This window comes from Hemitrygon akajei, chromosome 18 (assembly GCF_048418815.1).
Source record: "Hemitrygon akajei chromosome 18, sHemAka1.3, whole genome shotgun sequence".
NCBI lineage: Eukaryota > Metazoa > Chordata > Chondrichthyes > Myliobatiformes > Dasyatidae > Hemitrygon > Hemitrygon akajei.
The window spans coordinates 43,509,711-43,630,783 of NC_133141.1; the positions used below are offsets into that span (position 1 = coordinate 43,509,711).

The window sequence follows — 121,073 nt, forward strand, 5'->3', positions numbered from 1 at the left end:
CGCCTTCTCTTTCTCAAATTTCACAGTGAACTCAATCATGTTGTGATCACTGCCTCCTAAGGGTTCCTGCACTTCCATCTCTCTAATCTAAAGAGGTTGGACAAACTTGGGTTGTTTTGTTTGGAGCAGTGGAGGCTGAGGGGAGATCTGATAAAAGTTTGTAAGATTATGAGAGGCATGGTTAGAGTAGACAGGGAATATCTTTTTCCCGGGGTTGAAATGCCTATTACGATTGGCATTTAACGTGACAGGGACTAATCTAAGGAAAATTGAAGGATGTGGGTATTGTGTATGCAAAAGAGATTAGTTTAGTTGACTAATTTAATTGGTTTTCGCTCAATTTGCAGGCCGAATGGCCTGTTCTTGGGCTGTACTGTTCTATGTTCATTGCTTGACATATCCCTATATGTCTAATTCAGAATATCGGTTGTCTGCTCTTCCCTTCAATGCAAAGCTCACTTGATTTTTTTTAAAAACTGTATCCAATTCTCTTAATAACTCAATTCTCTCTCACATGGAACTTTAGACCTTCTGTCCGGAAACAGTTAAATTATCCAAAACAATCCCTAAATCCTTGGCCAATGTGGGACGTACATTTCAGTCACTCAGTTCCGCTATTGGCAGACCCCTTGCTGTGCGAACGTAGTCGGCGAGAGGTTGCTTCCAGAGTCAGCGAGAAAACATCCCGCACATTACCATATCTGGCGGCCGCTTTCGGTGTTGGGCTCACCATGAATTTGAAAGTTTTGTTCGCCGTCTTGGCGGTCGCTTTGGTAGCGATCATTGCTCTGAACTGGATCCTGCTGGTGGGGATTTCCAAGGCAAAAGATTGTGAGCAAGACAACTCTCGCGGTAAATTCAGCGAAATGTTGGAGCAGCGCCCGCAGAAAAAGATTTTTGCCGATCTCTTGCGCGAAGAGCTGATGCAGGTTGTGGAATACCTGAAGAAGCACTTGGGCGTGATCCTGGTGAATCGCACCAAGGCGCTGCCCTCCGATAACTTCATCTTCTCGATCGAATTACAGCTTCCCCGCAAAGAGGATGTCTTGATGTTTTTAGACCAGGGAGGGGATCCACCGGAGAGGCAAGCCAGAGCTGTGGTGTTTAGGGGGGCAGACAGTAAGCCCAGTATAAAGGAATACATAGTGGCACCTCTCCCCAACCCAACCCACCATATGGATGTCACTTCTAAATATTACAACAGCCTTCTCTTCAATTCAAGGCCACTAACTTTTCTAGGTAATAATCAGTTGAAGTTAGCGATAAACCTGGAGAAAGTTTCTAAAATTTTCAGGGAAAGTTACGGTTTGGACTGGAAGTCTGCGAAACCTTTCGATTCATCCCCTCGCGGGTTTGCATCTGGCGAGAGAGAAACTTGGCTCCCGTACACGAAAAATACGAGTGGGGCCTTCCTGCACCCCCTGGGGTTTGAGCTGTTGGTGGACCACAGCAGCGTCAATATCTCGGAGTGGAACGTGAAGAAAGTCTTTTACAACGGCCAGTACTTTGACAGCATCGATGAGCTTGTGAAGCAGTACAACAGGGGATCTGTGCAGAAGATTGACATCAAAGGAAAAGCTTCCAATCCAAACTATGCCTCATTGAAACCCCGTAAGAATTTTGAAATCTTCGGCCCTCTTCAATACGAGCCCCAGGGACAACGATACCACATTTTAGATAATCACGTTGAGTACTTTGATTGGGATTTTGCATTCCGGCACAGCTCCGTTCTAGGTTTACAACTGTTTGATATCCGATTCAAGAAGGAACGACTAGTTTATGAACTGAGTATCCAGGAATTGAGTGCCACATATGGAGGGGAGACACCAGCTTTAATGAGGACCAAGTTCTTGGACACTCATTATGGAATTGGGATGCATTCCAATGAGCTGGTGAAGGGCGTGGATTGTCCCTATACCGCGACATTTGTTGATACGTTACACTTCATGGACAGCGACGAACCGGTGTTGTTAAGGAACTCCATTTGTATTTTTGAACAAAATCGGGAAGTTCCCCTCAGGCGCCACTTCGAGAGTTGGTTCACTGTCTCCTCTTATGGGGGGTTGCTCGACAACGTGCTGATTATAAGATCAGTATCAAGCGTGGGAAACTATGATTATGTGTTTGACTTCGTGTTCCACAACAATGGAGTGATTGAAACCAAAGTGCATCCGACAGGGTATGCCCTAACGTCGTATATTTCGGGAGAAGCAACTAAATACGGCGCCAAACTTGAAGATAACGTTTTGGGCAATATTCATACTCACTTCGTACACTTCAAGGCTGACTTGGATATCGCGGGTAGGTTCCAGTGAGTTCTTGTGTGCTTTTTTTTAAAGTTAACTTTGCCTCCACTGTAAGAAATTATACCCGTGGACAGGACTATGCAATTTCCGTAATGTTGTTAAAACCTGTTCACTGCAAGGTTTATAATTCATTACCGATCAATTGTCACTAAATAATGGCGACAATATCACAAAAGCAATCAACTCGTCGATGTGTTATTTTTACATGAAATATTCACTTCGCCCAACTCAGAATGACGTTTCCGAACACCTGAAATAAATCCCTAATCGTGTACAAAATATTCACTCCACTTGGTGAATTCCCCAGCTACCTTCACCCACGTCCTTTCATAAAGGACTGTGCATGCTGGAACTTGTTATTTTTCTGCCTTTGATTGTTAGTATTCTCCCATGACTCACTCAGTATCCTTTATCAATTCACAAACACAAGGATCTGCAGATGCTGGAAATCCAGAGTAACACACACAAAATGCTGGAGGAACTCAGCAGGCCAGGCAGCATCTATGGAGGGGAAAAAACAGTCGCTGCTTTGGGCTGAAGCACTTCATCAGGACTGGAAAGAAAGGGGGAAGAAGCCAGAATAAGAAGGTGGGAGGAGGGGAAGGAGTACCAACTAGTAGGTGATAGGTGAAGTCTTGTGGATGGGAAGGTGGAGATGAAATGAGAAGCTGAGAGGTGACAAAGTAAAGGGCTGGAGAAGGAATATGATAGGAGAGGAGAGTGGACCATGGAAGACAAGGAAGGACAAGAGGCACCAGCAAGAGCGATAGGCAGTTGAAGAGAAGAGGTCAGAGGAGACCCAGAGTGGGGAATGGAAGAAGAAGGAGGGGGGATGGGGAAATATTACCAGACGTTAGAGAAATCGTTGTTCATGCCTCAGGTTGGAGGCTACCCAGACAAAATATGAAGTGTTGCTCATCCAACATGAGTCTGGCCTCATCATGGTGGTAGAGGAGGTCATTGATAGACTCTATCAATTCACTTCCTTAAGAGTCTATTACTTCCAACACAGCAGGCCACAGTGTGTGTCTTCTGCAAAATGCAAAGCAGTTATTCAGCTCAACCATTCTGACAACACTCCCATCCCACAACCTATGTCACATGAAATACAAAGGGAAATGGGAAACACCCCCACCTGCAATTTTCACCCCATCCCCCCCGACTTTGAAATATATCTGTAGTCTATCATTGTTCTCAAGCCTAAATCCTGAACTTCTATCCAACAGATTCGTTGGAGCACTTCAATAGGACCGTAGGATTGGGTCCAACAGGACTTAGGACGTAGCAATTTAATGAGATGGCTCACCACCATCTTGTAAAGTTTAGTCCTGGGTTGTCCAGAAATAGCTGCATCCAAACTTGAAATAAAAATGTTGCTAGATATTAAATCTTGAAAATACGGATTTCTGAGGGCATGCTCTGAGCACTTAAAGGTCGTATAGAAAAATTGCATTGATGTACATACTGTTTGTCCAAAATAAAGGTTCAAAGATCAAAGTAAATTTATTATCAAAGTACATGTATGTCACTGTATAGTACACTGATATTCATTTTCTTGTGGGCATTCACAGTAGATACAAAGAGACACAGCAGAATCAATGAAAATCTACATAAAAAGGCGGGCAAACAACCAATGTGCAAAAGATGACAAGTTGTGCAAATACAAAAAGAGAAACAATATAGTAATAAATAAACACAGAATACTGAGAAAATGAGTTGTAAAGTCCATGAAAGTGAGCCCATAGGTTGTGGAATCAGTTCAGTGCTGGGATGAGTGAAGTTATCCCCTCTGGTTCAGGAGCCTGATGGATGAAGGATAATAACTGTTCCTTAACATGGTGGTGTGTATCCTATGGCTGCTGCACCTCCTTCCTGATAGCAGCAGCAGTGAGAAGAGAGAATGGCCTGGATGGTGGGGGTCCCTGATGATGGACGCTGCTTTCTTGCGACAGTGCTCTTGTAGATATGCTCAATGATGGGGAGGGCTTTTACTGTGATGGACTGGGCTGTGTCCACTACTTTTTGTAGGCTGCAATGTAACCAATCAGAATGGAATTTGAGAAAAATCAGAAAAGTCAGTATACTCTCCTCTGTGCATCTATAGAAACTTGTTAAAGTTTTAGATAACATGCCAAATCTTTGCAAACTTAGAATCATGGTGATAGGAAAGTACAGCACAGAAACAGGTCATTTGGCCCATCTAGTCCATGCCGAGCCATTTAAACGACCCACTCCCATCGACCTGCACTGGGATCATAGCCCTCCATACCCCTACCATCCATGTATCTATCCACACTTCTCTTAAACGTTGAAATCAAGCTCACATACACTACTTGCACTGGCAGCTTATTCCACACTTTTTGAGTGAAGAAGTTTACCCTCATGTTCCCCTTAAACCTTTCACCTTTCACCATTAACCCATGACCTCTGGTCGTACTCCCACCCAACCTCAGTGGAAAAAGTCTACCTGCAATTACCCTATCTATACCCATCATAATTTTGTATACCTCTATCAAATCTGTCAATCCTCTACATATCAAGGAATAAAGCCCTAACCTAATCTTTCCATATAACTCAGGTCCTCCAGACCCGTTAACATCCTTGTAAAATTTCTCTGTAAATTTCTAAGTAAGTAGAGGTGCTGCTGTGCCTTTTTTGTAATGGCTAGACCCAGGAGAGATCCTCCGAAATGGTAACTTAGTGGAATTCTAAGACGTCCATTACTGACTCTCTCCACCTCTGATCCCCTGATGAGGACTGGCTCATGGACCTCCTGTTTCCTCCTCCTGCGAGGTTGTTGTTGTGGCAGCATTCAGGCAGATTTTTAATCTCCCTCCTGTATGCTGATTTGTTACCACCTTTGATTTGGTCAACAACAGTGGTATCGTCAGCAAACTTAAATATGGCTTTGGAGTTGTACTTTGCCTCACAGTCATAAGTATAAAGTGAGTAGAGCAGGGGGCTAAGCACACAGCCATTTGCCTCCTTTAGACATAATGTAACATGGGAGTGCTGCAACAACATTGAGTACTAGGTTAATTTAGTGCCCGTGGTTAGGTATCTTGACCACCAAACAAACAACAACACAGCAAATTTCATGATGTACGTCAGTCATAATAAACTTGATTCTGATTCACCAGGTGATGTTTGGTCCCTCCTGCCTTCTGAATCTCTAGAGCCCTGGTCTCCATGAAATAAGTAACCTCCTGTAACTTTACTGGAGCGCATACAGAGGAGAAAGTGAGTGAAAACGAATATTGTGTGTAAGTGTAAGGAGGCAAAGAGGAGAGAGAAAGACCAAAGAATAACCTGATGCCCTATAAGAACAAGATTGAGAAATTCAACAAACATGTACTTTATGCCTTGTCACATCTTCCTTCTCAAAAAGAATGGTATGAGATTTACACTAATCTTGCTGAAAAAGGTTCTTTTAGGAGAAGGTGTTTGGTTTTTTGGTACCAGCTTCCTTCAGTGACAGTGACAGAAAATGAAGAGGTTTAGCACAGAGGTGGGCATGTGGTTAAAAATTACCGAAAGGCAAATGTTATCTTGACTCTGAAAATATTGTTATGACACTGCTAAATTAATAAAATGCTAGAAATCATATTGAAGCATTTGGAAATTTAACTGAACCCCAAAGCAAAAGCACATGCTTCTAAACAAACCCAATGAATTATGGTGAAACAGAGTTCAGGTTACCGGCTGGAGATCCTTTATCACAACTGGTAAACAGAGATAAAACCGGTAAATTTAAGTTGTGGTGAAGGTGGTGAAAGGAGTGGAACAAAAGGGATATCCCATGAGAGCAACTCATGCCTCTTTCCAACTTATGTAGGTTGTCAGTATTCTTTTTATTTGTAAAGTTTGTCTCCTTTTGCACACTGGTTCCTGGTTGGCCTTTGTCTCTATATGTATAAATTTTCATAAAATTCTATGGTTTATTTTGCCAGTAAATGCCATCAAGAAAATGAATCCCAGATGGAGTAGACATGGAAAGGATATTTCTTATACTCGGGGAATCTTAAACCAGATAACGCAGCCTCAAAATACAAGGACATCCCCTTTAAAACAGAGATGAGGAGGAATTTCTTTAGCCAGAGGCAAAATGCGTGGAGCTCATTGCAATTGGCAGCTGTGGAAGCAAGTCATTGGGTATATTTAAATCGGAGATCGAGATTGATAGGTGTTTGCTGGGCCAGGATGTCAAAGGTTACAGGAGAAAGCAGGAAAATGGATTGAGAGGCAGAATAGATCAACCAAGGTGGAATGGTAGAGCAAACTAGTTGGGCCAAATGGTCTAATTCTTCTCCTATATCTTGTTGACCTATGAAAATTTTTTCAAAATGTATTTCCTAAAAGTTTTTGTGTCTCTCTGATCTTGAAGCATTAATGTCATTGTTGTTGAACATATAATGTGTCTCTGACAAAAGCGATTTCAAAATAGTGGGGGACCTTTCATCAGTGAATTTGCTTCTTCAGTGAAATTCCATTAAGTTGCATCTTCATGGAAACAATGGTTGAATTGTCACGAGCTGACATGGAATGGACCCAAATGCAGGACGCAGGCACTGAAGTACTAGGGGTAGGACAGGATGGGGATGTCATGGCATGTCAGGGGTAATGCAGGCGAGGCAGGATCCCAGAGGTCAAGTGAGGCAGGAGGATCCCAGAGGTCAAGTGAGGCAGGAGGATCCCAGAGTTCAGACGAGGCAGGAGGATCCCAGAGTTCGTGGCAGGGCAGGAGGATCCCAGAGTTCAGGCAGGGCAGGAGGATCCCAGAGTTCGTGGCAGGGCAGGAGGATCCCAGAGTTCGTGGCAGGGCAGGAGGATCCCAGAGTTCGTGGCAGGGCAGGAGGATCCCAGAGTTCAGGCGAGGCAGGAGGATCCCAGAGTTCAGGCAGGGCAGGAGGATCCCAGAGTTCAGGCGAGGCAGGAGGATCCCAGAGTTCAGGCGAGGCAGGAGGATCCCAGAGTTCAGGTGAGGCAGGAGGATCCCAGAGTTCAGGCGAGGCAGGAGGACCCCAGAGTTCAGGCGAGGCAGGAGGATCCCAGAGTTCAGGCGAGGCAGGACGATCCCAGAGTTCAGGCGAGGCAGGAGGATCCCAGAGTTCAGGCGAGGCAGGACGATCCCAGAGTTCAGGCGAGGCAGGACGATCCCAGAGTTCGTGGCAGGGCAGGAGGATCCCAGAGTTCAGGCGAGGCAGGAGGACCCCAGAGTTCAGGCGAGGCAGGACGATCCCAGAGTTCGTGGCAGGGCAGGAGGATCCCAGAGTTCGTGGCAGGGCAGGAGGATCCCAGAGTTCGTGGCAGGGCAGGAGGATCCCAGAGTTCAGGCAGGGCAGGAGGATCCCAGAGTTCGTGGCAGGGCAGGAGGATCCCAGAGTTCAGGCGAGGCAGGAGGATCCCAGAGTTCAGGCAGGGCAGGAGGATCCCAGAGTTCAGGTGAGGCAGGAGGATCCCAGAGTTCAGGCGAGGCAGGAGGATCCCAGAGTTCAGGCAGGGCAGGAGGATCCCAGAGTTCGTGGCAGGGCAGGAGGATCCCAGAGTTCAGGCGAGGCAGGAGGATCCCAGAGTTCAGGCGAGGCAGGAGGATCCCAGAGTTCAGGCGGGGCAGGAGGATCCCAGAGTTCGTGGCAGGGCAGGAGGATCCCAGAGTTCAGGCGAGGCAGGAGGATCCCAGAGTTCAGGCGAGGCAGGAGGATCCCAGGGTTCAGTCAGGGCAGGAGGATCCCAGAGTTCAGGCAGGGCAGGAGGATCCCAGAGTTCGTGGCAGGGCAGGAGGATCCCAGAGTTCAGGCGAGGCAGGAGGATCCCAGAGTTCAGGCAGGGCAGGAGGATCCCAGAGTTCGTGGCAGAACGGAGGATCCCAGAGTTTAGGCAGGGCAGGAGGATCCCAGAGTTCAGGCGAGGCAGGAGGATCCCAGAGTTCAGGCAGGGCAGGAGGATCCCAGAGTTCGTGGCAGGGCAGGAGGATCCCAGAGTTCAGGCGAGGCAGGAGGATCCCAGAGTTCAGGCAGGGCAGGAGGATCCCAGAGTTCGTGGCAGAACGGAGGATCCCAGAGTTCAGGCAGGGCAGGAGGATCCCAGAGTTCAGGCGAGGCAGGAGGATCCCAGAGTTCAGGCAGGGCAGGAGGATCCCAGAGTTCAGGCGAGGCAGGAGGATCCCAGAGTTCAGGCGAGGCAGGAGGATCCCAGAGTTCAGGTGAGTCAGGAGGATCCCAGAGTTCAGGCGAGGCAGGAGGATCCCAGAGTTCAGGCGAGGCAGGACGATCCCAGAGTTCGTGGCAGGGCAGGAGGATCCCAGAGTTCGTGGCAGGGCAGGAGGATCCCAGAGTTCAGGCGAGGCAGGAGGATCCCAGAGTTCGTGGCAGGGCAGGAGGATCCCAGAGTTCGTGGCAGGGCAGGAGGATCCCAGAGTTCAGGCGAGGCAGGAGGATCCCAGAGTTCAGGTGAGGCAGGAGGATCCCAGAGTTCAGGCGAGGCAGGAGGATCCCAGAGTTCAGGCGGGGCAGGAGGATCCCAGAGTTCGTGGCAGGGCAGGAGGATCCCAGAGTTCAGGCAGGACAGGAGGATCCCAGAGTTCGTGGCAGGGCAGGATGATCCCAGAGTTCAGGCGAGGCAGGACGATCCCAGAGTTCATGGCAGAACGGAGGATCCCAGAGTTCAGGCGAGGCAGGAGGATCCCAGAGTTCGTGGCAGGGCAGGAGGATCCCAGAGTTCAGGCGAGGCAGGACGATCCCAGAGTTCGTGGCAGAACGGAGGATCCCAGAGTTCAGGCGAGGCAGGAGGATCCCAGAGTTCGTTGCAGGGCAGGAGGATCCCAGAGTTCAGACGAGGCAGGAGGATCCCAGAGTTCGTGACAGGGCAGGAGGATCCCAGAGTTCAGGCGAGGCAGGAGGATCCCAGAGTTCGTGGCAGGGCAGGAGGATCCCAGAGTTCGTGGCAGGGCAGGAGGATCCCAGAGTTCAGGCGAGGCAGGAGGATCCCAGAGTTCAGGTGAGGCAGGAGGATCCCAGAGTTCAGGCGAGGCAGGAGGATCCCAGAGTTCAGGCGGGGCAGGAGGATCCCAGAGTTCGTGGCAGGGCAGGAGGATCCCAGAGTTCAGGCAGGACAGGAGGATCCCAGAGTTCGTGGCAGGGCAGGATGATCCCAGAGTTCAGGCGAGGCAGGACGATCCCAGAGTTCGTGGCAGAACGGAGGATCCCAGAGTTCAGGCGAGGCAGGAGGATCCCAGAGTTCGTGGCAGGGCAGGAGGATCCCAGAGTTCAGGCGAGGCAGGACGATCCCAGAGTTCGTGGCAGAACGGAGGATCCCAGAGTTCAGGCGAGGCAGGAGGATCCCAGAGTTCGTTGCAGGGCAGGAGGATCCCAGAGTTCAGACGAGGCAGGAGGATCCCAGAGTTCGTGACAGGGCAGGAGGATCCCAGAGTTCAGGCGAGGCAGGAGGATCCCAGAGTTCAGGCGAGGCAGGAGGATCCCAGAGTTCGTGGCAGGGCAGGAGGATCCCAGAGTTCAGGCGAGGCAGGAGGATCCCAGAGTTCAGACCAGGCAGGCAGGAGGATCCCAGAGTTCAGGCGAGGCAGGAGGATCCCAGAGTTCGTGGCAGGGCAGGAGGATCCCAGAGTTCGTGGCAGGGCAGGAGGATCCCAGAGTTCTAGCAGGGCAGGAGGATCCCAGAGTTCGTGACAGGGCAGGAGGATCCCAGAGTTCAGGCAGGGCAGGAGGATCCCAGAGTTCTAGCAGGGCAGGAGGATCCCAGAGTTCGTGGCAGGGCAGGAGGATCCCAGAGTTCGTGGCAGGGCAGGAGGATCCCAGAGTTCAGGCGAGGCAGGAGGATCCCAGAGTTCAGGCGAGGCAGGGAGATCCCAGAGTTCAGGCGAGGCAGGAGGATCCCAGAGTTCAGGCGAGGCAGGAGGATCCCAGAGTTCAGGTGAGGCAGGAGGATCCCAGAGTTCGTGGCAGGGCAGGAGGATCCCAGAGTTCGTGGCAGGGCAGGAGGATCACAGAGTTCAGGTGAGGCAGGAGGATCCCAGAGTTCAGGTGAGGCAGGAGGATCCCAGAGTTCAGACGAGGCAGGAGGATCCCAGAGTTCAGGCAGGGCAGGAGGATCCCAGAGTTCAGGCGAGGCAGGAGGATCCCAGAGTTCAGGCAGGGCAGGAGGATCCCAGAGTTCGTGGCAGGGCAGGAGGATCCCAGAGTTCAGGCGAGGCAGGAGGATCCCAGAGTTCGTGGCAGGGCAGGAGGATCCCAGAGTTCGTGGCTGGGCAGGAGGACCCCAGAGTTCGTGGCAGGGCAGGAGGATCCCAGAGGTCAAGTGAGGCAGGAGGATCCCAGAGTTCGTGGCAGGGCAGGAGGATCCCAGAGTTCAGGCGAGGCAGGAGGATCCCAGAGTTCAGGCAGGGCAGGAGGATCCCAGAGTTCGTGGCAGGGCAGGAGGATCCCAGAGTTCGTGGCAGGGCAGGAGGATCCCAGAGTTCGTGGCAGGGCAGGAGGATCCCAGAGTTCAGGCGAGGCAGGAGGATCCCAGAGTTCAGGCGGGGCAGGAGGATCCCAGAGTTCGTGGCAGGGCAGGAGGATCCCAGAGTTCAGGCGAGGCAGGAGGATCCCAGAGTTCAGGCGAGGCAGGAGGATCCCAGGGTTCAGTCAGGGCAGGAGGATCCCAGAGTTCAGGCAGGGCAGGAGGATCCCAGAGTTCGTGGCAGGGCAGGAGGATCCCAGAGTTCAGGCGAGGCAGGAGGATCCCAGAGTTCAGGCAGGGCAGGAGGATCCCAGAGTTCGTGGCAGAACGGAGGATCCCAGAGTTCAGGCAGGGCAGGAGGATCCCAGAGTTCAGGCGAGGCAGGAGGATCCCAGAGTTCAGGCAGGGCAGGAGGATCCCAGAGTTCGTGGCAGGGCAGGAGGATCCCAGAGTTCAGGCGAGGCAGGAGGATCCCAGAGTTCAGGCAGGGCAGGAGGATCCCAGAGTTCGTGGCAGAACGGAGGATCCCAGAGTTCAGGCAGGGCAGGAGGATCCCAGAGTTCAGGCGAGGCAGGAGGATCCCAGAGTTCAGGCAGGGCAGGAGGATCCCAGAGTTCAGGCGAGGCAGGAGGATCCCAGAGTTCAGGCGAGGCAGGAGGATCCCAGAGTTCAGGTGAGTCAGGAGGATCCCAGAGTTCAGGCGAGGCAGGAGGATCCCAGAGTTCAGGCGAGGCAGGACGATCCCAGAGTTCGTGGCAGGGCAGGAGGATCCCAGAGTTCGTGGCAGGGCAGGAGGATCCCAGAGTTCAGGCGAGGCAGGAGGATCCCAGAGTTCGTGGCAGGGCAGGAGGATCCCAGAGTTCGTGGCAGGGCAGGAGGATCCCAGAGTTCAGGCGAGGCAGGAGGATCCCAGAGTTCAGGTGAGGCAGGAGGATCCCAGAGTTCAGGCGAGGCAGGAGGATCCCAGAGTTCAGGCGGGGCAGGAGGATCCCAGAGTTCGTGGCAGGGCAGGAGGATCCCAGAGTTCAGGCAGGACAGGAGGATCCCAGAGTTCGTGGCAGGGCAGGATGATCCCAGAGTTCAGGCGAGGCAGGACGATCCCAGAGTTCGTGGCAGAACGGAGGATCCCAGAGTTCAGGCGAGGCAGGAGGATCCCAGAGTTCGTGGCAGGGCAGGAGGATCCCAGAGTTCAGGCGAGGCAGGACGATCCCAGAGTTCGTGGCAGAACGGAGGATCCCAGAGTTCAGGCGAGGCAGGAGGATCCCAGAGTTCGTTGCAGGGCAGGAGGATCCCAGAGTTCAGACGAGGCAGGAGGATCCCAGAGTTCGTGACAGGGCAGGAGGATCCCAGAGTTCAGGCGAGGCAGGAGGATCCCAGAGTTCGTGGCAGGGCAGGAGGATCCCAGAGTTCGTGGCAGGGCAGGAGGATCCCAGAGTTCAGGCGAGGCAGGAGGATCCCAGAGTTCAGGTGAGGCAGGAGGATCCCAGAGTTCAGGCGAGGCAGGAGGATCCCAGAGTTCAGGCGGGGCAGGAGGATCCCAGAGTTCGTGGCAGGGCAGGAGGATCCCAGAGTTCAGGCAGGACAGGAGGATCCCAGAGTTCGTGGCAGGGCAGGATGATCCCAGAGTTCAGGCGAGGCAGGACGATCCCAGAGTTCGTGGCAGAACGGAGGATCCCAGAGTTCAGGCGAGGCAGGAGGATCCCAGAGTTCGTGGCAGGGCAGGAGGATCCCAGAGTTCAGGCGAGGCAGGACGATCCCAGAGTTCGTGGCAGAACGGAGGATCCCAGAGTTCAGGCGAGGCAGGAGGATCCCAGAGTTCGTTGCAGGGCAGGAGGATCCCAGAGTTCAGACGAGGCAGGAGGATCCCAGAGTTCGTGACAGGGCAGGAGGATCCCAGAGTTCAGGCGAGGCAGGAGGATCCCAGAGTTCAGGCGAGGCAGGAGGATCCCAGAGTTCGTGGCAGGGCAGGAGGATCCCAGAGTTCAGGCGAGGCAGGAGGATCCCAGAGTTCAGACCAGGCAGGCAGGAGGATCCCAGAGTTCAGGCGAGGCAGGAGGATCCCAGAGTTCGTGGCAGGGCAGGAGGATCCCAGAGTTCGTGGCAGGGCAGGAGGATCCCATAGTTCTAGCAGGGCAGGAGGATCCCAGAGTTCGTGACAGGGCAGGAGGATCCCAGAGTTCAGGCAGGGCAGGAGGATCCCAGAGTTCTAGCAGGGCAGGAGGATCCCAGAGTTCGTGGCAGGGCAGGAGGATCCCAGAGTTCGTGGCAGGGCAGGAGGATCCCAGAGTTCAGGCGAGGCAGGAGGATCCCAGAGTTCAGGCGAGGCAGGGAGATCCCAGAGTTCAGGCGAGGCAGGAGGATCCCAGAGTTCAGGCGAGGCAGGAGGATCCCAGAGTTCAGGTGAGGCAGGAGGATCCCAGAGTTCGTGGCAGGGCAGGAGGATCCCAGAGTTCGTGTCAGGGCAGGAGGATCACAGAGTTCAGGTGAGGCAGGAGGATCCCAGAGTTCAGGTGAGGCAGGAGGATCCCAGAGTTCAGACGAGGCAGGAGGATCCCAGAGTTCAGGCAGGGCAGGAGGATCCCAGAGTTCAGGCGAGGCAGGAGGATCCCAGAGTTCAGGCAGGGCAGGAGGATCCCAGAGTTCGTGGCAGGGCAGGAGGATCCCAGAGTTCAGGCGAGGCAGGAGGATCCCAGAGTTCGTGGCAGGGCAGGAGGATCCCAGAGTTCGTGGCTGGGCAGGAGGACCCCAGAGTTCGTGGCAGGGCAGGAGGATCCCAGAGGTCAAGTGAGGCAGGAGGATCCCAGAGTTCGTGGCAGGGCAGGAGGATCCCAGAGTTCAGGCGAGGCAGGAGGATCCCAGAGTTCAGGCAGGGCAGGAGGATCCCAGAGTTCGTGGCAGGGCAGGAGGATCCCAGAGTTCGTGGCAGGGCAGGAGGATCCCAGAGTTCGTGGCAGGGCAGGAGGATCCCAGAGTTCAGGCGAGGCAGGAGGATCCCAGAGTTCGTGGCAGGGCAGGAGGATCCCAGAGTTCAGGCGAGGCAGGAGGATCCCAGAGTTCGTGGCAGGGCAGGAGGATCCCAGAGTTCGTGGCAGGGCAGGAGGATCCCAGAGTTCAGGCGAGGCAGGAGGATCCCAGAGTTCAGGCGAGGCAGGAGGATCCCAGAGTTCGTGGCAGGGCAGGAGGATCCCAGAGTTCAGGCGAGGCAGGAGGATCCCAGAGTTCAGGCAGGGCAGGAGGATCCCAGAGTTCAGACGAGGCAGGAGGATCCCAGAGTTCAGGCGAGGCAGGAGGATCCCAGAGTTCAGGCGAGGCAGGAGGATCCCAGAGTTCGTGGCAGGGCAGGAGGATCCCAGAGTTCGTGGCAGGGCAGGAGGATCCCAGAGTTCGTGGCAGGGCAGGAGGATCCCAGAGTTCAGGCGAGGCAGGAGGATCCCAGAGTTCGTGGCAGACAGGAGGATCCCAGAGTTCGTGGCAGGGCAGGAGGATCCCAGAGTTCGTGGCAGGGCAGGACGATCCCAGAGTTCAGGTGAGGCAGGAGGATCCCAGAGTTCAGGCAGGGCAGGAGGATCCCAGAGTTCGTGGCAGGGCAGGAGGATCCCAGAGTTCAGGCGAGGCAGGAGGATCCCAGAGTTCAGGCGAGGCAGGAGGATCCCAGAGTTCGTGGCAGGGCAGAAGGATCCCAGAGTTCGTGGCAGGGCAGGAGGATCCCAGAGTTCGTGGCAGGGCAGGAGGATCCCAGAGTTCAGGCAGGGCAGGAGGATCCCAGAGTTCAGGCGAGGCAGGAGGATCCCAGAGTTCAGGCGAGGCAGGAGGATCCCAGAGTTCAGGCAGGGCAGGAGGGTCCCAGAGTTCGTGACAGGGCAGGAGGATCCCAGAGTTCAGGCAGGGCAGGAGGATCCCAGAGTTCTAGCAGGGCAGGAGGATCCCAGAGTTCGTGGCAGGGCAGGAGGATCCCAGAGTTCGTGGCAGGGCAGGAGGATCCCAGAGTTCAGGCGAGGCAGGAGGATCCCAGAGTTCAGGCGAGGCAGGGAGATCCCAGAGTTCAGGCGAGGCAGGAGGATCCCAGAGTTCAGGCGAGTCAGGAGGATCCCAGAGTTCAGGTGAGGCAGGAGGATCCCAGAGTTCGTGGCAGGGCAGGAGGATCCCAGAGTTCGTGGCAGGGCAGGAGGATCACAGAGTTCAGGTGAGGCAGGAGGATCCCAGAGTTCAGGTGAGGCAGGAGGATCCCAGAGTTCAGACGAGGCAGGAGGATCCCAGAGTTCAGGCAGGGCAGGAGGATCCCAGAGTTCAGGCGAGGCAGGAGGATCCCAGAGTTCAGGCAGGGCAGGAGGATCCCAGAGTTCGTGGCAGGGCAGGAGGATCCCAGAGTTCAGGCGAGGCAGGAGGATCCCAGAGTTCGTGGCAGGGCAGGAGGATCCCAGAGTTCGTGGCTGGGCAGGAGGACCCCAGAGTTCGTGGCAGGGCAGGAGGATCCCAGAGGTCAAGTGAGGCAGGAGGATCCCAGAGTTCGTGGCAGGGCAGGAGGATCCCAGAGTTCAGGCGAGGCAGGAGGATCCCAGAGTTCGTGGCAGGGCAGGAGGATCCCAGAGTTCAGGCGAGGCAGGAGGATCCCAGAGTTCGTGGCAGGGCAGGAGGATCCCAGAGTTCGTGGCAGGGCAGGAGGATCCCAGAGTTCAGGCGAGGCAGGAGGATCCCAGAGTTCAGGCGAGGCAGGAGGATCCCAGAGTTCGTGGCAGGGCAGGAGGATCCCAGAGTTCAGGCGAGGCAGGAGGATCCCAGAGTTCAGGCAGGGCAGGAGGATCCCAGAGTTCAGACGAGGCAGGAGGATCCCAGAGTTCAGGCGAGGCAGGAGGATCCCAGAGTTCAGGCGAGGCAGGAGGATCCCAGAGTTCGTGGCAGGGCAGGAGGATCCCAGAGTTCGTGGCAGAGCAGGAGGATCCCAGAGTTCGTGGCAGGGCAGGAGGATCCCAGAGTTCAGGCGAGGCAGGAGGATCCCAGAGTTCGTGGCAGACAGGAGGATCCCAGAGTTCGTGGCAGGGCAGGAGGATCCCAGAGTTCGTGGCAGGGCAGGAGGATCCCAGAGTTCGTGGCAGGGCAGGACGATCCCAGAGTTCAGGTGAGGCAGGAGGATCCCAGAGTTCAGGCAGGGCAGGAGGATCCCAGAGTTCGTGGCAGGGCAGGAGGATCCCAGAGTTCAGACGAGGCAGAAGGATCCCAGAGTTCAGGTGAGGCAGGAGGATCCCAGAGTTCAGGTGAGGCAGGAGGATCCCAGAGTTCGTGGCAGGGCAGGAGGATCCCAGAGTTCAGGCGAGGCAGGAGGATCCCAGAGTTCAGGCGAGGCAGGAGGATCCCAGAGTTCGTGGCAGGGCAGAAGGATCCCAGAGTTCGTGGCAGGGCAGGAGGATCCCAGAGTTCGTGGCAGGGCAGGAGGATCCCAGAGTTCAGGCAGGGCAGGAGGATCCCAGAGTTCAGGCGAGGCAGGAGGATCCCAGAGTTCAGGCGAGGCAGGAGGATCCCAGAGTTCAGGCAGGGCAGGAGGGTCCCAGAGTTCAGGTGAGGCAGGAGGACCCCAGAGTTCAGGTGAGGCAGGAGGATCCCAGAGTTCAGGCGAGGCAGGAGGATCCCAGAGTTCGTGGAAGGGCAGGACGATCCCAGAGTTCGTGGCAGGGCAGGAGGATCCCAGAGTTCGTGGCAGGGCAGGAGGATCCCAGAGTTCGTGGCAGGGCAGGAGGATCCCAGAGTTCAGGTGAGGCAGGAGGATCCCAGAGTTCGTGGCAGGGCAGGAGGATCCCAGAGTTCAGGCAGGGCAGGAGGATCCCAGAGTTCGTGGCAGGGCAGGAGGATCCCAGAGTTCGTGGCAGGGCAGGAGGATCCCAGAGTTCAGGCAGGGCAGGAGGATCCCAGAGTTCAGGCGAGGCAGGAGGATCCCAGAGTTCAGGCGAGGCAGGAGGATCCCAGAGTTCAGGCAGGGCAGGAGGGTCCCAGAGTTCAGGTGAGGCAGGAGGACCCCAGAGTTCAGGTGAGGCAGGAGGATCCCAGAGTTCAGGCGAGGCAGGAGGATCCCAGAGTTCGTGGAAGGGCAGGACGATCCCAGAGTTCGTGGCAGGGCAGGAGGATCCCAGAGTTCGTGGCAGGGCAGGAGGATCCCAGAGTTCGTGGCAGGGCAGGAGGATCCCAGAGTTCAGGTGAGGCAGGAGGATCCCAGAGTTCAGGTGAGGCAGGAGGATCCCAGAGTTCAGGCAGGGCAGGAGGATCCCAGAGTTCAGGCGAGGCAGAAGGATCCCAGAGTTCAGGCGAGGCAGGAGGATCCCAGAGTTCGTGGCAGGGCAGAAGGATCCCAGAGTTCGTGGCAGGGCAGGACGATCCCAGAGTTCGTGGCAGGGCAGAAGGATCCCAGAGTTCGTGGCAGGGCAGGACGATCCCAGAGTTCGTGGCAGGGCAGGAGGATCCCAGAGTTCAGGCGAGGCAGAAGGATCCCAGAGTTCGTGGCAGGGCAGGACGATCCCAGAGTTCGTGGCAGGGCAGAAGGATCCCAGAGTTCGTGGCAGGGCAGGACGATCCCAGAGTTCGTGGCAGGGCAGAAGGATCCCAGAGTTCAGGCGAGGCAGGAGGATCCCAGAGTTCAGGCAGGGCAGGAGGATCCCAGAGTTCGTGGCAGGGCAGGACGATCCCAGAGTGCGTGGCAGGGCAGAAGGATCCCAGAGTTCGTGGCAGGGCAGGACGATCCCAGAGTTCGTGGCAGGGCAGAAGGATCCCAGAGTTCAGGCGAGGCAGGAGGATCCCAGAGTTCAGGCGAGGCAGGAGGATCCCAGAGTTCAGGCAGGGCAGGAGGATCCCCTGGGGCGGGTACTTAACTCCTGGGCAGGGCCGCCTCCCAGGCAGGAACACGGAGGCACGGGCAACACGCGGAACCCTGGGCAGGTGCAGGCACAACCAGTAGAGAGCAATGAGTGGAAAGGGTCGGAGTCCTCAGGGCGGGCAGCATGGATCCTGAGCAGGGCCGCCTCCCAGGCGGAGACACGGAGGCCTGGGCAAGGCGCGGACATCTGGGCAGGTGCGGGGCACAACCCATCAGAGGTGAGGGGTAGGAAGGGAACAGAGTCCCTCTGCCGGGCAACAGCAGATGGCCTGGCTTGCCCGACGGAGGCGAGGGGCAGGAAAGGAAAGAACCACCCGTAGGGTAACAGCCACGGCCTGGCTTACCCGACGGGGGCAAGGGAACAGAAGGGAACTGGGTCCAAGGTGAGCAGCAGGACAACCGTGATACACCGGTAAATTGGGAAAGGCAACCGACAGCGTGACAGCGCGGGCAAGGAGAATAACGCAGAACAGCAGGACCAGCGCACACGAGGGAAGCAGGGGAACAAGACCAACCAGACAGAACAGATACAGAACAGGCCAGCAACCAGGGCAGAGCAGGATACCGAGCAGGGTTCAGAGCCGGCAACCAGGGCAGAACCGGATTCAGAGCCGGCGGACCGGGTACAGAGCAGGGTTCAGAATAAACTTCCCTGGGGAGATTATTTTGTTAGCATTAAGTGAAACAAAAAGATAATAATTCACAAAGAGTTACAGCATATTCTATAATGTTCCTTGCAACATGATAATAAACATTAGGAAAACAGTTTGTAATGTACAATGATTTTTATGACTCTACATTTTCTTGCTTTTTTGTTCTTCATGCCAGCTCTTAGTACACAAGCCAATGCAGCAATTGTAGGTACACCACATGAAGGCAGATAGAACATAGAAAGCCTACAGCACAATACTGGCCCTTCGACCCACAAAGCTGTGCCGAACATGTCCTTACCTGAGAAATTACCTAGGGTTACCCATAGCCCTCTATTTTCTGAGCTCCATATACCTGTCCAGGAGTCTCTTAAAAGACCCTGTCATATCCACCCGCAGCCCATCCCATGCACTCACCACTCTCTGCATAAAAAAACTTACCCCTGACATCTCCTCTGTAGCTACTTCCAAGCACCTTAAAACTGTGTCCTCTCGTGCTAGCCATTTCAGCCCTGGGGAAAAGCCTCTGACTATCCACACGATCAATGTCTCTCATCATCTTATACACCTCTATCAGGTCACCTCTCATCCTCCGTCACTCCAAGGAAAAAAGGCCGCGTTCACTCAACCAACCTATCCTCATAAGGCATGCTCCCCAATCCAGGCAACATCCTTGTAAATTTTCTCTGCGCCCTTTCTATGGCTTCCACATCCTTCCTGTAGTGAGGCAACCAGAACTGAGCACAGTACTCCAAGTGGGGTCTGACCAGGGTCCTATATAGCTGTAACATTACCTCTCGGCTCCTAAACTCAATCCCACAATTGATGAAGGCCAATGCACCGTATATTTTCTTAACCACAGAGTCAACCTGTGCAGCAGCCTTGAGTGTCCTATTGACTCAGACCCCAATATCCCTCTGATCCTCCACACTGCCAAGAGTCTTACCATTAATACTATATTCTGTCATCATATTTGACCTACCAAAATGAACCACCTCACACTTCTCTGGGTTGAATTCCATCTGCCACTCCTCAGCCCAGTTTTGCATCCTATCAATGTCCCGCTGTAACCTCTGACAGCCCTCCACACTATACACAACACCTCCGACCTTAGTGTCATCAGCAAACTTACTAACCCATCCCTCCACTTCCTCATCCAGGTCATTTATAAAAATCACGAACAGATCCCTGAGGCACACCATGGTCACTGACCTCCATGCAGAATATGACCCGTCTACAACCACTCTTCGCCTTCTGTGGGCAAGCCAGTTCTGGATCCACAAAGCAATGTCCCCTTGGATCCCATGCCTCCTTACTTTCTCAATAAGCCTTGCATGGGGTACCTTATCAAATGCCTTGCTGAAATCCATATACACTACATCTACTGCTCTTCCTTCATCAATCTGTTTAGTCACATCCTCAAAAAATTCAATCAGACTCGTAAGACATGACTTGCCTTTGACAAAGCCATGCTGACTATTCCTAATCATATTATGCCTCTCCAAATGTTCATAAATCCTGCCTCTCAGGATCTTCTCCATCAACGTACCAACCACTGAAGTAAGACTCACTGGTCTATAATTTCCTGGACTCTCTCCACTCCCTTTCTTGAATAAGGGAACAACATCCGCAACCCTTCAATCCTCCGGAACCTCTCCCGTCCCCACTGATCATCACCAGAGGCTCAGCAATCTCTTCCCTTGCCTCCCACAGTAGCCTGGGGTACATCTCGTCTGGTTCCGGAGACTTATACAACTTGATGCTATCCAAAAGTTCCAGCACATCCTCTTTCTTAATATCTATATGCTCAAGCATTTCAGTCATCCCTACAATCGCCAAGATCCTTTTCCATAGTGAACACTGAAGCAAAGTTCTCATTAAGTACCTCTGCTATCTCCTCCAGTTCATACACTGGATGCGGTGCAAAGCGGGGGGCGAACATAAGTGGAGATGTGGAGAAAGCGAACCAGCTGAACAACTTCTTCAACAGGTTCGACAGCTCAATCTCATCCTCACCGCAGAAATCCACACCAGGCTTACTTCCCTCACAGGAAAATAGCCACTCACAGGAGACCTTGCCCATGCCCAGGATTACGGCTGCACAGGTGGAAGGTCAACTGAGGAAGATCTGTACCAGCAAGGCGGCTGGACCGGATGGAGTTTCCCCACGATTACTGAGGGCCTGTGCGACTGAGCTGGGAGAACCACTACAGCGCATCTTCAACATGAGCCTGGAGCAGAGAAGAGTACCCAGACAGTGGAAAACATCCTGTATTGTCCCGGTACCGAAGAAACCACAACCAAAGGAGTTGAATGACTTCAGACCTGTTGCCTTGACGTCGCACGTGATGAAGACCATGGAGCGGCTGATAATACAGAATCTGAGGCCACAAACCAGGCACGCCCAGGATCCTCTTCAGTTTGCGTATAAGGAGAAGGTGGGAGTGGAGGACGCTATCATGTATTTGCTGCACAAATCACTCTCTCACCTAGATGGGGCCAGTTGTGCTGTGAGGATTACATTCCTTGACTTCTCTAGTGCCTTTAACACCATCCAGCCCAAGATCTTAAGGCACAAACTAACGGAGATGGGAGTAGACTCTCACATGGTGGATTGGATAGTGGACTACTTGACAGATAGACCTCAGTATGTGCGGTTGGGAGACTGTAGGTCTGACGCGGTGGTCAGCAGCACAGGAGCGCCGCAGGGAACCGTACTCTCTCCGGTCCTGTTCACCCTGTACACATCAGACTTCCAATATAACTCGGAGTCCTGCCATGTGCAGAAGTTCGCTGATGACACGGCCATAGTGGGGTGTGTCAGGAATGGACAGGAGGAGGAGTATAGGAAACTGATACAGGACTTTGTGATATGGTGCAACTCAAACTACCTGTGTCTCAATATCACCAAGACCAAGGAGATGGTGGTGGACTTTAGGAGATCTAGGCCTCATATGGAGCCAGTGATCATTAATGGAGAATGTGTGGAGCAGGTTAAGACCTACAAGTATCTGGGAGTACAGTTAGACGAGAAGCTAGACTGGACTGCCAACACAGATGCCTTGTGCAGGAAGGCACAGAGTTGACTGTACTTCCTTAGAAGGTTGGCGTCATTCAATGTCTGTAGTGAGATGCTGAAGATGTTCTATAGGTCAGTTGTGGAGAGCGCCCTCTTCTTTGTGGTGGCGTGTTGGGGAGGAAGCATTAAGAAGAGGGACGCCTCACGTCTTAATAAGCTGGTAAGGAAGGCGGGCTCTGTCGTGGGCAAAGTACTGGAGAGTTTAACATCGGTAGCTGAGCGAAGGGTGCTGAGTAGGCTACGGTCAATTATGGAAAACTCTGAACATCCTCTACATAGCACCATCCAGAGACAGAGAAGCAGTTTCAGCGACAGGTTACTATCGATGCAATGCTCCTCAGACAGGATGAAGAGGTCAATACTCCCCAATGCCATTAGGCTTTACAATTCAACCGCCAGGACTTAAGAACTTTTTAAAAGCTATTATTAATGCTTTTTGAGATAGTGATTTATATGCATATCATATTTTTTTACTGAGTTAAGTATTGTATGTTATTAGTTTTGCTACAACAAGTGTATGGGACATTGGAAAAAAAGTTGAATTTCCCCATGGGGATGAATAAAGTATCTATCTATCTATCTATCTATCATTTTCCCACTGTCACATTTGATTGGTCCTCTTCTATCATGTCTTATTCTCTCGCTCTTCACATACTTGTAGAATGCCTTGGGGTTTTCCTTAATCCTGTCCGCCAAGGCCTTCTCATGGCCCCTTTTGGCTCTCCTAATTTCTTTCTTGAGCTCCTTCCTGCTAGCCTTATAATCTTCTAGCTCTCTATCACTACCTAGCTTTTTGAACCTTTCGTAAGCTCATCTTTTCTTCTTGACTAGATTTACAAAAGCCTTTGTACACCATGGTTCCTGTACTCTAGCATCCTTTCCCTATCTCATTGGAATGTACCTATACAGAACTTCACGCAAATATCCCCTGAACATTTGCCACATTTCTTTCGTACATTTCCCTGAGAACATCTGTTTCCAATTTATGCTTCCAAGTTCCTGCCTGATAGCCTCATATTTCCCCTTACTCCAATTAAACGCTTTCCTAACTTATCTGTTCCTATCCCTCTCCAATGCTATGGTAAAGGAGATAGAATTGTGATCACTTCCACCCACAGAGACTCTGTAGACAATCCCTCCATGCTAGATGTGCAGTTTAAATTGACATTGCGTCTGGCAGAGATATTATGGGCTGAAGGATCTGTTTCAATGATGTATTGTTCTATGTTTTATCCTTTGAGTCAAAACATATGGTTGAGGTGGAGCAAGTGCCAGCGATGGAAACCTGATTCCTTTTACAGCTTTAATATTTGGGGATTCAGGCCTGTTGAAACATAGTAAGAGACGGTAATTGCTATTTGATCAAGGCTTTATACAGACAGCTGTTTCTAGATTGAAAAATGTGATGATAGATTATGCAATTTAACTAACTAACTGATGGGAAGCAACCTTTCCTATCAGAGAGAAAAGTAGCTCAAGATCAAACAAGTGAATGAAAAGTTCATGGGAATGCGTTCACAGTATTTGGTTTTCACTGGGGTAAATCAGTATCAGTTTTGCACTTTATGCTGACTGTGCGACTCATTTATGATTTAGGTAGGAATAACTGTAACTGAAAATAGCCTCAATTATTTAAACAACCTTAGAAAGAAAAGTGTACTTTCAGGCATTATGAAAAGAATTCCAGTGTTCTTGAGCATGAATCTGGTGTTTTGTCCGGAAAACATTGATAGCTTCATTTCAGCAATGAAAATTATATCTCTCTTTTGTGCTCAATTCAATGCTCTGGTAGAAATGATACCTTTAATATTTGATAACTTGATGGGATCCAACAATCTGTGGATAATTGCTTGCAGGTCACAATAATAAAAAACACACAAGCAAAGATGTTCTGGCATGCCTTGCTTGAAAGAGTGGTTTCAGAGACTGACAAGATTGCCAGTGCTCAGTGCAGTGGACTGCTGTCAGATGGTTATTCGTTATTCCTGACAGAACTGGATGAGATTTGAGCAAAGTATAATCATTTATAAATTAAACATAACCATTGCATTTACAGTTTGGTTTATGACTATTACGTGTTGCTAAAAGAAAATGTAGAGTATTCTGAACATGTTCGAAAGTAATGTTGGTCAAGGCTGATGCCATGTTTAATCTACAGTCAGTGGCCATTTTACTAGGTACACCTGCTCGTTAATGCAAATATCTAATCAGCTAATCGTGTGGCAGCAACTCAATGCATAAAAAACATACAGACATGGTCAAGAGTTTCAGTTGTTGTTCAGACCAAACGTCAGAATGGGGAAGAGTTGTGAGTTAAATGATTTTGACCATAGAATGATTGTTGGTGCCAGACGGGGTGGTTTGAGTATCTCAGAAACTGCTGATCTCCTGGGATTTTCACATACAATTGTGTCTAGAATTTACAGAGAATGTTGCAAAAACCAAAAAAAAAAGCAAGCGGCAGCTCTGTGGGCGAAAATGCCTTGTTAATGAGAGGGGACAGATGAGAATGGCCAGACTGGTTCAAACTGACAGGAAAGCCATTATAATATTTAGTACAGCAACTCAAATAACCACAAGTTACAACAGTGGGGTGCAGAATAGCATCTTTGAATGCACAACATGTTGAACCTTAATGTGGATGGGCTACAGCAGCAGAAGACCACAACAGGTTCTACTCCTGTACCTAATAAAGTGGCCACTGAGTGTATGTTCCTCATGAGAAATCAATTCTGTAAGAAATTGGTGGTACTGTAGGTTCACACTGAAGAACTTACATATTCTTGAATAATATTCGGGGAAGAGTTAACTGGAGATAAACTGTTGTGAGGCTCAGACCAAACCTGGGGCTAAAACAACAGAAGTTCACATGAAGCAAACTGGACATAATAAAACTATCTTCACTGAAATTCACAAATACACTGCATGGTCAGAAGATCAGTGATCAGAATATCCTCTGGGACTCAAGATTTAATGGAGAGTTTTATAGATGTCAGTGCCTTGCATTTATATAAATAAACCAAGTCTGGTTTGGGACTAGTTTCACTGTCGTGTGTAACAGATAAGCAGATAAACAAGATATCAGATATATGTATGCAAGTCAAGAAATTTAGAGTTTGAACACTGCTCTGAAGGGGTCCTGCTAATTTTTTGGGATAAAAAATCTGTGACATAACAATTTCAGACTTATTATTTCAGTGTGCATGAGGCTAATAGAATGCATATATTGTGTGTTAAGAGCAATTTTACTTCTACAATAATGCATATATTCATGATGATTGCAGTCAGCATGCATTTCAACTTTGCACTGGTTCGAATATAACAACAAGTAATGGTTCAGTGTATCCTCAACATTATGAAAACATATTCCAAGAACAGCTTTAGCCTGGAATTTCTAGAAAGTTAAGGTCTAGTGCAGTACTTTTTTTCACATAATCATTCATGTGAAATGTACCTTTCTCAATTTTAGGTACATCTAACTCTTTCGAAACAAATGATGTAGAATATCAACTCAAATCAGTCCCATGGAACACTGACAAGATGGTATATGTACCCACTATGAAAAAGAAGATTTTAGAGACAGAGAATGAAGCAGCCTTCAGATCTGGAACAATACTACCTCAATACCTGAATTTTGTAAATTTGGCACATAAAAATAAGTGGGGCCATTCTCGAGGTTACAGGATTCAAGTGGTAAGCCGCAACCCTAAGAATGTGCCAGAAGAAAGTCTAGATGAAAAAGGCATCTCCTGGCAAAGGTATAAAATCTTTACCTCTTTCTTATTGCATCTTCTTAAATACTGAAAACTTTTATTAAAATATTAAACCATATTTGGGTCTGGTTTATTGTTTGAAGTCTTGTAAATAAATACTGTCTTCATTGTATCTCTAATAAGATTTTACACACTGGAGATACATTAATATGAGAAAATGTGGTTAATTTGTACCTTTATGCTTTTACAAAATCCTACTTCTTCAAAAAATCTACAATTCTCTTGGATTTGCTATTTGATAGAAATGATACTGAAGTTTATTAGAAGGACCTACAAAAAGGAAAACACTATGGAAGCAAGTTATGAAAAATATTACCTTCTGGTTTTCCTTCTATTTTCTGTTTGCCTATCACCCATTGTCACATGTAATGTTACTTTCTATTTGCAATGCATTTTTGTTCTTCTTCTGCTCCTGTGTTCCCGTCACTTGTTTCCATTGCTCCACTTATGGTCTGCTATTCACTTCCCTTAAGCTATAATTTGGCTTTTCTCCTGTCTTCACTGTGGCTTCTCTTATTTTTCCTGTCAGTTTCCTCCACATTTTCTTTCTCCATGTGTTGCCAGCAATTGTTCTGCGCCTTTCCAGAGAAAACACCTATTTCTCTGCATTGGACATCCTCTTTTCTGCTTGATCTTCAACCTTTCCTCTTTGCATGGCCTGGCGAGAAAAGATCAGACTCAGGTTTACAAGACTTGCCTAGTTTCAGATGTCATCACATTTCTCTACTGGAACTGAAGTCAATGGGTTTTGCCATCTTCTTGATTTTGTGCATTGGTCAGTAGAGAAGATTCTGTCTCCATGTCTGCCAGCAGGTGGAAAGCTTAGAGCAATGCTCGTAGATTGGGACAGGTGATGAAGCATAGGAATGTTATACTTTCCACATTCACTTGTAACATCCGTGCCCCCTATTTACCCCCGTTCACCTAGGGTGAACCGCCATCGCCCCGCCAACAGTGCAATACTTCGGTGTAAATACAGTGTAATGCCCCCCCAGTACATCCACACAACACAAATACCAGACAATACACCAAAGGTGAGTAAATAATTACAACTTTTTAATTACAACTATTAAATAATTATAGTTACTTCTTTGTGATGGGTTAGTAGAAACAGATAACCTAAAGGCGCCAAATCAGTAAGTTTATCAGTTTGTGCACGTAATATTTTAATACGTTGGAGCTCACGCCTCCGGTTCCATCCACAACGACCTTCCGAGCCTTCGGCCACTGTCCGAACCGCCGACGTCCAGTATCCGCCGCCCTGGAACCGCTGTCTGCTCCTCACACGTCCGTCCTCTTTGTTCTCCTCCCGAAAAAGACCGTGAACTCCCGCTCAGCTCACACATACAAGATAGCATAACAATTCTCCATTGGTTAGTTCCCCACTTAACTGCAGTTATAACCCAAACATTCCAGACACAGAATCCCATTACAGCATTAAGTAACATTACAGTAACATTTTGTTAGCCTGAACAGTTAACACCACAGTTAATGGTACTGAGAGCCCTACACACTTACGAGACTGGAGTTGTGATGCTAACACAGAGAGAGATTTGCTTTGCATCGGTTCTGCATTGAAGCTGATGTGGAGGTGCTTAGTTGCAATGTGGAAAAATGCCGTTTCTCAGCTCTCACATGCAGAAGGAGAGGATCAGTGGTCACACCTTTGCAGATATCTGTTGACTGGATAGCAAGATTTCCCCAAGAGCACAAGCATACAGAAGAGTTACAAAAAAAACGCAAGCATTTAAAAGTGTGCAAATTCTTGGGATAACTCAAGTTAATAATGTTTTATCTATTACAGATACCAGTTGGCTGTGACAAAACACAAAGATAACGAGCAAAGGAGCAGCAGCAACTATAATCAGAATAACATGTGGAAGCCTCCTGTTTATTTTGATGATTTTATTAATGGTGAAAGCATTCAGAATGAGGTTTGTTCATGTGTTTTAATGTAATAACTTGTCCTTAATCTGCAGAAGGTGGATTATAACCATGATTTCCCCCATAGAAGGTGTATAAAACCTGGGCATCTGGCGGGTAATGCAATTTTCCCAGTTGTGGTAAACCATATCAAACACTCTCTGTTGAATTAGCTGACTTAATCTAGGATGGTTCCTTGAGGTGCTAATAGCCTTTGGCTAAAGAGGATTTTAAAAAAAAATCTCCGTAGAGAGTCAAGAGATATAATGTCTCTGGTAAAGGTCTATCAGCTCAATGCATCCACACGGACAATCAAGAACAGTTAACCTATCAGCCCACACATCTTTGGGTTGTAGAAAGGTACTGACACAGTCACACAGAGAACATAAACTCCCCATAGACAGAATTGGAGGTCAGGACACTATTGTATGAACTCTGCAGAAAAATGAAAGGTGAGGGGTGAGAGGTGACCCGATAGAGATATTTAGCATGATAATAGCATTGATAGACAACCAGCACCTTTTTCCCCAGGACTGAAATGGCTAATATTAGGGGGCATAATTTTAAGGTGATTGAAGGAAAGTATGAGGGAGGGGGTGGATGTCAGAGATAGGTTTTTACACAGAGAGTGGTGGGAGCATGGAATGCACTGCCAGAAGTGGTGGTAGAGCTACAGTACATTAGGGATAATTAAGAAACTCTTACACTGGTACATGGATGAAAGAAAAATGGAGGGCAAAGTAGGAGGGAAGCATTAGATTGATCTTGGAAAAGGTTAAAAGGTTGACACAACATCTTTGGCTAAAGGCCCTGTGCTGTGCTGTGTTCACTGCTATATTTTCTATGTCCATGAATCAGATCAGGACTCAATACCTTTCTTGTTAAATCCTCCTGTTCCCAATTATCTGAGGGATTTTTAATGCAAATGTAAAAGGAAATATTAAACTGATTTTTATGTTAATGATATTTCAAACAATCAGTAACATCACATTTATTATTTTGAAACAGGATCTTGTAGCTTGGATAACAGCTGGATTTCTCCACATCCCCCATGCAGAAGATGTTCCCAACACTGCCACATCTGGAAATGCGATTGGCTTCTTTCTGAGACCTGTCAATTATTTTAACAATGACCCTTCAGTTTACTCTTCAGATGCAGTTTACATCAACCTTGCTGAAAAAACAGACGGATGTGAGGATAATCCAATGGCATGTTTGTCAACAAAAGCAAACTGTAAACCAAGCCTCCCAGATTTTACCTATGGGGAAGGCTTTCAACATTAGCTGTTTATACTATAGATTATATAACTTCATTATAGTGAGTAGCTACCTGATACTAACCACCACTTTTAATTATAGGCTCTGTGGACTATATGGATTGATTTCATATTTCAGTTCCCATTTAGTTTTAAAGGAGTGATTAATCAGAACACAACATTATCAAATGACAATGAATAAAAGGGCAGATTTTACAAACTCCTGCTCTCAAGGCTGGTGCACACCAAGCAGAGACTCCCAGGAGCTCCAAAAGATTTCTATCTATTAAATTTTATTTGCCAGGAAGTTCTCTTAGGCTGCAGTACAAGTGTATTTTTTAAAACTCTACCCATGGGTGTACTTTGGTTGAAAACACTTCATGCTCTTTACTTCACCAGCTCACTGGGATGTGTTCCAGTCTGACAAAACTATTTTTTTTCTTTTTCAATCTTTTTATTAGTATTAATAATATTATGAACAAAATACAATTGATATATTAATAAAGGGATTACAAACATACAAATTCCCATTACACGTGAAAGAATACATAAGCAATGAATACAATATAAATAAGTTTTCCCGAAACATGAACCATATAGTATATATATGAACAAGGTATATCTAGATATTTCATAATATATAATATAAAAAAGAAAAAATATATATATGCAAAGTTGACTAACCTACTAATCTAGTATCTAAGGGAAAAAAAAGAAAAACTAAAAAAAAGAGAAAAAAAAGGGCTGTTTATAATATATCACAAGAGTACATAAACATCAATGTCGTCAACTCCGATCCTCTCAACATAAATATGATTAAAGCTGAAAAAACCAATAAGCTTGGAACAGGGCCATTACATCATATGAAAATATTGAATAAATGGTCTCCATATCTTTTCAAATTTAATAGAAGTATCAAATACAGCACTTCTAATTTTTTCTAAATTTAAACATAACATAGTCTGAGAAAGCCAATGAAATACAGTGGGAGGATTAATTTCCTTCCAATTCAACAAAATAGGAACTCATTTTTTTAAATGAGTTTACTAAAAATGTTTATTTTCATTACAAACAGGGGTTATTGAGGAATGCTTCACAGAACTGTTTATCATTGGGTCTAATAGTTTCTAACAGCAAATTCTGAATCTTTCTAAAATCTTTCCTAATATTTTGAAGATTAAATTCCATGATTTCTTTTCATTTTTCTCTTCTTAATAGTGAGTTACAGCAAGTTTCACTATAGGAAGCTGAACCACTGTGCAGCTCCTTTTCTATTTATAGCATGTGTGTTCCATTGCTGTACATAGATTTTATATGTAAGAAATATCTCCTGAAATTTTTATGTGAAAAAAGAAATATGCCCGCAGTCCTTAAATCAGGTTTTCTGACCTTCCTTATGTCATGGACCCTTACCATTAACTGGGACATCTGTGGCCCCCAGGTTGGAAACCCCTGCCTGAAATAAAGATCATGGAGTTATTGACCTTGTATTTACAGCTCATAGATCCCTCAGCCTGTGAGTGCAATGTTGCCACAAATAGTGAAGGGCAGGACAACCTGTAATATAAAGGCAAGTACACACAGTGGAGCCTCCTGTAACTAATAAATAGGTCACTGAGTGTACATTCATGGTCTTCTGCTGCTGTAGCCCATCTACTTTGACACTTCGTGCAATCAGAGATGCTTTCTGCACACCACTGTTGTAAAGTGTGTTTATTTGAGTTACTAACACCTTCCTATCAGCTTAAACCAAACTGGGCATTCTCCTCTGATCTCGCTCATTAACTGCCACTCACTGAATTTTTTTTTGTTTTTCACACCATTTTCTGTACAGGAAATCAGCAGTTTCTGAGATACTCAAACCACCTCGTCTGGCAGCAACAATCATTCCATGGTCAAAGTCACTTAGATCACATTTCTTCCCCATTCTGATGTTCGGTCTGAGCAACAAATGAACCTCTTGACCATGTCTGTGTGCTTCTATACATTGAGTTGCTGCCAGATGATTGTCAGATTAGATATATGTATTAACGAGCAGGTATACAGGTGTACCTCATAAAGTGGACAATGAGTGTAGTTGGAGGATAGAACTATTAATTAACATTCTCACACTGCCATTTTCTATGATAGCCATATCTCAGCTACACTTTGTCTTCATTTTCTGTACTGCTGTGGAGAGACCTTTTTAGTATCACCGGCCCACTTCCCTAGTGCCATTTGCAGGTTGTGTCTTCTAACAAGATCCTGCCACCTGCAAAACATGTGGTTTCGGTTTAATAGTCTTCAAACGGAAGAAACCAAAGTAACAATTTCTTAAAGAAATGTAGTCTGTATTTTGCTATTCTTTTGTGACTTCTGATATGGCATATCTAAATGAGACACCTACTTGGCTCACCAAAATTCTCTTCTGGGTTTAACGTTTCACAGACTGTTTTTATAGCTTCAGTTCAAAATATATTTTTATGCTTTACACAGCGAACATGCCAACATGAAAAGCACCTCAAGAAAGTATAGCTATTTGTCAATATAATCAGCGTGAAAAATAAATGTAATCCTCAGGATATATGTGTTTTGCAAATATTGGATGAGTATGGTATATGCCAATGTGTCATTAACTCTGCTTCAAATAAAGCAGTTATGGTCCTCAGCATCTGAATTCATGTGATACCAGAGGTCAGGGTGCTTCCAAATGTGATGGTGATCCCTCATGCAGACTGGTATGTTTTTGTTATCTGGAATGTTATAGCAACAGAGAAGTTAACCACAACAATATTAACTGTGTATTAAAAGTCTGATGCACCATCAATAACTCACGCTGAGACTTAGGAAGTGAGATATCGGCTTTTATTGACTGGAAGAACAAACAACACTACATCCTGGGAAAATGAGGGAGAGCAGCAGACCACAGTCGCCTTTATACAGGGGTCTGTGGGAGGAGCCACAGGAGCAGTCAGACAGGTATATCTAGTTCACCACAAAGTCCCTGATAATTTGCAAGAACAAGGTTTACTTTTGGAAGTGTGCTTACACCGGCTGGCACTATAAAAATACAAATTATTTACTAGAGCAAAGATAATCCACGTAAAGTTTGGTTTCATTTCCATTGCTGCGATAATATGAAACACTCATTGTCTACCTGCAATGAGTCATGGTCCTTTCCACAGAACAAATTACAGAGATTTTCTTTGTTATACTAATAGATTTTTGAAACACAGCTTAAGGGAACAGTTATCCTATCTTTGTCCAAACATGAATGTTGATTTTTTGATTACCCTGAACAATATAGACAGTAAAATAGAAACAGAAGCAGATTGTCTCTTTTGTTTCCTGTGCAAAAAAAAAGAAGCCTTGCTTCTTTTCTGCATGTGGAAATGGTTTCTTGACTATCTGGGATGGTATAAAATGGAAAGTCTGAGCAAGAGCATGTTGTTTCTTCCTGGGGATATCATATTCAAGGCATCCTGACCATAAGTCATATATTGCCTGATTAGGCAGTGTTTTTGAAGTCCGACGTAGCTGTTGTCATGGTCACCATCACTGGTCATAAATGATGCTATCTTGCATTGCGATATGACATACTTTTCACTCAAGTCGTTTCTAATCTAATGTACAATGTACAGAAAAAGTCTTCTCAGCAGAATATTGAATCTATTATGAACTATCTAATAAAAATAAAATGGGGTCTTGGGAACTATTATTAATATTAAAAACTGCACCATTGTGTTGATTAATATCACCATAGCAATAGCCCAGTGCAGCAAGATCACATGATCACTACACATGGCCTCATCATTATACAAGAACCAAAGTGAAAATAGTGAAAACAATTCATAAACTCACCTTTTTTAAAAACAGATTTCTATTCTTCAGCTACTATGAGGTGAACACATTATATCTACCTTTGGATCTGCACAATTACTAATGCTTTGGAGCTTAGACATAATATATCAAAAGCCACAGCATTAAGGGATGCATTTGCATAAATTTTTAACTAGCAATCCAGAGACTGGGTCCATTAATGAGTTGAAACCCATTATGGCAGCTGGGAAGCTTGAACTGAATTAATTAAATAAAAATGAGAATCTGATGACTGTGAAGGTATCAGATAATGTAAAATAACCCATCTGGTTCACTAATGTTTTTTGGGGAAGGAAATCTCTCCTTACTCTTTCCAGACTACTGTATATGTGACTCCGGAACAGCTTTAAGTTTATCTTCTATCAAGGAACAATGAAACCCTCTGCACTCAATATTGAATAATTTCAGATAGCCTGCTCTTCCAGTTTGTGTCAGAACTGGACAGCTCTGACGCAAGGTTATCCACTACACATATCTCAGGACTTTTCTCCCCACAGCTGCTGTCTGATCTGCTGGACAGTTCCAGCATTCCCTTTTGGTTCAGGTTTCCAACAACCTCCCAGTACTAACTCCCACAGCTCCAACATGACTTTTTTTCTTTAACCACCTTTATTTATCTTGTAACTGAATGGCTCTGAAAAGTATTTTCTAAACGGGTAGAAAATTAAATAATCTGAGGTGCAAAGGGACTTAGGAGTCCTTGTGCAGGACTCCCTAAAGTTTGCAGGTTGAGTTGATGGTGAAGAAGGCAAATGCAAACTTAACATTAATTGTGAGAGGACTAGAATATAAAAGCAAGGATGTAATGTTGAGGCTTTATAAGGCAATGGTGAGGCCTCACTTGGAGTATTGTGTGCAGTTTTGGGCTCTTTATTTATAAAAGGATGTGCTGGCATTGGAAAGAGTTCAGAGGAGGTTCACAAGAATGATCCTGGGAATGAAAGGGTTATCGTATGAGGAGTGTTTGATGGTTCTGGACCTGTACTCATTGGAATTTAGAAGAATTGGGGGGAGCGGGAATCTCCTTGAAACTTATCGATTGTTGAAAGGCAACAGATAGAGTGGATGTGGAGAGGATGTAACCTGTGGCAGGGAGAGTCTAGGACCAGAGGGCACAGCCTCAGAGTAGAGGGACATCCATTTAGAATGGAGATGAGAAGGAATATCTTTAACCAGATGTGGCTGAGGAGGCCAGGTCATTGGGTATACTTGAGGTGGAGGTTGATAGGTTCCTGATTAGTAAGGAAGTCAAAGGTTATGGGGAAAACACAGGAGAATTGGGTTGAGAGGGAAAATGGATCAGCCACGATGAAATGCTAGAGCAGACTCGATGGGCTGCATGGCCTAATTCTGCTGCTATCTCTTATGGCCTTATCACTGAGTCGCTACTTGAGCACCATTTCATTTGTTGTTAAAGCAGCAATAATTCTCTTTAGAAGGTGGCACTGTAATGTAACTTCACTGTAATTCTGTTGGCAATGAACATTACAGAGTGAATGAAGAATGAGTCTTGGTCAGACATCAGAAGATTGTCTGACACCAGGGCTATTAAGTACAATTTAAAATAAAGTGAGCAAAGCAATCGCTTGAAGGTTGAGCACAAAATTGCTCTCTGCCATTTTAATACCAATAATCTATTTTAAATGTAATTGTAGCTAAGATAAAAGGGAGTGATTTGATGTCACAAGGCTAAGCTGTCACACTGTATGATTTCCAGGTCTTATACCCAGCAATCAGAATAATCGCATTTAGTTCCTTGCAATCAGCTTTTATAACTCTTCTTATAAATGAAATAAAAGCTAACTTTAATATATAATCATCACGTGAAAAGGGAATAAAATAATGCAGTTTAAAGCTATCAATAACAACATATAAACTGAAAATAAATATGTATACAATAATTACATTGTAGTTCTCATTAAGTAAATTTGTACCTATTCATTATGTGCAAATTTACTTTTGTTGAAGTATATAAGAATACTTTCTTTTGAAGTTTATTCTAATACACTTCAACAAATTATCTAATATATAGGTTATCATTATCTCCAACTCTGGAGCAACTAGCATACTGCAGACCATGGGAAAAGCAATGAGTTTCAAGGTTAAAGCCAAAAGCTTTTAGGTATTGTCCTTGCTCCTTGTTAATGCTCATAGCAACACTAAGTTGAACAGGGAACTTAAATTAAATGGTAGATCAGATGGGATAATTGGAGGGATGAAGACATTTTCCCAGTCATTATTGTTGCTTCAGTTACATGTGGCAGTAATTTCTAAACGAATAATATTGTGCCATTGCTTGGTATTGGTGTGTTCAAATTCCAGAGTATTATGACTAGAACAACTTTTTTTAGTTCAAGATTATGTGACTGCACAACAGGTGGTGACTGAGAGCTGAAAAAATTCAACAGGAAAATGTACAGCCTCATCAATGTCTGTCACACTGTAACCAGATTTGTGTTGTACAGGTTCTTTGAGATGTTTTGAAAAATGGTTTATTCATGGACTGCACTGCATCATTTGTTGGTGCTAAAATTGCTCTTTCATACTACCATTGGTAATTCAAATAGTGTTGAGTGACATTTGGGAATACAACTTGAATCAATTTGTGATGATGTAACAATTCAGCTCAATGCTTTCATTCCCGTTGAGTCTTTGGTCTTAATTTCCCCATTTCCTAATTTGAGTAAATTCAAAGCAAGCTCTCACAAATAGATTGTCTGTTAAGTGCAATTATATATTGGTTTTCAAGTGTAATCATTTAACATTTTTCCAAAAATATGATGCTTCGAAACAGGCTTTCAATTTATTGGCTTCTGTACTTTGTGAAATTACTAGTAGCATTTGACAAAAATCTCCAGCAAGCACTAAAGCACTAAAAATCCTCCCATTAATTTATTATTGCATTTAAGGTTTTATAACATTAGATCTAATACTTCAGTGACTGCTTTGTGAGCCATTGTATATTATCCTGGAAATAAGCTTACAATCACTTAGAAACTTTTTCTTTTACAGTTCCTTGAACTTTGCTGCATGTTGGAGTCTTCATTTTTGTAAAATTTAAAGGGAGTTGAAAAGCCAAAAGGGCAGTCTTCCCATTTGTCAAATGAGTTGAATCATGTTTTGTTTTCAAACTTAAGCCAAAAAAAAGTTCTACACTTCCACCAGATGCATCCAAAAATATGTTCACTGTAAACAGTCTCTGTAATTGTACCTGCACCATTTCTTTGGTATCTCAGTAAACTGGGTTACTTTCTCTCAAATACATTTGTCTGACTGATTTAAATCATAGTTAGTTTCCCACAGAAACAGTGCACAAACTTTCAGTTTCTCTGTGATTTAGGAAGACCAAAATTACTTAGGTCAGAGCACCCTAAATATTTAGTACCTCAAAAATAGATCTGCAAAAAGATCAAATCAATCTTCAATGAGGGAAAATAAAAATCAGTCCCCCTTTGGACTGTGGAGGGCCTCCTGTGCTTGGAGTTTTAGTAACACAAAGAAAGCTAAACCATACTCATATTCAAGCTTTCAGATTTTTAGCTTGTTTTGGCACTGACATATGTGTGGATGCAGTATTTTGTTACATATCTTTTGAAAAACTTATTTATACAATATAACTACTGGTGTCTGTGTAATCTTTCTGTTCTCAATAAAAGATATAATCAATGATGAGGCAGAGTTTGCTTATTTCTGGAGATAGTCACTGATCAGTGAAGTACAAACAGCTTGATTCATAAAGTCATTAGGGGTTCGAATCCAGCAGGTTTCCATCCATGTCATTTTCCAAAGTTTTACCCCAAATGACACAAACGTCAATCAATTAGTGCCGCAGTGTTTGCTTGATGTGACTAATTTTGTATCATAAACCATACTCCATCACAGCATAATCTAGATCAATAAAAAACGCAAGGTCTGATCTAAAATGTGATATTGCAGTAAGTGCAAGTTGCTCAAATTCAATGGGTCAAATCGCCTGACCCATTGACCCACTCCTGGGTCTGGCGTCTCTGACCTTGCTCTCAGCCATTCCCAAGGTTTGTTATTTGCCCACATAGTCCAAGACCCCAGACTCCCCTGTTTCTTCAACAGGACTAGAAACCAAACCTATCTCCAGAGTAATGAACAACTGTGCAACAAATGACGTACATTGATAACAGAACATTAAACACTCCATAAGCATGATTCAAATGAACAATTGAAATGTTTTTAAAAAGTCTTTAAATAGTTTCAGTAACTTCATTCCACAGATAGAAATAGACCAATTTTCTTCTACAAATTACCCAATTTAACAAAAGGGTTAAATTGATTTTAGAGTAGATTAAACAGTTAAGGGGCCGGTACTGTGCTGTAATGTATGTTTTAAATACTCCTCCTCTGTAATATTTTTCACCTGGTCAGAGATTTAATGACAAGGGTTTGAATTGCACGCCACACTTTCGGTGGTTCTTACTACAAGTGCAAAACATGAAAGCTGACAAGTTCGGAGTCGCAGCTTTTGACCAACGTTCAATTAGAAAGCTCTGCAGCCATATGTCAGAAGCATTTGCCACAAATCAAAGCCTATATTGTTGTGAAGATGGTGCTTTTGAATCAGGCAGTGGCTGTACATTTTAAATGATTAACACAAATACTAAACAAAGACAACATAAAGTTGCAATAAAATGGGAGAATTTAATTGAATTGACTTTATTACATGAGGAGTAAAAATATGTTATGTCTCCATCTAAATGTGCAATCATAGTAATTTATAATAAATAGTATGTACAACAACATAACATAGAAATACAGTTGTGTCAGCATGAATTAATCAGTCTGATGGCCTGGTGGAAGAAGCTGTCCTGAAGCCTTTTGGTCCTGGCTTTTATGCTGCGGTACCGTTTCCCGGATGGTAGTGTTACGAAGGATGAACAGCTCTGATGGGCAGAAGGGTACAGAGTTGCCCATATGTCCCCCTCCCCTGGAAGAATTACAAACTGTTACTGTTACCATGCTGCTCATGAGAGAGACACAAATAAGAGGAAAACTAGTTGGAACATCTGCTGCCGATAAGAGGGAGGAGAGGAGCCATTGATTTACTGTTATGTCTTTTGGAGAGGGTCGTTTACTTGGTACCATTCTGTTCATTAAAATTACTCAGTGGACAGCCGGAGTGGGCTGGTTTGATGGACTAAGCCATTCAAAACTGATTGACACCTGAGACCCCGTGAGTGGGGATAAAAGTGAGGTCTGGGGAGACACCCCTCAGACACACCAGGAGACACACTAGTGAGCTCTGCTTGAGTGTTGGAACCCACGAGAAGGTGTGGGGCATCGGGGACCGAACAAAGGATCGGTCAATTTAACTCACAGTGTTTATATCGAGGCCGGTGGGGGCTTGTGTGTGTGTCCTCCCTTGCCTGGGTGACGAGTCCACCATAGAAGAACGGTCTAACTAAAGGACAGAGGGGTCATACCTGAATGGCCACAACAACACATCGACGGATCAAAAACAGAAAGGAAGGTTTGACTGACTGTAGCTGTCACTGTTTGCTCGCCCTCTCTCTCTCTCTCTCCCTCCAACGGTTACAACAAAAGAACCAACAACTACCTCAGCCTACATGAACTGAACTGAACTTTATACTTTCCCATGATAATTCATTATCCCCTAGACAAAGACAGAGCTTGTTTATTATTGATTATTATTATACCCACACTTTTAGGTTTAGTATTGCTAACGTGTATTATCTGTATATTTGCATTGTTGATATTGTTTTGTATATTTTACTAATAAACACTGTTTTGAAAATAGTACCAGACTCCAACGGATACTTCTATCTTTGCTGGTAAGACACCCAGTTACGGGGTACATAACAGTAGCAGCTGGAACAGTTTATGGTTGGGGTGACTCAGGTCCCCAAAGATCCTTCAGGCCCTTTTTCACACCTGTCTTTGTAAATGTCCTGAATAGTGGGAAGTTCACATCTACAGATGTGCTGGGCTGTCCGCACCACTCTCTGCAGAGTCCTGCGATTAAGGGAAGTACAGTTCCCATACCAGGCAGTGATACAGCCAGTCAGGATGCTCTCAATCGTGCCCCTGTAGAAAGTTCTTAGGATTTGGGGGCCCATACCAAACTTCTTCAACCGGCTGAGGTGAAAGAGGCGCTCTTGTGCTTTTTTCACCACACAGCTGGTGTGTACAGACCAAGTGAGGTCCTCGGTGATGTGGATGCTGAGGAACTTAAAGCTGTTCACCCTCTCAACCCCAGATCCATTGATGTCAATAGGGGTTAGCCTGTCTCCATTCCTCCTGTAATCCACAACCAGCTTCTTTGTTTTTGCAACATTGAGGGAGAGGTTGTTTTCTTGACACCACTGTGTCAGGGTGATGACTTCTTCTCTGTAGGCTTCCTCATTATTGTTTGAGATAAGGCCAATCAATGTAGTGTCGTTGGCAAATTTAATCAGGAGATTAGAGCTGCGGGTGGTGACACTGTCATGGGTATACAGTGAGTAAAGGAGGGGAGTTAGCACACAGCCCTGAGGGACTCCTGTGTTGAGAGTCAGAGGGGTGGAGGTGAGGGAGCCCACTTTTACCACCTGCCGGCAATCTTGACAGGAAGTCCAGGATCCAGCTACACAAGGCAGGCTGAAGGCCGAGGTCTCTGAGCTTCCTGTCGAGCCTGGAGGGAATTATGTTGTTGGATGCTGAACTGTAGTCCAAGAGCAGCATTCTCACATAAGCATCCTTATGCCTCTGTAACATAAGCATAAGGCTTATGTATCCTTATGAGAAGTAACAGTTGCATAAAATCTAAAGAAAAACATTAAATCAACTATTCAGTAAAAAGACGAGAGATTAATGCATCAACTGGCTTTCCCTCACTCAGTTGCTCATTCCTCAACTTTTAGAAGTTTCTAGAAATGTTAAACTTAATGCTTTAGCTGTAAACATTAAAATATTAACCAGACTTCCAGAAATCCAAGCTTTGTGAGATTCCAAACAGCAGTTAATGAGTTACAGATTCTGATTTTGCATACTATTGGGAAATTAATTGTCCTGCATCCTTCCCACACACCATGCCCACTGCATCCGTTAGAACGTATATACCTGAGCACCGCATGGTATTTGAAGCTTGATACTTAGCAGCAACACTGAAGTTTCAGTGTTTCAAGATGTCTAGAATGCGATGAAACACTCCCATTGGCTGTGGCTGCTTGTTGTTACCTGGCAACTGCAACTTGCTGAACAATAAATAGCAGAGCTCTGGTTCTGATTTCTAGGGACTACTGCCTGTAACGACTGATACTGTATTCACTATCACACTACTCTATCAATGGCAGTGAGTCCAGCAAATACTGCTTTCTGATCTTGCATTGTTAATTTATTAAACAGGCATTGAAGCATTTTGTGGGCATCTCTGGGGGAAGCGTTTTGTATCCTGGTTAACCAGACCTTCAATAGGGCCCGATTAACCAAAAGAAGGAGCTATTATTGAATCAGAATCAGGTTTAACATCACAGGCAAATGTTGTGAAAAAACTGTGAATTAAATAAGTAGTGAGGTAGCCTTCATGGGTTTAAGGCCCATTCAGAAATCAGATGGCAGAGGTGAAGAAGCTGTGAGTGTGTGTCTTCAGGCTTCTGCACCTCTTTCCTGATGGTAACAATGAGAACAAGGCATGTCCTGGGTGATGGGGGTCCTTAATGATGGATAAGGCCGTTTTGAAGCACCGCTCCTCGAAGATGTCCCAGATACTGGGGAGGTTAGTGTCCATGATGGAGTTGACTAAGTTTACAACTCTCTGCAGCTTATTTCAATCCTGTGCCATAGCCTCCCCTCCCCCCACCTGCTCCTGACAGTGATACAGCCAGTTAGAATGTTCTCCATGGCGCATCTGTAGAATTTTGTGAGTGACATATCAAATCTTTGGTGACATATCAAATCTATTCAAAGTCCTAATGAAATATAGCCACTGCTGTGCTTTCTTTGTAGCTACATTGATATGTTGGGCCCAGGATAGATCCTCAGGGATGTTGACACACGGGAACTTGAAATTGCTCACTCTCTCCATTTCTGATCCTTCTACGAGGACTGGTGTGTGTTCCCTCGTCTTATCCTTTCCGAAGTCCACTATCAGTTCTTTGGTCTTACTAACGTTGAGTGCAAGGCTGTTGCTGTGACACCACTCAAATAGAGTCACAGAAAAGTACAGCACAGAACAAGCCCTTCAACCCTTAGGATTCTCTTTCACCTTGCCTGCTCGGGCAACCCCATGCCTTCTTTTAGCCCTCTTGATTTCCTGCTTAAGTATTCTCTTGCATTTTTTATACTCCATAAGCACCCCATTTGTACCTACCTGTCTATACCTGCTATACACCTTTTTTTCTTAGCCAGGACCTCAATATCACTACACCTGTTATCTTTACTTTTCATTCTGACAGTCACATACAAGCTTTGTACTCTCAAATTTTCACTTTTGATGTTCTCCTATTTACCAAGTACACCTTTGCCAGAAAACAGCCTGTCCCAACCCACACTTGCCAGATCCTTTCTGAAACCATTGTTGTTAATCTGTTAACCAAGAAAATTATCTCAGTGATAGTAATTTCCAAGAAGTAAGCATGATGAAGTGGGATGATGCCTTTCAGTGCTGCTCGGCATTGAAAGCCTAAAATTACTTCAAAGGCATCTAGAGTCATTTAGCATTAACAGGTTGTTCAAGAGAAGAAATCTGCCATCTTTACTTGAGCTAGGCTATGCGTGACTCCAGACCTAATAACGTGGCTGTGTCTTAGCTGCCTCTTTCGTTCAGGTGCAATTAGGGACATCCACAATCAACAAATAAGTAAATAAAAGCAGGAACTTCCTCAATCTAAACATTAGTAAAAGAGGACAAGTAATGCTAAGGCCTGGACTGACAATCCTGAAGCATGTGATCAAGAAAAGATGAATTCAAAGTAAATTTATTACCAAATTACATATACAGTACTGTGCAAAAGTCTTAAGCACATATATATAGCTAGGATGCCTACGAATTTTGCACAGTTCTGTATTTGTCAATGTGGAGCAGAGAGCAAGTTTGTAAATCTGGCGGGAGCTAAGCGTGTTGGGAATGGTGAGGGTAGAGCACTGTGGGAGAGGTGTGGGACAGATGGCAGAGAACAAGTGCCAGCGGTGGGGGTTAGCACAAACGCAGACACGCTCAGCCATGAAACTCCAGGCAAGGTACCGGTAATTTGATTCCAACAACTGGTTTATTGATCATTACGGACTATCTCTCTGCTGCTTCCTGCTCCCTCCCCTCTCCCTTCCTCTTATCCCAACCATGATTCCCCTCTCCCTGCCACCTTTCCACTCTCAGTCCACAATAGAGACCCATATCAGAAACAGGTTTATCATCACTCACAAATGTTATGAAATTTGTTTTTTTTTCAGTAGCAGTACAGTGCAATACATAAAATTATGACAGTACTGTGCAAGTCTTAGCACCCTATTTATATATATGTGCTTAAGACTTTTGCACAGTACTGTCTGTCACCATATACCACCTTGAGATTCATTTTCTTGCAGGCATTTACAGAAAAATAAAGAAATTTAACAGAACTTACAAAAAACTATACATAACACATTCTGACAAACAACCAATGAGCAAAAGAAGACCAATTGTGCAAATAATAAAAAGTAAATAAATAGTACTTAGAACATTCATTGTAGAGTCCTTGAAAGTGAGTCAGTTCAGAGTTGAGCTGAGTGAAATTATCCACGCTGGTTCAGGAACATCATGGTTGTAGGGTAACTATTCCTGAAACTGGTGGTGTGGAACCTAAGGTTTCTGTACCTCCTTCCCAATGGTAGTAGTGAGAAGAGAGCATGACCTGGGTGATCGGGGTCCTTGATGATGGAGATGGGGTGAATTGGAGATTTACCAGGATGCTGCCTGGATTAGAGAGCGTGTTTTGAAAGGAGGTTGAGCAAACTAGAGCACTTATCTTTGGAGCGAAGGAGGATGAGAGGTGACTTGATAGAGGTGTATAAGATGATAAGAGGCATTGATAGAGCACCTTTTGACCAGGGCGGAAATGGCTCATTTGAGAGGGCATAATTTTAAGATGATTGGAGGAAAGTAGGGAATGTCAGAGGCAAGTATTTTACACAGAGAGTAGTAGGTGTGCAAAACGCACTAGGAGAGGCAGATAAGTTAGGCACAGAATGCAATAACCAGGCCAATTGTTATCTCTATAGCCACAAATTTCAGAACTCCTGGGTGAAGATAATCAGATCTCTGAACTTTATCAGTTTTTAGGCCCATTAACTTCTTAATTTTATATTTTTCTTCAAATTAATTCTTTTAATTCTTTTGTTTTCTCATTTGCACTAGACTCTGAAGAAGAAAGCCCTTAACTCCGAGTGGAATCATTGGGACGCCGTTGTGACGGTGTTTTTGTTAGCAGGCTTTCTTGTTTTTACAACGCCGAGTTGCTAGCTCGACGCTCAACCCAGCACGGATGGAAAGCGTGCAAGGGAGCCGGCGGGATTCGAACTCGGGAGCCTTTGCTCCGAAGTCTGGCACTGATGCCACTACGCCACCAGCCGGCTACTAGACCCTGAATTCTGCAATATTTCTAGAAGGTTTATATCTTCTGTTATGCAAACAAATGCATAGTATTTGCTTAATATCCCTGCCATTTCCTTATTCCCCATTCTAAATTCTCCTTTCTGTCCCGGTAAAGTGACTCACATTTGTGTTCACTCATCTCTTCCTTTTCACCCATCTCCAGATCCTCCAACCATCCATTTCTAGGCTCCTTCCTAGTTCACTCTCATACTCTATTTTTCATTTTGGTTTCAACTTCTGGATTATCCTTTGCTGAATTCTAAAGTGCATCCAATTCACGGGCTTGCTGCTTTTCCAAGCAAACTTGTAATAGCCTTTTCTTGGAAATGCACAGGATCGGGAAAAAACAACAGCAGAGGGATGCAAGCTCATCCAGCTCCATCACCAAGGACATCTTCAAAAAGCAATGTCTCAAAAAGGTAACATGCAGCATTGAGGACCCCTGTCACACAGGGCATGCTGTCCTCTCATTATCGCCACCAGGATGAGGTACAGGAGCCTGAAGACACACACTCAATGTTTTAGGAACAGCTTCTTCCCATCCACCATCAGATTTCTGAACGGACATTGAACAGCAGCTCACCATTTTTGCTCTACTGATTTAACTTTTTAAATATATGCTCCTTATTGTATTTTATTGTACTGCTGCCACAAAACAACAAATTTCACTTTATATGTCAGTGATAAAAAAAAATGGATTCTGATTCTGAGAATTAGTAGTATCTTTAATCCACAGTTGAACCATTTTTCTAACTCCAATTTTATATCTAAATAGCAAATGCCTTCCCACTATCATACCCTTTCATATATTTTCCTAATCAACCACAGCAAACCTAATCTTGATGCTTTCATGGTTTCCTTTGGTTAGTTGAATCCTCTGGTTTCAAATTGCAATGTAATACCTTTGAACTCAAAATAAAATTCTATCGTATTATGGTCCTGTTTCTTTCCAAGGGTTATAAAGTAACTCTAGCTCTTTGCCAAGTCCTACATCTAAAGCTGCCTCTTTGTTAGCACACTGATCTGGAAACTCCAGGAATCCATCTTTGACATTGTTAGCACAAACTTAATTTGCCTGCTTTAAATGCAAATTACAGTTCACCATGACAATAGCATTACTTCTGTTCTGATTTCCTTAGTTATACCCTGCTTACGTTACTGACACTGTGTGGAAGCCTATAAACAACCACCACTTACTGCTTTGTGGTTCTATCCAGTCCAGGAGTTCCCAACCTTTTTTATGCCATGAACCAATACCTTTAAGCAAGGGGTCCTTGGACCTCAGAATGGGAACCTTTGATCTAAACTGACTAACTCCATGTCATATGCTGCTGAGCAAAAGCCCTTTCCAACAACAATTGCTTATTAACATTGATATCCCACTTGCTTTTTTCTTTTGTCTGCCCTTGCTTGAATAGTTCTTCATTGATCCTATTGTACTTCTATGTTTTACCATGAATGCCTGCAAGAAAATGAATCTCAAGGTCATATATGGTGGCATATTCTGTATGTACTTTGAGAATGAATTTGCTTTGAATACATACCAAATGTCCTGCAATAGTTGCATGAGAACACAGAACACAAGAACCAAGAGCACCCTTCTACCCTGCTCTGCTATTCAACAAGATCATGGCTGATCCAGTCTAGATCTTAGCATAATTTCCCTGATATCTTTCCTTACCCCTGTCTCCCTTGAAGTTTAAATGTCCATTGATCTCTGCCTTTAATACATTCAATGATTTTACCTTCGTGGCTCTCTGAAATGGAGAATTCCAGAGATTCATTATCAGCTACGAGAAGAAATACACTCTTATACTCCTCTTATTAAGAAGCGATCATCACAAAAAATAATAGCCCCACTTGGGTAGACATCCTCTCATCAGCCACTCAGTCCTTATCTCCATAAGATTACTTCTCATCCTCTATAGCCTAATTAGTATAAGACCAAAAGTAAAATTAGGCCATTCATCCCATTAAGTCTGCTCCGCCGTTTCATCATGGCTGATACGTTCTCCCTCTCAACTCTATTCTCCTGCCTTCTCTCCATAACCTTTCATGCCCTGACTAATCAAGAACGTATCAACCTCAGTCTTAAATATACCAAATGACCTGGCCTCCACAGCTACTGGTGGCAACAAACTCTACAGACTCACCACCCCCTGCCTAAAGAAATTCCTCCTCATCTCTGTTTGAAATGGACGCCCATATTCTGAAGCTGTGTCCTTTCATCCTAGACTCCCTCCACTTTCAGAAGCATCATCTTCACATCCACTCTATCAGGTCTTTCAACATTGGATAGGTTTCAATGAGATCCCCCACTCATTCTTCTAAATTTCATTGAGCAAGGGCCTAGAGACATCAAATGCTGCTCAAATGATAACTCGTTCATTCGTGGAATCGTTATAGACCAAAGCACTCAATTTTTGTTCATATTTATGTGTGGATAGTCAGAGGCTTTTACCCAGGGCTGAAATGGCTAACAGGAGCGGGCACAGTTTTAAGGTGCTTGGAGGTAGGTACAGAGGAGATGTCAGGGGTAAGTTTTTTTTACACTGAGAGTGGTGAGTGCGTGGAATGGGCTGCTGGTGGCAGCGGTGGATCAGAAATGATAGGGTCTTTTAAGATCTCCTGGATGGATACCTGGAATTTAGAAAAATAGAGGGTAAAGCCTAGGTAGTTCTAAGGTAGGGACATGTTCAGCACAGCTTTGTGGGCCAAAGGGCCTGTATTGTGCTGTAAGTTTTCTATATTTCTATATTTCATAATCCCCTTCAGGCTAGTAATCAATTTAATAAAGCTTTTAAGTATTGTCTGCAGTGCAAGTATACCTTACTTAAAGCATGGAGACCAAAATTATATGCAATATCTAGATGTGGTCTCATCCGCACTAATTTTACTCTGAATACAACCTGCAATAAGGGCCAATGTTCATTAACATTCCTAATGACACCAGCCCTGCTTCAATTATGAACTGGATTAATTTTGTAGTTTCACTTAAGTAGCGATTTACTTTTTTTATATTCTCACATCTCCTTACAACTTGCCAAACCACCTACCTTTGTATCATCAGCAAACCTGACCATGCGTGTCATTGATAGAGATTATAAATAGTTAAGTCTGACCACTGAAATCCATTGCACCCATTAACTATAGATTGCCAATATAAAATGCATCCTGAACCTCTGCTTGCTGTTGGTTAGCTATATCAATGCTGATATATTACCCAAATACTCCTACCCTGTATGATAACTTTATATGAGCCTGTTGCTTGCAGGCCACAGCCTTAGTTCAGTAAACCTTGTCGTGAAGTGAGCTGAACACCAGTCCACCCCTCACCTCTGGCCCCGACACCCTGACCTTTTTGATGAGGCCCGGCGCTTAAATCAGCCAAACCTTGGCTCGTTCCTCGCTCTCGGACATAGGCCCTGACGTTTCGATACACAATCAGTGATAGAGTGGTTCAGGAATGAAGAGCACGCACAATAGGCCAATTCATCAGTACTAGAAAGATGTTGCAGAGCTGTAGCTCAATTCTCCTTAGAAGTGAGTACTTTCTTTCTTTTATTGTTCAATAGGCAATGTTAATGGAAGTTGTCATTGTAGGCAATAGGTTTTCTTTGTGAAATGGTTCTGAATTGTTCATCTTTGTTTTCTCATCATGTTATGTCAAGTACATAGGATATAGCCTAGAGGTCACTGTGTACCAACTGCTGCTTGATGTGACCATCAGAAGATTTTCTAATCAATATGCCTTTATGCCTCTATGTAATAGTAGAACAGAGAACATTACAGCGTACTACAGGCCCTTTAGTTCATGATGTGCTGACCTTTTAACCTAAGATCAGTCTAACCCTTCCCTCCTACATAGCCCTCCAATTTTCTATCATCCATGTGCCTATCTAAGAGTTCCTTAAATACCCCTAATGTATCTTCCTCTACCACCATCCCATGCACCCACCACTCTCTGTGTAAAAGACTTACCTCTGACAGCCTCCACTATATTTTCCTTCAATCACCTTAAAATTATATCCCCTTACATTAGTCATTTCTGCCCTGGGAAAAAAGTCTCTGGCTGTCCACGCGATCCTTGCCTTTTGTCATCTTGTACACCTCTATCAAGTCACCTCTCATTCCCCTTCAAAGAGAAAAGCTCTAGCTCGATCAATCTATCCTCATAAGACACTCTGTCTAATCCAAACAGCATCTTGATAAATCTTCTTAGCACCCTCTCTAAAGCTTCCACATCCTTCTTATAATAAGACAACCAAAACCAAACAGAGTATTCCAAGTGTCCATGGAATCATAAACACTACATCACAAATCCATAAAGAGTATAAATCAATATAAATCAAAACAGCACAAAAAAGAAGAGACCATATTTCATCTGGGTCTAGTGATCTATCGATTTTCAAAGATGATACATCCCAAAATACTCCTTTTACATCATCCATTATTGTACCACGTGGTCACAAGATATCAAGAGAGCCCCTAAGATTCAGCCTCATCCCTTAATCCCCAAAGGCAATGAAGACCTTCAACCGACTCTCCTCCTCCCTTTAACTGTCCAACTTGCCCAATCCTCAACCCAGCGATTTCCCCCCAAGGCCTTAAATAGACGACAAGAACATCAACTGTCCACCCACTGCGTCTGTTGTTACTATTCTCTGAGCCCCAGCTCTCAAAAGGCTCTTTGTATATTCTAGGAATTTACCTTCCTTGGCAATCCATTCTCTGAGCCACCCGCACTCTCACACCACCCTCTGATGAACTGATAAACATCCTCATGAAACTGCTGTAACTCACCACTTTTGCGGTGCATTTGAAGTGAGTGCTAATTGGCTGCTGGAAATTGCATGCAGTGTGTAGGTCAGAGGTTAAACTAGGGGCAACTTTTAATGGGAACATAGGGAGAATGAAATGAGATTAGTGTAGGCCTGGTGTAAATTGGTGATTGAGGGTCAGGGTCAGCATGGCTAAAGGACCTTTTTTCTGCTGCATGGTTGTATCATCATAACCAAGGGAGCCTGTGAAGTATGAAGCTGTACACCCATGAAAATTGTTGTTGGACCCATCCAGAACATTCATTTGGGAGCTTGGGAATATCAAGTCCATTCCATGGAAAATAGTTTTACTAATCAGCTCTCATTGATCTCCTGCATTTTGCTGGGAGATAGGAGTGACAGAGGCCTGGGAACTGTTCTACTTGGAGCTGGGGTTTTATATGGTGCCAAGAATTTAATAAATCAAGAATATGGAAAAATAAAAAATATATTAAAATAAATCAGCATCGTTCTGTTCAAAATATTTATTACAATAAAAACTATCATACAAATTATTCAAAGAAGCACATAATGGAAAAGATCAAAATGGTGACATTTTTCATCCAGCTGTGATGAAAGTTTATCAGCCTGAAACACTAACTCTATTTCTGTCTCCACAGATGGTCCTAAAGAAGGGAGTCAGCCTGAAATGTCGACTGTTTATTCATTTCTATAGATGCTGTCTGGCTTGCTGAGTTCCTCCAACATTTTGTGTGTGTTTCTCTGGATTGCCAACGTCTGCAGAATCTCGTGTCCCCTGCCCTACTGACTTTCCATTCCAGACTTCCAGCATCTGCAGTATTTTGCTAATTGTCCTTCTGAAGCACCTAACAGATTTCTCTATCTCTGTGATAGAAAACACTAAGATACAATAAATTACCATCCATCCAGTCAGAAAAAAATTGCTTTATCCCATTGCATTCACAGTGCATTGAAGGTATGTACATTTTCAAGTCCTTACTTTACAGAAATTGTTCTGAAGAAGTGGGTCCCTATAGAACAGCAGCTCTTCTCCAACCTTACACAGTATTGAGCAAAGTTCCATTTATCTATCACCCACCCCCCCACCATGCCAAACTAAAAAGCAACATCATTTTTTCCTCAGCCCCCCAAAGAATCACATGCCTCTGATTGGCCTTCTCTTCACATGTAAGCATGTTGATTAAGTATTGGCAGGATGTTCCACCACAGACTGACTCATGCTATTCACTTGTTCACATATGCCTACACATAATAATAACAAGCTGGAGCCCTGTCCCAAGTAACCCAGACAAAAGTAATTGGCTCAATAGAGAAGAAAAGATAGTCTGTAACACACTATGCCCACAGGTTCCCATTGGGTTATCAGAAGGCTTCAATATTCCCTTGAAGTAGATAGCCTAATTGACCAGTAGCCCAGGGAATGCAAAACAATGGCATCCAAAACATATCCCTTTTCTCTTTCATTCTTACCACACAGTGATGTGCAGGGTAATAGCATGATTCAGACAATGTGTAAGTTAACAGAAGAACCAGATTACTAAAACAGATTGCAATTAAAAATGCAAATGTCAATCTATGCAGTAAATTCATTCTCAGAACACGTCTGGCACATAAATTTTTTCTGGATCATCTGGTTAAATTACATGTTTAACAAGACCACTCTTTTCAATTCAAGCTTGCTGCCTTTGCACCTTTTCCAAGTTGAGTTTAGATTCTGTCTCAAACTAGCCAAAGTCAAAGTGATTTGATTTGGCAAGTGGTTTTTGTATTAATGGGCAAATATTTAAGTTGCAGACACTTAGAGCACCTTTTTCTCTTGTTGGTTCATGACCTGCGATACTGAAAATGGGATGATTGCCACAGCCGCCAGAGGCACGGCAGCACTTTTGCAGAAGGATAGGAAGTAAAACAGAAGTTCCTTCTGTGCAGGAGGCTTCACCGAGTCAAACAGGTGCAGGACAATCAACGAGGCCACAATGCAACTTATCCTGAAGCAGAACTGCTGGCTTCTCTTCCCCTTGCAGCTCTCGGTGTAAATGGGCGAGTTCAGAGCCAATCCCAGTCCAAACAAGGCTCCCATGTTCCTGACCAGCCCAGCGAAGGGAGTGGTGTCAATGCGGACCCACTCAGCTTGGGCACACCATCTCTGGGCTTTCTCCACTGACCACAGCAGGTCGACTCCCAGCGCTTTCAACAGCAGGTAGAAACCCAGAGCAAAGGAGAACAGCAAGAGAGTGATCTGCAGATATTTCTTAAGGCTTGCATTGTAGATTGCATTAATCCGGCCAAACGCCTCAGCCACAGCCACTCCTGAACACAAAATAGGACAAATGTTAGCACTGACATTGCAAAGACTAAAAAGCAAACATGAAATTTTATTATTGAACATTAAAATATTTCCATAGAAACTGATCTGGTGATTAACAATGACTGACGGTATGCAAGGTTAACTCCTTTGTTCGTGATTCAAGGGAGACACAGAGATTGCAGACACTGGTATCTAAAACAACAATCTACGAGAGGAAAGGAACCCTCGATGTTTCAGATCAAAATCCTTCACAGGGCCCTGATCCAGGGTCTTGATGCGAAATGTCAATAATTCCATAGTGGTAGCTCAATTCATTGAGCTTTTCCTGCACATTATTTGTTGTCTGTGATTCAAGAACAGCTTCCAAGTAACACTGGTTTACTGATTGCGTGAATCGTTTGGAGTACCATGTAGGTGTAATAATATACTACATTTAATTTCTTAATTGTAGAAAGTGGAGTAATTTCAATTACTAATTTAATTAGAATGGTAGCAAAAATAATTTATCAAAGTACAAATGTGCTTTAGTTGTGAAGGCAATAGTTAAACAACTGTACTTTGTAGATATAAGGTTGGAAATTCTGATTTGGACTGTTCTCATTAGAATTCCGAGTACACGTTGTTTCTCTGCTAGTTGAACAGGTATTTTTGGTAAACAGGAATTGTGAAGAAGGGAAGCATAAATTGGATTGCCTATCTATTGTCTGCGATGGAGGAAGGTTTACTGAATGTTCTACCGACCTGAGATGACTCCCATGAAGACTTGATGGGGGAAATGTGCAGCTACAAAGACTCTGGATGCACAGACACAGAGCTGAACCACCCAGAAAGCTCCCCACAGAAAAGCACGGAGGCACCTGAAACAATAACGGCAGGGATAAGAACATAAACAAAATGCCACTGAAACCCTTCAGTCTGCTCCATCATTCAATATGATCATGTCTGTCCTGATTTTAGCCTCACCTCCATTCTCCATTCCCCACCTCCATAGCTCTTGCCTCCCCTGTAGACCGAAATGTATCCATTTCAGCCTTGACTATACTCAGTGACTTGTCCTCTGCAATTTTAAGAAGATTTGTGACTTTCTTACTTTTGTTTTGTTTAAGGTGAACGGGAATGTATGGGGAGACTGCGATTCACCTGGCCTTTTCCAGAGGCTGAAACTGCTAGCTGAATATTAGATCCAACAAGGGAAGTTAGAAGAGGACATTATTATCACTTTCAAAAGTAGTTTTCCTTCTCTTTCTGTCTTTAAAATATAATTTATTTTCTCTGCTAATTATTTTGCTGATTTTTGTGGGACTTAACAATGCTCTCTGTCTCTTGCATTGATAAATATAAATACATCAAGTCCTGGGTAAAATAACTAACTGCTTATTCCCATTCATTCTTTCTGCAGCATTTGCTGTTGCCAACGATATAATGAATGTTGAATTTATCCACACCTTTTAATATGCCTTTAATATCTCATTACTTTTGGGCTCTGAGGTTTCGTTCCTCCAGTACAATTGTTCCCAGCTTTCTTTATACCAAAAGACCAAGTTTGGCTGGCCTCAAGTTTATCAGCATTAGAAAGCATCAGTATTTCCTAGACTCACCAGTTTCTGATAGAATGTTGGTTTTTCCAAAAGGTGCTGGTCACTATCGCTGTCACCATCACATAGCAAACTCCTGCTGAACCCATGGTGTGGCCAGAGGGACTTCCTGAAATGTTCAATCAGTTTCACGTTATTGGGAATGCAGGAGAAAATCTAATCACTGGCTTCTTAAAATTCTCAGTTTTTATTATGTCAGTACCTGGCCCTGTTTCACAGGTAATTGTGTATTGCTCCAACACAGGAACAGATAAATTGCCATAGTATGAAGTTTCATGAACCCACCAGTAAGGTCTCTGACCAAATAATATCCTGCACAGGAAAAGAAAAAATATGTTGGGAAGGATATATGGATTTCAGGTAATTCAGGATTTTAACCAAAATATTTATAAACTAATGAAAAACATGTTAGAACATAATGTCATCAAATATTTGCTAAGCATTTAGATTAGGGAATCTTGGAAACAGTGATAAGAAAAGTTTTTTTAAAAGGACATTGACCAACAAGCTGACCTTAGTAATTGGATCTATTATTAAATTTAGATGCCAAGAACCTTCTGTTTACTAAGTTCTGATTATAGTGAGGTTATCTTGGAATGTTACCTTTGTCTTGTTAATCATTGATCCCTGCCAATTCATCTAGCAAAAATATTTTGCTGCAAAATGCATCCATGCCTTGCACACAATTTATAAAAGGTTACCAATTAGACAAATAAAACATACAAAAATATTGTACAGGTTCAATACCCCTTATCTGAAATGTTCGGGGCCGGAAGTGTTTTGGAATTTGGACTTCTTCAGATTTTGGAATATATAATGAGATAGTTTGAGATCACCATTATTTCCAACTCTGAATTTCTGTGCTGTCTTTGCCTTACACTTGTTCATCACACATGTGTACTGATGCAGCTGTTCATCGTGTTAGATTTTTATCAGCAATGATCTTGGCAAACTCATCAATGAACTTCTCCGCTGCTTCATGATCAGCAGATGCTCTATCACCACAAATATTTAAAAAATTAATGCCGTGCCTTTTCTTAAATTAATGCACGCAGCCTGCTGAGTATTCACAATTACTTTAAATTTTCAGTTCGTCGTGTTAGATCTTTGCTTGTTTCATGATCAGCATACTGATAAACGGTGTCTAATCCACTCTTTCAACACAATTGAGATTTTCAGTTTTTGCTTTATGCATTGGTTTTTCTATTTTTCATTAATTTCTACTCATTACATAATGTGAGGTCACTTCTCAAAACCGTCTATGGTGTGCAGAGACCTGCACATCGCCTGGGAACATTCCCAGCGCTTGTGGAACTTTCCATTTGTGACATCATGTGAGCGCCCAAAAAATTTCAGATTTTGAAGGTTTTCAGATTTTGGAATTTCAGATAAGGGGGTACACAACTTGTATCAGAAACCTGATGGATCACTTCCAGACTGTAACAGCAAGGTAACACTTCACATCAATGCTATAGTGTTAATCCAACCTAATGCCAGTGTTAGCTTTTGATCTAGCAGTAAATCATAGGAATATTAGGACTTTCTTAACTTTGGAGGCAGGGTTGGTTTTATGCAGCAGGTCAGGCACATCTGTGGAAAATAAAAGAGATCTCTGTTTCTCATAGATGCAGCCTGCCTTACTAAATGTTTCCAGCATTTTCTGTTGTTGTATTAGATTTCCAGGATCTGCAATTTTTTTTTATTTTCACAGGACTGGTCTTTTGGTAATGTAAATACAACTATTAATGCCTAATTGAATCAGAATCATAATCATGTTTATCATCACTGACATAGAGTACATTGTGAAATTTGTTCTGCAGCACAGTATAGTGCAGTACATAAAAAGCTATAAATTACAATAAATATATATGAAAATTTAAATACTGTAAGTAGTGTGAATAGAGAGCAAAAATAGTGAGGTAATGGTCATGTTGAATGGTATCTCGGGATGGTGAAAGCAAGGCAGTTTCTACAATCTGCAAAATTCCAGTTCAGTTTAAAGTTGACAACTGTCACTTTTTCGTTGCTGTAGTTATCTTCATCTGGAGGATGTTGATTTAAATTGAGTGGCAGCCGTCTTCCAGGTTGAGGTCACACATCTGAGAGGTGAACTCAGAGTAATCTAGGTGAAGATCAGCCACACATTTTGCAGACAAATTCAATGAAATGGTGACACAAGGAATAAGGGGTTAACTTGAGGGATGAGGTACCCGTCAAGAGCACTTTGCTCTCATGACTGGCGTTGAGCCTCTTGAGATACCTTAAGATAAGTAATGGGGGAATCAACCTGAGTGCATCTTTGAAACCACAGGTGTAAACACTCTTGGATGTGTTAGCTCACAGGAGAGAAGCAGTTCAGAGAGAATAAGCACATTCGAGAGAGGAGGGGAGAGGAGAATCTGAAGAAACAGGTAACAATTGGCCAACTGCTCTTGGACTCATTCCGATAGCAGGAGAGACCTGCTTCCAAGGGTCTCTATTTGTTAAGCCTGTGAACATTTTTCACAGTAAGCAAAACATTTTAGAGTTGCACACACAAAATGCTGGAGGAACTCAGCAGGTCAGGCGGCATCTACGTAAAGATGAAGGGTCATAGCCCAAAACATCGACCCTTTATTCCTTTCCATAGATGTTGTCTGACCTGCTGAGTTCCTCCAGCATTTTGTGTGTGTTACTCCAAAATGTTTTATTTACTGTGAAAAATGTTCACAGGCTCTACAATCTCAGAATTGTTAGAATCTCTGGGATTTAAGTGCCTTTGAAGATTTTTTTTGTCCTTGGCTTGTAAACACAGCAGAATCAGTGTTCTTACAATGTTTGGGATCTCAGAAGGATTTAACTGGTAAAATTGGACTCATTAATGGCCGTGTTTTGAGCAACATAACAGGTCCTAGACATCCAAAATGGCAATTTCTGCTGACCACACACAGACTTGCAGCAAGAGTCATGACAGTTGCCATACTGGTGAGAATGTCAGTGTTTGTGGTATGAACTACCTAGAGGAAATACACAAAAGACAGGGGTCACAATGCCATGATATTGACACTGCCTCTTTGAAGGTCAGCTCCCCATCAATGCCATCTGATCCATAACTGATCACACACTTAAAAGCAAAAAGGACATTCTCCCCTCCCCCATCACCTGTCCCAATAATAGTGCTAGTTAAAGACACTTGCATGTTGGTTTCTTGCTGGAGTTTTCTAGATTTGGGTCTGTTTTCAGAAGTCTATGTGACTTCTTTGCAGGGGTTTTTACTGACGTCAATTTCTGCCCAAGCATCTGCTCAACCTGCGCCATATTATTCCCTGTTCAACATACACTCAGTGGCCACTTTATTAGGTACATTTGTACAACTGCTCATTAATACAAATATCTAATCAGCCAATCATGTGGCAGTTGAGGCTCTGTAAGGTATTGATCAGACCCACTTGGAGTATTCTGAGCAGGTTTGGGCTGCTCATCTAAGAAAAGGTGTGCTGGCATTGGAGAGGGTCCAGAGGAAGTTCATGAGAATGATTCCAGGAATGAACGGGTTAATATGTGAGGAGTGTTTGATAGTTCTGGACCTGTACTTGCTGGAGTTTAGAAGAAAGAGGGAGGATCTCATTGAAACCTATCAAATGTTTGAAGGCCTAGATAGATTGGATGTGGAGAGGATATTTCCTACAGTGGGTGAGTCTAGGACCAGAGGGCACAGCCTCAGAATAGAGGCACATCCATTTAGAACAGAGATGAGGAGGAATTTCTTCAATTAGGGAGTGGTGAATCTTTGGAATTCATTGCCACAGGTGGCTGTGGGGGCCAAGTCATTGAATAGATTTAAAACAGATGTTGATAGATTCACGATTAGTCAGGGCATCAAAGATTACAGGGAAAAGGTAAGGGAATAGTGTTCCATCAGCCATGATGGAGCAGACTTGATGGTCTGAGTGGCCTAATTCTGCTTAATGCATAAAACCATGCAGATGTGGTCAAGAGGTTCAGATCAGATATCATAAAGGGGAAGAAATGTGACCTAAGTGATTTTGACCATGGAATGATTTGTGGTGCTAGACGGTGGTTTGAGTATCTCAGAAACTGCTGGCCTCCTGGTATTTTCACACATATCAATCTGTAGAGTTTACAGAGAATAGTGCAAAAAACAAAAAAAAAATCCAGTGAATGGCAGTTCTGTGGGCGAAAACGCCTTGTTAATGAGAGAGGTCAGAGGAGAATGGCCAGACTGGTTCAAGCTGACAGGAGGGTGACAATAACTCAAATAATGAAATGTTACAACCACAGTCTGCAGAAGAGCATCCCTGAACACACAACACATCGAGGGTGGGCCACAGCAGCAGGAGACCATGAACATGCACTCAGTGGCCACTTTATTAGGTACAGGGGGTCGAATGGCTGGCAGAATGAGCTGAGGGATAAACTGTGGTGGAGGAAGGAAGGGAGATGGCCCAGAGCAGAATGTCATAACTATCCCATGTTCTAAGTGAACAATTCAACTAGCTGTGCAGAATGATGTTTGTATTCCTTCTCGAGGCGATCACTGAAATCTGGCTAGCATTGAACTACCTTTAGATATCACAGGTTAACTGGGGCTAGCCATATACAATATGGACACCCCAGCTGAATTATCCAAGCATGAGTATTACTGACAGGATGCTCTGTTCAATGCACCAACTGATTGGTGCATTATACTCACCAAGCCTGGGTTAATCTTGCACACACAGAAACAGCACTTGCATTTGGTGGATATCAAGTTTACCACCCTAAATTTTTACGAGCAGATTTTTTTTTACCACTTAAATTAACTTACCATTTAAAGATGAGGTTGAGCCAGTCTCCGATGACGGCCACCCAGATGAGTTTGATGCCCACTGCCTCGTACAGGTGGAACCAGATGGGGAAGAAAACGTAGAAAGTGTTTCTCAGGTCGGCAGCCACAGAGATGAAAGTGAACCAGCTCTGGGAGTCCCTGTAGTTCACCTGGAGATACTGCACCATCTCCACGCCAGAGCTGTGGAGCAGGTCCATGCCAGCCTCCATTCTCTGCAGCCTTGGGAACACTGTTTCTCTTGCACTCTGTCCAAGATAATCTTTCCTCTGCTGTGCTGTGTGGGACTGTTATATAGAGAAGCAGAGAGCAGCATAATACGCAAACAGTGATCTTTGGACTCAAGGGCTAGACGCACAGAATCAACGGACAAAGCAAGAGCAGGTCAGGCTGACGCAAGCATACTTGATACTTTTTGCTTGAAAAACACCCAAGTCATTGATTGAGTTAATAAACAACAAGAGAAAAGGAACTAAGTGCTCTTGACATTAATTTAATATTAGGAGATGTAATTTTTAAATGTAAGGTTTTAATTTTTTTAAATAACAATGAATATAATTAATATGTGTTTTTTTTTTAAACTGAAGGAACTTTAACCCTTTAATAACTGTGCTTTTCACTAACCATATAAATATTACTACCTGGTCTTCGGTGTACTATACCATATCTGTAACAAGGAGGTTGTGCAAAACTATGTATGGAGTTTCTCCAGTGAGAAGATATTGTTGATGTGTAGATTCTTAATAGCTAGACGGTTAAATGCTAACTATTTCATAATGATTTTTGTTGACTCTTTGAAACAAGGTGTAAAAAAATGCTTGTTAAGTTTTCAGAGTTATTTGCAGTGTTGTTGCTAATACCTAACAAAACCTAAACATTTGCATTGTGTGCATCCTAAAGGGTGCAGTATATTGTATAACCATTTCTGACACTCTAATAGCTAGTTATGTGCCTACTATGAGGATTTCATAGTGAGAATAAACTGCCAGCCTGAGATCTAATCAGGGTGTGGGGAACTGGTATTGATGTGACCATCCAGAGAATGACAAACCAGTCAGGGCATCTGAGGGATCTCTTTGGGGTCAGAGCTGACTAAAACTTCCCATCAACTAAAAGGCACGCATAAGGATTGTGATCAAAAACCCTCCACTTGCGAGGAAAATGCAAGTATTAAGGAAGCTTGCTTGGCTGGCAAAATATTCATTGTCTCCAGCACGGCAACGTGCAAATTCACTCCTGCTCCTTCAACAAGATCTCCCAAATCTTTGGCCTCTAATCTCAAAAGGAATCAGGACAGAAAGTGCATCAGCATACCCACACCTGCTCAAGCCACACACAGTTGTGATGTGATGTTGAAGCAGAACGCTATTCCTCCGTTATTACTTGTCAAAATGCTGAAACTCCCTCCACACCGGGTCTCTGGGAATACATTTCACCTGGAGGACTGGAGTGAGTCAGGAATACACTTCACCATGACCTTCTTAAGGGCAATTAGATATAGGCGTTATATGTTTGCCTCACCAGTGACACCCACACCCTGGTTAATGAAGAGTAGAGAATAGTTGAGACAAGGCTGCATGAAGACACAAATATGAGCTATTCTGAGACCAATTTGAAATCTTGATCAGGGATGGGAATTTGATAAGGTTTTCCTCTTCCCCTCCAAGTGCATTAATAATTAGATAGGTTTTTAGGGCTGCCATTAATCACACTGGCATTTCTACACTATATAAATTTATTTAAATAACCAAATGTTGAGACTGGAGCAGTTTTGAGTTGAGATTTGCGTGCTTATTTCTGGATTCCAGTGACATGAACTTTACAATAACAAATTTTGTGCCTGATGAACAGCTAATGAAATAAGTGATTGAAATGTGTAATATATAGAACAAAGATATTGACAACAGAAATTAATAGATAACAGACATTCATTTCGATTCCACAGTACAGTGGTAACCTTTTATTATTTTTCAAGTCATTGAGAAATCTTCCAAATCATTAATCAGCTTGCTCATATAAGGGATGTTAAATGGCCAAAGGCTTCATTCCCTTTTTGACCATTTGTCACTGGATATGAAGTGTTGGTTGTAAACTTCATTTACTTCCTTTCAAATTCACTAGTCGTTGCTAACACATCAAGATTGCTCTATTTCCAAACTTTGTTGCAAAGTTTGCAGACGATATGAAGATAGATGGAGCGGCAGGTAGTTTTGAGGAAGTAGATTAGGAGAATAGGCAAAGAAATGGCAGATGGAATATAGTATTGGGAAGTGTATGGTCATGCACTGTGGTAGAAGAAATGAAAGGGATGACTATTTTCTAAATGGAGAGAAAATACAAATATCTGAGGCACAAAGGGACAAGGGAGTCCTTGTGCAGGATTCCCTAAAGGTTAATTTGCAGTTTGAGTCTCTGGTGAGGAAGTCAAATGCAACGTTAGTATTCATTTCAAGAGGACTAGAACATAAAAGCAAGGATGTAATGCTGAAACCTTATAAAGCACTGGTAAGGCCTCACTTGGAGTATTGTGAGGAGTTTTGGACCCCCTTATCTTAGAAAGGATGTGCTGAAACTGGAGAGGGTTCAAAGGAGGTTTATGAAAATGATTCCAGGATTGAACAGCTTGTCATATGAAGAATGTTTGGCTCTGGGCCTGTATTCATTAGAATTCAGAAGAATGAGGAGTGACCTATTGAAACTTATTGAATGGTAAAAGGTACCAATAGAGTGGATGTGGAGAGGATGTTTCCTCTGGTGGGAGAGTGTAAGACCAGAGGAAACAGCCTCAGAATAGAGGGGCATCCTTTTAGAACGGAGACAAGGGGGAATTTCTCTAGCCAGAGAGTGGTGAATCTGTGGAATTCTTTGCCACAAGCAGCTGTGGAAGCCAAATGTTTATGTATTTTTAAGGCAGAGGTTAATCGGTTCTGGACTGGCCAGGGCATGAAGGGATATGGGAAATCTAAGTAACTTGGTCCAGTATTCATCTTGTAGAAACGTGCAGAAAATATAAGGAAATTACAATCTTCTCCACTGAAACCTCATCCATGCCTTTGTTACCAGTTGAAACAACTCTTCCAGTGCTTTACAGGTTATCCCTTCTTGTACATTGTGAACTTGCGGCCATCCAAGAGTCTCCTGAATCAACAAATAAATTGCATTCCAAGGGTCAGTTAAACAGCAAAAAAATGGCATTGAGCCACATTAGTAAATATTAGGACAGCTGGGCAAAAGTCTGTCAAGGAGTTCAGTTTTAAAGGTGAAAAGCGTAGAAGAGACGTAATCTGGGTGGGAAGTCCTTAGCTTTTTACCTTGACATCCAAAGGGAAGACCACTAGTAGTCGACGACTTAAATTCAAGGATTGCTACGGAGGCCAGTGTTGGAGCAGTTTAAATATTTGAGAAGAAATAAAAGGAGCATTTAAGAGGATTAATGCCCTTTAGATGGCTAAGTGGGGATTTTACGGTTGAAACATTATTCTATTGGGACATGGTGTAAGTCAGGGAGCAAAGGGGTGATGCATAAATGGGATAAAGACCACCTCAAGTCAAGTCAAGTTGATTGTCATGTGCACAAGTAGGGAAATGTACAAGTAAAATGAAAAACTTGCATCTTGTACTGTACATAGTTACAGACAAAATAAAGAATATAAATTATACAAGAGAGAAAAATAAGCTGTGCTAAAACAAGACTTTAATGCAAAAAACAAACTAGGACAATCAGACAAATGTATTTCCGTGCAAGTGGTGATCCATAGTGTTCCATTGCTGAGGTAGGATTAGGGTTATGCAAGAGGTTCAAGAAACTGTTAGATGTAAATAGGGAGCAGAATGTTAAATGACTTTAATAACATGAAAAGTGAAGGAACTAAAGTACCTGTCTTCTTCAAGATGTACAGTACTGTGCAAAAGTCATAGGCACAGTATATACAGCTATATAGGACCCTGGTCAGACCCCGCTTGGAGTACTGTGCTCAGTTCTGGTCACCTCACTACAGGAAGGATGTGGAAGCCATAGAAAGGGTGCAGAGGAGATTTACAAGGATGTTGCCTGGATTGGGGAGCATAGGTTGAGTGAACTTGGCCTTTTCTCCTTGGAGCGACAGAGGATGAGAGGTGACTTGATAGAGGTGTATAAGATGATGAGAGGCATTGATTGTGTGGATAGTCAGAGGCTTTTCCCCAGGGCTGAAATGGCTTCCACAAGAGGGCACAGTTTTAAGGTGCTTGGAAGTAGGTACAGAGGAGATGTCAGGGGTAAGTTTTTTACACAGAGAGCGGTGAGTGCGTGGAATGGGCTGCTGGTGATGGTGGTGGAGGCGGATACGATAGGGTCTTTTAAGAGACTCCTGGATGGGTACATGGAGCTTAGTAAAATAGGGGTCTATGGGTAACCCTAGGTAATTTCTAAAGTAAATACATGTTCAGCACAGCATTGTGGGCCGAAGGGCCTGTATTGTGCTGTAGGATTTCTATGGTTTCTATATAGCTAGTGTGCTAAGATTTTTGCATAGGACTGTATTTGTCAACGTGGACTGGAGATTGAGTTTGTTAATCTGGCAGAAGCAAAGGATGTTGGGAATGGCGAGGGTGGAATGCTGTGGGAGGGGTGGCAGATGGGAGGAGGCATGAGTGTAGATACACTCAGCTCGGAGACACCAGGCAAGGCTGTTTGATTCCAAACAATTGGTTTGTTCATCATTCCCGAATGTCTCTTTGGTGATTTCCACTCTCTCTGTTCTCTCTTCCCCCTTTCCCAACCATGATTCCCCCTTCCTTATCCCTTTTCCACTCTCAGTCCACATCAGAATCAGGTTTATCATCACTCTCATATGTCATGAAATATGTTTTATTTTGCAGCAGTAGTACAGTGCAATATGTAAAATTACTACAGTACTTGGTAAAAGTCTTAGGCACCCTAGTTATATACAGTATATATGTACCTAAGACTTTTGCACAGTAACAAGTGTACTTATTTTAAAACGTATTTTGCTAAAGTGCATCTTCATGTTATGATGCAGATGTTATTCGATGATATTCCTTGGAAGATCCTATGGCAAAGTTTTGAAATAGTTCAAAATTCAAAATAAATTTGTTATCAAAGTATGTGTGTGTTACCATATACCACCTTGAGATTCATTTTCTTGCAGGCATTTACAGGAAAATAAAGAAATACAATAGAATTAATGAAGAACTATCCATAAGTAAAGACTGACAAACAACCAACGTGCAAAAGAAGACAAACTACGAATATAAATAAACAAACAAACAAACAAATAAATACTGAGAATCTATGTTGTAGAGTCCTTGAAAGTGGGTCCATAGGTTGTGAAATCAGTTCAGAGTTCAGAGCTGTTGGTCCAGCATGGATAACTTCACTCAAGAAATCCCTTTTGAATCTCTTTAAAATGACAGGCTTAAAGAAAACCTCAATCATCAATCAAAGTGGAGCTTTCGCATGGAAGGGAACAGTAAATCCTTCCTTTTAGTTCCTGAATGGCCAGTTTGGTTGCATAATCAAGTTACCAATGTGTTTGATGAAATAAATGTATTTATTTTTAATAATGAGTGCACAATTAAAAATTCTGACATTAGTTTAATATTTAGGCCCAAACCCTGATTCACGCCAGCCCAAAGTCTTCCGTAAGAGGCACGTGATACACATAAAAATCGTCTTATTGAGTCCAGAGTCTATGAAAAAAGTATTTAAAACTTATTAATTCTTACCTGGCGTGGAACATAAGTCAATCCAAACTTATTGAAAGGTTTCTGTTGAAATCAAGATTACAGGTGATAGGATTGTGCTTTACTGAGACTCCATGGCAGTGCCCCTGTGTTCCATCACTCTGTATCTTTTCTCTAAAACAATTTAAGAGCCAAACAAATATGTGATATAAAGCAAAGTATCTCGTTTGCATAACCTCGTTTTGGTCAAAATCTGTGCCTCTGTGCCTTCCCATGATCTGTATGTAGTAGGTGCAGCACTGATATCACAGAGGCATCAGTGTTAATGCTAAACAGGCAGCTTGCTGTTTGCCATTGGTGGACCAAGCATAGAGTTTCCTTTCTCGAATGAGAACTAAATGAACGGAGAATATTACAATGTGTTATTTCAGTACTACAACAATTAGTTGCATTTTAACACAATTTTATGTATTGATTGCTGAATTAAAATTCAATTTTAAAAACGGCACTGTTCAAACTCAAGTTTTCTTTCCATAAACAGCTCAGGTGGCTTTCATAAGGACTGTCCTTGTAAATCAGGATGTACGTTAGGGGTTCTATCCCAGTTACAGCAATGACGCAGTTCTTGTTGATAGAAAGGACGTTGACTTTTTTTTTGATTGGGATTGCTGTCAGTAGTAATCATTGACTGACAGTAGTAACGATAACAAAAGTTAAAAAAACACAGTGAGTGCCAGTCATTGGATGATTTCAAGAACCCCTTTAAAACAAGAATTCCTGAGTCTGAGATCACTGACGCTGTTCCTAAAGTCAAACTGGTGAAGTCAGCCATTTTTTGTGGCCAGTATTTATGGGTGGTGCATAAAAAAGTAAGCCACTAATGAATTTAGTCAATAATAGATTATTTCTTACAAAATAAACTGTTTTAACTTGCTTTTTTTAACCCATTGAAATTTATTGCATTGGTTTTCATACATGAATTTGGAGGACGTTCATTGAATGTGTGCACAATATGCATGGAAAAATATTGAAACCTCAGATATAAAGTTACTGCAATGTGCCCATGAACTTTGACAATACAGAGAAAATCTTCTTTAGACATGTATAAAAGTATCGCTTTCTCCATCCCAAGACAATGTGCACTAAAACCTTCCTTGTGCATTGACAGAGCAACACCATTTCACATAGAGAGAGACAAAGAGCTAAAGAATTAGTTAATTCTTCAGTGCGTTTTTGTAACTTCATAATGTGTGTACAAGTTGTTTTGACTTTCAAGCAACAAGCAAATTTTAAGACTTTCTTTTTACAATATTTTTATTCAGAAGAAAAGAAAAGATTTACAGAGTGCAACACATAGATACATCTCAACATAACTTGTGTACATTCATATATCGTAATAAAATTAATCAAAATGTTATAGCGTAACACATAAAGGTATACCACTCTGTAATCAAAAATTTAAAGATAGGTCATACATCATAAAAAAAAATTTTTTATATATAAAAAAAGTCAACCCCCTACCAACTACCAAAGAAAAAAGCTGATGGATGACAATGGATAATTAGGAAAAAAAACATATTCACTTAAGAAGAGAAGATAAAAATATACATAAAAGTCTGTGGACTGTTAAACTTTATAGATTGGAAAAATAATTTAGGAAAGGTCCCCAAATATCATAAAAAGATTGTTTCGAATTTAAGACTGAGCAGCAGATCTTTTCTAAATTTAAATACGACATAATATCACGTAGCCATTGAAGATGTGTAGGAGGGGTAGACTCCTTCCATTTAAGCAAGATTGCTCTTCTTGCTAAAAGAGAGGTAAAAACTAAAACCTGTAGGTTAGGAGTACTTAAAGTTATATCTTCATCTGCAATAATACCAAACAAGGCAGTAAGGGGATTGGGGTCAAATTGGACCCTAAAAAGTTGAGAGAAGGTATGAAATACTTCCCGCCAAAACTTTTCAATTGTAGGGCAAAACCAAAACATATGAATTAAAGAGGCATCAGCAGAGTTGCATTTATTACAAAGTGGAGAAACATTCGGGTAAAAACTGGAGAGCTTCTGTTTAGAAATGTAAGCTCTATGAACCACTTTAAATTGTAGAAGAGAATGCCGAGCACAGAAAGATGATTTATTAACCTGTTTTATTCCATCTATCATCAGAAATCTGACAATTTAGGTCATCCTCCCAAGCTTTCTTTATTTTATCTAAAAAGTCTTGTCTAGAATCAATCAACAAGTTATAGATACCGGTAATAGAACCATTAACAAAAGGTTTTAAATTTAAAAGACTTTAATGTGATAAATAAGGGATGATTACTTCAGAAAGTTTATTGTCTATTGTCTATAATATCTGTGCACTGATGGTATAATTCATTCAGCCACTCAGTCAGAGGGCCCAGTTGGGATCAGGAAACTGGAAATTGTCAAAGTGGTGGAGCTATTGGAGATGCTAAAGATGTTAATGAGTTACAATTGGATAAGTGGAGAAAATAGAGTCATGGTAGGAAGAAATAATTTTTGTGGTGCAATAGCAGGCTGAATCAATTAATCAACCATGACACTCCCACTTGCAGATATTGATCAGTTAGACCACAATACCATAAGACCATAGAAACAGGATTGGCCATTCAGCCCATCTAGTCTGATCCACCATTCCATCATGGCTGATTTTTATCACTCTCAACCCCATTCTCCTGCCTTCTCCCCATAACCTTTGCCACGCTAACTGATCAAGAACCTATCAATCTCCACCTTAATTGCACCCAATGACCTGGCCTCCACAGCCGCCTGTGGCAATGAGTTCCACACATTCACCACCCTCTGGCCAAAGAAATTCCTCCTCATCTCTGTTCTTCTAGAAAGAGATGTACTTCTATTCCAGGGCTGTGCCCTCTGGTAGTAGACAGTTTCACCATAGGAAGCATCCTCTCCATGTCCACTCCACCAAGGCCTTTCAATATGTTTCAATGAGATTCTCCCCATCATTCTTCTAAACTCCAGCAAGTACAGGCCCAGAGCCATCAAACGCTCCTCATATATTAACCCTTTCATTTCATTTTGATTGTAACTCATACCAAAGCATTTTAGCCATAAGAAACCATGAATTTTCTTTATTTTAATGGTTGTTAGCCACATGAAATTCACAAGTCATTTCTTAGTACATTCTTCTAATTTCCAGAGACTCATGTGAATGACCCTCTAATGTAAGACACCTGGCTACACAATTTGGTCAGTGAATTTCCTATTACATGTATAGGCAGGCTATGAATAATGTCTGCTGTATATTCTAGATTTGATCACCTTCCATGATTTTCACAAGAGCTGGCCTTGTGAACCTACTCCTGCGTTAGAATTTCAGCTCGACTCACAGCAGTGACGTAGGTGCTGTTGCCAAAAAAGGCCATTGACATTGTTTTGCCTGGGTTTGTTCAAAGTCTTGTGATCATTGGCTGCAAACAGAATTGATAACAAGATAACAAACATTTTTGTCCTCTTTATAAATCCCATGCTCCTGGGAGAAAAATCAGTCACCGAACTGACACTTTAGAAAAGCTGCAGTAGCTTCTGAGGCAATAAAAATGGAGGCTGGCATGGACCTGCTCCACAGCTCTGGCGTGGAGATGGTGCAGTATCTCCAGGTGAACTACAGGGACTCCCAGAGCTGGTTCACTTTCATCTCTGTGGCTGCCGACCTGAGAAACACTTTCTACGTTTTCTTCCCCATCTGGTTCCACCTGTACGAGGCAGTGGGCATCAAACTCATCTGGGTGGCCGTCATCGGAGACTGGCTCAACCTCATCTTTAAATGGTAAGCATTCTCTGAGAAGTCACTTGGAGCTTTTTAAAAGGTTAATTCAAGCCTCATTAACTGAATTTGTTATAATTCACTACAGATATACAAAATTCTTTGACTTAAATTCAGAAAAATAATATTATAGATCTGCAGTATTTTGTTTTTGGCTTTCTGTGGTGGTGGGCAGACAATTTCAACAACCAGATGACTACTAGGGTCTCCTCCACATCCTGTTCTTGGGATTGCACCCCAAGACACTTACCAATGGTTGGCCCTCTGATCGCTATCTGAGATCTTTTTGAGATTCGAACAACTTCTGCGACTGCTGGAGTGAACGTCATCAGTCTGCAGAAGGGGTAGGATATATCGTGGTTATACTACTACCACCAGCGGCCAGAGTTGTTGGCCAGCGATCAAGATGTGTGAAGTTGAATCTCATCAGGATAGCTGAGAAATTCAAACTCAAGTATTTATGTAAATCTGGAAATTAGCCCAGGTTTTAGCAAAAGTGAATGTGAAACATCGGACTAGTTCACTGATGTCCTTCGGGGATGGAAACCTGTCGTCTTCATCCAGCCTAATTCTAGCTGCTACCATGTGCTTGGCTCTTAGTTCAGTTTCAGAGCATTTAGGAATGCATATTAAATGATGGCATTGTCATACCTCTCCACGTCCTGTGAATGCAGAAAAATGTAAAGACACAAGGGGGTTCAGTACCATTTGAAAATGATTCATATTTGCTTCTTTAATCTATGAAGATTTAGAACTGAATTATCAATACTAAAATGAGAATAATTCAGTGATTAATATTTTATGTCTTATATTAGACAATCATTTTTACACATGTTTAGAAGACAAGTTATTAGTTAAGGGAAAATGTTAAACGAGCATTCAAATCAGACAAGACCAATGTAATTCCTAAATGATATCAGGCCTATCTTCAGACATGCTGGTATAGAAGTGCAAACATTTTCCATCGCCAATCCCCGACTAATTGTCACACTGTGAAGTGGCAAATATTTCAGCAAAACTCTTGGCAAGAGGAAATCTCTGTTGGCCTTCAGCTCACTGTTTGGAATCCAACTTGAAACTTTTTAATGAATTTCTGGCATCATCCCTTCCAGAGTGATTGACCAATTCAGATTTATGTTCTCCACATTTAATTGTACAGTCTCTTAGTAGGAAAGTTAAATAAACAGTATTAATTAAAGAAATTATCCAGATTTTTGGAATATTTCCCATATTATCGATATTAAGTATTATTCCCAGAAATCATTGGATCTTGGCCACAATATTGGTATATTGCCAACAAAGTCAAATTTAAATATTAGGATATTGTCTGAAGTCTCACATTTCAGGATATTTTCCACAATATTCTTTATTGGAATAATGCCCATAGTACTAAATTATGGGCTATTCCCCAAATGTTAACCGCGTCCCTCTTCTTTCTTTTACAGGTTTTTATTTGGACATAGGCCTTACTGGTGGGTGCACGAGACTACGCTTTACACTAACTCCTCTCTTCCAACGCTGCAACAATTTCCTTTAACCTGTGAGACTGGTCCAGGTAAGGACGATTCATGTATTAAACTAGTCTCAATATAGGCAAATATTGTATTAAACTGGCCCAAGAAGATGTAATTAAGTTTTAAACTGGTCCAGGAATGGGCAATTTATACATTAAGCTGTTCTAGTATATGTAACTCTTGCACTAAACTTATCAAGATAGAAACAATTCAAGTATTACGCTGATCCAGATTCTAGAAATTCATATATTAAACTGCTGAAAACATGTTCTTTCGTTTTTGTTATTTAATTTCTTTTCAGTGTTCAATGCCACTTCTTCAGTAATCGATGTGAATCATTTTTCAAATACCAATATCAGCAAGTTAAATAACATTTTATTTTCAGTATTTTTTTTACTTTGAGCTAAAAGAGACTGCCCATAATGTATTAAATGTTAACTACCTTCACTGAAGATGAATATGATCTTCCCTCCCATCCAGTATAAGTACATTCTAGATTAAGTTGCAAAGCACTTAACAATGAGGGCCAAAGAAAATCTAGCTGGCAGCATCTAAAATTATTACTTCAAATGTTATTAACATCAGCTTAAAAATTCATAGATGAATTTATGCAAAATTACATTAAAAAAGAATTGAAGTTATCGACACTTGCACTTTTTATTTTCTACTGCAAAGTGCTGAGTCACAGGGGTTCATTTTCCAATCATATATATTTCATTAGTTTTCAAAATAATAAATGCAAAGCCTGAAGGGAAAATGGTTGTGAACTGTTATTTATATAGGCTAAAAGTGTTCAGAAACATTGAATGTAAGACAACAGAAAACCGAGTCTCTGAATAATGTTTTTGACAGGAAGTCCATCTGGTCATGCAATGGGTTCAGCTGGTGTCTGGTATGTGATGATCACTGCATTCCTGACCTTTGGATTACAGAAGAAGCTCACAGGCTTCCAAAAATGGTAAAACTTCATAAAATTAAATCTACATAAAAGTATATCTATATTGAAGTGATTACACTGGCTATGCAGCATTTTATATGGATCCTGACATATAAAATGTAGTTCTATACGGGAGCTTGCACATACACACTATATGTTAATCTTACAGCTGTGTATGCACAAAGATTTAAGATGATTAAAATCAACATTTGCACATTTATCACATTGACTCTCATCTGAAGTATTTATATATAGACATCATCTATTCATTGTTCCATTTTGTCTCCAAGTTTCTTGCATGCTACTTACACCAGGTGCACATTACAGTTTGCTTTATGGTTATTCTGGCTTTCCTGGACTTGGGGATGTAGTCATGGGCATGTGATCTTTTTCTCAGTTATTGAGCAAGGGCCGAGATGGCCTGTTTCCGTGCTGTAATTATTATATGGTTATATGGTTATAAAAGACAGCATTATGGCTTTATGCTGGGATAACATCAGTGAAGTAACCGTGCTAAATTTCGAAAATACATTTAGATTGATGAAAAATGCTGGATCTTACCATTTCATATCAGTAAACACCAATCAGCTTTTATTAAGAAATTTCCTATGGCCATTATAAAATTGAAATAAGTAACATTACAACTTGGGTTGTGTGTTATGTCTCAACAGACAGTTCCTCCAATAACATCAAATTAATTTAATTTACTGTGGTGATCAATAAAAATAATTGCAGATGAATGGCTATTAGAAGGCTGTGGATGATATACTATTTCTTCTCTTCCCTTTCAATGTTTCATTGTAATGGGTTCCTAATTTGATTAATTCAACAAGAATATTATTCCATTCTTCCAGGTGTCTCCATGTTCTGCTGTGGGCTGTATTTTGCATGATCCAGATCTGTGTTTGCGCATCCAGGGTCTTTCTAGCTGCTCATTTCCCACATCAGGTTTTCACAGGAGTTATTTCAGGTTGGACTGCTTTCTTTCATTTGAAAATATAACCGAGCAATGCCATTAACGATGCCATAATTTAACTTGCAATATCTTGAACTTCAGCATCAAATTGATGAAAGTGTATACAGTTGTTTTAGTCTGCTTAAATCCAAGGCCTTTTTGTCATTTGTTACAGTGTATTAAGGGAAGCTTGGCACAGTAAAGCCATTTGGTTTGGAAAACAATCCATATAGTTAAAAATGGGTGAATAAACTAAAATAACTATGATTTACATTTCATATAACTAAATTTGGCTTTATGATTGATACTTATTTGTACAATAAATACATATCAATTGTCATCAGTAATATATTTTTGATGAAATAATAATTGAGAATTTTTGTACACAGGAATGGTTGTGGCTGAGGCATTTGGCCGGATTAATGCAATCTACAATGCAAGCCTTAAGAAATATCTGCAGATCACTCTCTTGCTGTTCTCCTTTGCTCTGGGTTTCTACCTGCTGTTGAAAGCGCTGGGAGTCGACCTGCTGTGGTCAGTGGAGAAAGCCCAGAGATGGTGTGCCCAAGCCGAGTGGGTCCACATTGACACCACTCCCTTCGCTGGGCTGGTCAGGAACATGGGAGCCTTGTTTGGACTGGGTTTGGCTCTGAACTCGCCCATTTACACCAAGAGCTGCAAGGGGAAGAGAGGCCAGCAGTTCTGCTTCAGATTCATCTGCGTTGTGGCCTCGTTGATCATCCTGCACCTGTTTGACTCTGTGAAGCCTCCAACGCAGAGGGAATTTCTGTTTTATTTCCTGTCCTTCTGCAAAAGTGCCGCCGTGCCTCTGGCAGCTGCAGCTTTTGTCCCGTTTTGTGTGTCACAGGTTGTACACAGACAGGAGAAGAAGGAACTATAAGCGTTTTGCAAAGCTTGGAAAAATTTTATGGATTTCATTGCACTGTTAGATGTTTATAATATTTGAACTATGCTCAATGCTCTTCAGCATCTGGATAGAGAAAAGCAAAAGAGAGAATAAGTGAAGGTGCGTTACTTTGAGAAAGTAGAAAGACAGATAGATTGAGTATGCAAATAGTAGAGGGAAATAGTGTCAAATGGAGAAAACAGAAGGGCAGACAAATAGGGAAAGAGTGAGGGACATTATTAGTTAGGACGGACAGAAAGAGGCAGACAGAAAGAGAACAAGAAACTGTTAAAATAGCAAAAATGTAGGTAAATGGAAATGTAAAGATAAAGGCAACATGAGTGAATCTGCAGATGCTGGAAATAAATAAAAAACACAAAATGCTGGCAGAACTCAGCAGGCCAGACAGCATCTATGGGAGGAGGTAGTGACGACGTTTCGGGCCGAAACCCTTCATCGGGAGTGAAGTAACATGGGATGGTCGAGGGGTGATGAGAAGTGGGGGGAGGGATGAAGTAGAGAGCTGGGAAGTGATAGGCTGGAGGGAAATGGGCTGGGGGAAGGTGGAGAATTATGGGAAATAAAAGAGAAAGAAAGGTAAGGCTGGGGAGAGATTATAGTGAGGGGGGGAAAAGAGAGAGAAAGAGAACCAGACTAAAATTATAGATAGGGATGGGGTAAGGGGCAGCAGGGGTATCAACGGAGGTCTGTGAGTTGAATGTTCAGGAAAGTAGGCAACATGAAACAGAGAGAGAACAGAGAGGATTTCACATCAGTGTTTCATACCAGCTCACTTTCCAGATGCTGATGAACGTTTATGTTCTAGATTTTTCTACTTCTATTTCAGATTTTTTAGGATTTGTTTTTTTTTACTGGTTTCAAAATATTATTCTGCATTGTGTTGTTTTCTTTATTTTAGGATGCAAAAATATAAAAGTAAGCAGAGAATCTTTTGAACTTCTAAAAATTTAATTTTTCGTAGTTAAAGTTTCTTCACATGATAATTCACTGGCTTAATTTACTACAGTAGATAATTTTGTCTGTTCTGCATTGTATCATAAGTCAGGTATGTTCTTCCCTCTTAAACTAGTAACTTGTAAAGCTGAGCTAAGGTGTTTTTACTGATTGTCTAATGATCAGCAGGTCTCTCAGTTTGCCCTGTATCTTGGAAATGACATTACTTCCTGACTTGTACACACAGTAATAAGAAAAGGTGCAACAGTGTGCTGGTCTGGAGTTCAGTTAAAGACTATAAAATGGTACTGTGAACCAATTTTTAAAAACTGAGTACTTGGTGCATACAGCCGTCAACCAATGAATTGGATACGAGCTTTCTTTAGGTTGTCAGCAAAATGTGAATTGAGTACAGGCTTTCTATCTGTTATAAAGGTTCCTTATGTTGTATGTTAATACTTTTGATGTTCACTTTGCATTCTCCTGTATCTTAATTCCATTCATCCAAAGCAAAGGCACTGAACCTAGACAACGATGATCACATAAGCTGCTAATTGCAGCTCTTTCAAGGTTACTCTATGATTGGTTGTCTGGGCGCTATTCTAGCATGGATGTTGATCCATGCTATTTGCATTTGTACAGAGTTCTTGCAACAAGCAAGTTCTATGTGTGGTGAACTACATATACCTGTCTGGACACGCCCCTCCCCGCTGACTGCTCCTGTGGCTCCTCCCACGGACCCCTGTATAAAGGCGATTGGGGACACCGCCCCGGCCTCAGTCTCCAGGATGCAGTGTGGTGGTCAATTGCTGCTTGTTCTTTCTTCCAGCCAATAAAAGCCTATATCTCGCCTCACGTCTCCTAGAGTTATTGATGGTGCATCAATATGTAATGCTGTAATGGTCTATGTTCTATTGATAGAGACATTTAAGAGAGTCTTAGATAGGCACAGGGATGAAAGAAAAATGGAGGGCTATGTGGCAGTGAAGTTTTAGCCAGAACTTCACCTGCAACAAGCAAGTTCTATGTCAATCTTTGCCTTCTATTTGTTATACTTGTATAAAAGGCGCAGGGCACTTTCTTTGCAAAAGAAGTCTCAAATTATATGTGAAATAATTTAATTCTAATAAAATCACAAAATGACATTTGTATTCAGATTGGAAGTCACCTATGTTATTATGCCTATTACCTCTAGCTCTAGATTTATACAGACATAAAGTCATACTGCACAGAAAAAGATGCCTCAGCCATTGTTCATTATAACCATGAGGTCTTACATTATCCCACACACTTTATCAGAATCAGAATCAGACTTTAATCGCCAAGTACCTATGCACATACAAGGAATTTACTTCTGGCAGATGTTGTCTCTCTGCTCATAACAATAATAATGATAAATATAAATGAAAATATAAATTATACATACAGGTAGTGCAATCCAAGTAATAGTTAGCCGACAGTTAACCGGCAGTTAACTGTTCAGCAAAGTGACCACAGTAGGGAAAAAACTTCTCCAGTGCCTATTAGTCTTAGTCTGGAGGGATCTGAAGCGCCTACCAGACGGAAGCAGATCAAACAGTCCATGCGCAGGATGGGAGGAGTCCTTTATGATGTTCCCCGCCCTCTTCTTCAACCTGGAAGAGTACAGGTCCACAATAGAGGGCAGGGAGGCTCCAATAATGCGCTCGGCAGTCCTCACTGTGCGCTGTAGTCTGGTTCTATCCTGCTTGGTGGCGGCTCCAAACCAAACCCATGTTTCTCCCCATGTTCCCGTGAACTCCGTTCAGATTCCACCACCCACTTACACACAGTGGGCAGAGGGTGTAATTAACAGTGACTGATTAACCTAGCAACCCATACTATTTTGGGGTGTGGGAGGACAACAGAGCACGTGGAGGAAACCTACGTAGTCAGAGAGAGAGTGTGAAAACATCACATCGACAGCACTGGATGCCACACACTCAAAATACAGCAAACTAAAAACAATAAGATAATCATAATTTGTATCATGTCACAAAAAGATACTATGGATCCGAGTCTTCCAGCCACTCTTCTCCTCAACAGACCAAATCTGACTTTATAACTTTTGCTTTTAATGAATATTTAAGTATTCCTAAATGTCAGAAGTCATGGGATCATAGGGATACACATGCTCTTCAGTTCTCCAAGCCCACAGCAGCCATCAAACACCCATTTTTACATAATCCAACACTAATCTCACATTCTCCCACACGACCATTAATTAGCCCAGATTTTGCCACTCATCTAGACACTAGGGCTCATCTACAATGGCCAATTAACCAAGCAGTTGGCGATCAGACCATCCAGAGGGAGCATCCAAGGAGAACACTCAAATTCCACACTGACAGCACCGGAGATCAGGAGTGAACCCAAAGGGCTTAAATTGTAAAACAGTTCCACTACTGTGCTGACCCTTACAACGAGAATGACATCCACTCTACAAATTGTTCTGTTTCAAGATATTGTAGCACATCTGAAAGGAATCGCTCCATAATGTTACACATCAAAAGCAGGAAATATCAGTTTGTTGAGCGTCACAGTAGTGTAGCGTTGAATGTAATGCTTTACAGCACTAGTGATTGGAAGACCTGGGTTCCATTCCTGATGCCCTCTGTACGTTTAATGGAGTACATTCTCCATCTAACCGCATAGATTTCCTCTGGGTGCTCTGGTTTTCTCCCACATTCCAAAGATGTACAGGTCAGGGTTTGTCAGTTGTGGGCATGCTATGTTGGCATCAGAAGCATGGTGACACTTTGTTGGGATATGTTGGTTGTTGACGCAAACAATGGATTTCACTATATGTTTCAATGTACACGTGACAGATAAAGCTGATCTTTTAATCCCCAAATACCCAAGGGACTCTTGAAATTCTCCCTGTAAAGAATCACATTTTGATCTCAAATCTGTTCAATTAACACCTTCAAATTTCCTGAAAACATCTATTTTCTATAGACAAAATCTATACACTAAATATGAACTAAGGCATGGTCTCATTTAGGCCAAAGATAAAACTAGATGTGTCTGAGCACATTCCAACTTCAACGTGATTAATACGTTCAAACTCACTCAGATCACATGAAAAATGATAACGTTGATGAGTGGAGAACCATTTAACAACAGATCATTTCATTTAGTTCATTCACAGATGCAAGTGGCAGGTCAGCACTCATTACCCATTACCAACAGCACTTGGACCAAATTCCTTGCCCTGTTTAGACTAGGACAGAAGAATTTACTTCTTTGAAGGAAGCAGTAAGGTAATTATGGATGTTTCACAATCACCATTATCACAAGGAGTTTCCATTCTAGAAATGTTTTAAGTAACTGAATTTTAATGCCTTAGTTACGATGGTAGAACTTGAGCTTATGTCTGCATGACTAAGGCATATCAAAATTGCATAAGCCAGTAATCGAACCATTATGCTACCTGTCCAGTTGGTCTACTGACATCAGATTATTATGCCAAATAAGTTTATGGCATTAAAGATTGGGTTTCAGATAAGATGACATTTTGGACCTCAGTAGCACAAAGACCCCAAGATTTTGGACAACGTTCTGATGTAAGATCATCATTCATAATCATTAATTGTTCATCTTTCCACAAATGCTGCTTGATCTGCTGAGTATTCAAAGCAACATCTGTTTTTATTCCAGATGTCCAGTATTTGCTTTTTAATTAATTCTCTATCTTGACATTAGTTCATCCCTGGTTGATATATCTACCACCTTAAACCTTGAAAATAGACCCAATGTTCACTTTATGAAAATAATGAGCACCATAATTCCACTAACAATCTGAACCCATTAATAACCCTGATCAAAGAGAATGAGCCTGGGGATAATATATGAGGAGTGTTTGATGGCTCTGGGCCTGTACTCACTCAAATGTATTGAATATTGAAAGGCTTAGACAGTGTGGATGTTTCCAATAGTGGGTAGTCTAGGACTAGATGACACAGTGTCAGAACACAAGGATGCCTCTTTAGAACAGAGATGAGGAGGAATTTCTTTAGAGGGTGGTGAATTTATGGAATTCATTGCCACAGACAACTATGGAGGCCAAATCATTGGGTATATTTATTTATGAGATACAGCTTGGAATAAGCCCTTCCAGCCTTTCAAGCTGTGCCACCCACCCAGCAAACCCCCAATTTAATCCTAGCCTAATCATGGGACAATTTACAATGAGCAATTAACCTACCAACCAGTACATCTTTGGATTGTGGGAGGAAACTGGAGCACCCGGAGGAAACCCATGCGGTCACAGTGAAAACGTACAAACTCCTTACGTTCATGGTCGGGTAGATGGAGCTTGTCAGCCTGGGAAGGCAGTCCATCTAAGAGATGGAAAACTCTGATTTCAAACCAACGCTGCCTTGCGGCCATACCCACTCATGGGAAAGGCTTCGGGACTAAACCCTGGGGACAAATCCGGAGCTGGAGTCCCTAAGTCAGTCCGACGTTGCCTTCAATCTCGTTCTGGCAACTCCTGCGACGACACTGGTGCCAAGCTGTATCAGCCCTTGCCTTTCCCTTGGACAACATCGGTGTTGTGGAGAGGGGAGACTTGCAGCTTGGGCAACAGCCGGTCTTCCATACAACCCTGCCCAGGCCTGCGCCCTGGGAACCATTCCAGACGCAGATCCATGGTCTTGCGAGACTAACGGATGCCACCACTATTATTCTGCACTTTATTATCAGTTAAGTCTGCACATTGCTAAGTGTGTTTTTAAATGTTGCTGCTGCAACGATAGAATTTCCCATGGAATCAATAAAGTATTTATTACTATTATTATTATTATTACAGGCAGCAGCAGGAATTGAACCTGGGTCGCCTCTACTGTAAAGTGTTGTGCTAACCACTATGCTACTGTGCTGCCCGAAGTGGATGTTGATAGATTCTTGGTTTGTAAGGGTGTCAAAGGTTACAGGGAAAAGGCAGGAGAACGGACCGAAGAGGGAAAATAAATCAGTCGTGATCAAAAGGTGGAGCATATTCAATAGTCCGAGTAGCCTAATTCTGCTCCTCTATCTTATTGTCTAATAGTCAAAACGTAACTTGCAATAGTCATTTTATCAGGGTTCAGATGCACTTTGTATTAGATAAATTTATTGGATCTAGAACAACCTAAAGCTGCCTTTCATTTCTTAAGTATTGCTTCCACGTGTACATGAGCTATTATTGGACTGAGATTGTGTGAGATTCCCTACCCGTCACAAAAGTCTAATTTGCTTACCACATGGAAATCTCAATTTAATTAATAAAATTGCTATGACATAAATTATTATCTGTGTTGAAGGCATTCAACAAATTAATGTTAATGGTCTGACTTATAACATGTTTATCTGCAGAGTTCAATGTTCAATAAGTTGCTCTTTTGAGCTTCCACAGGTCACACACTAAACAAAGCTACACCGTTGAAAAATATAAAGAAGGGTTTTGTGAAAGATTCAGGTTAATTTATCATGGAGCATGCAGTGAAATGTGTTGTTTGCATTAACAATCAACACGTGCAAAGGTGTGCTGGGAGCACCCCACAAGTGTCACCCCACATTCTCGTATCAACATGGAATGCCCACCATGCTCAGCAGAACAACACAGAACACAACAAGTGACAAAACAGCAACAGCAAAACAAGCCCCTTCCTCCCCCAACTCCCGCCACTCACTCACAAACACAGTCCTCCAACACCAGGAGATTCCGCTTTCTTCAGCTTCAGGTGGGCTCACTGATCAGATTGAAGGACCAAAGCTGGGAAATCCAGTAGTATGGATATGATTTAATTTGAGTGGCACATGCATGGGAAGAGTGGGATGCAATAAATGATAGCTTCCTTCGTTAAACAGCACAGATCTGGAAATTTAATTGGCCATTCTCAGTCATCCACAGAAAGTGTGCTTGCTGCATTGGACTGCACATAATAATGCAGCACCCATCTAGAGCTTTGCCTTGTAGATCTGTCCTTAGGTGTTCTCAGCCCAAAGAGGCATTGGTTCCTCTGCTGCCATATTACTTAAAAGAGGCCTCTCTGAACAGGTCCGAGTCCTACATTAGGAAATCCACCCAGGATGGTTCCTTTTAATTGATGTACTAACTTGCTCTCCCATTGGCGTCAACCCTTACTTTTAACCTCCAGGATCACAATCTTCACCCAAACCCGCCCACTTTATCCTCAGGTTCCAGACTCTCAAACCCTAGACCCACCACCAACTGAGCCCTAGCTCATTGACTTCCATCCAAAGCAACAATCGGCCCCTGATTAAACCACCAATCTCCCTCAACTCAACATGAATTGTAGGCCCCACGTGGTAAACAGCTGCAGATCCAGTCCAGCATATAATTTCTAATTTCTGGCCTCCCTTTCTAGTGTTACAAGGTGGGAGCAAGGGTGCTGGGAGAGGACCCACAAGCAGGACACAAACGCGCCTTTCTAAGGTTCAATAAAATAGCGTTTATTACTCGCTATACAGAGAACTGGGAAATCAAGGAGGACAAAAAGGAACACGAACCTCAGACTAGGAGACTAGGGAACATGGACCACCGTGGACCTTGGACTTGGACATTGGGAACTTGGATCGTCGCGGCCATGATTGGGACCTTGGCGACTGGGACCACCGTGGACCTTGGACTTGGACATTGGGAACTTGGATCGTCACGGCCATGATTGGGACCTTGGCGACTGGGACCGCCGTGGACCTTGGACTTGGAAACTGGGACCTTGATTCGTCGCAACCAGAACGTGGACACCAAGGATCACCGCAGCCGGAATGTGGACACCATGGATCGCTGCAGCTGGAACATGGACACCAAACAGAGGATAGGAACGTCAAGCCAGGACTCCGCCTTCAACTCAGGCACTGAGCCGGGACTCTTCTTCGAGGGATAGACACGGACACTGGGCATGAACATCGAGCCAGGACTCCAGGGTCCCGTCTCGCCACGAACTCCAGGATCCTGCCTCGCCATGAACTATCTCTGAACCCCAGAATCACCTTTGAATGCCACGGTCTCCCCATCTTGTTCTATCCTTTAGTTGTTCCTGTCCTGCCCCTAGTACTTCAGTGCCTGCATCCTGCATTTGGGTCCAGTCTCCATGTCCCCTTGTGACATCTAGAGATTCTCCATACCTGCCTGTGGTGTCACATCTGGTTGCCAACTCTGTGTTTTCCACCACAGCTTTAATTCCTTGCTCAGTGTATGACTAATTAAGTAGTGCTCAACACTTCAGCCCTTATTGCTACTAAGTTCTCAAGAAACCATGATCAAACCCCGTTCGCAGTGCCATGTGCTGTAGTGGTCTATGTTCTATTGAAAGAGACAGATACATTAGAGACATTTAAGAGAGTCTTAGATAGGCAAAGGGATGATAGAAAAATGGAGGGCTATGTGGCAGTGAAGGGTTAGATTCGTCTTAAAGTAGGTTAAAATGTTGGCATAGTATTGTGGGCTGAGTCACCTATACTGTACTGTAATGTTCTATGTTCTTACAATGGTTGTTTCTGTACTGTGGCACAATAGGTTAATGTGCCTCTGTCGTGAATAACTTGGTTACAGATCATTGTTCTGATGAAGAATTATTGACCTGAAATGTACATTCTGTTTTTTTCTCTTCACAAATGCTGCCTGAACTGCTGAGTATCCCTAGTACTAATTGTTTTTACTTATTAAGTAAGATTAGATTAAAATAACGCAAGGGTTTAGGAGAATAACAATGTATTTTGTACTTGATTTCCAAAAGATGCTGCTTCAGGATTTATCAACCATTTAATCCAATGTTCTCAAGAGGTTCAAACATTGCCATTTTAAAATAGAAAATGAGTAAACTCTTCTATTCAAAACAAGTTAAAGGAGATTAATGAGGAATTTACATTACTGATTAGTGTATTGTCAGTTGTGAGAAGTTACCAGAATCCATTGTTAGGGACAGAAGTTTCCAATTCTGCGTGAGCATTGGCTACAAATCACACATTGCAATGTACCTGCAGATTCTGTTCCAAATAAACCTGGATTTGGCACTGGCAACTAAAGCCACATTTCTCTCCTAGGTAATAAAACATTTGGTCAGAAATGGGATAATCAAGAAAGGGAAATGGGGGTGTGAAGGGTGAATTGTCTTGTAGAAGCCTAGTTATTTGTTAGGGTAACAATGTGGCGGGATCTAGACTAGTAATTCTCTGGATTTACAGAAAGCATTTGACAAGATTCCACACCAGAGGCCATGGAATTGGAGGCAGCCTACCAGTTTGAAAGTGGAATTGTTAGGGGTGTAGAAGACTTGGGGACAGCTGTCCCAGCCACATTCTAGCCTGCCCTTTCGTAACTGTACAACCAGTCTCATTTCTTCCACAGGGCCTACATACCTGGCTTCATTCCCACTGTGTTCCAGTCACATTCTGGGTTTGATCACAGCCATGCCCCATCCACACATACCTCGCCCTGCTCTATGTTCCCATGGTCCCCTGGCTGCCTAGCAGCAGCCATCTTGAATTGGGTTCAAGAACAGAAAAATATGCATTTGCACAGGACAACAGCCCACAGCCATCTGGCTATGGTTATTGTGAGCACAAGATTTTTAACTAGGCACCACAGAACCCCTACTTGCCTATGTATAATGGCATTTCTCTTTTGTTCTATTTATTTATTTTTGCAACATAGTAAGTGTTTATGTCTTGCATTGTTGCCACAAAACAAACAAATTTCAAGACATAGGTCAATGATAACAAATTTGATTCTGATTCTGATGATAGTTTCATGAATATTTGGCAAAATTGAGTTAGGTTTTTGTGGTGTGCAATAAACATTACGAGTCTGAAAATATGGGACAGTTTGTCATTTTAGTCAGGGCACCAATGTTAGGAATTAAGTACATACAGATCCATCCTGTTAAAAAACAGGAGGTATACTAACCTTACTTTGCTGTATTTAATTTAACTACTGGCCCTAACATTGGAAATAACCGGTCACACATTTCAATCTAAGAGTGAATTTCTTCACCCTACACAGCTAATCACTGCCACACAGCTCTTAACATTTAGTCACTTGTTCTATTTAATCTTCTTTTCAAAATTTATTTCAATTTGAATTTATAGTAGTTCCACTCCACACCTTCATATTGGAGAAGTAGTTCAACATTACAGCTTAATAAAATGTTCAGAAAAGGACAGTCAGCAGATATCCCTGACCATGTGGTAAAATTTCAGACTTGGCAAATATTTAATTATATAAATCCATCGATCATTGATACGACCTGAACCAAATTCACTGAATGCTACACATGGGATTTGTATATTTTTGTACAGATTCAATTTATCTTTTGTTTTGTGTCTTGTCAGCACAGAACATTAAACTGTTTATGTTTGTAAGAGGTTGGAAGTTACTCATTAAAATGCTGCCCTCTGCTTTTTGCCCCACTTACCATATCATTAATTAAACAAACTTTGGTTTCTCTTTGAACTCTTCAAAGATCGTCAGTAAGAGCACAAGTAATGGGAATAGGATTATTATGGACTCTTAACTCTATTGCTCCATTCAATAAGACCGATGGTTAATTCATACCTCATCCATCACCCTGTCCTATTCATAATTCCCTTCACTTACTTGATGAAAAAGATTATAACAGTTTCAGGTTTTAATAGCAAAGAACTGTAGGTGCTAAAAATCTGGAATAAGAACAGAAAAATATTGGAAACACTGAGCAGCGTCTCTGTACTGCCCATTGCACAGGGCAGGGTGGAATGTCCTCCATCTCTATCAGTGTTCAGGGCTTCCTTCATCATGTCAGTAGCTTCCAATCGCTTTTCACTACTGTCACCACCAATGCAAGTTCCTGAGTGGAGACTCAGGAATACCATCGCACTCAGATGCAGAAGGATTCTCCATTGCTGTTTCAATAACGGCTTTGTTTAACCAGTCAGATTTGTTAGTCCTGAGCTGAAGTTGAGGATCAGTGGACCTCTTAGTCTGGCCTCTACCCTTTGACCCTTTTGGCATTGGTGGCCTTACCAAGAGCCGAAGCGTAAAGACCTGACTCCAGCCAGCATAGCTCTCCGGGTCACTGAGGCATGCAAGCCTCCAAACCACAACAAGGTTATGGTCCTCTTGGTGGTCAACAGTATCTGTGGGGAGAGAAACACAGTTAACACTTCATGTCCTTAAACTCCTTTGTTAAATGTTAATTTTCCAAGGATATTGCTTGGCTAGGTGGCTATTTCCAGCACTTTCTATTTTTCTTTCAGGTTTTAGCATATCTTAAGATTGACCATCCAAACCTTATTAGATAGAGAATTCCATACAGCCCTCCAAGCAGAGAAATTTCATTCTTAAGTTTCCCAAGTAGTATCAGGAAACCTCCCACCAGGATATAATCTGATTCTACTGCATCATTCAATGTGATTAATTCTTTAACAAATTTAAATTTTTGCATTAATAATGAGAGAAGAGCGTTGTCAGAAAATTTTTCTTTTATGTTGCAAATCTGTGCTGATGGTATCCAATATACTTAAAAGAGGAAGATTTAAAGTACAGAATGGGAGAATAGTGATGGCAGTAAAGTCAGGGCAGGGAGAGCAAAAAGGATACTGAACAGCAATTATTGCAACATGTATTCAGCTCAATAGTCCAAGATCATTGAAGATTTGGAAGAACAAACTGCAAAGGAAGGCTAAGGTTAGATACTAGTCAAACCAGTATCAGAAGCAGGTTTGACATACCATTGTTGAGAATGCATAGAATACAACTCCTGTGTTGTATTACTGAGGTCCGACTGGCACATTCTCGGCTGCAGGATTACGTGCTGAGGGACGCACTCAAACTCGGTGCAGCCACCGCAAGGGCCCGGTGGGGAAGGACCACAGTCTAGGGTTCTTCTCCCGTGGGAGTTGAAGGGTGGGGGGGGGGGGGGGGTTGGGGGTATACCCCCTGAATTTAAATATGAAAGGACAGAGTGCCACGTGGGTGGCGAAAAGTGTGAAAATGTAAGGACAGCAACGGAAACAGTTGTAAAGGATTGAAAGTCATTGAATGGTTTATTGTATATAATTTTATTTTTGAATAAAGTATATTTTGTATAAAAAAAATTACTGAGGTCCCAACAAAAGGTGCTTTACCATATGCCAACAATGCTGACATACCATAGAACTTCACACCTATAAACACTGGCACTAAAAACTTGACCTATTAAATGGATCTGTATCCCTATTTGAAATCAAATCAGGAAGTTTTGTTTATTTGCTTTGGGAGGGAGAGCATCCAATCGGTGTAATTGTTTTGTCACACTAAATTTTGCAAAGATGCATTTCGATCCCATTAAGCACACTGGGAAAAGGATTTTCAAAAAGATTCTGTCACTTCAGACTAACTGGAACATCACCATGCTAATCAATTACAATCACTGTTATTCTAAAATATGCTAATTTTATTTAGATTAGCCAGAAGTTTTAATTTTTTTAGAATACCATTAAAATATCATTAGAACTTCCTTCCAATAATGGGAAAGAAGGTGTCAGGATGGTGGGAAAATAGCGTACCTTTGTGAAAATAGGAAACCTGACCTCAACCAAGCAGATTTCCAGAGTTCCAGTTTAACCCCATGGTTGAGGGGTCAGAAACATATTTCCATTTAGTCAGGGAATTAATTGTAGCATTCAAAGTCTGCCCTCCTGATATTTTGTCAGTGATCTGGATTAAATTGTTGCAAGGTTTGGGAAACCTGGCAGCTGAAGGGAATCAGGAATTGTCATTGAAACTCTTACCAGGTGAGGCAGAGGAGATTTGTCCCCCCTTAGTGACCCCCTCCACCTAACAAGGCTAGCTTCCTGGGAGTAGCCAGCCCACCTCTTCAGCATGATCCTTCTTCCCTCTAGCCCCATCAGATTCACTGTGTTCTAATCCAAACCCATGGCTGCTCTTCAGCAAGCCCCCATCCACAATCAGGGTCCAGTCCATAATCCAAGCTCGCTATAAGATCCAGCCTAACCTCCACAACTGTGATCTGAGCCCATCCCATGATCTCTCTCAATTTAATAGATTACTGAATACTGTCCCAGGTAGCTCCCAGCTACAGACCTCTTCACAGGATCTCCTGCCAGTCAACTTTCAGTCTACTGGGTTAGAAACAGAATGAATAACTCTGATATGGTCTCACTATTGAATCCAACAGGATTCTCAGCAGTTTGAGACTAACAGATTCCTTCCCTGAAGATCCAAAAGACTGCAGACACTGGAAATCTGAAATAAAAGCAGAAAATTCTAGAAATATTCAGCAGGTCAAGCAGCATTTGTAGAAAAAAAAACTAAGTTAATGTTTCAGATTGAAGAACCTGACTCAGTTTTGACAAAGGGTCACATGGAACGTTAAATGTGATTTTCTTTCTACAGATACTGCCTAATCTTTAGGTGGTGAATCTGTGGAATTCATTGCCACAGACAGCAATGGAGGCCAAGTCATTGGGTATATTTAATGTGAAAGCTGATAGGTTCTTCATTAGTAAGGGCATCAAAGGTTATGGGGAGAAAGCAGAAGAATGGGTTTGAGTGGAAAACTAAATAAGCCAGATACGGTGTCTGAGCGGCCTAATTCTGCTCCTATGCCTTATGGTCTTATGATCTGTCAAGTGTTTCAAACAGTTACTTCTTTCATTTCACAAACCTTCCCCGTCTTCCCGAAAATATTGAGACTGCAATATTAATAATTAGAAATAGTTGTAAACTGGGGTGGGTTCTTTACTTTGATAAAAACAGAGCAGTTTATTTCGCGAACAGCCTGATTTTGCTGCCATTGGGGCATTACATGTTTCTGACTAATCAGTGCTGTAGAATCAATCAATAGGAGATAAACATTATAAATTGTATCACAGAACAGTCTTGCGCTCTTGGGAAGAGGGATGATGAAATATTACCTGTGTTAATACTCTCAACAGGAGCAATAGAAAGGAATCCTGCAGGCAATTTTCCTGTGTTCCAGAGAGCCCACATGAGCCCAACCCTGAATCCTATGAGACCATTCTGCCCGACGCCATTCAGTTGGATAATGAGACATTTGTTCAGAAGCCGCTGCAGGTGATCGCTGGCTCTTAGTCTCTGAATGGCTCTGGAAGCTCCAATCTGCCTCCAGTGCTGGCCAGCCTCATGTTCAGCACATCAGGCTGGCTCCAATTCCAACTCCAGCATTAACGTTCAGGAGCTGCTCACCTCCATCATGAGCAACCAAAATCACGCCGAGGAATTGGTCAGAGTTTTCAGATAAAAACATTCAGTTTGGCCACAGGACATTCTCACTTTTTGGTTTACATATTATTCTCCAGCAATGATACAAACAACTCAATGTGCTTATTGACATGGGTTTAAATTGGTTTGCATTTACTAAAAGACGCAACATTCTTTACACCAGTATTGCCACATGTTATGACCGCAGCCCCTTCCTTCTTGAGAATCGCAAGATCGCTATTAATTCGGGTCTTGGACCCAGGAAATGAGAGAGAATCCTCAAGGTTTTGGAATGCGTCCTGGCCCCTCAGCAAGACAAAGCCACGGATAACGGCCATTGTCTCTTGGAGACACCTTTGTGGATTGGGGACTGGGCTACGTGCCAGCTCTCAGGGCAACGTGGGCTGGGCTACGGGGAGAGATTGCATCATCCCAACCTGATTGACATCTGAGACCCCGTGAGTCCAGATAAAAGAGGGGCTGTAGAGACGGCCCCTCAGACACACCAGAAGAGACGCTAGTGATCCCGTATAGCGGGCAGCCATTTGAAGGAAGCCACGTGTGTTCGGTTCCCGTGCCTGGGAGCTGGTGGCTGATACCACAGAAACGAGTTTCTGTAATTAACAACGGGGAACAAACTCCCCCGACACATCGGATCGGCCTCATCAAAAGACCCGGGCAAGTTTCTCTTCTCACAAATCTCTCTCTCTCCAACAAGTGAAAACCCAGCGGTCCCCAAAGGCTAAAGCCTGCATGAACTGAAAGACTTTTATATTTCAATCGGACAATATATTATACCCTAGACAAACGATAGAGCCATTTCTTATTGATGATTATTACTATGCCCGCGCTTTAGATTGAGTATTGACGACGTATATTATCTGAATGTTTGTATTAACCTTACTTTTGTGCCTCTTTATAAATAAAGACTTTTAAAAATAGTACCATCAGACTTCAACGAACCTCTCTATCTTTGCTGGTAAGTGACCCAGTTACGGGGTACGTAACACACATCACTTAGTGAATTATTGAGATAAATTAATATTTCTTTTGGTGACTCACACATTGCATTAGGGCAGGACATTGAGAAATCAGTTAGTCTCCAATGTCCCAGGTGCGACAAAGGGTAAAACCAGCCCCACAACCAGCTTAACTGAGAGATGCTGAACTTAAGTCTACCTGAGGCATGCCAGTTTGAAAGAAAGGTGACCCTGGGGTTTCAATGCAATGTTCTTGATGGAAGCTACAAGGTAAAACAATATCAAATTGCCGAACGAAGAGTAACAACTATGGAGAAAGTGCAGTGCAGGTAAACTATAAGATACAAGATCAAAATGAGCTAGATTGTGAGGTCAAAAGTCCAGCTTATTGTACTGGGAACTACCGGTACTTAATAGTCTTATAGCAGTGTGGTAGAAGCTGTCCTTGAGCCTGGTGGCACATGGTTTCAGGCTTTTGTATCTCCTGCCCGATGGGAGGGGAGAAGAGAGAATGTCCGGGTTGGGCAGGGGTCTTTGATTATGCTGGCTGCTTTACTGAGGCAGCAAGAAGAGTAGACATAGAGGGGAGGCTGGTTTCTGTGATGTGCTGGGCTATGTACATAACTCTCTGCAGACGTGCAGAGCACTTCTCAGGCCAAGATGTTATGTGTCCAATGTGCTTCAAATTGCACTGTCCCTTTAGCAACAACAACATCAGTTCATAAATCAGCAAATGTTTTGGTTAAATTATCTGAAAAACTTTTGGATATATTTATACATTTGTTCTGAATGTTAAACCATATAATGTTAAGGCTTATATTTCTGAAACTGACTGCTTCAGAATCAGGTTTAATATTATCAGCTATGTCGTGAAATTTGTTGGCTTTGTGGCAGCAGTACAATGCAGTTCATAATAATAGGAAAAATGTGAATTACAGTGTATATATATAATAGTTAAATTAAATAAGTAGTCCAAAAATAGAAATAAAGAAGTAGTGAGGCAGTGTTCATGGGTTCAATGTCCATTTAGGAATCTGATGGCAGAGGGGAAGAAGCTGCTCCTGAATCATTGAGTGTGTGTCTTCAGGTTTCTGTATCTCCTACCTGATGGTAACAGTGAGAATAAGGCAACAAGGCATGTCCTGGATGATTGTGGTCCTTAATGATGGATGCCACCTTTTTGAGGTATCGATCCTTGAAAATGTCCTAGATACTACGGAAAATTCCCAAACAATAGGACAAAATTGTATTGCAGGACTATTTGTGGTTACTACTTTCACTTCTCGTATGAGCCTTTAAATTATTTGTTCACTGTTTTAATACTAGATTCTACAAAACTTTCTACCAGCTCAGGCAGGTTTACTATATTGTGAAATTTTAATGCAGTCATTATTCAAAAATAACAATGATGAAGGGTCTCGGCCCACAACGTTGACTGTTTATAATATGTCTCTCATGTTTATAATAGGTTATAGATGACTGCTCATTTTGTACCTGTCTCCCCAATATAACTCTGCACATCATAATTCTATTGATTTATTAAATAATTACAAGGGAATTAACTCATTATTATAGTGGTGTCTGATATGATGTTTCATGTTTATTTAAACATTATGTTATAAATATACCAGTATGATTCAAAAAGGATATACTAAAGGTGGTTTGATCTTTTCCTTTTCATGAATGAGAAGCATTCAAAAAAACCTCCACAAGTTTCACCTGTTCTTTGGGGTTTCCACCTCTAAATTTTAATGTAAATCTTTTGGCACCTTGGCTATCTTTGATGAAAATAGTAAATTCCAAACTTCAAAAAGTTTAACTCAATAAAATTCTTTCACATTCCCATTCCTAACTGATTTTCACCAGGAATACGGCGCATTCTAAGAAATGGTGTATATTAGATAATTTACATTATTTCAGATTGTAGTTAGCCTTCATTTATGTGTGATTGCTAAGTGGAAAAGATGATCACATAAAAAGAAACATTACTTTTCTGTAGCCATATTCTCCTCAGAACAGGAGAGCTGAGACGCCTGACACGCTTCCTTTCTGAGGTGGCCTTCCATTACATTTTAACCTGATATTGGCTTTGGCAATCTTCATCTGGTGAAAAACTGTTTTTCTTAAGAGCTCTGTCCATCAGTTCCTTAGGTAATTTCTCACCTCTCCTAGTCATTATTAGAAATTAATTGTTACATATGCACAGAAGTCCATTATATTGAATCTGGGTTCTGATCTGACCTGATTCAGGATAACTACAACTGAAGTCTGATGGCTTCATTCTATCTTCTGCAATATAACTATGATTATAACTTCATAAGCACAAGAGATTCTGCAAATGCTGGATATCCAGAGCAACACATAAAATACGCTGGAGGAGCTCAGCAGGTCAAGCAGCATCTATAGAAATGAATAAACAGTCGACATTTCAGGCTGACACCGTTCATCAGGACAAGATGAAAGATCTCAGCCTGAAATGTCAACTGCTTATTCACTTCCATAGATGCTGCCCGACTTCAAGTCAAGTCAAGTCAAGTCACTTTTATTGTCATTTCAACCATAACTGCTGGTACAGTGCATAGTAAAAATGAGACAATGTTTTTCAGGACCATGGTGTTACATGACACAGTACAAAAACTAGACTGAACTACGTAAAAAAAACAACACAGAGAAAGCTACACTAGACTACAGACCTACACAGGACTGCATAAAGTGCACAAAAACAGTGCAGGCATTACAATAAATAATAAACAGGACAATAGGGCAAGGTGTCAGTCCAGGCTCTGGGTTTTGAGGAGTCTGATAGCTTGGGGGAAGAAACTGTTACATTGTCTGGTCATGAGAGCCCGAATGCTTTGGAGCCTTTTCCCAGACGGCAGGAGGGAGAAGAGATTGTATGAGAGGTGCATGGGGTCCTTCATAATGCTGTTTCCTTTGCCGAGTTCCTCAGCATTTTATGTGTGATTATAACTTCATCCACTTATTTAATTCTAGAGAAAGATTAAAGAAAAAATTTAAGATAATCATGCAAAATTCTATCCAGTCAGTTGATTTCTTACATAAATGTGTTACTTAAAACCCATTGACATTTCACTGATTAGGTACAATGAACTATTTTCTCATGCTCAGCTCTTCTTATCATGTACAGATTGTTTATTTGAAAATCACGGACTTCAGTACATGAAGTTAATGTGTGACTTGCAAAAAACATGCAGGTCATAATAGCACTGAGAGAAGGATCTATACGAACCTGCTAGACTTCACATATTCATTTCTCACAGTAAACTGAATCTAACATTGGCATAGATCTTTACAGAAACTTTTCCAGTGTTTGTAAACTTACAACTAGTGCCACATACACCAATCATACATTCTGTTCAGCGGCACAATCACTTTCCTCCAAATGAACAACCCCTCTAATGCTATCATTATCCTTTTAGAGTCGCCTTACCAAACACACATAGAGGCAGTTCACCAATCTTTATTCTATCCTGCCTACTCTTGTTTTCAGGATCTTTGTTAACCACAATCGTACTTATAGAACATAGAACATCACAGCACAGTACACGCCCTTTGATCCACAATGTCTTGCTGACTATTTAACAAACTCTTCCCTCCTACATAACCCTCCATTTTTCTGTCATCTACGTGCCTATAGTTTGCAGGATTATTCCAATTTCTCTTCTTGAACAAAGGAACAACATCAATTATTTGCCAGTGCTCTAGCAACCTCACCTTTGGCTAGAGAGGACACAGAGATCTCGGTCAAGGCCCCAGCAATCTCTTCTCAGATTATGAGTGCCATAGATAGACAACCAGCATCTTTCTCTCAGCATCGAAGTTCCTTATACCAGACAGTATGCATTTAAGGTGAGGTGGGGTAAGTTCAAAGGAGATGTGTGGGGCAAGTAGTGTGTGGGACACAGTGGTGAGTACCTAGAAAGAGCTGCCTGGTGTGGTAGAGGAGGCAAATCTGATAGTGGTGCTTCAAAGGCTGTTAGATAGACACATGAATGTGTAGAGAATGGGGGATATGGACATCGTGTAGACAAAAAGGACTAATTTAGTTTAATTAGATTGGCACAACATGGTGGGCCAAGGGGCCTGTTCCTGTGACAACATTCAACTAAAGTCTGATATTCTGACTTTAATTGAGAAAGGTAGAAAGTTACCATTGAGTAACAATGGTAGGTATCTGTATGTCTGCTGTTGAAGCTTTTTCTTTGCCTGTCCCTCCATCTCTCTTTATGATAACATTGGGGTCTTTCTTGTGCATCCACACTTGTTTATATCAACACTTCTTTATAACACATCATTCCTTTCCATCTCTCTCGCCTCTCCTGTTAAAGAGCTGCTGCTTTATTTATTCATTTCTGGACTGTGGACATTTAGTGCATCTCTAACTGCTAAGCCATTAGTGAGCTACTTTCTTAACCAGTCCCAATGAAGGGTCTCAGCCTGATATGTTGACTGTTTATTCCTCTCCATAGATGCCGCCTGGCCTGCCGAGTTCCTCCAGCATTTTGAGTGCTGCTCTGGACTAACATCTCTTGTGTCTCTTAACCATTGCTGTCCTCGTGTTTATTGTACCATTAGATTGGGAACTTTAGGATTGAGACCCATTAGATTCAGGTTTATTATCATTACTTTGTGAAATTTGTTGTTTTGTGGCAGCAGTACAGTGGGAACATAAAAATCACTACAAGTATAAGCTAATTAATAAATAAATAAAGAAACAAATGGATAGATAAATAGATAGAAAGTACAAAAGAGGAATAGCAAGATAGTGTCCATAAGCTCATGGTCGATTCAGAAATCTGATGGCAGAGGGGAAGAAGCTATTCCTAAAGCATTGACTTCATGTCTTCAGGCTCCTGTTTGATAGTAGTAATAAGAGGCTATATCCTGGATAGTGAGGGACCTTGATGATGAATACAGCCTTCTTGAGTCGCCACCTTTTGAAGATGAAGGATCCATTTTATAAGAACAACAATGGTTCTCCATTTCAGGATAATGTATTTCGAAATTCTATTCATTTCGATTTGATCAGGTCTCCTTCGGAAGACCAACACAATTGGTTTCAGTGTTACTCTGCAGTTCATGCTGTATGTAGCTCAGGAATCTCTTGCAAGTTAGAAGGGAACTTCCTTTTGCCCTTATTGGTTAAGCTTGGATTCTATAAGGTTCGTATCTGAGTCATAGTCCCAGGTAACAAAGTGGCTAAATCTGTCTGTCTAGTTCATTAACAGAACATAGGCCTGATTTTTCAGATGTCTAACATAGATTCAGCTCTATACCCAGACCACCAAGCTATTTGCTTTAGCCAAATTCAAAATGCACTCTCAGATTCCTGTTCAACTCAGTACTCAGCTTTGAATACCACATCCTAAACCTCACCAACACCTCATACTTCTACTGATGCCTTATTTTGTGTCTATTTCCACATCTCCTGTCCACATCTGCTGAAACACCTGTCATCTGTCATAAATATGTAGCTCTTCCAAATGCCCTTCTGATATTTTCACAAACTCCCACCCTTTCAAGATGCCTCCATCCACATCCTGTTCCCTTCACCATTATCTCCATTGTCTTCTATGCTTTCCATTCGTAATACTCAACTTCACTTACACATCGGTCATGGCTTTGCTCTATCCAATCCCTGCACAATCTTAAACTCAAGAAATTTTGCAGATGTAGGAAATCCGGAGCAGCACACATTAAAATGCTGGAGAAACTCAGCAAGTTAGGTAGCATCAACGGAGAGGCATAGACAGTCGTTTCGGCCCAAGAGCCTTCATCAGGACTGATCGTTTTAACCCTTCTATGACTGCATGGTCCATTCTTTCTTCTCTATTATGTATGGCTCAATGTGTTTTCCCAGTTAAAATTGCTGCAAGGCAATGTGTTGTTAACAATTCACCACCGCTACAATTGTAAAACGCAACCCCCACCTGGCAGCTCATTCCAGATTCTCATTCCACACTTTAAAAAGAATATTAGCCAGGACACTGGGGATAACCCCTCACACATTGAAAAAGTTTTTTTTTACTTTTTCAGTTAATTTTTTTTCTTCTCCGTGAAGTTTTAGACTTGACCAGAAGGATTTTTCCTTTTTTTAAATTGTATCCTCAAAATGGACTGCCCAGTCCTTTTTTTTTGTTTTAGGTTAGTTTAGTGGGGGTTTTTTTCTCTCTCAATAATAGAAATCTTTGAGTCTTTTTTTCTATGAATTGTTAAGAGGAATTGTGGTTCTTTTTTTTCTTTATATTAGCTTAATACTATACTATATATGATTTTGACAGTGTATATTCCTTTCTTTGTTTGTACTATTATTGAAATATGTATTTGAGATAACTTCTCCTCTGACTTGTATTTATCCTTATTCTTTTAAATCAATAAAAAAAAAAGATTGAAATAAAAAGAAAAAGTGCCAAGAGCTCTTTTACACTCCTAAATGTTAGGCACCTCCTGTATTTAATAAAGTAGCACTGAGTGTCTGTCCATGGTCTTCTGTGGGTGTAGCCCATTCACTTCAAGCTTCAATATGTTGTGAATTCAGAGATATGTTTCTGCACACCACTGTTGTAAAGCGTGGTTATTTGAGTTACTGTCAGCTTGAACCAGTCTGGTTATTCTCCTCTGACCTCTCTCATTAACAAGGCATTTTCACTCACTGGATGGTTTTTGTTTCTCATACCATTCTCTGTTGACTCAAGACTGTCATGTGTCAAAATCCCAGGAGATCAGCAGTTTCTGAGATACTGAAACCACACAGAAATGGCACCAGCAATCATTCCACAGTCAAAGTCACTTAGATCACATTTCTTCCCCATTCTGATCTTTGTTCTGAACAACAACTGAATCTGATAGATAGATAGATAGATAGATAGATAGATAGATAGATAGATAGATAGATAGATAGATAGATAGATAGATAGATAGATAGATAGATAGATAGATAGATAGATACTTTATTCATCCCCATGGGGAAATTCAACTTTTTTTTTTCCAATGTCCCATACACTTGTTGTAGCAAAACTAATTACATACAATACTTAACTCAGTAAAAAATATGATATGCATCTAAATCACTATCTCAAAAAGCATTAATAATAGCTTTTAACAAGTTCTTAAGTCCTGGCGGTAGAATTGTAAAGCCTAATGGCATTGGGGAGTATTGACCTCTTCATCCTGTCTGAGGAGCATTGCATCGATAGTAACCTGTCGCTGAAACTGCTTCTCTGTCTCTGGATGGTGCTATGTAGAGGATGTTCAGAGTTATCCATAATTGACCGTAGCCTACTCAGCGCCCTTCGCTCAGCTACCGATGTTAAACCCTCCAGTACTTTGCCCACGACAAATCTCTTGACCATTTGTCCATGCTTTAATGCATTGAGTTGTGCTACATGATTGGCTGATTAGATATTTGTATTACCAAGCAGATGTACCTAATAAAGTGGCCACTGAGTGTATATCAACTTGAGAGATCAGACTGGACTTCAATTTAGCATCTTATCTGCAAGGTGTAATAATTGACTGTGTAATATTCTCTTTGACCAGAATTCACAAACTCAATGAACCATAATCATGACGGCAATCCTAGACCAGTTGCACTCAGAACGCTGAAGGGTTCCAACTTTAACTGAAGGAAGTGCTTTGTCAAGGAGAAATACCATTGGCAACACTTGCACTTGGCTTATTTCCAGGCCTCTGCCAAGACCAGTTACAACTGGCCATCAAATGGTATGTGGCAGCAGCCCAAGCTGTGTCTGCACGCCAGTAATTCTTTCTTTCTGTTAAGCAGCCAACTCACTCTCTCTCTCTTTTGAGAGTATGAATTCAAAACAAGCCAGATGTGGTGACAATTGTTAACCTGGTAACCTAGTCAGCCAAACCTTTATGCCTTGGGAACAAACATCATCTTAAATTTCATAGCAGCAGCTGAGAAGTTTAAGCTCCACTATTTTTTTAAACCTTAAAATCATAGAAATTTAATGAAATAGAAACCCATTTAAGATTCACAGAGTATTTTTGTTTGTCACATGTACATGGAAACATACAGTGGTATGAGTCTTCCGTGCCGATAACCGACACAGTCCAAGGATGTGTCCACAGTGTCACCACACTTCTGACACCAACATAGCAACCCTAACCCATGCGTCTTTTTGGAATGCGGGAGGAAACCGAAGCACTTGGAGGAAAACCATTTGGTCATGGTGAGAAGGTACAAACTCCTTCCAGACAGGAGCAGAAAATGGAGACCAGTCAGTGATCTCGAGTGCTGTAAGGCACTGTGCTAACTGCTATGCTACAGTGTCACTCTTATTATCAGTAAGCATAACTATGTAACCTCAGTAGCTCACTAATATTCCTTAGGCAAATAAAGAGTTTGCCTTTACTCAGTCTTACTCTAACTTGTATGTGAATACAACACCTAGATGCCCCTTGAATTCGCTTGGTGAGATGCCTAATCCCAATGCAATTGGAGACAGGCATTAAAGCAATTAAACCCACATAAATATGAATAAAAAAAAGAATCTGAAAATTATTTTACAGAATATCAAATGTCAATGGCTTGTTCTCAGGATGAGGGCACTACCCCAAACCGAGTGGCATGTTACACCATTTCTGAAGGCGGTTAGCATTCGGTCACATTGGTGTGGGTCAGCAGCGAGGCTGATGTTGGAAATGTGGGTGTGGAGTTGTTGCTGGGGTCTTTGCGCAGGAGGCTGGTATTGGGAGTGTGAAAAAGGCTGGCTTTGGGGGCATATGTGCTGGAGGGAGTTACTCTTGGGGATGTGTAAGGTGTGTCGGCGTTGGAGAGCGTGTGGGGGTAGAGACTGGGGGGGTGCCATTGTGGAAAACTTCATGAGGGGTTGCTGAGATTGCCTGGTGAGTTGGAGCTGGAGGGTGTGCAGGGTATTGGTGATGGTGTGTACAGGAGGGAGTTGGACGTGTCTATGATGGGTTGGTGCTGGGGGAGGAGTGTGGCAATTGGTGTTGTCATCATGCAGTACGTTGGTGTTGAGAGTATGTTTGGGTTTATGCACAGGAGCTTGTTGCTAAATGTGGTTATGAGGGGCAGGTGTATAAGAAGCTGGGGTTGTTTTCGTGTACGGTGATTGGTGTTTGGAGCCTTGTGGTTGGGCATTTCCCTGATGGCTGGTGTTGAGTTTGTTTGGGGCTCAGTTGTTGGGGTTATACCTAGTGTTGGGCTTGTGTGGGGTTAGTATTCGGGTGGGCCTGGTGCTGGGGGTTTCTCTGAGGGATGAGTGTGCAGAGGGTGCATGGGGCTCAGGGGTACTTTGGGGTTGTACAGAGGGGCACTAGAGTTGTGGGTGTGCAGAGGCTAAGCTCGTCTGGAGAAATGTGGAGTGGGTCCTTTGGCCCACCATGTCTGGGCTGCACACACTTCCAAATTAAACTAATCTCTTCTGCCTTAACATGATTCATATCACTCCATTCTCCCCAGATTCATGTGTCTATCTAAAAGCCTCGTAACTACCACTATCAATTCTGCTTCCAATATACCATATATTTATGAATTTCTGAGATACAAATTAAATATATTTCTATCTATTTGCTACTTAGGCTGCAAAAAAAAATCAGAAAACTATTCCAGTGAGATATACTGAAGTTTGGTACAGAGTCCAATGTTTATGGTGACTGGACAACAAGGCTGCTGATGAAGCCTGTTATTAATTTGTGGTCCTCGTGCAAATGTTATTCATTAACCCAGCCACATAGCACATTTTTATATTTGTGTTTTCTTGTGTTTCTTAAATGTCAATAGCAAGGTCAGTAAAAGGTTTCAAAATTGCTGCCATGCAGTCATCAATAAGTTAAACAAGACTACTTTTCCTTCTCTCAGTTCCCACAAACTTGGGTTGTTTTCTCTAGAGCACCAGAGACTGAGGGGGGACCTGATGATGGTTTATAAGATTATGTGGGGCATAGACAGAGTAGACAGACAGTATCTTTTTCCCTGGGTTGAAATATCAAATACCACTGAGCATGCACTTAAGGTACTACTTATTTATTGAGACACAATGCGGAATAGGCTCTTCCAGCCCTTCGAACCGTGTCACCCAGCGATCTCCCAGTCCAATCCAACCCTAATCACCGGACAATTTACAGTGACCAATTAACCTGCCAACCGGTATGGTTTTGGACTGTGGGAGGAAACCGGAGCTCCCGGAGGAAGCCCACACGGTCACGGGGAGAACATGCAAAGTCCTTATGGGCAGTGGCAGGAAATGAACCCAATGCAAAGCGTTGTGCTGACTGCTACATTACCTTGTCATTCTCCTTACATTCTCAGTCATTGGTGAGAGGGGGCCATTTCTATGGAGATGCGAGGGGCGAGATTTTTACTCCAGTCTTCATGGATCTCAAAAGATCTCTGGCTAGTATTAGAAAAGCAGTATAAAAGCACACAAGCATTATTTTGATCCATACATCCATTGCCAGGACAGTTATTTGCAGCATGCTAATGTGAAGTACTCAATAACCTCCTACCCAACACGTGTCATTATCATTGTGACAAATATGAAGCTTGAAGATAATTATGAGCATATTATGAACTTCTACTTCCCAAGGATTGATTTTCATGTTTGGACAACTTGCTTGCACATATATGAAAATAAATAAAGTTTTTTATAGAGACATGCTAAACCAACAGCTTAAATGCTTTGTACTTTTCTTCCAAAATTCCATCAGTTTACCTCAAAGGGAGTGACTTTCAAGATCAGAGTAAAACTGCATGATGATCTTCCTAAGCAAGGACAAATGTTCTTCCATTCATGTCAAAAACTGTAACTTTCCAAGAAACTGAATAGTATGCACTGGTATATTTTTTAATCACTTTCACATTACTCGCAGCTGAGCCAGATTGCAAATACTCATTTGGTTGTGTTGCATTTGCATTAGTAAAGTTACACTTGGCAAATACACAATAAATGCTTATAAATAAGTGGAAACATCAATTATATTCCACAATGCTGCTTAATTGCACTCATTTATGGAAGAATTCAGACCTCTGATTAGTCAAAATGAGTTTTAATTAAGAGTTAAATTGCTATCTAACGAATAAAAGTTCTCAATCAACCACCCTGACGTTATTAGTCCTTTGCTAAATGAAAAGCAAGGTATGTTGGAAATCTGAAATATCTGAAATGCTCTGATGCAGTATTGAAATGTTAATTAATTCCTATCCACAGATGCTGTCTGACCTCCTGGATATTTCCAGCTTTTTCTATTTTTATTATCAATATTTCCTCTTTCACATTCCTTGATCAATTGAGCTGGGAGATTTGTTCCAAAACTCTGTGGTACGAAGGGTTGATGCACCAAAACATTTGTCTCCCACTGGGTCTGAATAAGAATTCAAACATATTCCCAATACATTTTTTTCACAATCCCCTCAATTAGAAACATAATGTCTACAAACAAAGATTTGAAAAATAAAATTATTTCAGCTCAGAAAAATGATAGGAAATAAGATACTGGAGTCATCATTGAGTGAGATTCATCTGGGTCTGTCTGCAGATACAGTACACCCATATATGTGCTTAAGATGTGCAGAGACATAACACAACTAGACCCAGAGCACCTCACAAGTGGTGCTGCAAACTTTACAAGTTTTCTCGTGACCAGGTTAACTTAGAACACGTACAACAAGAAATGACTGAGAAAATTAGCTGTTGACAAAAATTAAGAGATTCTTAAGGTCAGAGTTTATTGTCATATGCATTCACAAGACAGCATAAATTATGCACATTTTTGTTGTCTTAATTAAATAGATTTAAGTTCAATTTTAGTTTATTAACTTTTAAATCTTAAAAAAGATTTAAATGATTTGTCATTTAACTCAGTTGGCAGACAGCCAGTGAAGCTGTTGGGGAAGCCTTACTAGCTATGAGCTCCTGCTGAGCTGCACAGCACTGCCTGAGGCCTTACGCTTGAGCCAGTGACTGGGCTCGAGAGGAAGAGCAGTCCACAATGGAAGGAAGTGCATGGTCATGCCCACAGTCAACTGGTGACTTTGGGGCTGAAGAAAATTTGACCCCATAAAAATCCTTAAAATCTTAAGTATTCAAAAGTTGACATGTGTTTAGTTCTTGTGCTTTGTTTCTGTATTTCAAATGGCCAGGACTTACTGCATTTCTTAAAGATTTCAATACTTCTTCCTCAGTAACTACCAACGTAGTAGATCACTGTGAGAATTAAAGGCTTGATAGAGGCCTCCCAACAGTTGTGAGATGCAAACCTCAGCACTATAACACACAGCTCCAAAGAGTCTCTGTGGGTTTACTGTGCATGCACTTCCTGCGTGCTTACAGTATGATCCCTGGATGATGTGTCATCTGTTATACAATAGACTTGTTCACCAAGTCTGACTTGTCCAATTAATAGGAGTGAATGATTACACAGGAAATCCTGATACAATTGAAGCCCTTTACCATGTGATACCACATTTTACAGATTTCTGTGCTCCATATCAGTGCCTCATTTAAATTTTGCAATTGGAATTGACCTTGGTTTGTTTTTGTTAAATGTACCAAGATACAGTGAAAAAGCTTGGTCATGCAGATCAAACCATTACACAGTGCATTGAGTGAGAAAAACAATAACAGTGTAGAACAAGGTTCAAAAGCAACCGAGAAAGCGCAGTGCAGGTAAACGATAAAGAGCAAGTTCATAAGCAGGTAGGTTGAATTGTACAAGGTCCTATTGTACAAAAGGTTTGTTGAATAGTCTTAAAACAGTGGGACAGAGCTGTCCTCCAGCCTGGTGGTACATTTCTTTCAGGCTTTTGTATCTTCTGCCCGATGGGAGGGAGAAGAGAGAGTGTCTGGTTGATGGGTGTACTCAACATGATTTTCTTTAAAACTCACATGGCATGGGAATCTCAAAGCATTCAACTCTAATTAGATCTTCCAGAAATCCTTAAGATGACTAGCAGGAATTTATCCTTGTTTTTTTGTGCATTATAGGCTGCCCTTGACCCTGTTGGTACATGCTTTCAGGTTTTTGTACCTTCTGCTCGATAGAAGTGGGAAGATGAAAGAACATCCAGAGTGGGAGGGGTTTTTGATAATGCTGGCTGCTTTACTGGGGCAGCGAGAAGTATAGACAGTCCATGGAGGAGAGGCTGGTTCTGTGATGTGCTGAGCTCTGTGACAACTCCCTGCAGAACAGTTTCTTACCAAGCTGTTATGCATCCAGACTGAATGCTCTCTATAGTGCATCAATAAAACTTGGTAAGAGTCAACCAATGCATGCTAAATTTCTTTAGCCTCCTGAGCAAGTAGAGGCGTTGCTGAGCCTTCTTGGCTGTGACATCATTGAGGTTGGAGCAGGACAGGCTCTTGGTGACGTTCACACCAAGGAGTTGTACCTTCACATGCGTGTCCAAGATATTCCAGAAGCACAGTTTTGGCATGTGACTGGTAACTGATCACAACAGGAGTTCCCTTTTGTACTTTGTTGCAATTTCTCCAGATCGATCCTCATTGATGTCATCAGCACTTAACTTTCCAGACAACAAAAGTATTGCAAATATTTAAAGAAGCAGATGGTAAAAACCAAGAATGGAATAGATTGCGCCTCTCTTAGAAATGGTGTCCATTGTTTCTGAACTGTTAAATTACGCCGACCTTCAAAAAATAAATTCAAGAGATCTTTGATGCTGATGTTGTTTGTCTCAGTATATCAGGCACTCAAAGTGCTTTCAATATAGATCTCTGCCCCCACATCAGGAGTGAGCTCCTGACCTCCGTCTCTCGGCAGACAAAAATACTTTTCCTCATCCCACTAATTCTACCTTAAATTCACGAGCCTTGGTCACAAAAGTCTTTGCTGTGAGAAATTTGTTGTTGTTTAAGTTGAGCACTGATATCACTGTCAAAGGAACTGGAAGATCACCAGGGGAGGCAGAGCACAGAGCAAAAATAGTTAAAATGCACAGAGGAGCATCAATGGTGCATGATTCCATCTGTAGCAGGAGCTCCCTCACAGACAAACTCAGCAATACCACTGAAAAAACGATCAATGTTCCCTGCTGATCTCTAGTTGGTGAAAGACCTGCAGAAATCCCAGCAACTGGCATCATGAGTTTTTTTTTAACTTGGGCATGAAAGAAAACCATTCCAGAAATTCATGAACCCAAGAGATTCTGCAGATGCTGAAAATCCAGAGTAACACACACAAAATGCTGGAGGAACTCAGCAGATCAGGCTGCCCTTCGACTCTTTATTCCTCTCTACGGATGCTGCCTGACCTCCTGAGTTCCTCCAATGTTTTGTGTGCATTACTCCAGAAATTCATCCTGTCTCTGAAAGATTTCTCTGAAAGAAAATAGTTTCAAAGTGTTATACTGGAAAAAAGTTTCAAAACTTCACGAAACTTTCACTTAAGCTTAGAATATCACGATAGCATGGTGGTTAGGATAACACTATTACAGCACCAGCAGCCTAGGTTTGATTCCACCGTTGTCTGTAAGGAGCATGTATATTCTCCCAGTGACTGTATGGGTTTCCTCTGGGTGCTCTGGTTTTCTCCCACCTTCCAAAGATACACAGGTTAGTTCATAGGTTAATTGGTCAAATGGTTGTAATTGGGGCAGCAAGGACTCACTGGGCCAGAAAGGTCTGTTTACCTAAAAAAAACACACAAACTCTCTGCAGTTTCACAACCAATAAGACGCACTGTTTGTGTTTTTGTGTTTAAGGGATGAATGTTAACTTTGATGTGGAAGATTTCCTTTTCTTCTTAAAATAAAGCTGTGATATATTTGACATCCACTTGGTTGGTCATGTGGCGATTTGTGTCAAATTTCATCTGAACAAAGCCACTTTCCCTCACGTCAGCACATTCCATGCAGTGCTGTAGTGTCAATCCAGTCCATGTCGTCCAGTGCCTAACTAGAGTTCAAACTGCAAACGTTCTGGTGCTGGTATCACAGCTACTCCAACTGAAAAGTACAAGCTAACCCTTAGATTGATTTTAATGAAAATATCACTGACGATAACCCTGAAAGCACTTGGATTAATAGAATCTTGTGTCATCTTTTGCTTTGCTGTATATTCGCTAGGTCAATGCAGTGTCGTAAACTAATTCCAACAGATTTGTTCCCAAGTAAACAACAAAATGAAAATGTAAAAACTTGTCTTCCCTTAATTGTGGCTACCCCTGAGCACTGCGAACAGTACTAACAATTGAGTTGATTCCTGCTCTCTCACTCAGAGCAAGATCAGGGTTGTCTTTTGGCTCAATGCCCACACCATAAGTAGTCACTTTCAAAAGATCGTCCTCTGTAATTTCTGCCATTTTCATGTTGTTTAGAAAACACCAACTTTAGTGACTAAATGCACATACAAAAGTATGGTTGTTTTGCACTAAACTTATCTTTTGCGAAAATGTTATTCACTTTGTTATCTTGAACTGATGTTCCTGATAACAGAAAGTCCGTGCCGTTTCTAAGTGACAAACCATTAACCTAATAATAGAAACAGAAACTGTGAGCTGAAAACACGGTAGCTCAGGCTGCAATATGGAGAGAGAAACAGAGAAAGCATTTCAATTAGATGGTCTTCCAGGTAGGAAATTGAAATAAGTAGCCAGAAGTCTTGTGCACCCAGTGCACAGATGCGCTTGGGATCCATAAGGTTGAAACACTGTTGGCTGCTTCAGGAACTCTCCTCTTGCCCCTAAAACTCTGCCAATGCATTTTTCCAACAGAAAGGAGGCCATTAGATCTATTGTGTATAACCAGCTCTCTTCCAGACCTTTTTGATACCTGCTGCTCTCTCTGTAACTTTGCAAGCTTTTCTTTGCCATATGCCCTCTTTGCCCTCTTGATGGCCATATTAGACCCTGCCTCCAATACCCCCGCATTCGAGCTTCCTCCTCTCAGGGTCCACTCTGAGCTGGCTGGTCAAACAACCACCAGAGGCTGGCTTGAGATGCCAGTAGCACAGGCTTGCTGCCCCAGTGACAGTTCATCTCCAAAGACCAGGTCCATTTTCCTCAGGTGTTAAGTTGTGACTGGCGCTCCCACTGTCTCTGCTCTCATTGACGTGTTTGCCTCTTTGCAGCTAAATGCAACACTGCAGCCACTCCTGAATGGTGATGCCAGTAACAATTCTGGATGCACCTCTGTTTCCTTTATTAGGGAGAGAGAGAGAGCCTGTGGTGTGTTGAATACCAGGTGAACGAGTAGTCCTTGGGGTACTGCAAGTCTGTGTCTTTACTGATGCTTCGCTGCACGCTTGAGTGCTCAGTGGGAGGGCACCGAGGCTTTTTTTTGCAGGTGGGGGAGGGGGGTCATTGCTTTGCTGCTGCTTATGCGTGTGAGGGGGAGATGGGCGGGCTTTGGGGGTTCTAACATTTCACTGTCATTCATCCTTTGGGGCACTCCTCTGTTTGTGGATGTTTGTGAAGAAAAGAATTTCAGGGTGTATATTGTATACATTTCTCTGACATTAAAAGCTTTGAAACCTATTGAAATTGGCTCTGTGGACTGCTCAAGAAAATCAGAAAATGATAAGTATCTTGGCTTCTCATTTGACTTTCCATATGAAAACTAAATAATAATATTTATACTGTTTTGGATACTGTTGGTGGGGACAACCTACCAGGGACAAGTTGCAGTGGTTGCGTCTCTGGCACCGAGACTGGACCCTCAGCTCAGAAGGGAAGGAGGGAAAAGAGGAGAGCAGTAGTGATAGGGGATTCGATAGTTAGAAGGACAGATAAGAGGTTCTGTGGAAGAGATTGAGAATCCCGGATGATCTGTTGCCCCCCCGGTGCCAGGGTCTGCGATATCTCGGATTGAGTTCTCAGTATTCTCAAGAGGGAGGGTGAGCGGCCAGACGTCGTGGTCCATGTAGGGACCAATGACGTGGATAGGAAGAAGGAGGAGGTCCTGTAAAGAGAATTTAGGGAGTTAGGTGCAAAGTTGAAGGACAGGACCTCCAGGGTTGCAATCTCAGGATTGCTACCCGTGCCACGTGCTAGTGAGGCTAGAAACAGGAAGATAATGCAGCTAAATACGTGACTAAGGAGTTGGTGCAGGAGGGAGGGCTTCACATTTCTGGACAATTGGGCCTTGTTCCAGGGAAGGTGGGACCTGTTCCGATGGAACGGGTTGTACCTGAACTGGAGGGGGACTAACGTGCTTGCGGGAAGTTTTGCTAGTGCTGCTCCGGGGGGTTTAAACTAGATTTGCAGGGGAGGGGAACCAGAGTGTTAGAGCAGATGGTGAGGTGGAGGAGGATAAAGGTCATGCGAGAGCTGCAAGTATAGTGCATGGAGTAAAGCCAGATCTAACATATAAAGAGGCTTTGAGGAAAGAGAAACAGAATAAAGGGCATAAGGGTAGTAAGGTAGAAGGGCTAAAGTGCGTGTACTTCAATGCAAGAAGCATCAGGAACAAGGGTGATGAACTGAGAGCTTGGATACATACATGGAATTATGATGTAGTGGCCATTACGGAGACTTGGCTGGCACCAGGGCAGGAATGGATTCTCAATATTCCTGGATTTTAGTGCTTTAAAAGGGATAGGGGGGGGAAAGGGGAGGAGGGGTGGCATTACTGGTCAGGGATACTATTACAGCTACAGAAAGGGTGGGTAATGTAGCAGGATCCTCTTTTGAGTCAGTATGGTTGGAAGTCAGGAACAGGAAGGGAGCAGTTACTCTACTGGGGGTATTCTATAGGCCCCCTGGTAGCAGCAGAGATACCGAGGAGCAGATTGGGAGGCAGATTTTGGAAAGGTGCAAAAATAACAGGGTTGTTATCATGGGTGACTTTAACTTCCCTAAAATTGATTGGCACCTGATTAGTTCCAATGGCTTAGACAGGGCAGAGTTTGTTAAGTGTGTCCAGGATGGATTCCTGTCACAGAATGTTGACAGGCCAACTGGGGGAATACCATAGTAGATCTAGTATTAGGTAACGAACCAGGTCAGGTCACAGATCTGTCAGTGGGTGAGCATCTGGGGGACAGTGACCACCACTCCCGGGCCTTTAACATTATCGTGGAAAAGGATAGAATCAGAGAAGACAGGAAAATTTTTAATTGGGGAAGGGCAAATTATGAGGCTATAAGGCTAGAACTTGCAGGTGTGAATTGGGATGATGTTTTTGCAGGGAAATGTACTATGGACATGTGGTTGATGTTTAGGGATCTCTTGCAGGATGTTAGGGATAAATTTGTCCCGGTGAGGAAGATAAAGAATGGTAGGGTGAAGGAACCATGGGTGATAAGTGAGGTGGAGAATCTAGTCAGGTGGAAGAAGGCAGCATACGTGAGGTTTAGGAAGCAAGGATCAGATGAGTCTATTGAGGAATATAGGGTAGCAAGAAAGGAGCTTCAGAAGGGGCTGAGGAGAGCAAGAAGGGGGCATGAGAAGGCCTTGGCGAGTAGGGTAAAGGAAAACCCCAAGGCATTCTTCAATTATGTGAAGAACAAAAAGATGACAGGAGTGAAGATAGGATCGATTAGAGATAAAGTTGGGAAGATATGCGTGGAAGCTGTGGAAGTGAGTGAGGTCCTCAATGAATACTTCTCTTCAGTATTCACCAATGAGAGGGAACTTGATGACGGTGAGGACAATATGAGTAAGGTTGATGTTCTGGAGCATGTTGATAATAAGGCAGAAGTGGTGTTGGAGTTGTTAAAATACATTAGGAAGGATAAGTCCCCGGGGCCTGACGGAATATTCCTCAGGCTGCTCCACAAAGCGAGGGAAGAGATTGCTGAGCCTCTGGCTAGGATCTTTATGTCCTCGTTGTCCACGGGAATGCTACCGGAGGACTGGAGGGAGGCGAATGTTGTCCCCTTGTTCAAAAAAGGTAGTAGGGATAGTCCAGATAATTATAGACCAGTGAGTTACATCTGTGGTGAGAAAGCTGTTGGAAAAGATTCTTAGAGACAGAATCTATGGGCATTTAGAGAATCATGGTCTGATCAGGGACAGTCAGCATGGCTTTGTGAAGGGCAGATGGTGTCTAACAAGCCTGATAGAGTTCTTTGAGGAGGTGACCAGGCATATAGATGAGGGTAGTGCAGTGGATGTGATCTACATGGATTTTAGTAAGGCATTTGACAGGGTTCCACATGGTAGGCTTATTCAGAAAGTCAGAAGACATGGGATCCAGGGAAGTTGGGCCAGGTGGATTCAGAATTGGCTTGCCTGCAGAAATCAGAGGGTTGTGGTGGAGGGAGTACATTTGGATTGGAGGGTTGTGACTAGTGGTATCCCACAAGGTTCGGTTCTGGGACCTCTACTATTTGTGATTTTTATTAACAACCTGGATGTGGGGGTAGAAAGGTGGGTTGGCAAGTTTGCAGACAACACAAAGGTTGGTGGTGTTGTAGATAGTGTAGAGGATTGTCTAAGATTGCAGAGAGACATTGATAGGATGCAGAAGTGGGCTGAGAAGTGGCATATGGAGTTCAACCCAGAGAAGTGTGAGGTGGTGCGCTTTGGAAGGAGAAACTCCAAGGCAGAGTACAAAGTAAATGGCAGGATTCTTGGAAGTGTGGAGGAGCAGAGGGATCTGGGGGTACATGTCCACAGATTCCTGAAAGTTGTCTCACAAATAGACAGGGTAGTTAAGAAAGCTTATGGAGTGTTAGCTTTCATAAGTCGAGGAATAGAGTTTAAGAGTCATGGGGTAATGATGCAGCTCTATAAAACTCTGGTTAGGCCACACTTGGAGTACTATGTCCAGTTCTGGTCACCTCACTATAGGAAGGATGTGGAAGCATTGGAAAGGGTACAGAGGAGATTACCAGGATGCTGCCTGGTTTAGAGAGTGTGCATTATGATTAGAGATTAAGGGAGCTAGGACTTTACTCTCTGAAGAAAAGGAGGATGAGAGGAGACATGATAGAGGTATTCAAGATATTAAGAGGAATAGATAGAGTGGACAGCCAGCGCCTCTTCCCCAGGGCACCACTGCTCAATACAAGAGGACGTGGCTTTAAGGTAAGGGGAGGGAAGTTCAAGGGGGATATTAGAGGAAGGTTTTTCACTCAGAGAGTGGTTGGTGCGTGGAATGCACTGCCTGAGTCAGTGGTGGAGGCAGATACACTAGTGAAATTTACGAGACTACTAGACAGGTATATGGAGGAATTTAAGGTGGAGGGTTATATGGGAGGCAGGGTTTAAGTGTCGGCAGAGCATTGTAGGCCGAAGGGCCTGTACTGTGCTGTATTGTTCTATGTTCTATGTTCTTAAACAGCTAGTAGCAATTAACCATTTGGATTCATGTACTGCTTCAACGCCACAGAACCGGGTCAGGAAATAACTTCACAAAAATGTAACTGAGTCTACAGGACAGAAACAAACCATTTGGGCCAACTTGCCCTGCGAATGTTTGTGTTCTATATATGCATCTAAAACTGGACACCACTCTTTAATCTCTGCAACAGTACCCATTGGTACTTGCAGTAATATGCTTGCTGTAAAATTAACTATACATTAAAGAAAGTCCAGAAATCTGAAATGGGATATGTTACCTTCCACAGATGCTTAATACTTTAAAAACTTCTGTTTTAATTTACAGTATCTTCAATATTTTGTTCCAGAATATCTAACTTTGAGACATACAGTATAGTACCTGCATTACTTGAAGTAATAGAGAATCCTGAAAGTACACTATAAGTTCCCTGTTTATTTATTTATTGAAATACAGTGCGGAAAAGGCCCTTCCCCCCCCCCCCCCTTCGAACCTTGCCACCCAGCAGCCCCTGATTTAACCCTGAACTAATGAGAATCCGAATCAGAATCAGGTTTAATATCTCCGGCATATGTCGTGAAATATGTTAACTTAGCAGCAGCGGTACAATGAAACAAATGGTAAATAAATATCGAGGAAAAAAGTGAGTTACATTAAGTATATATGTATGTCTATTAAACAGTTAAGTTAAAACAAGTAGTGCAGAAAAAAACAGAAATAAATAAGTAGTGAGGTAATCACAGGACAATTTATTATAACCAATTAATCTACTGACCAGTACGTCTTCAGGCTTGGGATGAAACTGGAGCACCCGGAGAAAACCCACACATTTCATGGGGAGAACATGCAGACTCCTCACAGATGATGTCAGAATTGAACTCCGAACACTGATGCCCCAAGTTATAACTGTGCTAAGCACTATACTACTATATCAGTGGCTACACCTTAAAAATATGTAACTGGCTGTAAATTGGGAGTGGGACAAGTACATGCTTAGAATATGAAAGACTTTTCTTTTAAATCTCAGATGTCAATCCTGTCAGAAACTGAAACTTAAACCAGCCTTTACCCTTTCAAAAGTTGTTTAGTTCTTGTGCTTTGTTTCTGTATTTCAAATGGCCAGGACTTACTGCATTTCTTAAAGATTTCAATACTTCTTCCTCAGTAACTACCAACGTCGTAGATCACTGTGAGAATTAAAGGCTTGATAGAGGCCTCCCAACAGTTGTGAGATGCAAACCTCAGCACTATAACACACAGCTCCAAAGAGTCTCTGTGGGTTTACTGTGCATGCACTTCCTGCGTGCTTACAGTATGATCCCTGGATGATGTGTCATCTGTTATACAATAGACTTGTTCACCAAGTCTGACTTGTCCAATTAATAGGAGTGAATGATTACACAGGAAATCCTGATACAATTGAAGCCCTTTACCATGTGATACCACATTTTACAGATTTCTGTGCTCCATATCAGTGCCTCATTTAAATTTTGCAATTGGAATTGACCTTGGTTTGTTTTTGTTAAATGTACCAAGATACAGTGAAAAAGCTTGGTCATGCAGATCAAACCATTACACAGTGCATTGAGTGAGAAAAACAATAACAGTGTAGAACAAGGTTCAAAAGCAACCGAGAAAGCGCAGTGCAGGTAAACGATAAAGAGCAAGTTCATAAGCAGGTAGGTTGAGAGGCCAAGAGCTCATCCTATTGTACAAGAGGTCTGTTGAAAAGTCTGCTGAACTTGAGGCTGGTGCTATGTGCTTTCAGGCTTTTGTATCTTCTGCATGACAAGTGGTGTTCCACAGGGGTCAGTGTTGGGACCACTTCTTTCCACATTATAGGCTAATGATTTAGGTGACATAATTGATGGCTTTGTGGCCAAGTTTACAGATGATGTGAAGAGAGGTGTTGCAGCTTTTGTTGAGGAAGCAGGGAGTCTTCAGAGGGACTTAAACAGATTGGGAGAAATGAGAGTGGCAGATGGAATATATTGTAGGGAAGCATGTGTTCATGCACTTTGGTAGAAGGAATAAAGGCACAGAAAGTTCAAAAGCTCTGAGGTGCAAAGGCCATTGGGAGTCTTTGTGCAGGAGTCCCTAAAGGTTAACTTGCAGGTTGAGTCAGTGATAAGGATGGCAAACGCAATGTTAGCAACATGATTCTCTTTACATTCTCACTACATGACGATCACAATATGTTTTTCCACTCTAATATAATCTTCCAGAAATCTAGAGGTGTCACAGAGGTGTAGCAGTTAGCACAATGTCATTAGAGCTCAGGGCATCAGAGTTTGAACATTCTCCCCATGACTGCATGGGTATCCTCCAGGTGCTCCAGTTTCCTCTCACAGTCCAAAGACGTACCGGTTGTCCCATGATTAGGAAATTTCACAAAGTGCACTTGTTCTACTTTAGTGCTCAAAATGTCACACCCTGCTCAGAGTTTAATCAAACAAAAATTCCTGAGGGTAGGAAAAAATGCCGGACAGTCGTTAGCCTGATTAATGGTGTCACAAGGAGGGGAAGTGACAATTGTTAGTGGGAGAACTCCAGAGGTCGGAGCAAAGAGCATTGAAGTCACTTTCATTCAACTGGGGCTAAATCAAGTGAAGGATGCTCAAAATCTCAGAAATGGAGGTAAGTAGTGCTCTCAAAGAACTGTAAGATATACCGAGTTGTGAAGATCCAAAGCTGTGTGGGAATTTCAAAATGAGAATGAGAACTCTAAGAATACAAGAGTTGGTGAGTTAGGACCCAAAGGCTGTCAACAAGCAGAAGATGGAATCAGGTTTTCATTAGGGTACAGAGAGCAAAGGTATAATGTTTATGAAGTTAAGAGTTAATCAAGCATAGGGGTAATTGAGTATAGCAGTTACAAAAACATCAACAACAATTTCAGCAACAGATGGGCTGAAGTAAGAGAACAAATAACATTAAGGAAATGTCAAACACTAGAGAGCACAGTCTTAAGGTGAGAGGGGGAATGTTTAAAGGAGATCTGAGGCATTTTGATTATACAAAGAGTGGTAGGTGCCTGGGAAGTGGTGGAAGCAAATACAATGGCAATGTTTAAGGGGCATTTAGAAAAGCACAAGAACAAACCTGGCATGGAGGGACGTAGACCATGTGCAAGGAGATTGGATTGGCATGGACCTTGTGGGCCAAGAAGTCGATTCCTGTACTGTTCCATGTTCTATATGGAAACGTAAGTTCTGTGATGAAGAGGAAATGGGTCTGATCAGCTCAGAGGAAAATGAGAAACTAACTTTAAACAATTGGTTTAGCCTTCCTCAATCCCATTCTCCTGCTTTCGCCCTGTAACCTTCAACCCCCTTATCAATCAGTAACTCTGCTTTAAATACACCCAATGGTTTGGCCTCCACATCTCTCTGTGGTAATGAATTCCACAGGTTCACCATCTTCAGGCAGAAGTAATTCCTTCTCATCACAATTCTGCCTGGTTCAGCTCACTGTGCCGCGGCATTTACTCAGCTCTGCACTGAGGCTGTGGCCTGCTCCAGATGCCAGTCTTCGTATCTTTCATAAAATTTCAGTCCTGAATGCTATTTGCTTACTTTTATTGTTTGCACGATTTTCTTTTCTCTCAACACACTGGGTGTTTGACAGTCTTTTTTTTTACTACAGTCCTGTAGTTCTTTAGGGCTTCTTTGTTTTGTGACTGCCTGAAAGGAGATGAATCACAAGGTTTTATATAGTATACATACTTTGATAATAAATGTACTTTGAATTTTTCTTCTGATCCTCTGCCCTCTGATCCTAGCTTCTCCACATCCATTCTATCCAGGCCATTTGGTAAAGACAAGTCCCCATTAAAGAATTTTTTGCTCATCCAGGCCTAGATGTCAGACAAACACCCTGATGGCACAGAGGCAATCAAGTAAAAGAAGACATTGACTTCTGGATAAAAATAATGTTCTTTTTTTAGCATTTTATTGATTTAAATCAACAGCTCACTGACAGAGCTGCAACATCAGCCAACTCCTTGACCTCCGCAAATTCTAAAGTATAATATAATACAGAAATTCTAATTTAACTATTTAACAGAGAGCTGTGAAAGTGTTGATCAGCAGCCACAGAGGCAAAATCACATATAGGGCCAACTATATCACTCTTCTCACTGAGTTGAATTCTCATCACCAACCACAGGAAGAACTTCCCATCACACGAAGCACTCTTTGCAATAGGGTCTCCCCTTCAGATAGGATTCCCCAGGCATCTTCCCTGGTGCTCTTCTCTCCGCAGCTCCCCCCAAACCAAACTACTGTCCTTCAGAAATCGCTTCCCACTCAGCTCTCAAGAATGTTCCATGCCACCCAACTCCTGATTGGCTGACACAGCGTTTTAAGTTGGACAACATGGGTCCTTATCTTTAGCCGAAGCCAAAACCTTACCAGCAGGACACACTGCTTTTACAGAAAAGTGTTAAAGTAAAATATCTCACAGCATAGCAGAAGAAATCTTAACCACTGCATAACAATGTACAGTATTGCATTGTACGGCTGCCACTAAGTTATCAAACTTCACAACATATGCTGGTGATATTAAATCTGATTCTGATTCTGATAAAGTCAATGCTATGTAATGACCTAATCATCATTCATTTGGTCAGGTTCTGAGATATTCTAGTCACCAAGGTACAGGAAAAATACATGTTGGAGACAGTGAAAAGGAGATTCGCCAGGATGTTAGCTGGGATGCAGCAGTTCTGATTTGAGGAGAGAATGGAGAGGCTATATCTGTTTTCTGTGGAATAGAGCAGGTTTTCAGAGGACATAGATAAGATATATAAAATTATGAGGGGTTTAGATATGGCATACTGCAGAAAACTTTTCCCTATTTCAGAAGGAAATTTTAAAACCAGAGGACACCAATTTAGCAAGTGGGAAGAGGCTTAGAGGGGATTTGAGGGGGACATTTTTCACCCAGAAGTAAGTATTTGGAATGTTCTACCTGAGAGGGCATTGAAGCTGGGCTGCTGACAGCATTTCAGAAATCTAGATCAGAATCAGAATCAAGTTTAATATCACTGACATAAAATAATAAGTACTTTATTGATCCTGAGTGGGAAATTCTTTCATTACAGCAGCAACATTTAAAAACACACTTAGCAGTGTGCAGGCTTAATAATAAAATACAGAATAATAATATACACTATAATAATTTACCAATGTGAAATAATAATGTATGAAATAATAAAACAGAGACTATTGTACCATGATATATGTTCTCTTGTCACACAGAGATGAACTGTTTTATATGCTTATTGCATTTGGTAGGAAGGATTTCCTGTAACGATCCTTGTGACAGTGGAGCTGACTGAGCCTGTTTGAAAGGATGCTCCACTGCTTATTCCGTAGGTCATGGAGAGGATATGCCAGATTGTCCATAATGGATAACAGTTTGTTTAGTGACCTCCTCTCCACCACAAGCTCAAAAGAGTGAAGAGTGAAAATAATGTGAAATTTGTTGTTTTGCAGCAACAGTACAGTGCAATACATAAAAACACAATAAACTACAAGAAATATATATAAACATTAATTTAAATAAATAGTGCAAATAGAGAGTGAAAACAGTGAGGTAATGCTCATGGGATAGTTCTTTGTCTGCTTAGAAATCTGACGGCGGAGGGGAAGAAACTGTTCCTAAAGTGTTGAGGGTGTGTCTTCAGGCTCCTGTATCTCCTCCCTGATTGTAGCAATGAGAAGAGAGCATGTCCTGGGTGATGGGCATCCTTAGTGATGAATGCTTGGAGACAGGATTAATAGGAAAAGGTGGCCACTGGTTGGCTTAGATGAGTAGGGTCAAATGGCCTCTGTACAATTCTATGACTCTATAGCATGACAATATGCCCACAGGATTTCAAACATACATGTACCGATTATAAATGCTTTACCACTGACTTCAGCTTACCTCCAAAGGGAATTGATGTATGTTAGGAATCTGATCTGGTCAGAGAGCAAAATACAAATAAGAGAAAAATTGGGTGAGTGGCAAAAGGTAAAGAAATTCAGCTGATAAACTGCTTCCTAGATGAAGAATTTCAAATGCAATACTATAAGGTAATAATGGATCATGAAAATAATTAACCACATCTTGCCCACTTGGCAAAAAAGTCATGGGTATTATGTCAGCCAAATCACAGAACCCCTCTCCAGTTGAGAAGAACTGAGGAGACTGCTGCCACCTGCTGCTGAAGGGAGTTACTGCCCAGTCATGCTGAACACCAGATAATGTTTATCTGTTCAGAAACAAATACATATGCAACCCTGAGATTCATTTTCCTGTGAGCAAAATCAGCTAATCTATAGAATCATAACTATGACAGGATCAGTGAAAGATCAACCAGAGTGCAGAAGACAACAAACTGTCATGCAAATATAAATAAATAGCCTCTCCCCCTTCACCCTAAGTGAAAAGCCCCAGCTCACCCAACCTATCCTCATAAGAAACACAAAATACACTGCAGATGCTGTGGTCAAATCAACAGATACAAACAAGCTGGATGACGAAGGGTCTCGGCCCGAAACGTTGACTGCTCGTTTCCATGGATGCTGCCCGACCTGCTGAGTTCATCCAGCTTGTTTGTACGTGTTGATTTGACCACAGCATCTGCAGTGTGTTTTAGGTTTAATATGTAGTCTGATGTCTCTACAATACCTATTAGGGGAGGATTATTGTTCTCAAAGTAGGAACCCAACAAAGTCTCTTGCTGTGCATACCTATCCAACACACCAATTCAGTGCTATGTAACTTTTGAATGGAGGTAATGCCAGGATGCACTTACAATCATTGTTTAAGATTAGCCATGCAGCTGGATGTATAGTATTAAAGACAATTCCAAAGGAAGGAGTTTGTGGATAGGCCATCTGGGTTTAAATCCTCAGTATTAAATGGGATTAGTTAAATCTTAAATGTTACTAGTAATACAGGACTATTCTGGGCTTGACAAAGGTGAAAGTTGCTTACATAGTGATTACAATAGAGAAAGAAGCCACTTGGCTCATCGGATGTGGTACTTAAGTACATCCAGCGGAGCAACTTAGCATTACCCCTCAGCATTACCCCTCTGATTTCCCCTGATGTCCTGTAACTTATTCTCTACACATACCCACCATCTTCTTTTGCCACTTACCTACACAAAGCAGCAAATTACAGCAGCCAATTAACCAATTAGAATTTCTTTTGAGAGGAGAGTGGATTCCTGAGCTGAAGCCCACTCAGTAATAGATAGAGTGGACAGCCAGCAACTCTTGCCCAGGGTGGCAATAGCCAACATCAGAGCACACCCATTCAAGGTGCGAGGAAGAAAGTTTAGGGGGGATGTAGGAGTATTTTTTTAAACACACAAGGAATGGTGGGTGCCTGGAACACTCTGTCAGGGCTGGGGGTAGAGGATGAGACATTAGGCACATTTAAAAGGCTCTTAGATAGGCACTTGGATGCAGGAAAAAAATGGAGAGTTATAGGTTGTGTAGTAGTGAAGGATTAGATTGATCATGGAGCATGTTTATATGGGTTGACACAGCATCATGGACCAAGAGTTGTGGGCTCTGCTGCATTGTACTATGTTCTCATAGAAAGAACATGCAAACTGCAGTCAGTCAGGATGATTGAAACCAGATCCCTGATGCCTATTTATTTATTGTTCTGGCCTTTTGAACAGCGCTACCCAGCAACCCCTGATTTAGTCCTAAACTAATCACGGGACAATTTACAATGACCAAGTAACCCACTTTGGACTGCGGGAGGAAGCCAGAGAACTCGGAGGAAAACCACATGGTCACAGGAAGAACGTCCAAACTCTTCACAGACAGCGGCGGGAAATGAACCCGGGTTGCCGGTGCCGTAAAGCGTTGTGCCAACCACTACGCGACAACACCGTACTGGTGCTGTGAGATGGCAGCATGGCGATCGTGCCATGATTGAGATTCAATGATTTACACTACCGTACTTAAATGAAAGGAAATCAATCTTCCATAGTAGCTATTGGTAGGATGGCATGTATCTTGATAACAGAGAGCATTTAAACAAAAAAGGACAACATTAATGCATTTTCTGAATTGAACTCTCAAGCACATGCTGCTTAAAAATGCCATGCTATAAATTCCTGTTTAATGTATCAGTATAAAGTTCAGCAGCAGCTACACCATATATTTTGTGATATTGGCAGAGATCTGTTAAAAGTAAGACAGTTCGTTGCAAGTGCCATTAAAAAGAAGGCACAGCAGTGCCTCTACTTTCTTAGAAGGTGCATGGTTGACTTTCAATACTCAAAAGATGTTGGCCAAAAGTTGTGTTGTTTCATCATGAGCATCACAAAAATCATATTTCACTAGCTGCCTTACCATCGAAGTGTACTGAAAACCAGGTACATAGGAAATTTAAGTTCCATGGGTCTGTTGTGAACATGGATCCCAAATTCCATCTACAGGTATTTAACTTATCTTTCTAGTTCAATTCTCAGTTGTCCCAGATGAGCTAAATTCAGTAAGATGCAAGTACATTAATAGACACATGACTGTTAACATAACTGCATCGTAATCAGTTATCTTAGTTGATTGCGTTCAGCTGAACTCCAGTGCATAGCAGTTGCCAGCCTCCACCAAGTTAGTTAAGTAGGACATGCTAGAAAATGCGTTCGACGTGCTGAACCTCTACCTATATCATCCTTTCATTGACTAAGTTTTGATACATTACCTTCTCCACCTATTCAATCTGCCCATCTCCTACACACACCTCCCACTGTGTTCCCCCACCACCACCACTGTTCCCATCTGCCCACACCGCCTCCCTTATTTAGTTGCAAGCTCCAGCTTCCTTTCCTTATCAGATTCCATCAGCTCCGAGGCCCTGTGGCCCTGTCCGTTCTTCCCTCCTCCCTCTGCCATCTCTCACCTCAATCCATCTATCACTCAGCAGGCCTGGCCCCACCCCTTCCCCCTCTCCTCTTTATATCAGTTATCTCCCCTCCATTCTTTCCATCCAAACAAAGGATCACGGCCCGGAACGTCAGCTGTCCTTTTCCTCTCTACCTGCCACTGCTGAGTTTCTTCAGCAGTTGTGACATTTTGTTTTTATACATTTAAACCTGCCAACAATCAGTTGGGAAAGCCTCAATTACTGCTACAAGATTAACTCAATCAAAAAAAAAATCCTTCCCCATCCTCAAAAATTTCTCAACCTCTTCCAGCAGCATTATGGTACAAAAGCAGAATCATTTCATTTGTGACATCACTCGGGCAGTTGGTCACCAGCTTTGTCTTCTATTTTGCAAATTAAGCTATGTTCTTGTTACTCAATTACAAATGCCAGATGCTGGCTTGTTCCCAGGGTAATGATCTAATACCTCAATGCAAAGCCAGAAAGTAGTAATTTCTATGGGGTACTGATCTTTGGAGCTTTGTAAAGATGTTATGCCAAAGAGTTGGAGTCCAACTGAATAAAATACAAAAACCAAAAAAAAAGCATCTTACATTGATTAAACACAAAAAAGCAGCCCAATTTTGTGTCAGTTCTGAAAATGTCAAAGGAACAATGAAACTATACATCTATGAGAAACTATTTTAGATGCTGAATGCACTGAAGGCTCTTTGAAAGTTCTACAAACTATGTAGAGATTTATAGCAGGAGCCAGCCCTTGGAGTATTGTGCACTTGGGAATGTTGTGTGCAGTTCTGGTCAAAGTTCAAAAGTTCAAATTAATTTATTATTAAAGTACATATATGTCACTATATACAATGCTGAGATTCATATTCTTGCAGGCATACTCAATAAATCCGTACTAGAATAATAACCATAATAGGATCAATGAAAGACCACACCAACTTGGGCATTCAGTGTGCAAAAGACAACAAACTGTGCAACTGAGGAATTTAAAGCTCTGACCCTCTCTACCTCTGATCCCTGATGAGGATTAGCTCCTGGTTTCCTCCTCTTATGTCATCACTCAGCCAGAATTTCAATTTCCCTCCTATATGTTGATTCATCACCACCTTTGATTTAGCCTACAACAGTTGTGTCATCAATGACTTTAATATGGCACTGGAGCTGTGCTTAGCCATTATAAGCGTAGAGCAGGGGGCTAAGCACACAGCCTGTGCCGAGGGAGACCGTGGAGGAGATGTTGTTGCCAATCTGAACTGACTGGTGCCTGCAAGTGATGAAATCAAGGTTCCAGTTGCACAAGGAGGAATTGAGGCCAAGAATTTGAAGCTTATTGGTTAGTTTTGAAGGGATGGTGGTATTGAATGCGAAGCTGTAATTGATAAAAAGCGTCCTATACTAGGAAATATTTTAGATAGTCTCTCCTTTGTTAAGTAATAACGGCGTACAATTTTAAATTGAATTAAACAATGGTTGGCACATACAGAAGAAGAATTTACATTGTTCAAAACTCGAAGCCAATCTTCATTAACAAAGGTCATATTAAGTTCTCTCTCCCAATCTTGTTTAATCTTTAGTGATAGGTTCTCTTTTTGTAACAAAAGTAAATTATAAATTCTGCTAATGGAACCTTTCACTAAGGGATTCAATTTCAAAATGGTATCTAACAAATCAGATTCTTGTAAATATGGAAACTTGGGTAAATATTGTTTTAAAAAATGTCTAACCTGAAAATATTGCAAAAAATGTGTATGAGTGAGAGAAAATTTATTAATTAACACCTCAAAAGTCATCAATCGACCATCACAAAATAAATCTGTAAAAGAATGAATTCCTTTATTTATCCATAAAAGAAAAATGGGGTCAGTAGTTGAAGGTTTAAATAAAAAGTTTCAATATAAAAAACTAGATAACTTAAATTGTTTAAGATTAAAAGAATTACGGAACTGAACCCAAATCTGTAGAGATTGTTTAATAACCGGATAGCAATTTAACTATTGCGATAGATGTAAAACTGAAGTAGCTACTTTGTCACATATGTTCTGGTCATGTTCTTCATTAAAATCATTTTGGAAATCTTTATTTTCTACAATTTCTAAAACTTTGAAAATTAATTTACAACCTAATAGATTGACTGTTCTATTTGGAATAGTTCCACATCATATTCAGGGTATCTCATCTTCAGATCAACATGTAATTGCATTTGTTACACTGCTGGCAAGAAGGGCTATTTTATTAAAATGGAAAGGTATCTCTTCCCCTACATTAATTGAATAGTTTTCTCAAGTGATGTTATGTCTTAGTTTGGAAAAAAATTAGAAATAGAACTTTTGATCCTCGATTTGATTTTGAGAGAAGATGGGGTTCTTTTGCCAAATATTATCATTTAATTTGAATTAAGTTATATGGTTTCCTTCCAATTTAATTTTTTTAATAAATATTAAATGACGGTTGATGACTTTTTTTTATATATTTAGATGATGGTCAAACATATTGCTCCAGGGGGTTGATTCCTAATGGGGTTTTTTTATAGTTAGTCGGTTTTTTTAGTTAGATGGGGTTCTTTATTTTTTCCTTTTTTAAAAAATTTTTTAAAAAGCATCCTGATGTATGTATCTTAGCAGTCCTGATGTTCTAGGGTTGAGTGAAGAGCCAATGAGATGGCACCTATTGTGGACCTGTTGCTCCGGTAGGCAAAGTAGAGCAGATCCAAGTCCAGGAGTTGATATGTTTCATCACCATCCTCTCAAAACACTTCATCACTGTGGATGTAAGTGCCACTGGAGAATAGTCATTGAGACAGGTTACCACGTTCTTCTTAGGCATCAGTATAACTGAAACCTGCTTGAAGCAGGTGTGTACCTCAGACTATTGTAACAAGAGACTAAAGTTCTCAGTGAACGCTCCAGCCAGTTAATCAGAACAGGTCTTCAGTACTTGGCCAGATACTCCATCTGGACTGGATGCTTTCGGGGGTTCATCCTCCTGTAGGCTGCTCACATGTCGGCCTCAGAGACTGAAATCACAGGATCATCAGGGGCTGTGGGACTTTGTGATGGTTCCTCCATGTTTTGACAGTCAAAGTGAGCATAGAAGGCATTGAGTTCACCTGGAAGCGAAGCCCTGTTGTCACCCATGTTGCTTGATTTCACTCTATAGAGGTGATAGCATTCAATCCCTGCCACAATGGTCGAGCATCCTTTGTTCATTCAAGTTTAGTCCAGAATTGCCACTTCGCCCATGAAGTGGCTTTCTGAAGATCATACTTGGACCTCTTGTAATTCCTTGGTCACCAGACTTGAATGTCTCTGATCTGGCCCTCAGCAAATTGTGGATCTCCTGGTTCATCCAGGGCTTCTGACTGGGGAAGACTCTGAATGATTCTGTGGGGACACTCTTGTCTATGACTGTTTTTATGAAGTCTGTAACAACTATGGTGTATTCATTCAGATCTACAGATGGATCCTTGAACATGGCCCAGTCCATTGACTTGAAGCGATCCCTTAGCCACTCTTCTGCATCCCGCAACCATCTCTGGAGCTTTGCTCTTTAGCTTCTGCCTGTATGCAGGTAGAAGGGCAGCCAAGTTATCAGGTTTACTGAAATGTGGTCTGAGCATGGAACGGTAGGCATTCCTTATCTTAGTTTAGCAGTGGTTTAGTGTGTTGGGACCTCAGGTGCTACAGATCATATGCTGTTGGTAATTGAGCAGGGTTTTCCTCAAACAAGCCTGGTTGAAGTCCCTGACTATGATTTGAAATACGTCAGGATGAACTTTTTGGAGACGGCATCATGCAGAATCTTGAGTGTTTTCAGCCACTGGTGGTATGTAAACTACAGTCAGGATAATGGAGAATAACTCTTTTGGTAAATAGAACGGACAGCATTTGACTGTTTAGTGTTCAAGGTCAGGGGAACAAGAGTTCAACTAAACTGCCACATCAGAGCACCACCGAGAGTTTATCATGAAACGCACACTTCTACCTTGTGCATTTTCCGAATCAGCAATTTGACCATTCCGTAAACTGAGAAGCCCTCTGGTCTGATCACTGTAGCTAGTGTGCTAGGAAAAAGCCAAGTCTCACTCAGACATAGAACACAACAATCCCTCATTTCCCTCCAATACAGCAATCTTGACCTCGGGCCCTCAATTTTGTTCTCCAGCAACTGTACATTTGCTGACAAGGTGCTGTGTAGATGAGGCCTCATCCCTCTGTGTTACAGCCTGGCTTAGAGTCACCCCTCCTTCTTCACTTCTGACCATGGCGATGAACTTTCCTCCACTTAAAGGTGCCGTACCTGCTTGGTCCACCAAGTCCTTCAAATGATCATGAAATCTGTAGGTCATTGTTGATGTAAAAGTGCATTATTAGAGAGAAATTACATGTTGCAGATTGTAGTAAGAGTAATTCAAAAGAGGTATATTTTAAAGTATTGTGTGCAGCTCTTGGGACGTCACTGTGGTTCACCACGTCATCACCTTCCCCTTTTATAAGAAGGACATCATTAAACTATAAAGAGTGCAGAGAACATTTACGAGAATGCTGCCAGGACTTGAGGCCTGAGTTCCAGGCAGGCTAGGATTTTATTCCTTGGAGTGCAAGAAACTGAGGGATGGTACTATAGAAAAGCATAAAATCACATAGGGAGAAAGGACATAATCATTTTCCCAGGGAAGAGGAACTGAAAACTAGATAGTATAAGGTTAAGGTGAGAGGTGAAAGATTTAAAGAGACCTGAAGGACTTCTTCACACAAATGAGGGCAGCTGAGGCAGGTACAGTAACAACATCTAAAAGACAGTTGGATAAGTACCTGAATAGGAGTAGTTTAGAGGGATTTGGGCCAAAAGTGAGTAGGTGGGATTTGTTTGTTGGGCATGAGGTCAGCATGGGCAAATTGGACCAAAGGGCCCAGTTCAATGCTGTATTACTCTGACTTGATTTCCACTTACTCACTATCCAACTCCTTTATCTTGATCACTTCTGCCTGCCTTTTTGGCATTCATTCTTTGTCTGTCCAATCTCACCTGAATGTTGACAGTTCTGACCTGATTACTGAATTCAGAATGACATCTAAAACTTTGACAAACTTCTGTAGATGTATGATGCAGAATATATTGACTAGCTGCATTATGGTCCAATGCTCTTGAACAGAAAATCCTATACATAGTAGTGGATATGGCCCAGTCCATCACAGGCAAAGCCCTCCCCGCTTTTGAGCACATCTACACAGAGCACTGTGACAGGAAAGCACCATCCATGATCAGGAGCAACACAGACAAAATGCTGGAGGAACTCAGCAGGCCAGATAGCATCCATGGAAAACATCGATGTTTTGAGCCCAAGACGCTTCATCAGAGACTATTTACTCTTTTCCATAGATGCTGCCTGGCCTGCTAAGTTCCTCCAGCATTTTGTGAGAGTTGCTTTGGATTTCCAGCATCTGCAGAATTTGTTGTGTTTGTGATCCATGATCAGGAACCTCCACCATCCAGGTCATGCTCTCTTCTCGCTGCTGCTACCAGTAAGAAGATACAAGAGCCTCAGGATTTGCACCACCAGGATCAGGAATAGTTATTACCCCTCAGGCTCCTGAAACAGAGGGGATAACTTGACTCACCCCATCACTGAACTGTTCCCACAAACTAGAGACTCATTTTCAAGTACTCTTCATCTCATGTTCTTAATATTTATTGCTTATTTACTTATTTTTTCTTTCTTTTTGTATTTGCATAGTTTGTTGTCTTTTGCACAGTCAGCACTGTAAGTGCTGTCTTACATTGATTCTATTGTGGTTACTGGATTTATTGAGCATGCCCACAAGAAAATAAACCCTGGGGTAGTATATGATGACATAGAGAATGTACTTTCATAATAAATTTACTTTGAACTTTGACCTCTATGACTTTCCACACCCTGCTATAAATAAATCTCCTGAAATTTGCATCTTCTATTCTTGATTTATTCAAAATATTCAAATCTTATTTATTCTGTCGCATCCTTCATAACCCAACATGTATTTACCATGGTTTGTTGGTACACCCAATGCATTTTGTACCAATGTAACCTTTAAGCATGTGTCTGCCTAACATACTTAATATCAAATTTTAACCAGGATTGGGGATAGTTATCATCACGTTGCTAATGCACTGAAAGGCGCTATCTCAGAATACAACCAAGGCCATTTTCAACAGAAGGTATGGCCAGTGGCCATGAGCCTGATAAGGGCTAATGGTGTGGTCTGCAGAAGGCACATTGGAGAGATGAGCAAGGTTCATGATTAGAGCTGATGAGGTCTTGGCTCGAAACATCACCTGTTTATATCTCTCCACAGGTGCTGCCCAACCTGCTGAGATCCTCCAACATTGTATGTGTGTTACTCTGGATTTCCAGCACCTGCAGAATCTCATGTTGAAGATCAATGCTTTTTGAGAGTCCTCGGGCAGTTAGGGAGGGTCAAAGTTTGAGACTGGTCCTGGGGGGGAGGGGTCAGAGGCAACACCACCAGACAGTCAATGAAGTGGGAGTACAAGGGTGGACAAGTTAGGACTTCGTAACAGAGCCCATTCCACCTTTGCAAGAAGAACTTGCTATTCCAGGACTAACTCATAATAGTCATGGATGCATAATTAATAATAGTCTCTTATGTGACAACTT

The 121,073-nt window shown here is 42.6% G+C and overlaps 3 protein-coding genes across 3 annotated transcripts; 2 read left to right on the forward strand and 1 right to left on the reverse strand.

The window, feature by feature from the left end:
* Window positions 1–609: 609 nt before the first annotated feature.
* Window positions 610–35,827, forward strand: LOC140741370 (amine oxidase [copper-containing] 3-like). The gene is made up of 4 exons (XM_073071528.1): window positions 610–2,301; window positions 24,821–25,109; window positions 26,929–27,058; window positions 28,056–35,827. The coding sequence occupies exons 1-4, from the start codon at window positions 732–734 to the stop codon at window positions 28,329–28,331; spliced, it is 2,265 nt and encodes a 754-aa protein (XP_072927629.1). The 5' UTR covers window positions 610–731; the 3' UTR covers window positions 28,332–35,827.
* A 12,221-nt stretch (window positions 35,828–48,048) lies between these two features.
* Window positions 48,049–56,569, reverse strand: LOC140741371 (glucose-6-phosphatase catalytic subunit 1-like). The gene is made up of 5 exons (XM_073071529.1): window positions 56,271–56,569; window positions 51,666–51,775; window positions 51,467–51,572; window positions 50,610–50,725; window positions 48,049–49,870 (listed from the first exon to the last, which is right to left on the reverse strand). The coding sequence occupies exons 1-5, from the start codon at window positions 56,498–56,500 to the stop codon at window positions 49,359–49,361; spliced, it is 1,074 nt and encodes a 357-aa protein (XP_072927630.1). The 5' UTR covers window positions 56,501–56,569; the 3' UTR covers window positions 48,049–49,358.
* Window positions 56,570–65,492: 8,923 nt separating this feature from the next.
* On the forward strand, window positions 65,493–71,903 carry LOC140741372 (glucose-6-phosphatase catalytic subunit 1-like). The gene is made up of 5 exons (XM_073071530.1): window positions 65,493–65,788; window positions 67,231–67,340; window positions 68,152–68,257; window positions 69,091–69,206; window positions 69,581–71,903. The coding sequence occupies exons 1-5, from the start codon at window positions 65,559–65,561 to the stop codon at window positions 70,090–70,092; spliced, it is 1,074 nt and encodes a 357-aa protein (XP_072927631.1). The 5' UTR covers window positions 65,493–65,558; the 3' UTR covers window positions 70,093–71,903.
* Window positions 71,904–121,073: the final 49,170 nt, after the last annotated feature.

Bases quoted from the DNA above. Each gene is read 5' to 3' on its own strand.
- LOC140741370 (XM_073071528.1), top strand. From the start codon at position 732: ATGAATTTGAAAGTTTTGTTCGCCGTCTTGGCGGTCGCTTTGGTAGCG. The intron at 2,302-24,820 runs GTAGGTTCCAGT...TCTCAATTTTAG, and splicing joins GGCTGACTTGGATATCGCGG to GTACATCTAACTCTTTCGAA. The intron at 25,110-26,928 runs GTATAAAATCTT...TATCTATTACAG, and splicing joins AAAGGCATCTCCTGGCAAAG to ATACCAGTTGGCTGTGACAA.
- LOC140741371 (XM_073071529.1), bottom strand. From the start codon at position 56,500: ATGGAGGCTGGCATGGACCTGCTCCACAGCTCTGGCGTGGAGATGGTG. The intron at 51,776-56,270 runs GTAAGTTAATTT...TTTCCTGTGCAG, and splicing joins CTCAACCTCATCTTTAAATG to GATATTATTTGGTCAGAGAC. The intron at 49,871-50,609 runs GTCGGTAGAACA...TTTTGTGTTCAG, and splicing joins CTTCATGGGAGTCATCTCAG to GAGTGGCTGTGGCTGAGGCG.
- LOC140741372 (XM_073071530.1), top strand. From the start codon at position 65,559: ATGGAGGCTGGCATGGACCTGCTCCACAGCTCTGGCGTGGAGATGGTG. The intron at 65,789-67,230 runs GTAAGCATTCTC...TTTCTTTTACAG, and splicing joins CTCAACCTCATCTTTAAATG to GTTTTTATTTGGACATAGGC. The intron at 67,341-68,151 runs GTAAGGACGATT...TGTTTTTGACAG, and splicing joins AACCTGTGAGACTGGTCCAG to GAAGTCCATCTGGTCATGCA.